At 40.4% G+C, this 121,939-nt stretch overlaps 1 protein-coding gene, 2 long non-coding RNA genes and 1 other non-coding gene across 13 annotated transcripts; 1 reads left to right on the top strand and 3 right to left on the bottom strand.

Moving 5' to 3' along the window:
• Positions 1-7,256: 7,256 nt before the first annotated feature.
• Positions 7,257-18,471, bottom strand: LOC121818737 (uncharacterized). Its single transcript, XR_006058814.1, has 3 exons — positions 18,212-18,471; positions 10,284-10,426; positions 7,257-7,410 (listed from the first exon to the last, which is right to left on the bottom strand). It is a non-coding gene; the product is annotated as an uncharacterized LOC121818737 (long non-coding RNA).
• Positions 18,472-22,855: 4,384 nt separating this feature from the next.
• INO80D (INO80 complex subunit D) lies at positions 22,856-91,158 on the bottom strand. 10 transcript variants are annotated; one of them, XM_042244078.1, is made up of 11 exons: positions 90,772-91,158; positions 72,030-72,122; positions 71,678-71,833; positions 66,456-67,198; positions 59,524-59,632; positions 49,528-49,752; positions 45,652-45,761; positions 43,784-43,917; positions 37,129-37,346; positions 36,247-36,404; positions 22,856-34,838 (listed from the first exon to the last, which is right to left on the bottom strand). In XM_042244078.1, exons 4-11 carry the CDS (start codon positions 67,099-67,101, stop codon positions 33,658-33,660), a joined length of 2,781 nt encoding a protein of 926 aa, XP_042100012.1. In that variant the 5' UTR covers positions 67,102-67,198; positions 71,678-71,833; positions 72,030-72,122; positions 90,772-91,158; the 3' UTR covers positions 22,856-33,657. The 10 variants fall into 10 exon arrangements, with proteins under 10 accessions (XP_042100012.1, XP_027820918.1, XP_042100008.1 ...); XM_027965117.2 differs by having other exon boundaries at positions 22,856-34,823; positions 71,678-71,924; XM_042244074.1 differs by having other exon boundaries at positions 71,678-71,924.
• Positions 90,158-119,869, top strand: LOC121818517 (uncharacterized). The gene is made up of 2 exons (XR_009599409.1): positions 90,158-90,674; positions 90,832-119,869. It is a non-coding gene; the product is annotated as an uncharacterized LOC121818517 (long non-coding RNA).
• On the bottom strand, positions 101,462-101,533 carry TRNAW-CCA (transfer RNA tryptophan (anticodon CCA)). The gene has a single exon. It is a non-coding gene; the product is annotated as a tRNA-Trp (tRNA).
• Positions 119,870-121,939: the final 2,070 nt, after the last annotated feature.

The raw sequence follows: 121,939 nt of genomic DNA on the forward strand, positions 1-121,939 counted from the left end.
TGAACTGATGCAGATGCTGCCCATCCTGCAGCCAGCTATTCAAAACCAGCCCCCTAGATAAACTCTCACCTGTTTTCTCAAGTCACCTGAGCAGATGGATCACAAGAGGAAACACACACAGGTCTACAAGGAAAGGTCCAGGGACAAACAAGCCAGCTAGAGAGAAACAAGGGGAGAGATTCTATTGAAAAACACAAGTAGGGACTTCTCTGGTGGTACATTGGATAAGAATCCACCTGCCAGTTGCAGGGGACATGGGTTCGATCCCTGGTCTAGGAAGATCCCACATGCCACGAAGCAACTAAGCCTGTGTACCACAAGCACTAAGCCCGAGCTCTAGGGCCCTCAAGCGGCAACTACTGAAGCCTGCACGCCTAGAACCCGTGCTCCACAAGAAGGGAAGCCACCGCAATGAGAAGCCCAAACACTGCAATGAAGAGTAGCCCCCACTCGCTGCAACTAGAGAAAGCCTTCACACAGCAATGAAGACCCAGCAAAGCCAAAATAATTAATTAAAAAAAGAAAAACACAAGTAGTGGAACAATAGTAGCAGCTAACATGGATTTATTGTGCCCTTAGCCTGTGCAGAGCATACCCTGAGTACTTAATGCTTTATCTCACTTACACCACCAGCAAGCTGTGGTGCTATTCATATCCCCTGTTTACTTGGACTGGGAAACCCAAGCAGGAGGGAGACAAGCAACGGGTGGTGCCAAGATTCAGGTCCAGCTGTAGGGCCCGCATCTTTAACCGCTGGGCCCTGCTGCTGGTATAGGAAGGAGAGGTGACACTGGGAACAGGGACGCTGGAATCTTCTTTCCCTCATGAATCCTCCTGCTAGACCTTTAGGAAGGCAACTCCACTCTGCAAGTCAGTCACTCTCTGGAGAGAAAGGAGGTAAAAAAGGGAAATGTATTTGTCGGTAGGGCTGCCCAGACGGAGCACCTTAAACCACAGTATTGCATTATTTCCCGTTCTGGAGGCTGGCAATCCAAGAAAAAGGTACTGGCAGGGTTCATGCCTTCTGCTGGGGTCACCTGGGGGTTTGCCGGCCATCTTGGGCGTCTTTGGTGAATGGACACATCACCCCATCTTTGCCTTCATGTTCACATGATAGTCTCACAATGTGCATGTCTCTCCAAATTTCCCCTTTTTGTAAGGGCACATTCATGTCGGGTTAAGGGGTCTGACGACATAACTAATTACTGGGTTTGCCAAAAAGTTCATTCAGTTTTAAGTAAAGATGCATTTTTCATTTTTACCAAGAACTTTATTGAACAACATATTCACTAACGAAATGAATTTTTTGGCCAACCCAATACACCTGCAATGACTTAAATTCCAAATAAAGCCTTGTCCTGAGATGCTAGGGACTTCCCTGATAGCTCAGTTGGTAAAGAATTCTCCTGCAATACAGGAGACCCTGGTTTGATTCCTGGGTTGGGAAGATCCACTGGATAAGGGACAGGCTACCCACTCCAGGATTCTTGGGCTTCCCTTGTGGCTCAGCTGGTAAAGAATCTGCCTGCAATGCAGGAGACCTGGGTGCAATCCCTGAGTTGAAGATCCCCTGGAGGAGGGAAAGGAGATGCTAAGAGTTAGGGCTTCAACATTTGAATTTGAGGGGGGACATAATTCAATCCATAACAGGAAGCAAAAATCTTCCTGGTGTGAACTAAAAATGCCTAGATCCTGAAGACATCAAAAATATTTGCAACCTGCCACATGTACACACTAAATAAGAAGCCGCCCTTTTATCCAAGACTTCAAAATCGTCGCCTACAATACAGAATCAACTAGGAAAGAAAGAGGAGTCCACTAAGGGAGTTTTGTAATGAGAACTCTGTTTTCCTAACACTTTACTTCAACTTTAATGCTTCTCTTTCAGATGTATCTACGATCCAATTATAAGGTAGAAATGCAGCCAGTATGGTGAAAACTGTCTTCAGGTACTTGGCACTGATCCATGTGTGAACCTCTCCTCTTCGAACAGTATTTGAATAAAAACAGTGCTCATTTGGGAAAAGCAAGGCTGACTCAGGAAGGATGGATGTGGTGATTTCTCTAACAGAGGTCTAAGAAGGGAAGCAAAGAGAACCGATGTTCTGTATCAAATTACCTGGGAAAGACTTAGTAATGTACTGATCTTATTATTTGAGATTCTCCCACTTGCTTCCAACACTTGGGGTGGGATGGGGCCAAAGGTAGAAAAACACAGAGCTTGAATCTTAAGAGAAGTTCCTATGACTAGGGATGGACAAAACAACTTTTCTTTGGGGACGGAATGTAGCCTCCTCATTAACTGGAGAGATGCCAGTTCACATCCAATGAGGAATTCAATTTGGCTTCACACACATCATGCTTGTTTAGAGGGGAGATGATGAAGGCACTTGGGTTCCAGCCTTTGCTGTAAAAATCTCATTCACACTCTCCTATAGTCACTGTTTGCTGGACTCTGAGGACGTGTCAGGTGTTGTGGTCACAATGTTAGAAAGTCAGCTTGAACTGGCCCCCCTCTCATGGAGCTCTTCAACCTTGAACAGTACTTTTCTTCATGTATTAGTTCCACAACCCAAAATCTGAAAATTGAATTTCCCTAAAGAATTCAACTAAATTCAAGAAACATCTACCTAGCCCTTAACATAGTGCCAGATCGTGTATTCAAGGCCAGAAGGCTAGAGAGCAAGGAAGGAAGATGGGGTCTGGGGTGAGTTAGATGGGACCGTGCCTTAACAATCAAAACTGCAATGAGACCTCACACCGGGCAGAATGGTCATCATTAAAAGGTCTACAAATAGGACTTCCCTGGTGGTCCAGTAGTTAAGAATCCACTTGCAAATTCAGGGGACATGGGCTTAATTCCTGGCCTGGGAAGATCCCACATCCTGAGGAGCAACTAAGCCCACGAGTGCCAACTACAGGACACTGCAACCTGGATTAGCCCTTGCTCTCTGCAACTAGACAGCCTGCACGCAGCAGTGACGCACAGCCAAAAAAATAGTTTTTAAAAAAACGTCTACAAATAATATGCTGGAGAGGGTATGGAGAAAGGGGAACCCTCCTACACTGTTGGTGGGAAGGTAGTCATAATTTTACACAGTGTTGCCACTATGTAAAACAGTATCCAGATTCCTCAGAAAACTAAAAGTGGAGTTGCCGTATGATCCAGCAATCTCACTTCTGGGCACATATCCAGAAAAACCTCTAATTGAAAAGATACAGACACCCCTATGTTCCCAGCAGCGCTATTCACAACAGCCAAGACACGGAAGCAACCTAAAGGTCCAGCGACGGATGAGTGGATAAAGATGAGGTGCGCATACACGATGGAACGCTGCTCAGCCACAGAAAATAATGCCGTCTGCAGCCGCATGGAGTTACCCAGAGATTATCATACTAACTGAGGTCAGAGAAAGATGAATAGCGTATGCTACCACTTATACCCGGAACCTAAAACATTATACAAATGAACTTATGTGCAAAACCAAGACAGACTCACAGCCACAGACACCAAACTAAGTTACCAAAGGGGAAAGGGCATAGGGGATGGACAAACTAGTCTGGGATTAGTACATACAAATTCTCTCTATATATAAAATAGAGAACTATAGTCAATATCCTGTAATAAATCATAATGAAAAAGAAAAAAAAAAAGAAAGAAATGGGCTGGGGAAGGCAGCTACAGGACAGATCAGTGCTCACCTGAGGTACAGGCACCAAGCCAAGGAGGGACTGACTCTGGGTGCAGAGGGAGAGCAGGAAATTCGTTGTTACTAATGTCCAAATCTTAACCCCATGGACTGTAGCCCCCCAGGCGCCTCTGTCCATGAGATTTTCCAGGCAAGAATACTAGAGTGGGTTGCTATTTCCTTCTCTAGGGCATCTTCCTGACCCAGGGATGGAATGCAAATCTCCTGATTGGCAGGCGAATTCTTTACCACTGAGCCACCTGGGAAGCCCCCAGTGGAGTGATGTGTGTCCTTTACTCTGGGTTTTAGAGGAGTAGATGCCTTCCCTGGTAAAGAACTGGGAAAGGACAGCCCAGGCCAAACATCCAGTATGAACAAAGGTCCTCAGCATGGAAGCGCTACACTGGTGAGAAAGGCACTTAACACACACGGTGCTCCTCAGTCACATGGCTCCCATCCCATCTGCCACCCTCCCCTCCTATTCCCAGGAATTCAAAAATGTGGTTCAGAAGCGAGTTCAGGAAACAGCCGGGCTCCAAGAACCATCAGAGCAGTTCAGCTAAGTCAATGTTGGAAACTGAAATATTGACATGGGTCAAGGCGGTGATAGACACCTTGTCACCTAAGGGAGACTGCTACTGCTAAGTTTAGCCCAGTTGGAGGAAAGTGAGAGCAGTCAGATTTGGGGACTTTTCAGAGAAGCTAGACAATATATGTGTGTGGGGGTATAAACATACATATATAGGAAAATATAAAAAATATATATATATAATGTGTATCAGTCACACATACATACACAGGATGGATACATATGTACACATATTCTTTATATTTATATTTTTCCTCTTAATGTTCTTAACAGATGCAGGGCAAATAAAACACATGTGTAAGTGTGGGCCAAATTCAGACCCACATTCCACCTTGGTGTAAGTCCAGAGGAAACTCAAGTTCCGAGAGGATAAGAAACATGCATGGGCCAAGACTAGCAGGTACGGTGGCTAGGGTTCAAATTTTGCTCTATTGGACTCCAAAGCTGAGCATGTGGGAGCCTGGGAAAGGACAAGGCAATCATTCCCATTATGGAACCGAAAGTTCTGGAGGAAGAGGAAAGGAAACTGTGAAGGTACAACCTGGGACGGGGTTGGCAATCTAGGAATGAGATGCTCACAGAAGAAATATTCTTTAGATAATTAGGAAAGTCAAAACACACAGGCACGCTCCCATGTGAAGAGCAGTGAAAGGAACTGGCCAAAGTGAAAATACTCAAGCTTGGTGCCAAAAAAGACAGACCAAGGACCAGCAAAATGAGAACACACTGGGAGTAAGCACAACTGCCAATACTAAATTATTGAGTTAATTCTCAACAATGGCTTCAAACAACACAGTGAAAATGTATGAATGAAAGGAAAACACCAAACTTAACCTGAAAAGAGAATCCTGGACTCGCCATCCCTAGCCCTTCCTTCAAGCCTCAGTCTCTTTCTATCAGTAATTGAAACAACATCCTCCAGGCATATTGAAGACCGCAAGAAGTGAGCTCTGCCCTGCAGGGTGCCACCGGTGAATATCTGCATATGTCAGAGGGAAGCGCATTTCCACCAGCCTCCCCTGTTCTCCAGAGACAACCCAGAGCCTTGCAAACATCATCAGAATTTCTGCGGAAGGTGAAATGATGCACACATGTACCCTCCCACTGCATGTGTGTGTGCGCGTGTGTGTGTGTGCACGTGTGTGTGTGCACACGTGCATGCAGATGTCTGTGATCTGTGACACTGGCAGTGAACCAAGGTAGAGAGGAGAGAGGAAAAAGGAGCCTTGAGAGACAGGAGAAGGGAGAGATATTTAAACTAAATGTAACCTTTCAGTAACATTTCTTTCTGCAGCAGCCATACAACTACTGAATGACACAGCTCTTCTTGGGTTACACCTTAAGGAAATTTTTTGATTGAAAATAGGGATTCTTTTCAGGAAAATGGGGAAAGCTACCTATTAAGATGCATGGTATCAAGCCATTCAGGCTGAAGACATGGCCAGATATGCCTTATTGGGTATGAATGTGCAATGAGAACATTGTCCTGTCAAGCCTTTGCTGTAATTAATTGCACACACCTTTTGAGATTTCAGCGTACATGAAGCTCTGAGGGCTTCTTGGGGAAGATCCACAAGTCACAAAGCAGATCTCTTTGACACAGACTGAACATCAGGTAGTAAGACATTCCCTTAGCTTGATTCATGGGAAATAAAGGGAAAAATAACTTAATTTTGGTATTTGTGACAGGCAGGGCCTGGTAATCTACAAAGGCTCCACAGACCACAATCTAATTTCTCTTTGCAAGTTTCCTCCTCTTCCAAGAAGGCCAAACTGGAGGAAATAAGAAAGCAACAACATTTCATTCCAAGCCATTTCCTGGAGGAGCAAGGTTAGGGGGTGAGAAGGACAGGAGCATGTGACCCCAAGGACACACAAAAGCCAGGGCGGGCTGGGGGAAGGGGGCAGTGGGGGGAGGATGGCACTGCCCCAGCCCCTCCATCCCAGCCCTAGGCCAGGCACACGGTGTCAAGTTCTCCCCTAAGAACTCCTTTCGCTCTCAGGAAAACTATTTTTCTACTTGACATCTATTATTAAAGCTTTTCCCCCCTATACACTCTATGCTCTGGTCAAAACGTTAACAGCCCACTTTGATAATCCTTTCGAGGTGCCCCTGTCCAAGCAGCTGACACAGGTGCTGAGCGGCGGGCTACACACCTGCCCAAGCTCACTTTGCAAAAGTACAGAGTAAGAAAGCGACCAGTGAGGGATGAAGTACTGACCCTGGACAGAGGGGGTGGGAACGTCCAAGGTCAGGCAGCTGCTTCCTCACCGCATCTCAGCACCAAGCTGATCTGGCTGGAGTCATGGGGGTTCCATGTAACTAACCTGCCTTTTTTCCTTTTCTTTCTGCCTAATGGCATGTGTGTGTGTAGAGAGAGAGAGAGACCCACTCAAAGAAAGACCTACTGCAGGGGACACAGGTTAACTGTGGTGTGGTGAATAAGAATCCGCCTGCCAATGCAGGGGACACAGGTTCAATCCCTGGTCCAGGAAGATCCCACATGCCCATGTGCCACCACTATCGAGAGCCCGTGAGCCTCAACTACTAAGCCCATGCATCCCAGCTACCGAAGCCTGTGAGCCTAGAGCCTGTGCTCCACAACGAGAAGCCACGGTAATGAGAGGCCCACACACCGCAACTAGAGCAGCCCCTGCTCGCCACAGCTAGAGACAGCCTGCGTGCAGGGGTGAAGACCCAGCACGACCAAAAATAAAAATAATTTCAAAAAAAACTTTTTAATTAAAAAAACTAAGGCATGAAACAAGATATTTTCTAGCCAAGAAGAGACTATACTAGATGTGTGTATGTGTATATATATATATATATATATATATATTTGTATCCCTCAAACATATATTTCTCGATTATGTTAAGAGATTCAGAGGAGATAAAACAGTATTAATATTCACATCTCGTTTTCAGCCCAAGGAGCTCACTGGGCCCAAGCAAGCCTGGATCTGCTACTTACCTTGAGCTTATTATTCATTTCTGCATTTATATCTCTGGGCTTTTATTGCATGTATATTTATTTTCTTTATGAAAATCATCATTTCCATGCACAGCAGAAGATCCATGTTTAGTTCTCCCTCAGGTCTCCTCATTCTTTTCTCTGAATATTGAAAAATCTCCTTTTTTTCAGAAGAAAAAATTGATTAGACTTGTTTATTAGATGAAAAAATCCATTTTTCAAGTGTAAAATGAATTAATAGGAAAGTAGTTATTTGGGAAAACTAGAATTATTGAATCTAGATTTGTGTAGCATATCTTATATTGCAGTTGACTTTGAAGAAAGATATGAAATATAGATGATATCATTCTAACTGAAATCTCTCTGGAAAACTACTCCTTGGCTTTGAAAGAATTTTAACAAAGAGCATTTTAGAGGTAAAGGTTGAATCACATTGTAGGTAAAAAACAATTAAACATCCACAATTTCAATGACTGAATCAAATACAAGAGGACTGAGAAGAGTGTCATTACATTGTTACAATAAAAGTTATGTTTGAATTTAAAATAGGTGAATTTTACAGCATATAAACTATAACTCAATGTTATAAATTGAATGTTTGTGTCCTCCACAAATTCATGTTGAAACCCTACTCTTCAATGTGGCCTTTCAGAAACAATTAGGATTAGAGGAGACTATGAAGATGAAGTCCTCATGGGTGGGATTAGCACCCTAATAAGAGTGAGGAGAGAGTTTGCTTCCCCTTTCTGCTCCCCACCACAGCAAAACACCAGAAAGTACCCATCACAACCCGGAAGAACTCAACCATGCGGGCACCCTGATCTCGGACTTCTAACCTGGGAGAAATAAATTTCTGTGGTTTATAAACCATCCAGTTTATGGCACTTTGTTATAGCAGCCCAATGTATTAAGGCATTCAGCAAAGCTGTCACAAATACTACTAGAGTTATTTATTCAAAACTATTTGCAAAGACTAACCCATTATTTATAGGTAGGAGGTCTACTGAGCGCTCACGAAGCTCCATGAGTCATCTCACTTATCCAGAGAAGAGGAGAAAACCAGGCCGCAGTGAAAAGCTGGCCTCACTCTTCCTGGCTCTGTCCCCTGGTTCACAAGACTTGGGTGTCAGAGGGCCTGGTCTATTCCCAGCACTTGCTGTTTTGCAAGACAGGGGGATAATCAAGCCAAGGCCACAGAAGTTTGTAGAGAAACAGCCAGAAACTAAAGTCCACAGTCTCAACTGCTTCTTTCTCCATAGTAGGTTAACCATTAACTTGAGACCAAACAAGGACTTTGTCTTTTTGTCTGAGGCTTCCCTCTTCTATGGTGACACACCTGCTTTTCCCCACCCCAGCTGCCAGCCCACCTTGGAAAATATTATCAGGCAATAGACTCCCTGTGGAAGTTCACCTCAACCCAAGGGTCCATGCTGGGAGACAGGGAAGGGAAAAAAGAAAAACAGAATCTGCAGCCACACTCTGCAAGCCTCTTTATTTGCTGTCCAGTATGTCGCCGTGCAGAGGCCACACCAGCATGCCTTCCTGGAAGCAGATGGGTCAGCTGAACCTACCGGAAGTCCTCTGAGGGTAGCTTCTCACACTTGAATCCCCCAGGAATCTGACTAAAATGAAGATTCTGATTCTTTAGGTCTGGGCTGAGCTCTGAGAGTCTATTTCTCATGAGCGTTCTGGAAATGCTGATGCTGCTTGAGCAGGGACAACACTAAGTGGTGAGGTTCCAGAACAGCGCTCACTGTTCAAAAGAAATGTAAGGCAAGGCAAAAATGTGAGCCATGCACTTAGTTTTAAATTTTCTGGTAGCTACATTAAAAAAAATGTAAAAAGAGGGACTTCTCTGATGGTCCAGTGGTTAAGACTTCATGCTTCCACTGTAGGAGGCACAGGTTTGATCCTTGGTCGGGGAAGCTTCCCTGATAGCTGGACTTCCCTGAAAGCTCAGTTGGTAAAGAATCCACCTGCAATGCAGGAGACCCCAGTTCAACTTCTGGGTTGGGAAGATCCACTGGAGAAGTGTTAGGCTACCCATTCCACTGTTCTTGGGCTTCTCTTGTGGCTTAGCTGGTAAAGAATCCGCCTGCAATGTGGAAGACCTGGGTTTGTTCCCTGGGTTGGGAAGATCCCCTGGAGAAGGGAAAGGCTACCCACTCCAGTATTCTGGCCTGGAGAATTCCATGGAATGTATCGTCCATGGGGTCACAGACTGTCAGACATAACTAAATGACTTTCACTTTGTTTTCATTTTGGGGAAGCTTCCCAGGTGGTGATAGTGGTAAAGAACCCAACTACCAATGCAAGAGATATAGGAGATGCTGGTTGGATTCCTGGGTGGGGAAGTTCCTCTGAAGGAGGAAATGGCAACCCACTCCAGTATTCTTGCCAGGAGAATTCCATGAACAGAGGACCCTGGCGGGTTACAGTCCATGGGGTCACAAAAGAGTCAGACATGACTGAGCATGCACACATACACACACACACACACACACACACACACACACACACACACACACACACACGGGGAAGTAAGATTCCTCATGCTGCATGGTGCAGCCAAAAAAAAAAGAGAAACAAAGGATAAAATACAAAGAAAAAGGAAAGTGACACAAGCTGGAGATAAAACAATCCCAAGGAAAACAAACATGCCTCTAAACCCTTAACCTCTATTTGCTTTCTCACTTTCTCACCTTAGTTCCTAGGCTACACATAAGAAGATAACTTTGGGAGACTTTTTTCCTGCCTTGGTCTAGAAACAGGAGGAGACTTGATGCTGCCACTGAGCCATATAAAACCAGCCTAAGAGGGTCCCTCCTGAGTCTTCTACAGAATTTGCTTCTATAAGCCATAGAACTGGAGGACCATTGACTTCATATTCCCTTCAAGGCATGAATTCTTTCAGAAACAAGAACAGTCAGCCCTTCCTTGAGAATTTTCAGAAAGAGTTCACCATCTTGATAAGACATCCCTTTCTGTTTTTAAGAAATGGTACAAAACTATTTCTATCATGTTGAAATTTACCTCCATTCAATGTTCATCTGCTCATCCAAGTCCCATTTTCCAGAACTATGCAAAATATATGTCATCGTTATCCTTTAAATAATTGGAGACAGATGTTCTGGCGTGCTTGTCCTAGATCTCTTCCTGTTCAAGTCTGCCAACACCTATATATCAGTTTGAGAGAAATATATATAATACTATAATTGTTCAGAAAAAGGATTAGTTAAGTAAGCTGTAGTCAATCCATACAGTGGATTATTATGCGGCCATTAAAAAATGATGATGGAAATGCAGATTTATTGACCTGGAAAGATTTTAACCATATGTTAAATGATTAAAAAGCATGCTAGCAAGCCATGCTAGCTTACTCCTTGGAAGAAAACTTATGACCAATCTAGACAGTACATTAAAAAGCAGAGACATTACTTTAGCAACAAAGGTCCATCTAGTCAAGCCTATGGCTTTTCCAGTAGTCATGTATGGATGTGAGAGTTGGACTATAAAGAAACCTGAGCACCGAAGAATTGATGCTTTTGAACTGTGGTGTTGGAGAAGGCTCTTGAGAGTCCCTTGGACTGCAAGGAGATCCAACACTCCATCCTAAAGGAAATCAGTCCTGAATATTCATTGGAAGGACTGGTGCTGAAGCTGAAACTCCAATACTTTGGCCAAGTGATGCAAAGAAATGATTCATTGGAAAAGACCCTGATGCTGGGAAAGATTGAAGGCGCGGGGAGAAGGGGACGACAGAGGATGAGGTGGTTGGATGGCATCACCGACTCAATGGACATGGGTTTGGATGGACCCCGGGAGTTGGTGATGGACAGGGAGGCCTGGCGTGCTGCGGACATGACTGAGCGACTGAACTGAACTGAACTGAGACATGTTGTAGGAGCATGTGTTGTAGGAGTGTGCTTAATTATCCTTAGGAAGCAAGAATTTCTGCTCAAGGTGAAGATGAGGTGTGAGGTCAGGTTTGAGGAAAGAGGAGAAAGTGTGAACATGTCATTTAGAAGAGGGAGAAGAGCAAAGAGATTGCTTATTTGCTAGGCAGCATTAAAGGTGGGCACACTAGAATTCAGTGGCCATAAAATCATGCTTAAGGCTCCCCTATTTATAATACCTTTTTAAAGAATATGAATTGATCAATGGAAATATTAACTTTACTACTAAAATCATATAACTCTAGACTTTTTGAATTAGAAGATATTTTAAATATTATCATTCAACTTCTTGCTTTCATAGTGAAAAAAACTAGGAGATCAAGGAATTTAAGATGTTTGCTAAACAAGGTCCCTAGGAAAATTAGTGGCAGAACTCATACCTGTTTGGTGGGGAAAAGAATAAATAATTGAATGGTGTCTCCCCCAAACATAGACTACACATCAATAACTAGAATGTATAGATTCCAGATAAATATAACACTTTCTTGCTACAGATATACAATAACAAGATGGGAGTTTTAAGTGTTGTGAAGGATGGTTCTTGCATTACAGTGGAGTTAGTCTAAATTACCCTTCTAATTCTTTTTCATTTAAACTTTTATGTATTTATTTTTGGTTGCACTGGGTTTTTACTGCTGTGCATGGGCTTTCTCTGGCTGCAGTGAGTGGGCTTCTCATTGCAGTGGCATCTCTTGTTGCAAAGCACAGGCTCTGGGCATGCAGGCCTCAGTAGTTGCAGCTTGCAAGCCCTAGAGCTCAGGCTCAGAAGTTGTGGTGAACAGGATATGGGATCTACCTGGACCAGGGATCGAATTGGCAAACGGACTCTTATCTACTGCTCTACCAGGGAAGCCCTACTCTCTAATTCTGATGTTGCACACTTCAGAGGAAGTGTTCAAGAATACGGCGCACTAAAAGCACCCCACTGGCAGCGTCAGGACTGCTAGGATAACTAAGGCCAACAGCTCACGTAAAACCTCCTCCCCTAAAGCCTTCAATTACAGCTTTTGAAATAACAGAACTGGCTGAAGCCCCTTATTTCCTCTACCCATGCTACAATACCTGTGTTTATCCAGCAGGAAATGTCCATAAAACAAGCAGCCAGAGGAGGAGGTAGGAGACGTAGATGCTTGAATAATAAACAGGACAGATAATTTGTCTTGAATAATTGATGCACTGAGGCTCCAAGGCTATTAATCTGACAAGCATTTCTAATGGTGCTAAAACTAACCCAAACGTTTCCCATCACCAACCAATGAATGGACCACAGTTTGCTCCAAAGTTCACACTGTAAAGAAAGGACAATTACATTGCTATTCCAATAAACAGGAATGGCCACCACAGAGAAAATGTCTGTAGACACAATTTGGGAACGTTTTCTCCAATCCAGTTTGCTCCATAGCATGACTGTACTTGTAAAATTTTTCTATAGGATATTGGGAAAGAACTGGGGAATGATAAGGACAGGTATACCATGTCCACTGATAACCGCCATGTGTCGAGGCTGGTAGATTCCACCGGAGCCCTGTCAGATTCAGTTTATTATTTATGTAGACAGCAAAAAGAGCAAGGAGTGAAGGTGCCAGCTCCTTGCATCCTCTGTCTCACAGAGGGATCAGGTGACTACAACATGAATCACAGGAAGCTCTGTTGCCGAGAAGTCATCGCCAAGCGGAGCTAATCAGTTTAAAGCCTGCAGCTGTGTCCTCACAGTGGGGACAAGGTCTCAGACCTCATCGGAGGCTGGAAATGAGGAGGAAGATGGGAGACAAGTGAGAAATGGCCTGATAGCATCTTCTCACAAACCTCTCCTGTTCTGAGACAATCCAGGGCCCATGTGGAGACATGCACAGATCACCAGGGCAGAGCCGTCCCCCTACACCATGGTGGGCTTAGAGTCTCTGGGGAAAGATGATGAACAAGAGGGAGGAGTGTGACGTGAGAAGTCAGTCAAAATAGTCAACAAGGCTCTGATTAGAGAGCTGAGTCACTGACTGGTTAGCAAAGGAAAGAGGATAAACAGGCAGCTCCGGCTCATGGAGGTGGGACCCACCAGGAGCAAGGAACTGACAAACAGCCCATTGGACACAATGGTGGAAACAAGCAGGAAAAACTTTGGTGTAAAAGAGAGATCCAAACAGTTGTTTGCTTAGCACTCTATACTCCACAGTAAAGACACTGTGTTCAAAACAAAAACAAAAAGTGATAAAATTTTAGATTTGGAAGGAATCTTAGACATGATATAATGTGAAGATTTCCAAACATTGGAAGTTTTTAGCTCCAGAACTCACTGTTCAAACAAAAACCCACGAGAAGCGAAGTGTGTGCATGCTAAGTCTCTTCAATCGTGTCTGACTTTGCAATCCTATGGACTGTAGCCCACTAGGCTCCTCTGTCCATGGGATTCTCCGGACAAGAATACTGGAGTGAGTTGCCGTGCCCTCCTCCAGGGGGTCTTCCCAACCCAGGGATCGAACCTGTGTCTCCTGCAGCTCCTGCATTGCAGGTGGATTCTCTACCCCTGAGCCACTAGGGGAAGGAAAGGGGGACAGTCTATCCCACTCCACCATTTTCTAATCCCATCCACTGCTCTGGGGGGCCTTGAGGACATGCCCAGAGCAAGTAGAGAAACCCACTAATTTAGCTGAATTCTTGCAGTTTACGGATAAGGAAACTAAGGTCCAGAAAGGTGAGGCTATTTTTCCAAGGTTAAACTTTTAGTTTAGAGAAACAGCTTGCACATCTGAGCATTTCTTCACACTACAGTGCTGTTTCTACTAAACTATCATTTCTAAACTGCCACACAGCTTGATTTAGTAATACAAAATCGCACCAGTAAGGAATTGTTCCCAAGAAAAACTGACTTTTAGAATTCTATAGTTCTGAGACTGAAATTATACTTTTAAAATTCACTTTTTGGACATCTCTGGTAGTACAGTGGATAAGAATCTACCTGCCAGCGCTGGGGACAGGGGTTCGATCCCTGGTCTGGGAGGATTCCATGTGCTATGGAGCAACTAAGCATGTTTGCCACAACTACTGAGACTTCGAGCCAAAAGTACTGAAGCCCGCCCACCTAAAGCCTGTGCTCCACAACCAGAGAAAACACTGCAGTTGAGAAGCCCGCTCACCACAAACCAAAGAGTAGCCCTTGCTCGCTGCAACAAGAGAAAGCCTGCGTGCAGCAATGAGGACGCAGCACAGCCAAAATAAATAAATAGTTCACTTAAAAAATTAATAAATAGGACTTCCCTGCTGGTCCAGTGGTTAAGAATCTGCCTGCTGATGCAGGGGACATAGGTTTGATCCCTGGTTCGGGAAGATTCCACATGCCTCGGGGCAACAAAATCTGTGCGCCACGACTACTGAGCCCAGCTGCCTTACAGCTCAGGAGCTGGCAACAGAAAAGCTACTGCAGTGAGAAGCCTGTGCACCTCTGCTAGAGAAAGGCCGCCTACAGCAGTGAAGACCCAGCACAGCCAGAAATAAATAAATAAAAATAAATTACTTTTTTCTTCTACTAGACTAGTTCCATGGCATCAAGAATAGCTTCTATTTTTAGTAATTTAAGCATTATAAGACATTTAAGAATATGTGACTTTAATGTTTCATTGCATTTTCTACCAATATTTTAGTTTAGTCTCAGACGTAAAATACTTCCCAAAGGAGAGCATCTCCAATTTGTAAGTTATGTCAATAAGAAAATATGATGAATTAATATAAATCAGATTTATTGCCAACTTTTCATGAATAAATGTATTTTGTTAAGTAGCTTGTTAATTAAATAGGAGTATGATAAGATAAATGATCATAATACAAATAAGTTATAGCCCCACGTTTCTTGTTATTTTCAGAGAGAAATGTTGTAACAGCCATGAACAGGAAAACGTTATACTTTCAATACCAAAATTCAAATATAATTTTGGCACTGCTAGTCCATCATTATATGAAAATTAAATTAAAAAGACACCGGTACACACTCTTAATGATTAATATTCTGCACAGGTTTTGAGCAAGACATGGATAAATGAAATGCTGACAATTTAGCATATGCTGTGACAAATGAGTGTAATAGACAAGATCACCAACTTTGAATATCAAGATATATTTGAAGATTCCTTGTCTTCTCCCTACCCAAAGAAACCAAATGTATTATCTGGCTTCTGCTTGCATCACAATGAGTAACAATTTACTGAGGTTCTGCAGCATGCGTTGGGCCCCCATCCAAAACAATAAGGGTTTTTAGAAAACAGCTATCCTAATGTAGCTTGTTCTTCTTGAGCAGGCATAGGACATAGAAAGATAAATTAGTCAAGGAAACATATTTTGCATCAAATTATTACTAGAGGCAATGGATGCAGCCCCCAAACAGAAGTGACAAAGGATTTCTCTAGAGGAGGGAGTCTTCTCGAGGGTAGGATGGCTTGAAGGAGAGGAGTTCTTAGATAAGCAAAGGGAAGGTCTTCACAGTATGCACTATCACAGGTCTGCTGCTGCTAAGTCACTTCAGTCGTGTCTGACTCTGTGAGACCCCATAGATGGCAGCCCACCAGGCTCCCCCGTCCCTGGGGTTCTCCAGGCAAGAACACTGGAGTGGGCTGCCATTTCCTTCCCCAATGCATGAAAGTGAAAAGTGAAGTCGCTCAGTCGCTCAGTCGTGCCAGACTCTTAGTGACCCCATGGATTCCAGCCTACCAGGCTCCTCCGTCTATAGGTCTAGAAGGACTATGGGTGTATGCACTGAGGTATGTATGGATGAGTTTGGCTGGAAGAGAGGAGCTGGGAAGGGAAGCACATTTGTTGTCGGTGATCACACAATGAAATGTGGTTCTTACAGGTTAGAAGAGACAAGATGAGGATCCTTGAAAACAAATCTATGGGACTTTCCTGGTGGCTCAGTGGTTGAGAACCCACCTGCCAATGCAGGAAATGTAGGTTCGATCCCTGGTCCATGAAGATCTCACATGCCAAGGAGAAACTAAGCCTGCGCACCACCACAAAAGAGGCCTCCACAATGAGTAGCCCACACCCTGCAACAAGAGAGTGGCCATAATTTGCTATATCTAGAGAAGGCCCAAGTGCAGCAACCAAGACCCAGTGCAGCCAAAAATAAATAAATAAATAAACAGTTAAAAGAAAGAAAAACAAAAACTGAAGCTATGTGGGGACCTTCCAACGAGGGAATGCAAGGAGACTGAATGAAGGAGCTTTCCACTGGAAATCATAAATTACTGTCGGCCAATCGGGGAGTTTTGGGGAAGGTCAGTCTGGCAAGAGCTACGTAAAGGTTTGGTTTGAGGAAGATTAGAAGCATGAATACCAGTTAGAAAACAGATGTTTTAGTTACTGGTCTAGTCACCCAGTGATGAAAAGCTGGGAGAAATCAAGATGACTGAAGCTTCTAGTATGGGTGATTAGGAGTCTTTATAGTTGCTGAATGAATGAGAGAACAAGAAAGCAAGGGATGAAATTCAGAGCAAGCGCTGGTTTAAAAGGGAAAGATGGTAAGTTTAGGTTAGACAAACTAAATTTATAGTGATGACTGAATAGAGAGGTGAAGGTCCTCAGGAAACAGTAGGAGCTGGGAGGCTAAAGTCTAACCACAATCAAAGCTGTAGACATAAGTTTGGAGTTAATCTCCAGAGAGGTCACCATTTAAGCCAGGTCAACATTTAAGGCAGTAGAAGCATCCTACACTGGAAGCTCGTGTACAGAAAATAACAAAAGGTTGAAGAATGAGTTTGAGACATGTTCAAATTTAAAGAAAAGAAAGAGGAGTTGGAACTAACAGAGAACCCAGAAATGACGTAATCTGAGAATTAAGTGGAGACACAGGACAATGTAACATTGTCCATGCTGACTGGGTCAGAGAGGTTACAGAGAATGGCATCAAAGTTCATTAATAACTTTGGAAAGAATAGCTTCAGGAAAATAAGGTGGAAGCTAAAGTGCAATGGTTAAAGAGTAATGGTGGAAAAAGCAAGGATAATGTTTAGCAGTAAACAGAAATGACAGCTATTGAAGAGAAAAGTAAGGGAAAGATGTTAGTCTTAAAAAAAATCTGTGACACAGAGGCTGAGTACCACAGAGCACCATATTGACCTCTCTGCATTGCAGGGGTGATACATGGTTTGGCTCTGTAAATTTGATTTCTACTCTTAGTAGGTGACATGCACATCTTTTGATAAAGGACCCTCTACTAATTCCTTATATTCTATTTTCTTAAATGCTTAAAAAATAATTATACATACTTATTTTCGGCTGTGCTGGGTCTTCGTCACCACACTGGCTTTGCTCTAGTTGCGGTGAGCGGGGCCTATTCTCCAGTTCAGTGTGCAGCCTCTCACTGCAGCAGCTTCTCGTGTTGCGGAGCACAGGCTTTAGGACACGTGGACAGTAGCTGTGGCACACAGGCTCAGTTGCTCTGCGGCCTGTGGGATCTTCCTGGATCAGGTATCAAATCTGTGTCTCCCGCACTGGCAGGCAGATTCTTTACCACTAAACCACCAGGGATGCCCTCTTAAATGCTTTGTAATCCAAACTATATTCTACAAGTCGGATACAGTGATACATTTTGTTCCACTACATAATACTTTGTACTATGAAAGAGTAAATATAGGACTTCCCTGATGGTCCAGTGGTAAAGACTTTGCCTGTCAATGCAGGGGACATGGGTTTGATCCCTGGTCCAGGAAGATCCCACATGCCTCAGGGCAACTAAACCTCCGTGCCACAACTCCTGAGCCCATGCACCCTAAATCCTGTGCTCACCAAGAGAAGCTACTGCAATGAGAAACCTTAGCACCACAACTAGAGAGCAGCCTCCGCTGGCTGCAACTAGAGAAAGCCCGAGCAAAGCAACGAAGACCCAGTACGGTAAAAAAAAAAAAAATTAAATGTAAAATCTATAAATGTTAAAAAGCAAAAGACAAATAATAGTTAACAGGGCTTCAGTAACTGAATCCATCCTAGAATATTTTGGAACTTGAGTAAATGTAACCCTACTTGTTGGTGACCCATATCCTCTTCTGTTACAAAAATCAGCACTGCCTTTTTCTTTAGAAACTTCTTGCCCAAGCTTCTTGCCTATCTGCATCCTCTTTCTCCACAGCTAACTTTTGTTCATTTTCCTATTTTCTTTCCACTTTCCCCCAGACACCTATGTTGTTTGTATCTTCCTTGAGTCATAAAATGAGCGTAACTAAAATAACCAAGTGTTTACTTAGTGTGTGCACTAACCACTGCATCTGCTTTCCATAGGTTGCGTCATGTAATCCTCCCATTGCATTTAATGGTTGAGGAAAGCGAAGCAGGGAGAGGTTAAATGACTTACCGGAGATCACAAAGTGTGTATAGTGGAGCCAAGATTAGAATAAAGGAAGTCTTACTCCAAAGTCCGTAGCCGTCACCAGTTGCCACAGTGCCTCTCACCAGATCCTCTAAGTCTCTTCAGATCTCCATTCTTTCCAGCCATGAACTTCTTCAGAGTACTGAATCCATGCGGTAATACTTTCCTGTGATTATGGGCAACCACACGGTGCTAGGGGCTGGGGCTTCAGGCGCTAATTGTACGGACACTGGGTGTCCTGTCCAGGTGGGATGGGCAAGTCATTGGAAAGGACTGCGAGGGGTGAATGTCTACAGGCCCTCATGAGGCCAGGGGTGGGGAGGGCCTTTCCTCAATACTATCACCCCTAGGCAAGTCAGTCTGCTAGCCTCTGTAAGAGACTCTGGAAAAATTATTTAAGCTCTTTTAGGCCTGTAAGTAAACTATAATAGATTACGTAGAAGTGGTCTCCAAAATTTGTCCTTATCTTTCTTCCTCATCATTTATAGCTGGCTTCAACAAGCAACTCTACGTCCATAACTTCCGATCTCTAACTTCAGTTTGATTCTCTCTTCTGAGCCCTAACTCTAACCAGCGGGCCATGCCAAGAGAGAGGATATCCCTGTTTCTAACTCAACCTTTATGTATTTAAAACCATTGGAAAAAATAATTGACTCTGAAAACCATTATGTGTTGAGAGTGGTGCTGTCCACTCTCACCATCAGTACCACTATTCTTCCAGAAATCCAGAGATGAAGTCTTGTTTTCGTTTCTCTTCCTCCTCCCTTGCTCCTGACATCTGAGTGGTCCCAAGCTTTTTTTTATTCCTTCTTCCTTTCCACTTTTCACTGCCACAGTCTTGACTTCATTAGCAAGCCTAACCATTGCAGTAGCAACATCCCAACTCACCTCTCTATCATGAACCTCTTAAATGATGGTATCAGATTAGCCCCCATCCCGCCCTTGTCCCACTGCCTGATCTAGCCTTCCATGCTCATTATGCTCTCATCCCCATTAACTTCTCCACTCTATTCCTCACCACCCTCCCTCATTCATCTTATACGTACAGGTCAAGTTAACCTCTCACACAAACCATGAGGCACCTGACCGAGTATGCACCTTCCTCTCTGCGGAATACTTCCTGTTTTCGGATGTCCAAATACCGTTCATCCTCGAATGCTCTGTTCAGACGCACTGTTCTCTACAAAATTTTCTCTCCCCTTTGGTTGGAAACGATCTCTTTTGACATGAACTTACATAGCATTTTGCTACTCTTCTAAGCACTCGACAATTTCTACCTTGTTTGTATAGTTACGCATCTTCTCTCTTCTATGTGGTAGTCTTGAGGGTGTAGAAACTCGTTGAGATTCATTCTCACATGTCCCATTGTCCTTAACAGGAAGTGCTCAAACATATAAACAAGTGAATAATAATAATAAAAAAATGAATGGAAGGCCAAAAAGACAGATCAATGGGAAGACAGAAGAACAGAAGCAGCAATAGCATACCACCAGCAGCTTGAATGACATTTCAGAATACTAAGCAGTAGGCATCTCTCTATTACAGAGATTTAGAGTAGGAAAAATAACTGACTACAGTCACAACAGGTTAGAGAATTTTCCAGGACACCAGTTATGTGAAAGAAACAAACTAATACCTCCTTAATGTTCAGATCCACACATTTCTAAAAGCTACAAATTAATGTAAATGTTTTTTAACAATACAGGTTTTTTTTTTTTAAAGAATTACTGTTAATGAGGCAGATGATAGGGTTAAGGAGCTGGAGATATGCTAATAAAGAAATTAAGTATATTATCTTCTAAACTTGAATTTTTGCTTGTACTTGGTAATCCACAGGTCCTCAGCACCAACCCTTTAAAGATGTTGCCTAACTCAAACATGTCACTTAAAAGCTTGTCTCCTTAAGGCTACCTTTTAAAAATCAAATAAAAAACTCAGCACAACCTCAAGTTTTTGCACTTAAGCAGATATTTAGAAAAGCATCCTTAACTTCCGTACAACAAAGGCAACTATAAGCAAGGTGAAAAGACAGCCTTCAGAATGGGAGAAAATAATAGCAAATGAAGCAACTGACAAACAACTAATCTCAAAAATATACAAGCAACTCCTGTAGCTCAATTCCAAACGACCCAATCAAAAAATGGGCCAAAGAACTAAACAGACATTTCTCCAAAGAAGACATACAGATGGCTAACAAGCACATGAAAAGATGCTCAACATCACCCATTATCAGAGAAACGCAAATCGAAACAACAATGAGGTACCATCTCATGCTGGTCAGAATGGCTGCGATCCAAAATTCTACAAGCAATAAATGCTGGAGAGGGTGTGGAGAAAAGGGAACCCTCTTACACTGTTGGTGGGAATGCAAACTAGTTCAGCCACTATGGAGAACAGTGTGGAGATTCCTTAAAAAACTGGAAATAGAACTGCCATACGACCCAACAATCCCACTGCTGGGCATACACACCAAGGAAATCAGAATTGAAAGAGACACGTATACCCCAATGTTCATCACAGCACTGTTTATAATAGCCAGGACATGGAAGCAACCTAGATGTCCATCAGCAGACGAATGGATAAGAAAGCTGTGGTACATATACACAATGGAGTGTTACTCAGCCATTAAAAAGAATACATTTGAATCAGTTCTAATGAGGTAGATGAAACTGGAGCCTATTATACAGTGAAGTAAGCCAGAAAGAAAAACACCAATACAGTACACTAACGCATATATATGGAATTTAGAAAGATGGTAAGGATAACCCTGTATGCGAGACAGCAAAAGACACACAGATGTATAGAACAGTCTTATGGACTCTGTGGGAGAGGGCGAGGGTGGAATGATTTGGGAGAGTGGCATTGAAACATGTATATTATATGTGAAACGAATCGCCAGTCCAGATTCGATGCATGATGCAGGGTGCTCGGGGCTGGTGCACTGGGATGACCCTGAGGGATGGTATGGGGAGGGAGGTAGGAGAGGGATTCAGGACGGGGAACACGTGTACACCCGTGGCAGATTCATGTTGATGTATGGCAAAACCAATACAATATTGTTAAGTAAATAGCCTCCAATTAAAATAAGTAAATTTATATTAAAAAAAGAAGAAAAGCATCCTTAAGTAGAAAAGAACAAGAGTTCAAAATCAACTACCATATAACCAAAAACATGGATAGATCAATGCCAAACATTAGTCTTCATAACTTGTCAGTTTCAAAGGCAGAGAGATGGATGAATGAAGCTCTGTCAGTGTTGGCCGTTACATTAGTGTCGTGGACATCTGCTTCTAGCTAGCTGCAGGATGTTAACTTTAGAGAAGCAAAGTACAATTCTGGAATGTACATGCCTGGATTAGAGATCAAGAAAAAAAAAGTTCAAGAGGCTTCCCTGGAGGCTCAGTGGAAAAGAATCTGCCTGCCAATGCAGGAGACAGGTTCGGTCCCTCATCTGGGAAGATCCCACATGCCACGGAGCAACTAAGCCCGTGAGCCACAACTATTGAGCCTGTGCTCGAGCGCCCGGGAGCTGCAACGAGAAGCCACCGCAGTGAGAAGCTTGCACACTACAACTAGAGAGTAGTCCTCATCTGCCGCATCTAGAGAAGAGCCCACGGAGCAACAAAGACCCAGCACAACCAAAAACAAATAATAAAAAATAAGCTTTTAAATAATGTCCCACAAAAATAAAAAATCATACATCTCTACAAGAGGAAAGTGTGATTAGAACATTACTAATTTTTCTTTGTGAATTTTGTCCTAGCCTCTATCAGTACCACACAATTCCTCAGCATAGAAAATGAAGCATTCCAATCTACATACTAAAAAAAAAAAGTAATTCAATTTCAAGGATACAAGGCAGGCACTTGATAATGCCTTAAAGGAGGAGTGTTAAAAGTCTTTTGTTTGTACTACTTTGGTTATACAACATGAAGTTGTTCTTATACTTTTCAAACTATGAAAATGAAGAGAAAAAGGTGCTCCTGATAAATTAAATAGAAACTGACTTGCAAGACCTCCATTATAGTACGTAACAATTTCCTATGCAACTTCTGCTTGGATTTCAAGGTTGGATACCACTTTAAAGTCACTTTGAGTAGCACTTAATTGATCCACAGATATGATACATGTTAATCACTGTTAGTCTAAACCATGAATAAAGCCCCCCGGAGTTCTTGCCAAAATATAAGATATAAAAAACATGTATATATACTCTAGCTAACAAAGGGGAAAAAATCCTTACTCTGGATTAACAGCTTCCATCAACATCCAGGCAAAAGAAATTAAACCAACAGCAAGGCTACTTCACAGCAAGATTTATTAATACATCCAAAAGAAAGAAAGAAAATCATTTTGTCACACTATATACAGATAATACATACAGTGTTTTATACACATATTACATCAGTTTTTACACAAGAAAAATATACATAAAAATGTAAACTTTTGTATACAAAAACCCTTAAACAAATTAAACAAGGACCAGAAAACAAAAGGAGACCAATCCATTATTATTTCATCAAATTTTTAAAATGGTAATACAGTACATTCATTGAGATATACATGGAAAATGTGAGCCATCTCTTCTTGTTTAAAGGGAAATTACAAACCAAAGCCCATCATTTCCCCAAATGTGGTCTCCCCACCAGCAATAGCACACCCAATATCATGGATACGCCTTTCCTCAGAACTGGGGGCCCTGTCCCCAAACCTGCCAATCTCATCTTGCTCCTACAATCTGAGTAGAAACAAGTGGCTTCTAGCTTTTGTGCATATAACTAAGCTTCTAGCCACTATTAACATAGAGAAGAGTCTCAGTTTGTAAGTTCCCTTTAAGCAGCTTTAAATTTTTTTTTTTTTGTATCTATATTCTAATGTATGGCCTGTTGAACATACTTGTGTGCCAAGGTAAAGGAGAACACTGAAAAGGGCTTTGAGGACGGCTCGTCCTTGCTACCGTGCAGCTACTTTGTTAGAACATATTTCAAAACTGTGCAACCTGTTGTTTTACTGGTTTTGAACCTGTTACCTCACCTTTGATTTCCCACTGCAACTTGGTTTCAGCGTGCACTTCAGTACTCTGGTTAGTACCATACAACTGCCAAGAGGCTTCTGTTAAAGGCTGCTTCTGATATCAAGTTTTAGCTAAGCTACTCTGTGAAATCCCTCAAACCCCAACTTCTCTATTTGTGTCTTCAGGGTATTCTTACTCCATCTGTTTTTTGTTAACATCTTACAATTTAGGATTGTCCATCTACACTCCTCTCTCTAGAAGGTCTTGAAATGGAATCTGCTGCCAACTCATCACAAAATAAAATACTGAACAGTTTTTTCTTAGTATTCTTCCATTCAGCATGTCAAACTGATATACTAAGGAAAAATACCTGAAGCTGTGGGGAGTAAGAATTAAATCTAGGTCGGGTACATGCAGACTTGGAGTTCTTTAAAAAAAAAAAAAAAATGTCTGGGAAGACCTTTGACTAAATAAATGTAAAACCTGCTTAAGATAGCTTCATGAGAGAGCTGTCTTCTCTCAAAGTTGAATTTTGAACAAGGCAGAATAACAAGTAGGTGATAAATTTCCCTGCAGCTAGAGAGTAGTTAACTTCCCCCAGGCAAAATGATCTCAATGATCATTAATTATTAATGAAAGGAAGAGGCAAATTGGTGAATTAAGTTGATCTGGGAGATGGTGGATGACATACGGTAATGGAAATGTTAGGGTTGCTTTATAACTGAAATAAACAGGCTGGTTTGTGGTATATCTCCATTTCAGAGAGAGGAAGACATATAAGGGGCCTCAAGTGAGTCTCCAGTTCTCTTCCTCTCCTGGGATAGGTGGCATTTTTAAAATGACAGTCTCCCTTTCAGTTAAAAAAAAAAAAAATAACAATAAAAGGAAAAAGAGGAGAAATAAATAATGTGTGGACCTCTTTAGATGAGACTTCTAAATGTTCTTTAAATAACTTTTGATAATGTATTTTAAATCATTACATACAACTGCTATTGCAGTGACAATATTCCAGTAGGGGTAGCATTTTGCTAAATGTAAAAGATTGCCATTTAAAACTCATACATATACATGTGTATATACAATATATCGACACTATTTATATACATATATATCTAGAGAGCAACATTTCATTGCCTTTGAATATCTATATATTCACTCACACAATATATACTAGAGACATACTGTGTGAGTATATAGGAAAGTATATGTACACATGCTCCAACATGTATATATACACTTCTGTCTGTGTGTGCATAAAAGCTTTAAAGGCACAATATATAGGGATGCAAGTTTTCCAGAAAGCTGCAGCAAAGTTAAACCAGATGTCACAAATGTGAGAAAAGTCAAAAGGAAATATAGCAGAATTCATTAGAGCAGTTTCATCATGAAGAAAATGAGTTATAGAATTCAAGAGGCTTTCCATTAAAATGAAAATGGTAAAAGTATGATCAAATCACAAAGTAAAACAAAATTTTAAAATGACAAATTAGTCACAATAAATGACAAAATAAATATAATACTAATGTCAATCATAAAAGCACAATTATATTTTTTCAATTTAAGTAAAACATCCCCAAATTGTCTAGGTAAAACTTTCAAAGTAGTTCTGTTTGAATGTTGGTCTTTTGTTTATTGGTTGGTTGTTTTTGAGACAAATGATGCCCAATTTTCAAAATTACCATAGAAAGTATTGCCAAAATTTGTGTCTTCCAGGAAATTTCAGAGACAAATGAAGTGTTAATGAAATATGGTTAGGCCAAATGATTCTGGCGAAAAGGACCTAATAAAGGAGAAAGAAACACAAAGAAGCGTGATTTTTAAGTGGTGAGAGACTGACTTAGAAGTCAATGAAAATGAAGAATAGTGGGATTGGCCAGTAAGAACAGTTCTAAGAGGAATTCATAAACAAGACTATAATCCTAAGGACCTTCATCTTTGTATGCTCTGATAATTACGCTAGACTGTCCCTCTTCTTGCTTATAGAATAATCCACAATTCTCCAAAGATGTATAATCTTGCTTAACAAAGGCTGTTTATCTATTATACACACACTTTTTTCTTTTAGGGAAATATATGTATATAGATTTATCTATACACACACATATACATACGTGTATATATAGATTTATACAAATGTATAAATAAACATAATACTTCTCAATCTTTCCATCGACAAGGCAAGTTCACATTCAGCAAAGTGCCACCACATCCCATATACACATCTCTGTACAGATATACACAAAAGGGCTTAGCTTCACCCTTCAATCGGGGGAATTTATTCTAGCAAATCCCATTAACCAGTAACTGAAGGGAGAAATGGCACCAATACAACCTCCCTTCTTTCATTTGCATGCATATGTACAAGAAATACGCAGATTTTTTAAAAATCCATAAAGCAAGAGTGAATGAAACTGGGAGATGCTGCAAAAAATACAACTGTAAAAACATACAAAAAGCTTTCCTAGGTCTTGAGTATATCTAAAATGAATGAGGCTTCAAAGAACAACAAATCCAGACGTTATTTATCAGTTGTTTTAACATGTTTCAAAGTATGATTTTTTAATGTTAAAAATAAATGTGATTGGAGCATTTAATAAAACTCTAGCTTTGACTATTTTAGACCACCAGACACTTCAGTAATGAATGTATAGCAAAATGACAAAACTCAAAATACAGGAATGCATTTTTTTTTTTTAAATTGCATATAAACCAGATAAAAAGTCAAGGGTAGCATAATTTTCCTATAGCCAAAATATGGTGGTTTGGGGGCATGCTAACTTCATAAAATAACAACACAACTGAGTAATTTAAAAAAATTTTTGGAAATAACTGAAATCAACCCAGCTTTGAAATGTGCATGGTGAAATGATCCCACCAACTCTTTAAACAAAGGAGCCCCTTTAAAAATGTCATTCCTTATAAAAGGCCTCTACTTTTATTTCACCAAGAAAAGGTGATCCATAATATTTTATAACTCAGAATATGAAGAAATCTATTATTAACATAAAAAAGGTTCAACTGATCTCTGGTCCCATCACCCCAATAGACAAACACAGCTCATGTCCAGGTCTGTTTTTCTCTTATTTTTACACTGAAAAGCAAGAGGCTGGTCTTAGAACCTGCTGTTTCTTGTGTTATTTTAAAAACGTAGCATAAGCTAATCAAAAGCTTGACATAAAATGCACATGATATCAGAGCTAGCCTTTTAACATAACACAATCAAGAACTTGGTGTATTTATACAACAGAGACAATGAGAAAGGAACTCCAACGCCCTCAACTAAATAAATCGTATTTCTACCATACATTCTGTTGCCTTTCTCTTTTTATGTAAGCACACATTCATTTCTCTCATACACGTGCCCCCAATGTATATTTTTGCATGTGTGTAAAAACACAGACAAATACATGCACACAAGTACTTTAATTCTATTTTTAAGTCACAGTGGGAATTCCTTAGTGAGGAGGGATAAAAAGTTCCTGAATAAGACACTGAGAACATCTAGATTTATTATTTTTCCTATTTTACTTCCCAACTTACAGAATAAACTGTAATTAAAAGAATAAATCCATAGGAAATAAAAGAGGTCTTAAAAACTTAATTTACAAATTCCAGCTACAGTAGTTGGGAGTTTTTACTTGATCTATGTATTTCTATTTACCCTGTAACTAAGCTTCTAGCCATCTTAAGTGTAAACCACAGATCATTGACTAAGGAAACGTGATTTCTCAACGGTTCTATGAGCAGGAATAAATGGTCTAAAGGTGTTCTACATTTTGAGGCCCCAGGATATCCTTCTATTTTATATATCTGCAAGGTAGCAAAGGATAGCTATACACCTTGACACGGCAGAGATCCAGTGTAAAAAGGTGCTTCACTAGTTTGTTTTGTCAAAAAAAAAGAAAAAAAAGCTCATATATAATTTTTAGCTATTAAACACATAGGCAACATAATTCATTACACTCAATACAGCTTTAGTATAAAACTTATAATTTATGAGGTGATGTTAATAGCATAAATTAATATACCTTTTCTCTTAAAATCTACAATAAGTATTCTGAAAGCTCATTGGGGAAGGAAATTTTTAAATAAAAGTTTTAAAGCTGTGCATGGTGGGAAAGGATTCTGTATGCTGAGGCTGAGATGAGAGCCTGAAGGAGGAGAAGCGTCCCAAGCAAGACACCATGGGCTACGAAACCAAACGTTTTCTCTTTCCTGCGCTCTCTCAATGATGAGTCACCTTTAGTTGCTTTTAAAACTAATTTCTTATTTTAAAAACTGCCCTAATTTCCACAAGGAATCCCTGAGACATACTCAATACTATACAGTGAAAAGAATTATCACTGTTGAGAGGAACTGATTCAACCCTTCCGAGCAGATGAAGACAACGTACTAAGTACCAAACTTCCCCATCCCTTCCAGGCTCATCAGCTGGAGCCAATTGTACTTCAGTGACACAGGGTGGAGCCATATCAGGGCAAATCAGTCTATCCTCCAAGAAAAAGCAAGGGTGGCGTTTAAACTGCACAGGAGCCTTCTGCACTGCATGTTGAAAAGTTTTCCATGAGGAACTTTGGGTGCATATAGAGCTTACTTCAGCGGCCCCCAGCTTAAAAAAAAAAGAACCTAGTGAAAGAAAAGGTTCTCTTGGGCCAGGAGCAGTACAGATCATGCATGTGTGTGTGCTGGGGGTGGGCTGAGCAAGCAGGCAGAAGGGAAAAACGGAAGGAAAGCTGTGCTCTCCTACTTTGCTAAGAGGGAGACAGGTTTTCTCTTAGAAGACTGTTTTCCCAGACTGCACTTGAGGCCACCGCAACGCTGCCATTCAAAGTAGCCAAACATTCCCAAGCTTTGGGAACCTGGGGGAAAAAAAGTCATCCCACATTTGCTCTTTCACTCTCTCTCAAATGCCACATTTCCTTTCCTTTGCTCTGTGTCACAGTGCAGAGAGAGGGAAGCTAACAAAAAATCAGAGGAGGAGTAAAAAGAGAGAATTTTTGCTATTTAGAAATAAGGCTAAGTTTGACCCACAATTTTTGCATTAATGACACTGGTTATTAGAAGAGACATAACTACTCATTTATGGTTTATGTTTTCTTTCCTAACTCACTGATCAGAAAAAAACACTTGAGATATTCAAATATATTCTTCACTGACCTCTTATTACATCTTTTTAAAGATAGTATTATTAAAAAAAAACATTGCTTTAATTTACTAAACATGGATTTTGTGTCCCTCCAATATATGATATTGGGCTTCCCTGGTGGCTCAGAGGGCAAAGTGTCTGCCTGCAATGTGGGAGACCTGGGTTTGATCCCTAGGTCGGGAAGAGCCCCTCGGAGCTAAGGAAATGGCAACCCACTCCAGTATTTTTGCCCGGAGAATTCCATGGATGAAGCAGCCTGGTGGGCTACAGTCCATGGGGTGGCAAAGAGTTGCACACGACTGAGCAACTTCACTTCACTTCAATATGATATTAGAAATCTTTATAAAGTTCAAGGTAGTAAGCAGTCACTACATTGTTTTACTTTTCTATAGAATGCCCATTAAAATTCAGTTGTTTCCAATGTATTGGGGGGCAAACAAAACCTATGTTCTGTCACATATATATTTCCACACTCACCTTTCTCCAAGAAATATAATTCTCGGCAGGAAAAAAAAATCCTTGGAGCAATGTAGCTGTCTGTGATGAAACATTCGGACTGACTACACTTTCTTCCAGGGAATCCTTTAAATTGCCTCATTAAACTGCAGAATTCTGTTGACCATTTAAACAACCACTGCATTATTCTATATATACCAGATTAAAAACAGAATTTTATAAGTGTTAAAAGAAGGCTAAAAAGAAAGAGGATGAAGAAACCAGAAACTAAATACCTAAACAAATTTTAAATGAATTTCAAACCTATTAGCTTGAAATGATAGTTTAGTGTTATTAATAGCCTCAGCTCTTTGCAATAACAAACCACAGCAACCTTTTGAACTCACTTGGAGAAAAAAGCAACTTCCCTCCCACAAACACTGCGGATGAAGCTACCACCACCATTACCAGCCCCACAAGGCAGGGGCACAGGAAGGACTGCAGGCAAGTATCAGTGAACTTACAGGACAGGGGTGACCTACACAGGCTCAAATTCTAGTGCCAAATGATAAAAGCCCAATAGTATGGATCAACAGAAATATTTTTTTCAGGTAAGAAGAAAATCACACAGGTAGGGCAGCTGTGTGTATCATGGACACTGTCTTGGCCTCTGTGGATTTACGATCATGGACCGAACGACCTCTGATAAGGAAAAGCTTTAGTGTTAGTCACAGAAAATGATGCTACTTAACTTACAGTTGAGAGATTAGGCTTATTTAAGAAATAAATCTTATAAATAATTATTTGGCAAAGATAAAAGTATTCGCTTTCTTTAGCCTTAAACCACTCAATAACTATGATTTTAAGGAAAAGAAAAATTTTTTTCCGACTTTATGTCCATACCTACTATTTGCTTCTCATTAAATTATACTCTTTTCATGGAGGGACTCTAGGCACATCAAACTGCCAGCCAACATGAAATTGCTCAAGAAGTCATTTATGAGACAGTTCTAGTTCACATGGTAGGTTACTAGAGAAAAGAATTCTTCGCCATATAAGCTATGTGGTGATAATTAGAAAATTTTTCCATTGCATAGTCTGTCACTTGGTGGGTTAAATGTAATTGCTATTTACTATTGTGGATTGTTTACTAACGACATAATCTACCCAGATGTGCAAATAGCTAAGCCATTTTTACAGGGGAAAATCAATGTCTTAAGCACTTTAACTAAAATAATATTAACAGTTATGTAGAGACCGTAAAGGAGAAAAACACATCTTTCCTTCGGATGCTGTAGATCACAGCCAGTGAACATTATACATTAGCATGGAATTCAGATTCCCAGAGCACAGAATGTATCCATTAACTGCAGCAACTTTGTAAATTGAATCACATTGACACAATCTAACTGGCCTTTATAAATGGTCCCAAAGAACTGCAGAAACAGAGTGAACCTTCTTTGCCACTATTTCTCATGAGTTGAGTTTTAACACTAAAATGACAACTAGTATCCACGTAGTAAGATAGAACTTTATATAAAATTTGTTTCTGATTCCAGTACTGCCTTATTGGAGCATTAAGTGCTATTTTAAAAGACACTAATTTTCATATTTCTGGAGTAAAAGATATTTCATTCCTTTCTTTCCATGTTAATAGCAAACCTGCTGCTAAGAGACTAAAATTGCTCCATTAGCTCAACCAACAACGTAACGGTTATCTCTGGGTTCACAGATGTTCTTCTCTTTCCAAAAAGGGACTCACAAGAAACAGCAAGAGTAAAGTGAATCGCAAGCTTGGATATTTGTTTTGAAGTAGACAAAATGGAAGAAAAAAAATTTTTTTTGCTACTTTCTTAAATCTACACGGGTACTTTCTACGGGTGCCCTTTCTTCAGCTATTATCATGGGCATCTACACAAAAACAAATTTACTCAAAAGTTTTTGGTGTGAAGCTGTAACTGGCAACATTCCTGATCATTTCATGCCTCCTTACCAGAAAGCAGGAAAGGGCTTAAAAATGCACAGAAAACAGAAAATTGCAAACAATAAAATGTGCAACTTACTGCAAACTCAGTTTTGATAACTGAAGAATTTTAAGCAGCTACCACAAGGGACAAATTGCCAGGAAAATTCAAATCGACATCCCATGACTTTCCCTTCACTGTCAAAGAAGGGCTGATAAGAAAGTCAATGTGTATGTACCACTTTTACCTCAGTAAAAAAGAAAGTCAACGGGCTGCTCTGCTACAACCTGTGATTAGTACACAATGGAGACGGAATCGAATCACTAAGAATGGACAATTAGCATGTGATGGTTATAATGGGATATGAAGAGTTCAGTGAACTAAATGACACTTTTGAGCGGAGGTAACTACACATAATCATTTCATTACAGTACATTAAAATTAAAAAGCTTACTAACATAGGTTCACAGGTGAGAAATATTCAGATTATCTGTTCTCACCATTCAGAATAAAAATTTACGGTGCTACCAAATATAATTTTGCTTTGTGACATAATTTTATAATTTAGAAATTTCTCAATCTGCAAAAAAGGCAAAGCTATTAAAAAATAAATCTTCCAATCAATTATCATGATTAAAAAAAACCTAAATATATTACAAACATATTTTTGGCCCACAAAAAGAAAACTTCAATAAATACAAAATAGGGCATATCATGATTTCATACAGTCATGTGACATTACCCCTCCATAATCTCAGGCACGTGGTATCTGCATAATGCCTGCTGATCACCATCATTCCTTTAAAAAGCAGAGAAAGAAAAGCTTTCAAAAGAAGGGACTGGTTAGAATTAGCATGGCATAAAGAGAAATACATAGAGGAAGTAGGAAAATACATCCAAATCTTTACCTATTGAAAAGGAATTAAGATCAAATATTCCCTGACAAATGAATTATTATATCACATCATTAATAGATATGTTCTCTCTACGCATCTTTTAAAATATATATATGTAAATTAGACTAGATTCAGGTATAAATAGCCAATGGTATCTCAAGGGACAGTGAAACTTCTCAGCAAAAGCAGAGAACAGATGCCTTTAAAATCTAGTTCCACGGAGGGTGGGGGGTTGGGGAGAAGGCAAGTTAAAAAGAAACCTCACATATTCATCTCATAGTCACCAACTTACTAAACTATCCAATATGACTTTTAACCTTCAAGATCTGGTATTTCAAAAAAGTTCCCCAAACTTAAACCTAAATACTTAAAATTATTTTAAAAGTACCAAAGGGTGAGTAAGATTTATGTCTAATTTCCATATTTTGCTTTGAAAGAAAAATTTAAAATGTATATCCTTCAGATATTACATGTCACTTCACAACTGGTACATTGATTCTACAAGTGTCATCAACATTTTACAAACTTTACCAAAGAATCACTACTGTAAACATGAAAAATCCCAAAGCAAAAGATGGATCAAGGAGTTCACAGATCCCATCTCTCCAAACCAATCTTGAACTATCCTGCTTTTCACATCAAAATATTTTCTTTAATTACATCTTGCGAATATATTCCATGGAAGAGGGATTCAGAAACAAATGTGTGTCTAAAAAGGCAACGCAACCAACCACCAGACCTCAGAATCGCAGCAACCCCTGCAGTCCCTCTGGCCAAGCTCTTCATCACATCCGCCGGGCACTGATGTGAATTCAGCTTTTTGTGTTCTGGGCTAACTTAGCAGAAAAGGGTTGTGCTACTCACGCCGCCAGACCGCCACCCTTCTCCATTTACCAAGGTCGGCTAACTCAGTGGGAAAGAATGACCAACCTTATTAGGGCACTGAGATGTGGGAAAGGAGAAGAGACTTCTACTTATTAGGAAATAAGAAAAAAAAAAAAAACCAATGGGACAGCTGCTTCCTGCCCTGCACAGAAATACACGCGTGGGTGCACACATACACACAGGCAGTCAAAAGACTAATTCTTTTTCTTTTTAATTAAACATGATCACAATTAGGAATGGAATCCTGGCCTCATGTGGTGTTTGAGCAGTTAGTGCTTAGACAGAGGCCTGAATCTGCCTCTGCACACCATTTGCCATCTCTTACACAGAACTCGATGAACAGGCTCATTCTAGCTAGAACCACCTGTGTAAAGACCTGGTATTAGAATGGAAAGCGTTGATCTGCAATACTAGGAAATAGTAAAGGGCACTGGTAATCTGAGGTATCTTCCACTTCTAGGACTTGCTGCTGAAAGTCGATTCTATCCAGTCACTGTGCTGAGCCGCTAAGGAAACCATTGGGGGGAAGGTGGACCCGCCAGGAGGGAACGAGCACCAGTGCCAAGGAGCACATGTGAACACTGAAGCGAGGTCCACCGCAGGGGGAACTTGTTTAACTGGAAAAGGGGAGTTCTCCTCTAGTCCCCGTTTGTTATTTTTAAAATCTTCTTTAGGAAAAAGGGCAGAGGGGGTGGGTGATAAAGAGGGAAAAGAAGATAGAAAACACCAGGTTCCCCACCTGCCTGCAAACACACAGACACGCTCAGTTAGGGGAGGTAAAGGGAGGAGACGCGTTATTGGTACTTGTAGCTGTGGCACCTGTTACTGTGAAGCCTGTGGGAGGCGCTATCGAGCTGTGGCTGGGCTGCAGGTCCTTGGGAATGCCACTGTGAGAACTCAGCTGGTGGCCGAAGGCTGCGCTGAACTGAGGGAGTTGCTGCTTGGGGGAGGTGGAGGCCAGCAGTTCAGCGGAAGGCCCCATGCCACTGAAGCTGGTCTGCGGTAACCCCGGAAGCACACTGGAGCTGCTGGGGGTCACGGTGGCGAAGGCAGGCTGTGTGGTCTCTGAGTTCGAAGTGGTGGGCGGCGTGGAGAGGGACGTGGAAAGAAGATGCCCATCAGCGACGAGAAGGTTGCTGAACGGAGAGGGGTCTCCGAGGTTGACGGGGAGACTGCCCCAGTGAGTTCTGGGGTTCACGACCCCTCCGAGTGGCACCTCAAGTGGCGTCGGGAGCAAGTGCTGCGCCATGACGGGCATCTCTGCTGAGAAGGTAGCTGCCATGTTATCACCAGAGTAGGATGTCGTGTGGGGAGAGGTGATGTGGTCACTGTAGGGAGACGGCACGTGCTCGCTGTCATAATGGCTTCCATGGGGCGAGGAGTGTGAGTGATCACTGCTGTATTGCTGTCGTGAGGTGATTAGGTCATCTGCCTTGCTCAGCAGCTGGGCAGGATGTGGCCTCTGGGAGGCATGGCTGCCATCATGAAGTCCATGAAACTGTCCTGGGAAGGCTCTCTCCCCAAGGGCACTCTGGCTCATCAGAGTGGCAGAAGTAAGGCCGACGCTGGCGGGGGCAGAGAACTGCCCCTGGATCTGCCCTGCCAGGGGTGTAGGTGGGTTAGACAAGGTAGCTGAACGGAGCAGGCTCTCATCCAGCTCTAGGCTAGAGAAGTTGTCATGGACTATACGCCCATTCAGCAGCTCCCCCAGGTCCGTGTTGACCTCTCGGCTCAAGGACGGGATCCCCGACGCTCCCGTCCCTGTGGAGAACACCCCTATTCCTCTGTCTGACAGCTCCTGGACGGGCACACCGTCTGACTGGGTGAGCACCCCAATGGTACTCAGGCACTCGAGAGAAGTCACGGCCTGCAAGGCCCGTTCAAGTTCCTCGGCCTCTTCGGTGGTGGGGAGGAGGTCTCCGTTCTTTCCTGGGTAAACAAGAGCTATCAACAAGTCAGTGGGGCTTCCGCCATCCTGACCACAAAAACCATACATTGGAACTATCTGTCACGATATTCTACTAAGGGCTGGGTTGGAGAGCAAGAGTGACATATTCACGGCAGGACAGGTGAGCCTGAACCACATTTTCGGGTCACTGACAGCACTCTCACAGCCATCTCAACACACTGTGCAATGCTCAGGAATCTAAGGATTACCTATTTAAAACCCGGGGTCACTATCTGATTATAGGTATGTTTTTACCCAAAGCTATATTAAGACATTAAAACAGAAAACATATCAGTCGGTTCACATTTGAGACAAAAGGCTGTGCAGGAGGAGCCATTAGCTCTTCTGCTCTTGGGCTCTTTCAGCTGGAGGGACAGCCGTGAACCCAGAACCCAGAACTCACACGTGTATCTCAGCACAAAAGCAAGTGCTCAGCTCACTTCGTTGGTTACCTTTTCCCACGTTTGTGCATTACTCTCTGCTCTTCCCCTCTCACATGTCTCCCATTTCTAAGGAATTTTCATAAAATGGAAGCCACACTGATTTCCTTTCCAATATCAAAAAATCTACTGTTAGGAACTGGAGTAATCTCTATAAAAATATCCAGTTTTTAATGGTGAAGGAAACATTCTCAGAGTAGAAAAGATTTCCCTTGAAAGCACTAAACAATTGGTGGGGTTAAGCAAACTTTGTTGTGGAAAAGTGCACTTCAACTGAAGTACTGGGTGGGATATCAAAATGAAGACAAGTTCTGAAAAGTTCAATAAACTCAAGTTTAAAATGTCTTTATTCAAAAACAAACTAAAGTAGGGACATTCCCTGGCGGTCCAGTGATTAGGACTCAGCGCTTTCACTGCCATGACCCCTGGTCAAGGAACTAAAGATCCCATAAGCCATGCAATGTAGTCAAAAAGAAAAGGTTAGAAAATAAACTAAAATTACTGATTTTGGGGCTTCCCTTGTGGCTCAGTTCAATGCAGGAGACCCAGGTTCAATCCCCGGGTCGGAAAGATCCCTTGAAGAAGGGAATGGCAATACACTTCAGTATTCTTGCCTGGAGAATTCCATAGACAGAGAAGCCTGGTGGGCTACAGTCCACGGGGTTGCAAGAGTTGGACTTAATTTAGTGACTAAACCACCACCACCACCACCACCACTCATTTTAAAGGAATAAAGTTATAAACCTAGCTATCAAACCTACTGATTTACTAAGCCTAATTTATCATTTTTAAAAAAATGTATGCCTTCTAAAGAAAATAAAATAGCTTCAGGCACTTTATACTTTCTGTCCATGTTACATGTGAGGAGGAATACTTTGAACATATTTTTTAAAAACTATTTCCCTCTTTTTAAAAAAAATTCATTTGAAAAACGAGTTTTCTTGAGTCAAAATACTGACCATACCTTCAAAAAAATCGAAATCTTGTAAGTCATCAGGTAGCCGTGGAAGGACGTCAGAGAAGTCCTCCTGGTTCAATTCCAAGTCGTGTGGAATGTCAGTGATCTCATTGGCAATGTCATCCGGCAACTCATCAGCGCTCAGCTCCGGTGTGGACGGGCTCCTGGGGAAGATGACACGGTTGGCCCACCATTCCCACTTTACCTTTGCACCAAGTCACCAGAAGCAGAAATGGAAAACCCTAACTCAAAATAACCTCCTTGCCTACTTTAAGATCTAAAACCAGAACGGCAGACCTCACCATATGCAGTCACATATTTCTACAATTTTTCACCCATGTATTAAGAGAAGGAAACCAGTTTGAGATACTATTTTTACTGCAAATTAGTAGAGTGAATTGCAATTTGGTGTACTAGTAGAACGAATTACAATCTGGTCTATCAAGTGTGTCTTACTATTTTCTGGTAGAATTTTCAATCTGGCCAAAATAATTTAAAAAAGAAAAAGATAAAACTGAAATTTGCAGCTGAAACAGAAGCATCATTCATTGGGTCAAAATGCTTACCCCTGTCAAAATTAATAATGCATCACATTTCTGATGGAATGTTTCTGTTGGAACATATATGCAATTTCTGTTGAAACAGAAAAATCTGAGAATAGACAATTAAATTCCCAATATCAGCATCTGCTCTCTTGGGTTTTAATCAAAAACTTTACTTCAGATCTAAACCTGTCAGCTATCTGGTAAAAATCCTACTGGAAACTACAGAGTCTAGGCTGATACACCACAGGGTGCCTTTAGCCTACTTCCAACAGGAAAGGAAGCCGATGTTCTGAGAACAATCAGAACACGTAAAGGAGACGTGAGTCTTGGCACAGTCACTGACCGCATGTGGGAGGCCTCCACTGGCAGTGAGACGCTGGTGGGCATGCTGAGGTTCCCCTGGGGGACTGCAGGGGGGATGGGCTTCTGGGGTCGACGAGGTCCACGCCTTCTCTTCTTCTTGTGTTTTTTGGTAAGTGCAGGAGGCTTGGTTTTTTTCCTGGGTTTCCTCTGCTGCTGGTGCTGAACTTTACGGGAGCTATCTCCTCTCAAGAAATTATCCTTTGGAATGAATAAATGGGTATTTTTAAACTCAGATTATTCAGGAAAAAGCAAACCGCTATCTGAAAAAAACACTTATATCTCATTATTTTATACAGTGCCCCAAACTATTATAACAATAATTAAATGAATAAGAAATTCATTTTAAAATTTAATTCACATCAATTCAATATATACAGAAAGCTCATTCCGCACTTAAAAAGGCATTGTCACAGGTGCTGTGGTATAAAAGAACTGAATAAAACTTGATTTGCACTCCAGAGGAACTTACTTGGTATCCCATGGGAAAAACATGAATACGAGTATACATAAATACTATAGGAAAAACTGGGCAATGATGATATAAATACCATCTAAGGGTATGCAAATGGAAAATTCATTATTTGTAGTTATATGGGATTAAAGGATAAACAGGACTTTCAGTTGTTGGGATAAGGGGGAAGACCACTCTAAGCTAAAGGAAATAGCACAAATGAGACAAAAAGGACAGCAAATAACTGAGGATGGCCTGTTGCTTGAGGATATGATGGAGGGTCAAATATAAAAATCAGCTGTGAGGAAGTCGGGCACCAGATCCTGTATGACTCTGAATACTCTGCTCAGAATTTTAAAGTTTATTTTGTAGGCAATCGGGAATGATTTTTGATGACAGCAAATGTTTTAAAAGGATTAACTGGACTTCCTTGATGGTACAGTGGATAAAAACCCACCTGCCAATTCTGGGGACGTTGGTTCGATCCCTGTTCTGGGAAGATCCCACATGCTGTGGAGCACAGCTAAGCCTGTGTGCCACGACTACCGACCCGCACTCTAGAACCTGCGATGTAACTACCGAAGCCCATGTCTTAGAGCCTGTGCACCACAACACGAGTGCACCCCTGCTCTCTACAACAAGAGAAAGGCTGTGTGTGGCAATGAAGACCCAGTGCAGCCAAAAAGTAATAGGGATAATAATAAAAGGATTAACTAACCTGCCAGTAGCACTGTAAATGAATAAAGAGAAGAGGCAAGTGAGTGAAGGCAAAAATTCCAATCAGAGGGCGATTTCAACAGATATCAGAAGATAAACAGCTGAGGGCAAAGTGAGCAAGAACAGAAAAGCAAGGGCCTGCTGAGAGAGAATTCTCAACATGTGACAGCTGCGTGGATGTGGTGAGGATGAGGGGAATATAAAACTCTCAAGTGTTTCTAGAGTTTCTAGTCGAGGTGATTGTTAGGTGAGGATGCCGTTCGTGGGATACCGAACACAGCAGAATAAACAGAATCACAGTTAAGGAATTCAGCTGGGCTCACACACAGTTTGAGGTGTGAAGATGGCAGGGAGTGAGGGCAGGAGAAAATTGTATCTGGTGCACAGGATGCCAAGAAAGGGATGGAGGTGTAGACTTGGAAGTTGCGACACAGTGGAAGTCCTTCAAATAATTCACATGGTAAAGAGAGAAGACAGTGGGGAGACAGCTTTATAAAACTGCTGCAGTTAAGTGAGGAGGGAAAGGAAAAAGAACCAGCAAAAACAAGCAGCTTGCACTATAACTAGCTTTCTTCAGCTAGTAGCCTTAAATCTAAATATGGTATTTCATCAATTCCCAGATGCACATTTTACTATCACTACAGTCGGGGAGCATTTTACAATAATGGCATATTATTATCTCCGTCAGCCAGGTCATTATAGTTGCTGCTGCCTACATGTTCGAAGTTGGTCGTAGCTCTCTGTACTCTCCTTGTTTGAACTGAGGTTCGTGCATTGTTGGTTTTACAATGTAGAGGAAAAACATGGGTATGCAGAAAGGCACAGAAAGAAGCAAGGTAGAAAATTGTTATTAGCGAAGCAAATATTCATTATTAAAGAACTGACCACAATCCCCACCTCTACCTTTTTTTTTTTTTCCGCAAAGCAACAACCAAATGAGAAAGGAAAATAATCACAAAGAGAACAAAGCTGTGTTATAGCACATGTTATATACTGCCTTTCACACATCAAGAATTAGCTGAAATCAGGAGTGAAATAGAAGATAAAAATATTTATGTCTAAGTCTAAAAAAGCTATTTTGATAAGTATAAAATAAAAAATTTAAGTGATAAGAAATGCACTGTGCAACATTTTTCCATCTGGGTGGTATATATAATAATTGTGGTTTTTATGATTGATTTCACCTTTGAGTTGATGAATTCAGTAATAACTTTTATAACCAAATACATTAAAAGATCTGAAGACTAATAAGTATCAGTAGCAACAAACATACCAAGAAAGAATAAAACTAAGCATAAATCCAAGAAATCTAAAGGAAGGTTAATCCCAGCCAAACACCTGAATCCAAACACAATTACAAACTCAAAAGTTGCAAACAAATTTAGAAAACAACAGAAGACAGGCTGCTTTCCAGCCTCTATAATTCCTTTCGGTTCAACACTTGATGTCTACATTTTTTATGCCCACTATGCAGTGAATAAGCAGCTGCCAGTCCCCACCAGGAGCTGGCATGCACTCCAGGATCTCCCTCTAGCACCAGCGTGGGTCTTGAATATGAGGAAGTCAGAGAGCTCTAGTTAGAAATATACAAGCCCTACTAGTTCTGGTTCTAGGCTTCTTCCTTACTCTTCTATGCTTATGCTGTGTATCCTGACAACACTCCACAAAGAATTGCCCGTGACCGAGGCCCCGCCTGGCTCTTGCTATCCCCTTACTTGGCTCCTCCAGAAAGCCCAGCACCCATGTCCTAGAAGCATTCCTTTACTTACGCGACTCACAAACACTGTTCATGAACACTGTTCACTCCCAGCGTTCTCAACTGTCCCCTTCTATTAATATTTCTCTGCAGGACAACAACCCATTTAATAACTTACCCTCTGTTCTATGAGTTCATTCCTGTTGAATACCATGTTCTGTCTGCCAGCCTGGACCTCGTACAGCTTGAGTCGCTTCTACCAATGGCTGTCCTATCCAGAATCTCCCCCAACCCCACAAGCCATGTGCCTACTAATAATTTATTCAACAATTACTTATGGAGTATCTTTGCTCCAAGCACTGCAGATACAGCAACGAACAAACAACGTTCCTGCCTTTGTGAAGTTTACATTCTAGTAGGGGGATTCAGAAAATAAACAAATTAATAAACAACATGAGGTAAATACAAATGTTAGGAAGGAAAATAGGTAGAGTATGAAGATTCCCTGGTAGCCCAGTGGCAAAGAACCTGCCTGCCAATGCAGGAGACTTGGGTTCAATCCCTGGTTTGGGAGGATCCCCTGGTGAAGCAAATGGCAATCTATTCCAATATTCTTGCCTGGGCTTCCCTGATAGCTCAGTTGGTAAAGAATCTGCCTGCAATGCCGGAGACCCCAGTTCGATTCCTGGGTCGGGAAGATCCACTGGAGAAGGGGTAGGCTACCCACTCCAGTGTTCTTGAGCTTCCCATATGACTTAGCTGGTAAAGAATCCACCTGCAATGCGGGAGACCTGGATTCAATCCCCGGAGAAGGGAAAGGCTACCCAGTCCAGTATTCTTGCCTGGAGAATTCCATGGACTGTATAGTCCATGGAGTCGCAAAGTGTCAGACATGACTGAGGGACTTTCACTTTCTTTCACTCATTCTTGCCTGAGAAATCCCATGGACAGAGGAGCCTGGTGGGCTATAGTCCATGAGGTCACAAAAGAGTCAGACACGATTTAGTGACTGAACAACAACAAATGAGAATAAAAAGTGGCAGGGAAGAGGGGAGGTGGAAATGAACGGACATTTGATCAGAAATATGAATGATATGAAGGAGTGAGACATGGAGAATTTGGGGAAAGAACATTCCAGGAAAAGACAAAAACAAGTACAAAGCCCCTGAGATGTGGGGCTGTGCCGTGCTGTGCTGTGCTGAGTTGCTCAGTCATGTCTGACTCTTTGAGACCCCCCTGGACTATAGCCTGCCAGGCTCCTCTGCCATGGCAAAAGGAGGCATGAAGACTGGAGTGGGTTGCCACGCGCTTCTCGAGATGGAGGCATACGTAAAGCGTTTAAGAAAGAGCAAGAAGGCCAGTGTTGCTGGAGCTCTAGAGGTGAGGAGAGGGTGTAAGATGAAGCTGGAGAGGTTGCTAGGGCCAGATGAGGAAGTGCCTCACAGGCACGATTAAGAATTTTGAACTGGATTCTAGATGCGATGTGAAGCCAATGGAAGGTTTTGAGCAGGGAACTAAAACGATCAGATCTATTTTCTGAAAGGCCTGCTCTAAAGGCTACATACTGAACGATTCCATTTATAAGACACTGGAAAATGTAAACAGAGACAGAAGTAGATCAGTGAGGATGAAAAAGGGCTGACTACAGAAGGCAGCACTAGTGACTTTTGAGGGGGTGATGAACTATTGTGTATCTTGATTGTGGTGTGTTTATGCAACTGTATGCACTGTCAACATTCACAGAACTGTACAATGAAAAGAGAGAACTTTATTATATGTAATTCAAAGACAGTGGGACCCATGTACACGGTCTACACCGACTGATATGCAAGCAGCACATGTGGGTGCAGGAGGCATGGCACGAGGAAGGGAGCCTAATTACGAGACTTTTACAATAATGTAGGGAAAAATGATGGCGTATAGTTGGAAAGTAGAGCCATGAGATTAGCATGGTTTTTACCATCGAGATTCTCTCACTGGCGCACTGATGGAATACAAGTGTTGCTATACTCTCTTATGTAATTTTCCACTTAAAAATAGCTCAAACCAGTGTCAGATTCTACAACTGCCTCCACAGAGAAAACCATTTGTATCATTTGTATCACTGTAAAAACTTTGCATTGAAAATACCTTTAAAAAACCTGATTAATATAATTTTATTTACACTATATTTTTTATTATATAATAAATATTATTTTATGACTAAGTTTATTATACTAATTCAACCTTATGTTTGCCCAGCTGAATTTGTCTAAGTAGAATATTTAACCAGCTGAAAAGAATGAACTGCTTTCAATTTCTTTAGAAGTATTCACATAATTGTTATACTGATCAACTCACTGAATCAATAAAGCAGATCCTGAAGTATAGACCCCCGCTTTTTAACAATATTTTCCTAGTCTTATTAGAAGTATGCTAGAATGGTGATCATTTACTTCAGTGGTTTGAAAGCTACAGAGCCTGTGTTACCAAGGGTCCATGAGACCACAAATGAAGGTCCCCAAAAGTGGTTCAAAAAACATATGAAAGTCATTCTTTAACCATGATAAAGCCTCAATGAGCTAACAAAAATGTCTTTATTTTAAACGTTAAAATAATTACTCAACATTTGTATGCATAATTTTAGTATACAACATTTCAAAATATATGGTCAATAACGTAAATCTAAAAACCAAAAGACATTCAGGAAGAAGCAGCCAGTAAACTTAATATATGACAGCTGAGGTCTAAAAAGAATGAGGTCTAAAAAATTCTCGATATGCACTTAGCTAGTGGCCATGCCAAGACCACGGTGTTACAATACGAAGCCCTGTGCAGCAGCCACTGGGTGACCCTGTCGCAGCCCTGCAAACTGAAATATGTTCATAGCAAGTAAAGGCTGTCTTACTCAGTTTTTTAGCACACAGGCACCTAGCACAATCCTTTGCAAACAGCAGAACTCAGGAGTGGTCTCATGGGGAACTGCCTTTATCTTAAGTGATTATATAATTCAGACAGTTCACTGATTGAGACTTGTCTCTCCTCTCAATTATTCTGCATTAATTAGGGCTTATGCTACCAGCACTAACTAAAGCAATAATTAAATTCAATGGGATTATAATAGGGTTTGGCTTTTGGCTGAAATTTCACCAGACAAGCAAGACATTCACAGAGTTATATACAAGTAAAGCAAAAACCTAGAGAAATGAGGCAAGAAAGATCTTGGAAACTCTGCTTAAGTGTAAGAAAATGTATCTTAAGAAGTATAGACTAAGGTATAGATAATAAGCAAAATGACCATATCTAAGTAACTACTAAATATTTTCTAGTTTCTTTTGTAATGAGGGTATAAAATTAATAGTTTATTATCAACATTTTTTTTTTTAGTGAAATACAACAGACTACAAAATATGAGGTACTAAAAGAGCTTCACAAAACTTGTTTCAGTGATATATATACACACATCGTTTGTACCAAGTCACAAAATATTTCCTACTGTGGATAGCTATCAAACCATTTAAAGCCTCAAACTATTATATATAAGATGGATAAACAACAAGGTCCTATTGTATAGCACAGGGAACTATATTCAATATCTTGTGACAAACCATAATGGAAAAGAATATGAAAAAGAATGTATATACATGTATAACTGAGTCACTTTACTATAGAGAAAAAAAAAATCAACACATCATCATGTCAAATATATTTCAATAAAATGTTTAAAATACCAATATGAAAAAAAAAAAAACCTTGAAAGCCTATGTTGCAGAAAATAAAATCTGAACTTACCATCTTTTTGGCATGTTCTTCACACAGAGGTGTCTGGTGTGTAATGTCAAAGACGGGCACAGAACACTGCTGTCCATCTGCGAACTTGGCTGTGCAACTTGAGAAGAGTTGCTGAGAGCGGTTTAAAAGGATATCTGGGGTTTTCTTAAGTTAAGAATAAAATACACTGAAACAATTTAATTTTTCAATTTCTATATAAAATGTATTTCTTCAGTTACTTGTGCTTAGTAATCATAAATTTTGTTTTCTACAAAAGCTAAAGAACCAACCCAACTACTATTACAGAAAATGGTAACAGTTGAATTTATCATCTTCAATTATCAGAAGATACTTCTAAAGGAGTCTATTTTGCTAATGAGTTCCTAACATGAGTCTCGCTTATGACCATTCTGATTTCTGTTATTTAGAGAAGCAGGGTCATTTCCTTCCTAACATACTAACTCCTAAAAGTTACACTATGATGGTTTAAACAACAACAAAACTTTCTTTTAAGGAAAATTTCTGCCTAAGATACTAATCAAGAATAAACAGTTACAGATTTAATTACAAAAAAACTCATCTATCCATATTTGAATTTTTCACTTCACATTTCCAATACCAAACTCAAACTTCTAACCTATGAAAAATTTCTTTAAAATTAAACCTGTACTATTAAAAGTGGAACACCAGCTTTTTGTCATCATCATTTTTAAGCATTGATACTTTTAGCCACTATATATTTCCACAGATATACTTTATATCTATTAAGGGAATATCTTTCATTTATTCCTTTATGCTTTTACAATTAAGCATACAGGAAAAAAACCTTTACTGCACAGAAACTGTTGCTGAAAAAGCTGTGAAAATACAATACCAAGAGAAAGGAAGGAAAAACTCAGAAAGATAGTAAAGAAAAGTAATTGCTACTATATTAATTTTTAAAATCCTACTCAACTTTAAATGTTTAATAGAAGTGAAAGTAATAAAATTTCATGATCACCCTGAAGTTCCTTAACATAGGTTTTCCTCATGTATATTGTCTTATGATATTGTCTTTCCTAGTTAGTGATGTTTGTTATCTTTCATACATTTCAGATCAGCAATATACTCAATAAAAAGAGCAAATTAATCCCACAATAAAAAAAAAACACAAAAAACTGTAAAACTGTTTAACTTTCTTGGAAGACTAAAGACACGGTTTTTGAATAATGGGGTTTGATTTTCCTGTCAATGAGTGTCATGGTTATCTCTTACAAACTACCTACAACTACTGGAAGGACCAGAATCCTATTTTTTAAAAAATTTATTTAAATGACAGCCATTGGAAGAACTTACTACTTGCTGTCCATTTTGCTCATTTTGATATAATTGCTGAATACAGAATTATAATGACATAAGCAGAAAAACAGAGAAGGCAATGGCACCCCACTCCAGTACTCTTGCCTGGAAAATCCCATGGACAGAGGAGCCTGGTTGGCTGCAGTCCATGGGGTCGCTAAGAGCCGGACACAACTGTGCGACTTCACTTTCACTTTTCACTTTCATGCTTTGGAGAAGGAAATGGCAACCCATTCCAGTGTTTTTGCCTGGAGAACCCCAGGGACGGGGAGCCTGGTGGGCTGCTGTCTATGGGGTCGCACAGAGTCGGACATGACTGAAGCGACTTAGCAGCAGCAGCAGCAAGCAGAAAAAAAAAGCTATTCAGTTTTTGAGCAAAACAAATGCAAGAAACTTTGAGTAAACACCAAGAAAATCAGAAGTAATAAAAAAACTATTTTAAATACTAAACAGCTATGATTTCAAAAATCATTCACTTGACCTAAGAATGAAATATATCACCCAACGAGTCAGTACTTTCCAATGTGCCCTCAGGTTAGTTAGGAGGATACGTTGGAAGCAATGTCTGGTGAACGGAAGGGCTTTGTTGGTGCACTGTTCGCCCTTCACGGTCCCACTGCACGCTGCAGCTTCCATCTCCTTCAACGTGGTCCGACTTATGCTAAGGAATGAAAAACATAAGAATTTTTTAAAATGCTTTAAGAATCGAGGGCAATTATTCCATAATGTTACTATTTTATAACATTCACACTTTTAACTACCTAGATTCATTAATTAATATGCAAGTCTGAATTATAATGACCAGTTGTAATATTTTCCCAATTGACAAAACAAATAATTACATTATAATTTGGCCTCAGCTATGTCTATCTATTTTGGGGTTTTGTTTGGCTTTTTTTAAAGTGATATTTTGGTTTCTTTTACTTCACAAGGAAGCAGTAGAAAATAGTGAAGACCACGAGACTAGATCAGATGAGACCTGGTTCTGAATTTTGGCTCTACCTCTTACTAGCTCTGTGATCTGGGGCAAGTTACTGCCTTGCTTAAGTCTCAACTTCCTCACCTGTGGAGTGCAGATAAAGAGTCCTCTAGCTGACAGGCAAGCAGCAAAAGACACATCTAAAACACCACATGCAGTATAGAGTATGGTACATGGTAAAGAATCAATGGTTGTCAGTCACCACTATTATCAACGTTGTTAGATTTTGGCCTCAGAAAGCTTCTAAACAATACATCTGCAAAATAATGAACCTAATACATGAGGAATGGGATGCCGGAACAGAAAGCTAAGCAATGAAGAATCTCCTTTCCACCCCTGTCTCAATTTGCCAGCTTCTACTCGCTCTATTAATTAATATATGTTCATTTTATTAGTTTGTAATCCTTCCATAGTTTCATACAAACATTAAATTTTTAAAAAATTTTAATTCTTGGAAGTATAAAAACTATGCTATCTATGTAATTCTATCAAATATCATAAACTATTAGGCCTTTACATGTGCCTGAGTATGGAAAAAGAATCTACTTGGTGCACTGAGTCACCAGTCAGGCATCAAAAATTGAAAAATCTTTTGAATTGTTTGTTTCTAGTATCCTTCTAAGGATTTAAGTGAGATGATATACATTAATTAGAAAAGGTCATATAGAATCTAAGTTCCATATAATATTTCTATTACAACTGTAACTTTCATATAGTGAATGTAAAAAGGCACTGCCTTAGAAGCTGCTTTAATTAAGAGTTCTACTAGGTTTGTCAGGATCACGAGTGAGGAAGTAGGTCATTAAGCTCACAATTTCCAAAAATTGAAGCTTTACTATTTTGGCAGCTAAGCCCAATTTCTCTTGGTCTGGATTTAAATAGAAGGTAGCTCCCTAATTTGAAGGGATAACTTTCATTGAACTCTTTAGTAATTTACTCAACCATCTGCCAGGCCTAGTGGTACAACACAGCCCTCACTTACTTTATCCTAAACTTCAAAGTAAACCATTGGCTTCAATTTTAGAATCATCATTATGTTCTAGCTCACCAATCTATCTCTTAAAATAAACCCAAAGTCAGGATTTCAATATCCCCATAGAGAATAATCCCAACAAAACAAGGATTTTGATGCTGTTAACATGAAAATATTTACTGTGGGCTTCCAGTTTATATGCTCTACTGGATCCCCTGTTAAAAAAGAAGACTCCACACAAACAATACTACCTTTCTGCAGAATTGTGGGCTATAAGATATTGAGACTCAGGTTTATAAATGTTAAGCTATTTCAATGGTTTATTCTACATGCTCACACATAAATGACAAAGTTACTAGATAAAGAATATTTTAATGTTTAGTTTATATCTAAACCATATTTTAAGAATACCTATTAGAAGGTAGCCATTATAGTTTCAATTTCTAAACTATTTAACAGCAACTTTTTAAATGTTTTCTGTGGAACTAGGCCTCTGATAACAAAAATACAGAGGAAGTTAGTCAACTGAGTTGATTTTTGAAGACCTTATATGTAATGTAAAGCAGTAAGGAACTAATCACCAAGGAATGATTATGGCACACTGGCATATGATTATCAGCAATGTAGTGAGCAATAAAGCATTTTATTAATCATGGGGAACATAGATGATATCACATAAATTTGAGATCTGTAATTTGAGTTCATCTTGGTGTCTGTCTTGCAACACATGGTTATCATGAAATTTTCTGAAAAACATCACTAAAGGTGGTTTGGGAGATGATAAGAAGGGGTCGATTCTGCCAGTTAAAAATCATAGCTAAGTACAGTTTCCATACAGATAGCGAATTGTCCCGAACTCACAGTATAGTCTCTTTACACGTCACATCTTTGACAGAGTTGTACAATATATGAGACCCAATATACACAACGATCTACATCTAGATTGCTTCATGCTGGACAGAACTAAAATTCCTACTGAAATTACACACCTGAAAGCATTATATCATATAAATGTTAGATATCTTTATTTTAAAACGTGTATCAAAATGAGTGAGTTCTTTTGACAAATAGAAAACAGACCCTCACTTGTTCAATTCTATTCATTCATTCATCAACACTGGAGATTAAAAACAAAATATACATTGTCCCTGCCCTCGTCTGGTATGACAGAGAGACATTAATAAGTATAAAATTCTACAGTGAAGCAGAGTACAGATCACAAGAGCGTATGTATTAGGAGATCAAACATAGTCAGGGGAATCTGGGAATGTTCCTCTGAGAAAAACAAGTCTCTGACCACGTAAGAAGTAAGTTAAGCCCTAAATACCTTCTCGTGCAGACACTACCTCCATGAGAGGAGGCTGAGAGTTCTAAAAGCGAGAGGAAATACTGCAGGCTGCAGTCACTATGGCGGTATGTCAGATACCCATAAATAGTTTCAAACCACTCCAAATATGCCAAGAAGCAGAAAATTCTTAAGGGCATATTATTTTTTGAGATACTCAACTGGAAAATAGGTTACTTTGTTAAAGCAAATACAATGAAAATCAAAATACACAAAGTGAAAATGAAATTTCAAAAAGTATAGTATCGTTATGTAAGGAATTTGATCAATAGCTACAAAGCAAAGGTTAATTTTTAGTTTTCAGCTTGTTTTAAACCCCTTTTCCCTCAAATGACTCATGATCGTCCATGAAAAATTAAAACACACAAACTACAAATGTTTTTAAACTTCATCAATAATCCCATCATCTTGAGATAATTCTGGTAATATACAGGTATATAAACCCCAAAATGTTTTACATATATAATGTTTATTTGCACACACACACATAGAGAAAAAGACTAGAAGGAAAAAGAATAAAAATATTCATAGTGCTCGTTCTGTTTTGTGAATGGTGATATTATGGAGATTTTCTGCTATTTTCCATATTTTTCAAACTTTCACAATAAGCAAATATCTTCATTATAAACAGAAGGGATTTTTTTCCCCCCAAAGAAATCCAATGTAATAAAACATTCTGAGTATGATATTTGGGATAATGTATATATTACCAGAAAATGTAATGGAAATGCTCATATAAGAAAAAGCTTATTATTAAAGTCAAAAACATAAAACACCACTTTGGTAGTTAAAAAAAAAACTATAAGTATTGCTTTTACAAGAAATTACTTAACAAGAAATGTTTTAAGCATTGTATTTTTTAAAGACAGGTAGCATTCTCAAATCCTCTACTAAAATTCTAATCGAACTCCAGCAAAATTCTAGTAATACTTTTTTTTTTTTACGGTCAGCTGTGGCAGGATTATTTTGCCATCGCTGTAGAACTTTGAGCAACAAAACCAAAATACAGGGCTTAAGTACTTCAGGATAATATGTCCACCACTCTCTGTGTCTTGACTATCCTCTCAAAAAATAGAGAAAACAAGACAAGGTGAGTTCTTAGAAAACAGGTGGCTGTGTGGAGCTCTGACCTGGCTCGACTGCGTGTAGCTCTCTGCAGTTCCTGGATCAGCTGGCCAGCACACTCTGGTTCTCTACTAGCCGCCTGCAGCAAGGCCTTCCTCAACGTGTGCCGGCATTTCTTTTGACGAGAGTCTGCCCGCTCCAGGCGGCAGAGGTGCTTATATTTCTGCTGAAAGTAAGTGCAAAGTTGGGTCACCCTGGAGCTCCTACTCTCCGTGTCATCATCATCCGACCTAGAAAGCGCAGGGAGAGAAGCAAAAAACTTGATTACATGGGAGGTGCAGGTCGAGGAAATGGGGCTGGATGTACAGGGCTGAAACTGGTGGCTCATGAACACACACGATGAAACGAGAGGAACAGAATTCAGTAGAGCAGCTGAAAACGAGTATAGTGTTTTAACACTAAGTGGGCAGTAGAGACAATCCAATGCTCTAAGAGGCTTAAACTTCTTAATCTGTCATAATTGAGACATTCCATTTATCTGTGTCTTCTAAATTTTAAGTGAAGAGGTATCTGGGGGAAGAAAATAATTTCTTTACTTCTATTTACTAGAAAGTCTGAATAAATGACATGAAGGTTATGATGAAACACTCAGCATAATTTCATAAAAGATAGGTCATACCAGAAATGGAGCAGTGAATACATCTAAGAGCTGCCCTTTCATATGCACTGGTTTTTAACTACCTTCTTTTGCTAAGCACTAAAGGAATTTTGATTGTAGGGATCACAATCATTCTACAGCATCTGTTCAAACTAAGGAAATATCCTAAACATTTCACATCCCAGGGAATTACAGAGGCTTTTCTGTCTTTGGATTCCCTAAAGAATCCGCTTGCAAATGCAGGAGACGCCAGCAATGTGGGTTCAATCCCTGGGTCAGGAATATCCACTGGAGGATAGAGGAGTCTGGTGGGCTAGAGTCCATGGGGATGCAAAGGGTCAGACTCGACTGAGCACTTTTTGTCTCTAGGCTAATACTGATTGATGGGTGGCCCTGGCTGGAGCACTATGTTGAAAAGGATGCTGAGAGCACATCAGGCTCAAAAAGAAACAGTTCAGTGGTTAGTTAGCAATGTCTACCTGTCTACCACCAGGGAGAAGGCAATGGCAACCCACTCCAGTACTCTTGCCTGGAAAATCCCATGGACGGAGGAGCCTGGTTGGGTGCAATCTATGGGTTGCAAAGAGTCGGACAGGACTGAGTGACTTCACTTCACTTCACCAACAGGGAAGTTAACAAAGTCATTTTCCTAGGGAACAAATGTGACCTCATTCTTTTTTCTTTTTTACTATTAGGAATAATGCACATAAGACTGGAAAAACCAACCTGTGTTATATATTACCTTCCTTCTCTTATATTATAACATAAACAACACACGCGTGAACTCCAAATGATATATAGTATCTTACTAATTTGCAGTAAATCCTGCTCGGTTTCTCTTCTCTTCTTGAGTGGTATCACTCCTCTTTCCTTCAAAATAGCTCATAACCAACTACACTGTAAACTTCTGTTTAGTATATGTCCTAAGTCATGTTTTCCTCAGCACAGTTTTTACTACAGATATACCAACTAAAGGATCTCACTTCAATCTCTTCCTCTATTTGACATTCAACATTTGCTCTATGTCTGTCATGCTTTGTGAAAAGCTAGGAGCTATTAAAATTTCAAATTTCCCAAGACCTACCCTAGATATCCGTGCATGTGTGCTAAGTCATTTCAGTCATGTCCAATTCTTTGCATCCCTATGGACTGTAACCCGCCAGACTCCTCTCTCCATCCATGGGGTTTTCTGAGCAAGAATACTGGAGTGGGTTGCTATCCCTCCTCCAGAGGATCTTCTGGACCCAGAGATTAAACCCCTGTCTCTTATGTCTCTTGCACTGGCAGGAGGATTCTTTATCACTAGCGCCACCTGGGAAACCCACCCTAGATCTACTGACCCAGAACTTCCATGGCATAAAACACAGGACTCTTTTAATTGCTCCCTAAGTCTCACAGCAGGTCTCCACTTGAGAGTTCTGGTAGGGCCAGTAAATGCTGTTAGTATGTTTAATGTGAGATAGAAAACAACAAGTAACATAGGAGAGGTACAGATAAAATGCTTTTAACGCCTACTGAAAAGACTCCAGGATGAAAGGCTTTGTAGAGGAGATGACAACAGAACAGAACCTTGAAGAAAAGGTGGAATTTGAAGATGAGAAAAGAAAGGGATCTCACAAGGATAAAGCAATATGCCAAGAAACAGAGATGGACAGGATGGGGAACAGCAAGGACTGAAGAGCTTAGGTGAGCTAAGGAGCAGGGTATGGAGAGTACTGATGGGTAAGGCCAAACATAAAGGCCAGATTAGAGAATTTAACCTGTATTCCACAGGCAACGAAGAACTCTGTAGATTATTAGGAATACAGCTAACAATAACTGAGCTGTGCATGAGAAAGACTACACATGGGCAGATATAAACGGAGAAAGAGACAGAAGAAAAAAGTAAAGAAGAAGTTATTATAAAACCCCAGGGAAGGGCTTCCCTGGTGGCTCAGTGGTAAAGAATCCACCTGCTAATACAGGGGACATGGATGTGATCCCTGGTCCAGGAAGATCCCACCTGCCTCTCAGCAACTAAGCTTGTGTGCCAGAACTATTGAGCCTGTGCTCCAGAGCCCGCGAACTGCAACTACTAAGAAAACGCGCCATGACTACTGCCCCTGTGCACCGAGAACCTACAAGAGTTCTCTACAGTGCAATGAAGAGTAGTGCCTGCTCACCACAGCTAGAGAAAAGCCCTGCTGCTGCTGCTGCTAAGTCGCTTCAGTCGTGTCTGACTCTGTGCGACCCCATAGACGGAGGCCCACCCGGCTCCCCCGTCCCTGGGATTCTCCAGGCAAGAACACTGGACTGGGTTGCCATTTCCTTCTCCAATGCATGAAAGTGAAAGTGAAAGTGAAGTCACTCAGTCGTGCCCAACTCTTAGCGATCCTATGGACTGCAGCACACCAGGCTCCTCTGTCCATGGGATTTCCAGGCAAGAAAGAGTTCTGGCAGCATCAATTGGCTGTGACTCGGCACAGCCAATAAACAAATAAAATTTAAAAAACAAAAAAAACAAAAAAAAAACACCTCCAGGTAAGAAATAACAAAGACCCCACACCAAGATGGCAGCTGGGCAAGTATTAAAGACGTGTCAGCTTGGCAAGGAAGAAGCCAAAGGGACAATTATCACCCAGCAGTTCCACTGGCAAAGACCAGGAAACAGCAGCAAGAGAAAATCTGGGGTAGGAAATAAATTCCATTTTGCGTGCATACATGCACAGTCAAGTCCGTCTCTTTGCAACCCCACAGACTACAGCCCACCAGGCTCATCTGTCCATGACAAGAATACTGGAGGGCTTCCCAGGTAGAGCTAACTGTAAAGAGCCCTCCTGCCAATGCAGGAGACGTAAGAGACTCAGGTTCGATCCCTGGGTTGGGGAGATCCCTTGGAGGAGGGTGTGGCAACCCACAAGATTCTCCAGTATTCTTGCCTGGAGAATCCCATGGACAGAGCAGCCTGGTGGGCTATATAGTTCGCATAGGATCACAAAGAGTCAGACACGACTGAAGTGACTTAGCACACATGCAATAATAGAGTGTGTTGCCATTTCCTTCTCCAGATCTTCCCGAATCCACGAGTGAACCCCCATGTCCCGTATCTCCTGCATTGGCAGAAGGGTTCTTTACCACTGAGCCACCTGAGAAGCTCAAATTCCATTTTAGACCTACGTAATTTAAAACGCAGTGGAGCCATCGAAGGGAGTGGTAGAAAACCCGTTGGAAATTATAAACTTGAGCACTTTTAGGGAAGAGATACAGATTTCAAAGTCAACAGCTAACAACTGGGAGTCACTAAAAGTAAAACACCACAGAGATAATAGAAAGAACAAGACACATAAGGGCCATTATCATAAAAGAATTCGGTGACTGGGCATGAAGGATAAGAAAGTCAATAATGACTTTGAATCTGCATAACTAAGAGAATGGAAGTGTCATAATAGAAAGAGGAGAGAAACAGCTAAGTCTTTAAGGGAAAATAAAGATAGGGTGACTAATCAACTGCCAACACTGTTATTTAAAAAGACTCTATTATTGCACAGAAAATGGACTGAATGAATGGTTCTCAGGTTAACCATGGGAAGCTGCACCTGGATGTAGAGGCATGTTATGTCATGATAAAAGTTTTCAGAGCTTATTCATAACTTTCAAATTTATCTTGCTGTGGCCCCATAACGGGCAGTTTGCAGACTAGTACAGGTTCACAGACCATCCTTGGTATGGTCCTAAACTAGATAGTCTTCAAGGTGCCTTCCACTCTAAGACAGCTTGAGAGTAATACTTCAAGGGGCTTCCCAGGTGGCTCGGTAAAGAATCCACCTGCCAATGCAGAAGACTTGGATTCGATCCCTGGGTTGGGAAGATCCCCTAGAGTAGGAAATGGCAACCCACTCCAGTATTTTTGCCAGGATAATCCCCTGGGCAGAGGAGCCTGGCAGGCTATAGTCCACGGGGTTGCAAAGAGTCCAACAGGATGGAGCATGCAAGTACATTCTTCAAACCTAGTTGCTGAGGAAGATTACCAAACTAGGAAGAGAAAGGCCAGGTCCTACCATTTACCAGCAGCGACAAGAGGTTGTACCTACAGCATTCCTCAGTAAGTGTTGTTTCCTTCCTTCTTTAAATTTTTTCACTGGTGAAATGAGACATAGCTGGCTCCTCTATCTCCCATGGTTAAGAGAAATAATATGTGTGAAATCACAATATAAGTACAGGCATTAAGATGCTACTAATAGCCCCACGTACACAGCAGTAAAATTCTGAACCTGATTTCCTAAGACTTTAGGCCTGTCTGTAATCTCAGAGCAACAAGAAATTTTACAAATAAAATTCACGTTAATTTATTAAAACAACAAAAGAGCAAAAACTTTCCACAAAGAAAAAATTCAGGACCAGATAGATTCACTGGTGAATTATACAAAATGTTTGAAGAATTAGAGGGCTTTCCTGGTGGTCCAGTGGTTAAGATTCCATGCTCCCAATACAGGGGCATGGGTTTGATCCCTGGTCGGGGAATTAAGATCCCACATGCTGCAGGGCGCAGCCAAAAAATGAAACAACACAAAAATAAAAACTACAGTAAGATGTCACCTTCAACCTGTTGGAATACCTACTATCAAAAAGAAATAACAAGGGCTGGTGAGGCTGTAGACAAAAGGGAACCCTTGTACACTGTTGATGGGAACGTAAACTGGAGCAGACACTTGGGAAACAGTCTAAACAGTTCAAAAAATTAAAAATAGAACAGAATTACCACATGACCCAGCAGTCTCACCTCTGGGGACATACAATCAATGGAAATGAAATCACCGTCTCAAAGAGATATCAGCATCACCAGGTTCACTACATCAACTCACAATAGCCAAGATGTGGAAGTAACCTCAGTGCCTACACACAGATGAATGGGTAAAGAAATTGCAGGAGATGTACATAATAGAATATTATTCAGCCACAAAAACAAAAATCCTGTCATTCGTGATAACATGGAGGGACATCAAGGGCATTATGCTAAATGAAATTAAGTCAGAGAAATAAATGCCATATGACCTCTCCTTGTACGTGGAATCTTTAACAAAAGACTTGATTGGTTGATGCCAGAGACAGAGGTATATGGGAGGAAAAACAGATAAGCTATGTTTTAGGGCATTTTGTTTTATTTATTTTTTAGTTTAAATCAACTGAATAATAAAAAAGGATTCTGCTTAGTCTCTCATGGTAGAAAAAAGACCGCAAACGAAACTTTTCGAACACTGATACCAACAGTCTCACTCAGGAGCTGGCGGTCCTACACTCCATCTACATTGTCTAACCCCATCTTTCACATTCAAGCATATACATGTTTTCTCCATCAGCTAATGTAGTAATATTAAGGATAATTTAAAAATAAAGAAGAGATGTAATTTTCCTAAAAAAAAAAAAAAAAAAGTCGAATAGAGATTTCAACATCCCATTCTCAGTAACTGATAGAACAAAATGAAAGGAAATCACTAAAGATGAAAAGAAAGAAAATCAGAGAAAACCTCAACACTATTAACCAAGTTGACCTGACATTTACAGAACACTCTAATCTAAATGTGATCTCTGATCACAGTACAATTAAATGAGAAACCAATTTCTGATAAATCTCCAGATATGTGTAAACTAAATATCACTTCTAAATAATGCATAGGTCAAACAAGGTATCGAAAGGGGTATCAGAGTTCCCTGGTGGGCCAGTGGTTAGGACTTCCAGATCTTACTGCCAAGGGCCTACGTTCAACCCCTGGTCAGGGAACTAAGATTCCAAAGGCTGCACAGAGAAAAAAAAAAGGAGGTGGGGTGGGTATTAGAAAGTATTTTGAATTTAATAAAAATGAAAATATGTCATACCAAAATTTGTAGGATGCAGCTAAAAACAGTGTTTAGAGGAAAATGAATAGCACCAAGCATCTATGCCAGAAATATCTCAGGTTTACATGACTTAAGCTATTATCTTAAAAACTTCAAAAAATTAAAGCCAAACAGAAAAAACAATAAAGAACAGAAAGCAACAAAATAGGACTTTCCTGATGGTCCAGTGGTTAAGACTCCACACCCCAGTGCAGGAGGTAGGGGTTCAATCCCTGATCAGGGAAGATGCCACATGGTGGAGCCAAATAGAAAAGAAAGCAATGAAATAAAAAATAAGAAATTAAAAAGGAAGAAAAAGCAATGAAACCAAAAGCTTTGTTTAAAAAGATTTAAACCTATTATGAAGCTATTTTAATTAAAACTTTGAGTTATTGGCACAAGGACAAACAGGCCAATGGAAGAGATTAGAAAATGCACAAATAGACAAACAAATATATGTCAAAGGTTCCAATGCAATGGAAAGCAAGTGCTCAATAGTGTTGCTTAAATAGAAAACTCATATTGGAAAAAAAAATGATCCTTGGTCCTAACTCACATCACATATAATATATACAAAAATAAATTCCAGAAAGACTGCCAATAAAACAATAAATCTTTTAAAAGATATTATGAGAAAATAGCTTCATAATCCTGGCATAAGCAATGATTTTCTCGAGTCACAAATAAACTAACCAGAAAGGAAAAAAAAAAAACAAAAAAACACTAGTAAATTGTACTCATTAAAATTAAGAACTTTATTCTGTTGAAGACATTATTAGGAATGTGAAAAGGTAAGTAACTCCTGGCAGTAATTACTGTTCCTTAATAATACATTTAAGATATCAACTTACTTCTGCTACTGAGAGATCTCGGTAAAATCCTGCTGCTACTGCTAAGTCGCTTCAGTCGTGTCCGACTCTGTGCGACCCCACAGACGGCAGCCCACCAGGCTCCCCCGTCCCTGGGATTCTCCAGGCAAGAGTACTGGAGCGGGGTGCCATTGCCTTCTCTGACCAGGCCCCTCCGTCCATGGGATTTCCAGGCAAGAGTACTGGAGTGGGGTGCCGTTGCCTTCTCCAAAGCATGAAAGTGAAAAGTGAAAGTGAAGTCGCTCAGTCGTGTCTGACTCTTAGCGACCCCAGGGACTGCAGCCCACCAGGCTCCTCCGTCCATGGGATTTCCAGGCAAGAGTACTGGAGTGGGGTGCCACTGCCTTCTCCGAGTAAAATCCTGAGAGCTCCGCTTTGGCATATGCATCTACGACTAAACTAAGTAACCAAGGAACCTCTGCCAAAACAAGGCCAAACGTTCTCCCCAAATTTCTTTAAGTACCATTTTAGTTTAGGAAGAAAGTCCATGAAAAGGTTCTTCAGAGGGGAATGCAGTGATCAAACCGCTGTCCATTTTTCTTCCCAAAACACAATGAACGCATTGAGGGATTTTAAATGGCAAAACCTTTTGAGAAATCTCACATGGCAACAATTTCGTGAAGATGTAATGGACAGGCTAGGCAGGACCAGCTTCCTAGAGCTCTCCATTTGCTCTCACGGTGGAGTACAACTAGAAGCTGGAAGGAAGCTGTTCCACAGGTCATCTGCAGTATAGGACAAAGCTCCCGAGAGAGCACAGCAGTACATGCAGACGTGCAGCTGCAGGCACAGGAGGGATGATAAACCAACGCAACCCCAGCTTCACCCAAGGGAAAGAATGCGGTGCCCTGTGCCTGAAGCAGAACACTGCCTGAAGCATAATACGAGTTCACCGAGATTATGCTGAGTGAGTGAACAAACAAATGAGTGAAGAGGAAAAGATTAAAGGGACAGCTGGGCAAGAACGAAAGACAACTGCTTGTAAAAAGGAGAAATACACACTGAAGGGAAAGAAGGGCCAGGAAAGCAGAGTATCATGGTGAGTCAAGGAAGCTGGCAAAACTGGCCAAGAAAGTAAAGTGCTACAGAGATAAAGACGATGACAGCTGGTCACAAGTCTAACACAAATTCTGAGAACTCTGCAATTAAGGAAGAAATGGAATACAAATTGCTCCTGATCAAAGGCAAATACTGCCAATACTAATGTTCAGGTCACCTGAAGAATTAAAATAGGATTCTTGGCTACCATTTGCCAGTCGTTTCTCATGAATCAGGTATTATGGTGAGCATTTACTTATGTTACCTCATTTAGAGCAATTTGTTAAATTAACTCAAAATAGTCTAAGTCAAGCTAACCTGATATGAATATCAACCTTAGGAAACATGTTTGATATTATCTATAACTTGGAAAGAAAGCTTAAGCTCAGTTGTACTTCCATCTGAAAGCAAGAAATGCTAATGATAGGGAAATGATCTTGAACTAACATATAAAACAGAGCCTCAGAGAGAAAAAAAAACATATAGCATTTTCCAATACTAACTCAGAGACAGGAGAGACAGGGACAACTATATGGGATATAAGTCCCAAGAGTGGAAACGGAAGCATTAGGCTATTAAAGGTTAAGGACAACGACAATTAATAAATACAGCTAACTCTCCTGCTCTAACTCCACGTCCAAATAAACTTCTGACTATAATTTGCTTCCCGTATAGTTTTGCTTAGTGAACATTTGTACCACTTAATGATTGTACTTCTGGCTATAAACTGGCATTTTGGCTTATATATTAGTCTCTAGTGAATCAGTTTCTTAAGTCTAATCATCTCTGGGTATACTAACAAATCACATTGTATGCCTATAAATTCAGAAAACAGACCCTAGAATGTATATCCATACAAGGATACTTTGAAATTCTAGGAGCTGGTCTGGGGCAGCTAGTCTCCCTTCCATCTTGTTGAACATCTATTCAACAGAACTTAAAAAAAAAATTAGCTGAATCTGTAAGTCACCTTTTGGCCTCACAGAAAAGGATCTATCTCAGTCCTCTCACAATGTACCCAGAGCATAGCCCCATGATGCTGAGGCAGTCCTCTGAAAGAGAACTGAAGGGGCTGGGCATTAACCTACAGCTTTCTGATAAGGCAGGTACCAAGAACCTCTAATGAGATTACTTTGGAAACTACTTTAACACATTAGAAATATTCAGCACATTAGAAATATTAAAGAAAGGATCAATCTTGCATAAGATGGAGGTGAAGTAAAAAGAACTAATCCCAGCTACTGTGTGGATAGGGCCAAAGAGAACATGGAGAAATCAGACAGGGGGACTCCAAGTAGGCCAGGGACACTGGCAAGTTCCTTAACCCGTCAAGGCCTTGATTTCCTCTTCTATAAAATGAGGAAATGGGATCAGATAAACTCTCAGGTCCCCTTCAGTTCTAAAATCTATTACAACTGGTTCCTTCAGTCACAACTGAAAAAGGTACTGAAACAAATTTACCAAGGAAACATAAACATCACTCTCCTCAAATAATATATAGTACATCTCCTCTCAAGTGGAATCTATTTTTACCTCCATTACAATAAAACTACATCCAGTAACATTTAAAAAATTTGCATATATAGGAAGAACCCATTTACTACAGCGGAAATCGAAGAATAAAAAGGAAAAGGAGGACTCACGTGTGTCTTTCGTATCTGAGGGTCTCTCGAATGGACCAGGCCACCTGGTATGGCGAGGCCTGCTCTGAGTCCTCAAGTTCTTCTCCACTCTCTTCAGACCAGTCCAACCCTAGGACAGGGGAGAGGATGTGGCAAGTTAGAAAAAATTCATGTTTATTTAAAATTTAGATGAAAAGCTACTTGAAAGACATAACCCAATACCTGTGGCAAACACTACCATAGTGTGAATAAATGCCTCCTGATGAGTGTCATCCCTGTTTCTAGCAAAGATATCAATAATGAATGTATAACATGCCCTCAAATTTATAACAACGACACTGTAACAAAAAGGCTCAGAGGAACTTCTACAGGATGCCTCACAAAGGGAGAAGAAACTGCAGAGTTCAAGTCAGAAAAAAATAAAGGGTAGAATTTCTTGAGTGTCAAAACATATACACTAAAATAATGTCAGAAAACCAGAAGAGATATTCAAGGCAACGGGGAAAGAAGCCTAATGTATGTTCAGGCAAGAAAAAGCCAAAAGGTACCACTGGACTCGTTCTATACCACAACAAAGAAGGGCCCTCAAATAAATTGTTAAAAGCCAGGCACACTGCATCCCCCCTCTCCCAACAACATCTCTGGAGGAAAGAACTCCATCCACAATGCAGGGATGTGCCCAGTCTTTTGTTCCCCAGGGGAAGAGAGAAGGGCAGGACTGTTTCCAGTCACTCAGTTGTGCCCAACTCTTTGCGAGCCCATGAACTGCAGCACGCCAGGCTTCCCTGTCCCTCACTGTCAGAGTTTGTTCAAATGCATGTCCATTGAGTCAGTGATGCCATCCAACCATCTCATCCTCTGTCATCCCATTCTCCTCCTGTCCTCAGGGGCAGGGTAGCAACGTTCTATTTCTAATGTTACTGGGGTTTCTTTTAGTTAAACAAAAGCTGTCACATTTTGAGTTCCATTTTGAAAACAAGATTAGAAGGAAAAGCAGAGAAATAGACTATGAATAATGCTTATTCATTTTGTTAAACGCATTAACGACTGGATAATTATTAGCTTCCAACATAAAGGTTCTGCCTTTTTAAAAGTTTTTTATCTTGAAGAGGTCTTGATAAATACTGATTCTGCATAGTCTAAAATACAACAGTGTGTGGACTACTTAACATATTCAAAACCACTATGAAACTTTAATTAGACACCCTGATGACTAGTACTCAATGTCTTCCTTCTTGAGACCCTCAAAAATCAGAGACAGTCTTTAATATGCACAATTAGTTATAAAGGATCTCACAGATTCCTTCCATAATTCAAATGAGTTTAATGTCCAATATAATTGCTTAGTCATGTCCAACTCTTTTGCAACTGCATGGACTGTAGCCTATCAGGCCCCTCTATCCATAGAATTCTCCAGGCAAGAACACTGGAATGGGTAGCCATTCCCTTCTCCAGGGGATCTTCGCCACCAGGGACCAAACCTGGGTCTCCTGCATTGCAGGCAGATTCTTTATCGTCTAAGCCACTAGTTCACATGTGCCAAACTAGGAAATTAAGAAAAGGTTCACCGAAATGCAAATTAGAAATGCTTAAAATTAAATAACATTGCCACCAGCATAAAGAAACTCTAAACCTAGTTCCAAGATGACTATTCAAACTATCAGGTCATCTTAAAAAGTTACTTTCTCTAACTAAAATAACTATTAATTTGTTAAAGAGTAAGTAAAAAAAAAAAAGTGATCACATCATTAGCTTCAGGATGCTGAATCTTTCAAACACAAAGTGACACTTAAGGCACCTTTAAAAATTAGAACATGAACTGTTATTTTTTAATTTTCCATAAAAAGTCAAAATAATGTCTACTAAGTAAGTCACCTATGCTTTTTCTGAAAAAGCCAAGATCTAAGTCATAAGAACTGAGATTGAAGTGCTTCTCCTGTTGTAAAATTAACTGTCCAATAAAGCAAACCTTTGATCTTGGCTTCATTATCACCAGTTTCAACGTAACTAATTGAGATAACCAACCCAAACGGGACGGGAGGAGCCAAATGCAGTATTTAACTGCGTTTTCCTTTAAGTATTCTTTGCTGACATGAATGCAGACTTGGTTGTAACACTACATTACAATTTCTGGTTTCTCCAAAATAACCTGTTTTAAAAACTTGGTGGCAGAGAACACAAAACATTGTAAAACAATTATCCTCCAATTAAAAAAATAAAATAAAAATTAAAACCAAAAACTTGAGTTCCTCAAACATTTACATTTTCTAAAAATAAAAAGACAACACTTTTCTATGAGTTTTAGTTCTGTTCAAAATGACTGAAAGTCAGCCCTCAACATAACATAAAATTTCAAAAGCTAAAATATTATCAGTATCTAGAAATAAATAGAAATACAAATAAAAATTTACCAAATGATGTGGGTAAAAGCTGGAACCAGAGGCAGATGTGCAAAGAAAACTTAGGTCTCTGCCTCAAAACTAATGCCTAAAGAGTTCCAAATAGATGACTGAAATAACAAAAGGACTAAAGAAAACGTTGGTAAATACATACATATACATATATATATATATGTTTTCTTGGAATGAAGACAGCCTAAACAAAGGGAGAGGAAAAAAACACTGATTCAAAAAGAAATCTTAAAAACAAAGAGAGAGAGAGAGAGTTTACATAAAAAATTTTAACCTCCAAATTCCAAAACCTTTATGCTGCTGCTGCTGCTGCTAAGTTGCATCAGTCGTGTCTGACTCTGTGCGACCATATAGACGGCAGCCCAACAGGCTCCTCTGTCCCTGGGATTCTCCAGGCAAGAAAACTGGAGTGGGTTGCCATTTCCTTCTCCTGCTTTATTGGACAGTTAATTTTACAACAGGAGAAGCACTTCAATCTCAGTTCTTATGACTTAGATCTTGACTTTTTCAGAAAAAGCATAGGCGACTTAGTAGACATTATTTTGACTTTTATGGAAACTTAAAAAATAACAGTTCATGTTCTAATTTTTAAAGGTGCCTTAAGTGTCACTTTGTGTTTGAAAGAATTCACCTTTCAACATCCTGAAGCTAATGATGTGATCACTTTTTTTAAACTTATTCTTTAACAAATTAATAGTTATTTTAGTTAGAGAAAGTAACTTTTTAAGATGACCTGATAGTTTGAATAGTCATGAAAGTGAAAAGTGAAAGTGAAGTTGCTCAGTCGGGTCCGACTCTTAGCGACCCCATAGACTGTAGCCTACCAGGCTCCTCCGTCCATGGGATTCTCCAGGCAAGAGTACTGGAGTGGAAAGCCTTTATAATGGGTACTAAAAGCAAATAACAAATGGGAGGGAGGGGAGGCTTTGCAACAAACATGAAATATGTGTAAAAGGCCCTTACCTATCAAGTAAAAAGAGAAATGCTTAATAAAAGTGGATGAAAAAATTGACAAGATAAAATAGGAAATACATATGTCCAAAAAAGGCAGTATGAACCAATAGTCAAAACTACACTATTAATCTAGAATAGCAGTTTTTACTCAAAGTTTGGCCTACAGATCCCCAGAGGTCCCTTAAACCCTTCTGGGGAGACCTCTAGGTCAATACTACCTTCAAAACAATATTAAGATATCATTTGCCTTTTTTACTGTGGTGACATTTGCACTGTTGATGAAAACAACAACAAACCATGGTGGGTCAAACTGCTGATGCCTTAGCATGAATCAAGAGGGGCAGAAAACTGTACTAGTTGTCAATATGTTCCACACAGTGACTTACAATGAAATGAAAAAAAGCAAACCAAAGCTCAGTTCTGGAGTAAAACTTGAATTTATCACTGATGGTATAAGAAATTCTTGAGTCAGATTTTTCTGATATGATTAGTGTTAATATTAATGAATGCAACCTAAAATTTTAATATAACAAAATATGTCAACATTTGGGACATGTGTGTAATTCAGTAAGCCAGTATTTACCAAATGACCAACATACGGTGTTACAATATCATCCATGGGTAAGATATTCATTCAAAGTACAAGGCAAATCAATGGATTTTAATGTAACTGTATGCAAAATTCCTTGATATGGTTTCAGATTTCACATTGAAACTAATCTTTAAAAACTATCACTTGTCAAGTTATGGTGAAGAACCAATTACAAATATCTACAATTGTTTGGAAAAAAACGATTAAAATACCTGCCCTCCTTTTCCTACAACAAATGTGTAAAGCCTTCTTTTTATCTACTAACCAAAACCACATTCAATCAGGACACAATGAATGCAGATATCTAGCTGTCTTCTACTACACCAGACATTCAGTTTTGCTGAACAGGGACTTCCCTTATGGTCCAGTGGTTAAGACTCCACGCTTCCATTGCAGGAGCACAGGTTCAAACTGTTGGTCGGGGAACTAAGATCCATCCCATAGGCTACACAGTGGTGGCCAGAAAGATTTGCTAAACAAGGTCAAAAAATGCTTTTCTTCCCATTATATTTGTTTTTGTTTTGGAAAGTTATTTTTCATAAAAAGAACATGTTAACATGCAGTAAGTTTACTGTTATTTTTAAATGAATTAGTAATTTTTAAATTTCTCAGTTTTAACTTCTAATCCAGTAACTAGCAACAGATATAACTCACATATATAAAAATCTCGACAGTGACCTCAACAACTTTTGAGAGTGCAAATACAGTGATTCTAAGTCCAAAAATTTGAGAAATACTGGTCTAAAGTATTAAAGCACACCTCAGAAGCTTTTTATATGTACTGCCAAATTTTCTATCAAATTAGTAAAGGCAAAATAATAATAATAATATCTAATATCCAGGTCTATAAAGAGGTAGAGAAACTCATACACTGCTGAAAGAAAAGTAAACTGAAAAAACAATTCTGAAGGCCAATTCGGCAATACATATCAAAAACCTTTTTAAAAAGTGAAAAAGCTTGGAATCAGCAATTCTGCTTCCAGGAATCTATTTGAAGGAAAAATTAAAGATGTGATGGTAATTATTTTACTGTAAGGGCTATACAGCTGCAATACTTTATAATTAAATAAAGTGGAAATGATTTAAATTAGAAAGAGAATTCAGCTGTGACAAATTATGTTGTGTATGAAAAATTACTAACTTAATACATTATAAAAATTTTTAAATAGGTTATAATACTGTACATGTAGCAGGAATTTAATTTCATATATCTGAAAGAACATGCCAAAGTATTAACAAATAAGTACTAACAAGGCTTGCTTTGTTATATTTGCTTATCTATATATTTTTTCTGTAAGCTTCAGTAGTTTCTTTAATAAACAAAAGTCAAGTTTTGTTGTTTAGTTGCTAAGTCCTGTCTGACTCTTTATGACCCCATAGCCTGTAGCTCACCAGGCTCCTCTGTCCATGGGATTCTCCAGGTAAGAATACGAGAGTGGTTGCCATTTTCTTCTCCAGGGAACCTTCCCAACCCAGGAATAGAACCTACGTCTCCTGCATTGGCAGGTAGATTCTTTACCACTGAGTCACCTGGGAAGCCCAACAAATGTCCTACATTGCTTAATAACGAGTGAAACAATATAAAGCTATATAAGAGTTATCACTCCCATCTCCCTAAAAACACATCCTGTCCAATTCCATCCCATATGGCAGCCAATGTTAACAGCCTAATAGTGTACATTCATTCACACTTTACGCTTGTAACAAAGAGACAAACATCTATTCACATGCTTGATCAACAGATACACTAGTGTCCTTTGTTTATTCATTTTGCTTACTTTTACAAAAATGGGACAGTACAATACCACGGTATTTTTCTGCTTGTTACGATATCATGGATACATCCAGGTAAAAGAGATTTCACTCATTCTTTTTATATTTTACTTATTTTTTTAAATAGCTGTGTAATACCTTCATAAAATGTATACATATTAGAATTTACTCAAAATTTCCCACAGGTTATAAAGGTGGTTTGCAGATTTTTAGTATTGCAAGTAATGCTGCAATAAACATCCTGGGACACATACCCTTATATTCTGGTATTTTTTTAAATACACAGAGTTCCAAAAGTGAGCTTGCTGACTATACATATACTTTTAATTAGTAGATATTGTTGCATTACTCACCAGCCACGTATGAGATCCCATATTCTCATTAACAACGGATATAATTTTTGCTAATCTGATGGTAACTGATTGTTATTTTAATTTGCGTTTCCCCATCTGTTAGGAGGATTGAGGTTTTCATTTGTTTATTGACCATTTATATTTCTTCTTCTTCTATTCCCATCCTTTTCCCATTTTTCTATTGCTGTCATATCTCATGCAAATAATCTTTCCTAAAGTTAGAATCATAGCTCACAACACAAGAATAAATTCCAAATGTATCAAAGGTTTAAATGAACAAAAATAAAACAATCAAACTATTAACAGAATATGTAGAATATCTGTATAAATTTGCTATCAGAGGATTTTCTTGATTAAGTAGAAAACTCAGAAACAACAAAGCAAAGATAGATATTTGTCTCCACTACAGTTTTCTGTAACTTTTTGCTTTTAAATCATGAATAGGCATTACTTTAAGAATTTTTTTTTAGAAAACTGTCAGCAGATGCCAACAATACTATCTTTATTCCAAAGTTCTGTGATAAGACATGTCAAGAACTTCATTAGACACACAAGGACTGAGCTCTCAGAAGTATAAACCAAACACAACTGCTTCCATTATTGCTACTATCCTACTAGAAGCTGTAACTGGAATTCTAAACTCCCAGCTCCTATTTTTCTCTATCCTGTTCACCAATTACTGTTCTCTCCAGTAGCATGTTTATCTTAAGGTGATTTATCTAAATACAGAGTCTTGATTGGACAGTCTGTCCAAGTATTCTTCTACCCCTATTACATATGAGAAGGCTATGAAAATAAAACCTTGTGCAAAAGGGCACATTTCGTTATATTACACACTTATATGACACGGTAAAAGAAATGGTAACTCACCTAAATGGGGAAACAGATCAGTGTCCAACTGATGCTTTTGGGTGCACAGTTTCACCAGTCTCTGCAGTCGACTTATACAAGAGAAGTGTGGAGAAAAGGCTGTGGCTTTCATAAGGACCCGGTCAGTCCTGGGCGGGTCCACGGCGGGAGCCCTACTGGATGGCAGGAGGGGCAGAGGCCTCTTGTGAGACAACTGCCTTGCTTGTGCTATAGTGTGTGTGGTGGGGGCCACTCCCTGCATTGGTAGGCTGGTGTTCTGAGGTTGAGGTGACTTGCAGACTACACCCTGCGGTGGCGCTGGAGGTTTTAAAGTGGGTAAAGGTGACAGGTGGGAGTGCTGCTGCGGAGGCTGCTGCTGAGAAGGGGCAGGAGGGGGACTAAAGTGCTCTTGCCGAACTTTTAAAATCTCTGTCTCTCTCTGGCGCTGCCGATTCTGGGCCAACTTGCTCTGCAACTTCTTTCTCACAGTTGCCCCTTTCTTTAGGTCATCATCTTCCTCGTTGAAAGCAAAGGGGTCTTCCAACTCGGTTTCCAGGTAGTGGACAGGGACCCTTGCCCCTGGTGGAGAGAGGGACATTCCATCCAGTCCATTGGGCATCTTCAAGGCCAGCGTGGGCACTGTCAGGCTAAAGGCCATGGTATCCATCTGGTGCCTGACCTTGACCTCATCTATAGGGTCATTCTTTTTCTTCCTCTCTTTTTTCGGGATAAAGCCAAGTACCTGCAAGTGGCTGTTGCAGTACCTATAAAAATACACACATATACAGGAGACTGTTCATAATACATCTTGAGAAAAGTACAATACAAAGCTACATATCATAAAATATGAATCCTTGTATGCTCAAAATGCATGACTATAATAACTCTGCATTCGTGGATGTAATTTATACAACTTCCATTACCCTCAAGCAATCCGCAAAGTCTGTGCAGTTTTGCTAAAGCAAATAAATGAATTGCACATGCAAAGAGGCTGCCAGACAGAAGCAAGTCATTCAAATAGTGAGTGGTCCTGGATAAGCACCTAGCTATTGGTTCTCATGTGGCTTTGTTATTCTCTATTTATAGCATACAAAGTAGCCCATCAGGAATCTAAAGGATCACTTAACCCTAATTCTCTTCCAGAGAAAAAAATCACATGTCCCAATGCCATTCAAGTATCGGAGATTCACAAAGATCTTATGACATAACACTTAAGAATGTCAAATGTCTACTGTGTGGTCTACACACACACACACACACACACACACACACAGAAGAGGAGAAAATAATACAACTAGTTGGTGTGATTACAGTTAAATGAGTTTCTCAATAGCCATGTGTTGAGTACATGAATTATCTCTTCTAACTTCTACCTGCAGTAGGTACCAAAATAATGCCCTTTATACAGATGAAGAAGCTAAATTTTACATAAATTAACTTACCCAAAACCACCTACATAGAAAGTGACAGAGCTAAGACTTAAACTAAAAATCAAAGCTCATTTAGCACAGGTAACAATATTTAATATCCTGTGATAAACTATAGTGGAAAAGAATATAAAACAGAATGCATGTATGTATAACTGAATCACTGTGTTGTACAGCAGAAATTAATATGCAAATCAACTATACTTCAATTTAAAAAATAGAAGAAAAAAATCAAAGCTCTTGAAGACTCTTATTAAGAATGCATGTTATTTGAATAAAATTACACTGAAAACCTATAGAGGTTTCTAACCAATGGAAAAGTCATTTGTCGTTTAGTTGAAGTCATGCTCAACTCTTTGCAACTCCATAGACTGTAGCCCACCAGGCTTCTGCATCCATGAGATTTTCCAGGCAACGATATTGGAGTGGGTTGCCATTTCCTTCTCTAGGAAACAGAAAAGTAGTATTTCCCAAACTGGTACACCTCATGCAGTTCTAAGGTATGCTGACAAGTATGCCATGCTTAAATAAATTTGGGAAAATGCTGGCTTAAACAGAAAGAGATAATAATTATATCATTTGTTTCTGCTGAACAATCTCTCAAAGCATCTTATACGATATGTGCATTATACTCCAAGGGTAGAAATGTACCCATGTGGCACTGTTTCCCAAACTTACTTAAAATGGCGCCTATTTTTACTGCAGCATATCTCATAGAACACAGTTTGGGGAAAAAGGCAATAACGTAAATAATGTCAATTTCCAAACTCACTGGGCTGCAACAGAAAAGCGTTTTAAAAACTGTTAAATACACAGATTCACCAAAAATAAGGACACATGGTTTTGCTGCTTTGTCTCACTCTTTCATTGTAAATACAACTATTTTGAAAAAGCTTTCTGGACTGTAAAGAGACTCTGCACTGCACGTGTATGTGTGTGTAACTAGCAGGTTTGAGCTAGGTCCTACCTACTCTAAATAGAAAAGATTCGTAAAACTACAGCTAATAAGGAAAAGGGTTTCAGGTATAATTGTATTAAGCTTCCCAACAAAGTGTTGATGGTTTTTGTTGTTTTCTACTCATTTTCAAATTATCAAAAGGATTAGTATTTTTAGAGAGGAGTAATGAAGTGGGGTTTTTTAAGTTTAGAAATCGAGCTGCTCTGCTCATTGACATGGGCCGTCTAGACTGGTAAATGAGACTACTATTCGTGCATCACCTAACCCAGCGGAGGCCAAGCCACAGGGACAGTCCTCCTTCAACCCCACCCTCAGCCCACTCCAGCCACTGTCACACTGCGACCACATAATTAGAATTACAACAGCTTGCTTAGTTATGAACAGCATTTAAAATAAGTGTATATTTAAAGTAAGTGTGTAAATATGAATTTCCAGTCAAAAAGAATACAGGGAAATGCCTGAAAACGTGTTCCTCTGTGGGGCTGAAAATGTCAAATTAGACTATGTTGATAGTTACACACTCCTATAAAGACATTAGAGAATACTGAACTGTATACTTCAAATGGGAAACTTGATTCATATATGAATTATATCTGGAGCTGTTTTAGGAAAGAATAAATATAGGAAACGAGAAAATTTCTTGGTAAATACATACTACTAAATAAATATATATATATAAAACTATACCAAATTTAAATTTACAATACTATACAAAATAACCAATTTAATATAACCATTTATCTCTGAAATATCAAGGCTACAGTACTAGGCCTTAGCTTTCCACTGTAAAAGTATATTAGAAAATAGACATTACTTTTTAATTATACCAGTACTTCTAACTGAACTTAACACTATTCTATCCAAAAGATGGAATTTCACAAGTTAGCATTTATAATACACACCAGGTAAGTTATGCACTTCTTCTAGCTGACTACTGACAAGATATTTTTGTCAATTAAAGTCCTTGGGAATTTGTTTTCTAAAACTATACATAAAATCATTTCAAATCCCTAAGTGTCCAACCCTTAACAATGATAAAAGCTTATTTTCAAAAAATATTAATATTAATCTTTTCTACATTGTGTCAGATAGTATAGTTAAAAATATTACATTTATACACAGCTTTAAACATATTATGATATGAATTTAACCTGGGTTTCTTGAGGTTAAGTAAGAATATTACTTCCTACCAACATCTACTTTAATCTGTTTTCAAACAGCCCTACAACAACAAAAACACAAAAATATTAACAGCATTTGTGTTCATATGGTCTTGGACCAATTTTGAAAAAATATATAACTCAGTACTTTTTAAGCCCAGATTCTCCTGACAGAGCAACACAAAAGTCCTTTCCTTTCTTGCTCTTAAAAAAATAGAAAATTACTTCGAAAATAAAGGTGAAGACATATTAAATTAATTCAGAGAATTAATATTTTGGAGAAATTCAGAGTGACTCTCAGTTTACTTCTTGGTATCTGCTGTTAAGATAATACTTTTCAACTGAATTGGAAAAAAAATCCAAGGTTGACAAAAACTGCACCTCTGATAAACTGAATTTAAGACAAAATTATAGAAATGTGATTATAACGGATCTTGATGTGAAAAAAATAATAAAAATAATCCCAGTCCATTCATTCTTCAAGTTAAAAAGGGGTAGGAGTAAGAAATTATTTTTAGTCAGCTAAAACCAACTGGACAGACATGGTTAGCCTAATATACTGGTACCTTTCTCACCTGAGATTAAAATTTTATTCCTTTCCTCACTAAACAGCTGTTTCTAACTTTCAGGTATTGTAATTTGAAACCTGAAGTGCTCATTAGATATTCTAAGAGAGTATTTCCAAATCACCACATTATGCTGTACTCATTTTGGTGGGATATTTATCAACACAAATTATTTATTTCAGCCTAAAAGTTTATAAGCTGCTCACCATGACATACAAAATACATGAACCCTTTTCAACCAATTTACACAGGTGACATTTGTTTATATATAGGAACAAAAAATAAAGGTTGTATATGTATTTTTTTAATATAGAAGTAAAAAGTTCAAATTTTCTACCTAAAGACAAGTATTTGAAACTTTCAGGAAAAGAAGCATGCATCTCTCTGTAATATTCTACAATGATCAACATGGTTTCTGAAGAACTGACAAAAAGAGACATAAAAAAAGAGATTATATGTGAATACAGTATAAATTTTCCTAAGTATATGAAAGATGAATAATCAGCATGAAACTCCTTTAAAAACATCTCATTATTTTCTTTAACTCAAATTCACAATCCCAGTCATAAAGCCTACTTTACTATGAAAATACAGGTTCTAAATTATAGTAAACATAGTTTATAGGGAACTCTTTTTAACCAAAGAAGCCTGAGAGGAAATAAATTTTCTGAATGATTCAAGTAATCATTCTTTTGAATAATGCTTTTTCAATAAGTATATATCATTTGCTACCTTTCAAGTGCAGATTTAAAAATTCCAAAATTATTATCATTAACTATAACAACAAAGTAGTTCCTATCATTTGTCTCATTTAGGCTGACGAAATCCTAAGTAGAAAAATCAGAAAATACTTTCTAAGGCTGTAAACCAAGAATATCAGTACCAAGACTTCAAGCAAAAAAAAAAAAAAAAAATTTTACACACTTAAACATACTTCACAAAGAATTCTCCAAAGTTACTATTCCATTTGCTAAAAATTGCCATCTCTCATCTTTAGAACCATTCTAAAGTTTACTTAGATTAACCCCTGAACTCAACATTTAAATTCATCATATCACACATCAAACAAAACAGAACCAACTTCCAAGCTTGCTGATTCAATCAAAGGCTGCTCCCCACTGTCAGCGCTTACCTGCGGTCCTCCGATTTAGGAATGGGGTTGGTGCAGCGCTGGCTGTTATACTTGGCCACATATTCACATTGCTTGAAGGGGGCAGTCTTGTCCTCCAGAACGTGTCTGATACAGAAAGCGTAGCCGTTGAGTCGCCGCTGCTTGCACAGTTTGGGGCTATATGAGCACAAGGGCTTATTGTCAACCTCAGAGAAGTGTATATGTTTCCCTTCATACATCACGTGACTCTATTCCTTGTGAACATCAGCTAAAAGACCACCACAAAAAAAGAAACCCAAATGATAAATCAGAGAGTATAAGGCAGGTTTAAGTTGAGAATTTCACTGAGGGACTTTGGGCCCCACAGCCATACCTGATTTTAAATCTTCTGCACCATAGCAATGTTAAGAGAACCCCAAGGATACCACAGTTTGGAATGCTGCAGAATCAAGATGAAGCAGATTGTCTACAAAAATATCAAAAGGCCTAGTTAACAAATAGAAATAAGCAAAGTTTGCTCACCTGGGAAGTAAAATGCTAGGGTATCACCCTTCCTAACAGGATGGATTCTTCACTGTAATCCAACATCCCAGTATTGAATTCAAATAAGACACAAAATATTAAGTTAACCTACCACTCCAAATTGAACTAATAATTTTTGCTTTAACTCGTGTAAATACCTCAAAATAGCAGGGTTCTTCCACCAAACTCATGTTATAAGGTGACGGGTCCTTTTTTTTTTTTTCTTTACTGATGGTTTTACCTTATGCCGATTTTCAGAACTCAAATCTCTTTAAAATGGCAATGGAATGAGCTCTCCAGACCCAAAACTTCCCCCAGATATTCTACATTTTCTGATGTGTTGGCAAAATATTTAGCAAATTGTAACAAAATATTTCTATGAAATATTAAAAAAGAACAAATTCCTGTTTTTTAAAAGTTATTTTTCCCTCTAATACTCCCCCACACCTGTCCCATCCAGACTATAGCCTTGAGCCCAAAGACTAGTCACTACCACATTTCCACCATTCAGTTGAGTGCTCTGCACCACAGAATGCTCCCAACTACACCAGATAGTATAATTACCATGGCTGATGAGTCTCTGGAAGCTTAATAAGACAGAAGGAAGAAATCACACAGTAGTCACTACCTCTCAACACACAAAAGGTCTAGGAGTTACATGTATGATAACACCATACCATCTACAAGGAAACTGAAACAACTGATCGGTCACATTAGGACATAGGGGGCTGCTGTGGTCCAACCTGCTTGCTCCACACTCCAGAAGTCACCAAGACAAATGATGAACAGCTTAGACATCAGCTACAGAAAACCTCGAGAAGCACTCTCCCCTTTACGAAACTAAATAAAAAACTCCTTACATCAGTGAATGACAAGATACACAAATCCTTGAAGAGTCAGAAGATATGTTTGCTTAAGTCAGAGATCTGCCATGATAACTACAGTGTTTACTTTGGACAAATCATTTAACCTTGGTTTTCTCATCTGTAAAATAGAGATAATATTAGTAGCTATGTTATGAGGTTGCTTCAGGGATCAAATCACACAAAGCATGCAACACACTAAGTACCATGCCTTGAACAAATGAGAGTTATTACTCATAAAGTTCTTATTATTACTACATTTTACCTGCTGATGATAAAGGTAGAAAATTTATATTACCTTTAAGAAGCATTTCACTTACATCAGTAGAAAAAAATCTGAAATATTAACTTGGGTAATAAAAAAAAAAATCACACATTACTGAGTAAACCTAATCATGCATCAATGAAAAACAAAAATAAGAACTTTGCCTTTTCACTTTATTAGGAGGCAAGGAAGAAAAGCTGGACTAAAAATTTAAATTCAGCTGCCATGAAGGTCTAGATGTTCAGTACAGCAAATTATTTCAAAGCAAACCCATGCAGTTTCATTTTTACACTCTCTTTGGCCTGCTCATCTACTTGGCAAACATAAATCTTTCATGAATTAGTTAAGTAAATCTATATGAAATTCAGGAAATAAATAGGCTGGATATAACTAACTGAAAAAAGGAATTTACATATTCAATTTGATTGCCATTATGAAAAAAAGCAGCCTATTTATCTAGATGGATAAGAATATTTTATAAATTACATGAAGGGTAACATTCACTTTTTATTCTGACATATCCTAGGTGGCATCATGTCTATTAAGACTGATGATTCCCCCTTGCTTGCCAATGTTCATGTATCCTTTTTCCCTATTTGAACTGGCTAGAACTGTTGAACCAATGTTTATAACAGCAGCCACTGTTACTCCTAATTTTAAATAAGAATTGCTTCCAGTCAATGGCAGTAAAATGCTGACTTCTGTGTTATGTTAAGGAAGTATGAAGTAATTCCTATTTTATTAAGAAAAAAACAAACTCAGAATTGACAGCTAATTTTTACCAAATTTTTTTTTCAGTTTCCAGGGAAATGATCATTTTTATCTTGCACTTTAAAAAATATATACTAAAAATATTTACTATTTAGTACTTCCTGATACTGTACTCTTACACTCCTGGGATGAAAGCAACCTGGTCATCACGCATTACTCTTCTAATGTAGACTGGGCTATATTTGCTAATATTGAGGATTTTTGTATTTTGAGAATGTCTAGAGTTTTATTCTATGTGTGTGCCTGGGCAGAATTAGGTATTAATATTTTAAAAAACAATTTATAAAATCTATGTTCCTGAACAAGTTAAAAAGCACTGGAGTTGTAACATTCCTTAGAAGGTTGCCTGGGCAGTGTTTTGTGCAGATCAGGTTTTCAAATTTACCTGTATACAATTTAGCAATGTGACCTCTTATACTTAATTTACTAAATATCCTCGACTCATCTTTGTATTCTACGTATGTCCATACACATTTGTGATATTTGTGCTTTCCCCTTTTGTTCATGATTGGGTTCAACAGGAGTTTATCTGCTTAATATTTTTACCAATATACTTTCTCCTGCAAAAAGAAAGAAAAAAAAAACCTCTTGGAATTATCAGTGAAGTGAAGTGACGTGAAGTCGCTCAGTCGTGTCCAACTCTGAGACCCCATGGAGAGTAGCCTACCAGGCTCTGCCGTCCATGGGATTTTCCAGGCAAGAATACTGGAGTGGGCTGCCATTTCCTTCTGCAGGGTATTTTCCCAACCCAGGGATCAAACCTGGGTCTCCTGCATTGCAGACAGACACTTTACTGTCTGAGCGAAGTACCTCCACATATTTTCTAATTCATCAATTTCTGCTCTTGTATTTGTTAATACTTTCTTTCTGCTTTCTTTCCACTCTTTTTTTTAACTTCTTGGCCTTAATTCTTTTACTTTCATTCTTTTCTTGCTTAGTAATTTGTTTACATCCATGAATTTTCCTGAGTAGTGTTTTAATCATATCCCATAGGTTGTACTACATATGCTGATTTGGATTTTATTTTTTAATTTCTCCTTTGACCCAAGAGTTATCTAACATTTTTGGATGGCAGTTTTAGGCTTCCCTTTGTTTTAGTTCTAGTTGAGAGTAAGGACCACTGCGAATTCCCTGGCAGTCCAGTGGTTAGGACTCCATGCTTCCACTGCAAGGGACACAGGTTCGATCCTTGGTCAGGGAACTGAGATTCCACACACACACACATGCACACAAAAGAAAAAGGAGCATATTGGTGTCTCACTGATTCCCTGGGCCCAGCAAAGGACCAAGCTTCCAGAGCCCTGAAGACAAGGGGTAACACTCCAAAACACGGACCTATTTCCCATCCTGCCTTCACTGACCAAGCAACTGCCAAGAACAAAGGCTGCCTCTCCAGACCCCTAGCAAACAAATGAGGTACTTCCTCACAAATGGACAGCTTCTCTGAGGGTTGCACAAGTATATTTGGGGAGAACTCGACCAAGCTGAGGAACACCTGTCCTAGGAGGCTGAAGAGATGCCACAGAAGAATCTGGATGTCATGAAGGAGGATAACGGTTCAGGCAGAGAGCAGCTGCTGAGATTACTAGGAAGCTGGAGAAACAGGAGAAGAAACACTGGAAGGAAACAGCTAGCTGCAACTGCCCTCCTATCATCAGAAAATAGCAGCTGTGTGGAAAAGGAGTATAAGGAAAGAGGTCTGGGACCTTGCAGGGAGCCGGCTTGAACACACTCTGGTTCCCTGGGCTTGGCTGCCTCCCAGGAGGCTAGGACCCCAGTGAAGAAAAAGCCCCAGGAGACTCCTCGGGAGAATGGGATGAGAGACCTATCTCTCTTTTTCCAAACCCAAGAAGGAGAAATCTTTTTCCAAGGAGAAGCTGGTTAGCAGTGATCTTGAAGACACAGCTAGCATGGAAGTCTTCCCAAGAGGAAGAAATCTTTCCCCAAAGAGGAACCAGTTTGTGACCCTGAACTGTCAGAAACAAGAGTGTCCCCAAGAAAAAGAGGAAATTCTCTTCCCTGGAGGAGCCACTCAAGCAGGGGGGCCTTCAGAGTCTGCTGGCAGCAAGAAAAGCAGCTCTAAGAAGTTCCAAAAGCTATCCCAGGAAGATCGGAATGGACACCTCCCTGGTGGGGCATAACCCACAGAGATACTTCTCAAATCATCCCCTGTATTCTAATAAAAACATATTTCACAAGGAAAAAAGAAAAAGAAAGAGCATAACCTGCATATATCTCAGATTTTGGATTTGACTGCATTTTTATTTGGGGACTAATAGGTGCTCCTGGAAAAAAGCATTTGTTGTTTCTAGGGTATCTTGCTAGTTACACCATATATCATGCTATTAACATTCACTGTTATTTAGTTTGTTTTTTCTGTCTACCAAGGGATAAAACAAAATCTCCAACTATAACCTTATTTATTTTCCCTTGTATTTATTCTATAAATTTTAAAACTATATTATTTGATACAGAGATTTCATTATCATTAGACTGTCACTTTTTATCATTAGAAAAGGCAATTGATGTTATTTGTCTTAAATTCAACCTTGTCTGATATTAGTATCTGGAGTTCATTTTTTGAACCTGAATTCGCTGGTTAAGTCTTTGCCCATCCTTTTACTCTCAGGTTTTCTGAAGCACTATTTAAGATCACAGGTCAACAAACTCTAGCTTATAAGACAAATCCGACCCATTGCCTGCTTTTGTACATAAAGTTTTATTGGAACACTGTCCTGTTCATTCATTTGTATATCGTATATGATTGCTTCCATGCTGTAACAGGAGAAGTGAGTAGCTCTAACAGACTGTACGGCCACAAAGCCTAAATATTTACTAAAATATTACTTGCTTTTCCCTTTTTAAGTGCATCTCTTGACAGGTTTTTTTTCCCCCCTCCAATCTGAGTCATTTTCTTTTAATGAGTTCATCCAATTTATAATTTAATATTTACTTACATGACAAATGTTTCATCTTAATTTTACTACCTTATTTTTTGTATTGTTTAGCTTTCAATTCTATCTTTTTATTACATATTTCATTTTATAGCCTGTTTTCTTGGAAGATTTATAGTCTGTGTCCTTTAAATCACATTTCTTTACTCCAAACTAAGAAAGTTAGTGTGGTTAGCATTCCTGTGATTGACCTTGCTATGAATGAGAAAAAATTACATTTTTGTTAACTACCTATCATCCCAACTCAGTATTTCTTCCTTATGTTATTTCTACATTGTTATAGCTTACGACACTTTAATGTTTGTCCTATATTCAAAATTATTTGATGCTAATCACTAATCTTTTAACTTAGTTTTCAATCCATCTCTGGATTCAATAGTTTATAATTTACTTACCTCCATTCTCCATCTTGCCCATCAAGGGCTGACTTACTGAAAATAAGCCATGGTTTTTCTATTTTAAAATATGTCAATTGATATTACACTTAAACTAAAGCTTGCCTGGACATAAAGTCTTAGGTCATATTTTCCCCATATTTTAACATAACAATAAGAGTCTTCATAGGAATTCTCTGGTGATCCAGTGGCCGCTTTCACAGCCAGACCTGGGTCCAACCCCTGGTTGGGGAACTAAGATCTGCAAGCTGCATGATGTAGCCAAAATAATTTTTTTTTAATTTTTAAATTTATAAAGTCTAGGAATCATTTTAGAATTTAAACTCATTTTTTATTGTGGGAAACGCTTCCTTAATGTCTTGAAACTGTTTTTCTATTTCATTTATTCTATTGTATTTTTTAGGGGTATCAATTATAGGCATGCTCAATTTACTGTCTTCCATATCTGTCTCTGTCTCTAGGCTTTTACTTTTTCCATTTTGAATTGCTCAAATTTCTCAAGTTTACCTCCATTATCCTCAGCTATCAGGTATATGTGCTACTTTGAAAGTGACCTTCATTTCTATAATAACTATACATTTCTCTTTTATTTCTTACTTTGGTTCCATTAGCTCCACTCTTATATCTTATCATTTATTTCTTGAGCGTTTGTATCTATCTATAAACTTCTGTTTCAGAGGAGCCATGTCTTACCCCAACTCTCCAGACCGCCTCCTACCATAAGGAACTATTTATTCATAATTTTTACTTTCTCAGGTCTTTCTAAAAATGATCATCTCCAGTATTTCTCCCTTAAGGCTTGACTCAATGCTGGACTAGTCTCCCCTACTCAAAAGGGCCCACATGGCATAGATTTTGGAGGATGATCATTTAGGCTTTATTTCTCTTCAGCTGACCAGATACACAGCTATATAGCTACATGCTGCCAGTTTCTGCTCTATGCTTAACTTCTTGCAAAAATAGTTCAACTGTACAGCTTGTTTAGAGAAGGGCATGGCAACCCATTCCAATAGTCTTGTCTGAAGAACTCCACGGACAGAGGAGCCTGGTGAGCTACAGTCAATAGGGTCGCACAGAGTTGGACACGACCGAAGCGACTTAGCACACATACGGTTTGTTATTCAATCCCATCTCTCTCACCACTCAGGGAGCACAATGTACATACCAACCTTGCCATTCCTAGTGAGGGGATCACTGGTTTTGTCCTCATGGTGTTTCCCAGCACTCTGCTTGAGTTATATAGAGGAAATCATCTCTCCTTGCGGAGAAGGCGATGGCACCCCACTCCAGTACTCTCGCCTTGAAAATTCCATGGACGGAGGAGCCTGGTAGGCTGCAGTCCATGGGGTCGCTGAGGGTCGGACACGACGGAGCGACATCACTTTCACTTTTCACTTTCATGCATTGGAGAAGGAAATGGCAACCCACTCCAGTGTTCCTGCCTGGAGAATCCCAGGAACGGGGGAGCCCGGTGGGCTGCCGTCTATGGGGTCGCACAGAGTTGGACACGACTGAAGCGACTTAGCAGCAGCAGCAGCAGCAGCAGCAGCATCTCTCCTTGCATCCTTTCTTGCCCTGGGTCAATTCCCACTGCACTTAAATAATACTAATTCATACATTCAAATTATAAGGTTTTGTTAGCAAAGACTGAGTTTCTCTTCTGTTTCTCATTCTCCTCATTCTTTTTAGTTGGTTTAGAGAGAACAGAGATGTCAGTATTCTGCCATCATTAACCAGAAGTATCTTTTAAAATTCTGTGTAGTAAAATATACCAAAATATAAAATCATAAAACAAACTTATCTAATTTTTGCAAACATATTCTTTTGCGATCATTTTGAATTTATTTTAACGAATAAACATGCTATTAAAGAAGGTACTAAATTTGATTTATAATCACTATGTCACATCCACGTGATTCTAGCTTTAATGGCAAGTATTCGTTTATTTATTAAACACTTATGACAAGTCCATCATTTTCTGAGAAGCTAGAGTATATTAATGGTAAAAGACAACTTTTTTTTCCCTTAGAAGACTACAGTCTATGCAGTGCACGTGTGCTCAATTGCTTAGTCTTATCTGACTCTTTGCAATCCCATGGACTGTAGCCCGCCAGACTCTGTCCATGGAATTTTCCAGGCAAGAATACTGGGGTGTTTGCCATTTCCTCCTCCAGGGCATCTTCCCGACCCAGGGATCGAATGTGCCGTGCATCTCCTGTGTCTCCTGCACTGGCAGCCAGCTTCTTTACCACTGAGCCACCTGGGAATCTCCATAATCTATGCAGTGAGATGCACTCAAAAGAAAGGAAATGAGTAACTGGAGGATTTTACCCACAGCTCTGAGCACCCAAGCTCCTCCAGTCTCACCCTAACCAAAGACAGGCCCTCTGTCCAGAACAATGGGTGTCTTCCTCTTTGTATCCCCTCCTCCGGCCAGTCCCAGCCTTCAGAACACAGCTTAGTTGTCACCACTAAGATTCCCAGAGGCAGAGTTAGTTCCATGCTCTTTTGAGGTACTCTGTGCATTTACCTGTTTTAACCCTCATTAGAGTCTACTTTGCTTGTTCTGCTCTCTTCCCTCTTAGGAAATGAGCTTCTAGAAGGACAGTTTCCTGTTCTTCATTATTCCCAGAGCCTAGCACAGTGCCCAGAAGTAAATAGCTGCTCAGTAAGTACACAATGCCTACATAAATGGCTTCTGTGATAGCAACTCAACTCTAGGTTGTCTACCCTAAACAGGTTACTAGATTCACCCACCAATAATTAATTTTTAAAAATCACTAAATTGGTACTTAAGTCTACACAGTGATTTCTAATAGCCATAGCCATTTGCCAAGAGAAAATATAATTTAGAAGCTTTAAAATGTTTGAATATCGCTGTATATCTCATGAACATCAAACGTTTCAGGGGCTTCCCATGAGGCCCAGTGGTTAAGAAACCGCTTTGCAATTCAGAGGACAGTTCAAATCCCTGGTTCTAGAAGATCCCACATGCTGCAGGGCAACTAAACCTGTGAGCCTTGAGGCCAACGCACCTAGAGCCCAAGCTCCACAACAGGAGAAGCCCCTGCAGTGACAAGCCTGTGCACAACACAAACCTGGCACAGCCAGAAATAAATACATACAAAAAAAAGTTTCATCAGATAGATTCATGTAATTTGCCACTCAAGGTCTATTTAGCAAATAACTTTTTTTAAAAAACATGTTTTTTAATAAATGTAAGAATGCATTAAAATCTGCCTATTCAACATCCTTCTAAGAATTCATTAATCTATCCATTAGCCCATCTTTCAGCATTTGCTACAAGATGCCAAAGCTCCTGCTAACGATCTCTATGCCATTACTAAGTGTTTAATTGCAACACCTTAAAAACAATTTCTCTCCAAACGTCATGTTTTTTACATCAACCTGTGATTATTTTTTCTATTTCTTTGAATTGTAACATTTCTACAATCTTACTAAAAGCCAACTTTCCATCTTCTTTTTAAATAATCACCTCGCTATTCTCCATTTTCAAATCCCTCTTTTAATAAGCCCAATTTAATCTTTATAGCTATAATTTCAATTCCCTGATGTGTTCAGACTTAGTTTATACACTATAAAAGGAAAGAATGTTCGGGGAAAATGGCTTTCTGCTTTGAATCTAACTTCTTTCTTAATAAGTATTGTTTAATCAAATAATATTTGATATTATTTAATATCAAAATCACTTGTCTATAAACTGGAAACGACCATTAATACAGTCTTCCCTATCTTAAAAAAGGTTCTCCTTTTTTAATTAAAGAAGTAATCATGACAAAAGCACTAAAATAGATTTCAAAGAAAAAGAAAAACCCTACATTTAAAAAATTTTGTATATCTAGCCTCCCAACACTGAAGTTCTTTACTGCTACTCCACCAAAGGTGCAGTTCACATGGCCTTCATTCACTGACATTCGCTGTAAAATTTGAGGAAACATATAATGTATGAGGGCCACATGATCTTAATCAAAAGTCTTATATTTAAATATGATCCCACTGAAATACTATCCCATTGTCTAATCCATTTAGAACTTCACCTTTTAATATACGATGAATATCACTTAAAAAAGTCTTAACCAGACCAAATTTATTACTACAGTAGATACTATCTTCATCTGTGCAAATAGCTTGCTTAGAAACAGAATACAAACAAGTCTGTGCTTCCTTAAAGAGAATTAAGGTAATTAAGCACTCTCAGCAGCACTAGAATATACCCCTTGAAAGTGAAAGTGAAAGTGAAAGTGAAGTCGCTCCGTAGTGTCCGACTCTTTGTGACCCCATGGGCTGTAGCCAACCAGGTTCCTCCCTCCATGGGATTCTCCAGGCAAGAGTACTGGAGTGGGTTGCCATTTCCTTCTCCAGAGTATATTCTTTAATATACCCTTATTATTACCAAAAAGCAAAAAATACCTGAGAAGAGAGTCCCAGAAAGAAATTTTTCATGGCAAACATATCCATATACTAGAATTGAAGAGAAGGAAATATGGGTCGCTGTAAAATCTTCCTAAAAAATCCCCCTTGTTATTATGTGCCAGTCGCTCAGTCATGTCCAACTCTTTGCAACCCCACGGACTGTCCATGGAATTCTCCAGGCCAGAATACTGGAGTGGGTAGCCTTTCCTGTTCTCTAGGGGATCTTCCTAACCAAGGGATCAAACTCACGTCTCCAGCATTGTAGGCAGATTCGTTAGCAGCTGAACCACAAGGGAATCCCTTGATACTATAGGTTGAGTTTAATGAAAAATAAAACAATTCCCTTCCATAGTCTCTTTTTTCTTGCAAATACAGAGGAATAAGACATTAGTAGGAAAAAAGGAAAGAAAGATAAGCTTTTAACAAAAGCAACCTACAGCCCTTTCGGTCTTCCAACAGCAACCAGAAACCAATTTGCAAAATATGAACATTAGTCTCTTTGGGACTGCCACTATATCACCTCCATGTGGAATCTCTGTGTGTCATTACTGCTCTTTTGAGTCTCCTGTTTCAGAAGCATGTTCATTTCACTGCCACACTATTTTCTCCTAATTGCCATCTGTAATTTTATACAGTCTACCCCCCTTTAAGGACCTGAACCTACAACATACCTTAGTTTTTTTTTTCTAATCCAACGTGAACTTAAATTCTCAGCTAACATATTTAATACAAATGAAAAGAATTTTTGCTTATCCCAGATCATATAAAGTTGGAAAAGCTTAAAAAGTCTGAAAAAGCTTAAAAACTTAAAAATTGTCCCATTAAAAATAACTTTTTTGAAATGTTTTGACTCAACTTCATGCAGCATAGAAATGTGAAACTAAACAGATGAGTATATTGATTTAAAAAAAAAAAGGCAATATCCCACACATCAGTGTTAGACTCAAAAATTATAAAAATCTATCAACTGGTGTGATTCAAAGATCAGTGAGAAAATCTGCCTATCAGCCCAAAATATAAACAATATTCAACACAAAGTGCAAAGGAGAGTATTTTAAGCTAAATTAAATGCTTACTGAATGTCTGCTGCTGCTGCTGCTAAGTCACTTCAGTCGTGTCCGACTCTGTGCGACCCCAGAGATGGCAGCCCACCAGGCTCCCCCGTCCCTGGGACTGAATGTCTACTATGTGCCAAATACTGTGCTCAAATAGCACTGTGCAAATAAGTCTGCATTATAAATTTCAATTAAAATGACCTTTATGCTAGTTGAGCTTCTTACCTAATTTATTAGAAAGGTAAGGAGAGCTCATGCAGCAGTGGAGAGCACTTACTGGCTTCAGTGGGTATCAGAGATGGGGCTTAAAGCAGGCTCAGCTCATTACTAGGTGTTTGACCTTGGGCAAGTTATTTAGGTTTCAGTTTTCTCAGTTGTAAAGAGGATTGTAATAGTATGTACCTCATTGAGTCACTTAGAAGAATTAAATTAGGTATTTCAATATGCATGTATCCAGCACATAGTAATCACTTAATGTTAACTACTATTAGAAGCAGTTAAGTAGTGGTTTATTGGTATTATCATTTTAATCAAAGATCTGCAGGGCTGAAAGGCAGTCTCCAGCTGCTGGTGGTTCTCTGAATGACACAGTGTAATTCTCCAGTAAATCAGGCCCTCCCACCTTCTTGAGGCTAGAGTAACAGAATCAGCTAAACACTGTTTCCTATTATTATCCATATTAAAAATCTAACATTAAAAATGTTTTCAACATTCTATAGAACATCTAGACACTGGCGTTCTTGGGACAAAAATACTAGCAAAATGAGCACTGTTTGATTGGGTTACGGCATTTATTAGCTCCAACTAAGACAAATGCTTTCTGAGTTTCTATCCCTGCTATGGGGTCACTCTCAATTGTTACAGAAACCCTATATTGCATGACAAAAACAAAAATTAAGTTGTAGCTACAGTTCTTTTGTGCTAAGAATCTGAAACTAACGGCCTCTTTGTTGCTCAATTCCAGGTACTCTTTTCCATCCTTATCTCACTTGACCTCTCTGTGGCATCTGACACTGCCGACCACTTTCTCTTTCTCGAAAAATCTCTTTTTGGCTTCTCAGTCAGTGGCTTCCTTTCTCTTGGCGCCCACACTTAAATGTCAATGTTCCCGAAGATGCTTTTAATCTTGTTTTATAAGGATGCAAGGTGAAATGCCTACATGTGCCACAGGGGTGGGGCAAAGACTGGTATACTCTGCTTATCTACAGGCAGCAGACTCAAACCAGTTTCAACAAGTTGTTGGAATTAAAAGACACACACACACACGGACCTATGGTTTCCAGATCTTCCAATTTTTCAAAAATAGACAAATCCAAATTTTCACACAAAAATCTTCCATGTCAGTAGCTCATTTACACTGTTAAAACACAAGGTACGTGACCCTGAGCAAGTTATTTTACGAATCTGTTTCCTCATCTATAAGGTGTCAGTGATGAAAGTGACACCCAGACAGTGAATGTCAAACAAAAACTTTCACCGGCTTCCATCCTGATGTCTGGTCTACGTTACCCCAGCTGAATATACATAAAACTGTAAATATGTATAAATATATTTTACTGGAGCAGGGACCAGAAAGTTTATCAGATTCCCCAAAAAGACTAAGCATCACTAAGCCAAATTTTTCTCCTTCTACAACTTCAGCTGTTATCTATACAAGGATGGATCCCAAATCGGTGTCCGGTTACCCGAAGACCACTTTACCTCCGTAACCAGCCTCTCCACTGACTTCTCTCCAAGCCCACTGCCATTGCCATCACAGTAGTCCAAACCTTCAATCTCTTCTCAGCAGCTGTCCACTTGCCCTCCTTTGTTTCACTTTTTTAGGATCTGAATCCTCTAAAATGCAAATAATTTGGCCAAAGGCCTACATAAAAGTACAAGAAATCCAAACCTCTTAAGCACAGACTCCTTAGGACCTGACCAAGCCAACCACTCCCTCTCCCATTATAGATTCCTACTCCCCCAATTCCTACAATTTGCAATACAGAATACTCCTTTGTCAGGTCCCACCTCCTGGAATGCCTATCTAACTCCTCCTATTTGCTCTGGGCAGAAACCCACCCCTCTAGAAAAAAATCCTTACTTCTAGCCCCAGGCCAGAGTAAATAAGCTTTCCTTCCTCCAAGCTAAACTATCCCTCCTCCTTAAATGTTGTAAATGTCAACTTTATTTTTCTTCTCCACTAGACTAAAAACTCCTCAAGGGCAAACAAAGTATCTTTTTCTTACAAGGCCCAGTTGTTTTTCAGTTGCTCAGTTGTGTCCAACTCCTTGTGACCCCATGGACTGCAGCATGCCAGGCTTCCCTGTCCTTCCCCATCTCCCTTGCTCCAACTCATGTCCATTGAGTCGGTGATGCCATTCAACCATCTCATCCTCTGTTAACCACTTCTCCCCTCTTTGATCCTTCTCAAACCCTAGCAAACCCTACCATCACCTCAGACAAGCATCCTACCTTCCCAAGGTGAGCCTATGAAATCAGCCACAGACTATTCAGCTTTTCAAAGCCATGCAACACACACACCTGCACGCATATAGCTGCAAGTTTAAAAGGAGCTAGAAGAAAACCCACCTTCTTTGCCCTCTAGTGTACTTACTTACCACTTCCTTACATTTACCAACTCAAGAGTTCAATGGCAGAGACTAGGCTAACATAGAGCTGCTGAAACTTTCTGTGAATATACTGCTAATTTTTTACTGGCACAAAAATATTTATTTGCTCCACGAAGGAAATTATATTGTCTCTGTACCCAAACACTTACTAGTAGTATTAATATATGCTGAATCAAGCACTCATTCACACTGAAAGAAATTAACATTGAGAATATTAAAAATCTTTAAAGGAAAATATTGCAAAGACCACATATGAGGCTTTATGTGCAGTTCCTCATGTATTCACAACAGCCCTATGAAGGTGTTATCATCACCCCCTTTCACAGATGAATAAACTGAGACTTAATGAGATTAATTTATCCAAGTCACACAGGTAGGATTCAAAGCCAATGTGACTCCACTGCCCAAGCTTTTAACCAATACAAAACTATCAGTTCAGTTGCTCAGTCATGTCCGACTCTTTGCGACCCCTGTCCTTCACCGACTCCCATATACAAAAGTATACAACATTGGTATGCACGTGATCACAAAACACACACAGATCACAAAATGTTAACAATGGTTATCTCTTGAATAGAATGAAAGTCTTAGACGCGAAAAGTGTCCAACTCTTTGTGACCCCATTGACAGCAGCCCACCAGACTCCTTGTCCATAGGAGTTCCCAGGCAAGAATACTGGAGTCGGTAGCCATTCCGTCCTCCAGGGGATCTTCCCCCACCCAGGGGTGGAACCCTGGTCTCCTGTATCACAGGCAGATTGAATGGAATGAATATGAGAAAATATTACCTTGGGGTATCCCTGGTGGCTCAGACTTTTACCATCTGAGCATATGCCTACGATGCGGGAGACCAGGGTTCGATCCCTGGGTTGGGAAGATCCCCTGGAGAAGGAAATGGCAACCTACTCCAGTATTCTTGCCTGGAAAATCCCATGGACTAAGGAGCCTGGTAGGCTACAGCCCATGGGGTCGCAAAGAGTCAGACACTACTGAGCGACTTCATTTTCACTTTTAAATATTACTTTTAATCAGAAAAAAAGTGAAACAAGAGAAACAGTATAGAGAACAGAAGAGTAAAGTGGCCTGAAAGTGAAAATGAAAATTGCTCAGTCATGTCCAACCCTTTGCCACCCCATGGACTATACAGTCCATGTAATTCTCCAGGCCAGAATACTGGCGTGGGTAGTCTTTCCCTTCTCCAGGGGATCTTCCCAACCCATGGATCGAACCCAGGTCTCCTGAACTGCAGGTGGATTCTTTACCAGCTGTTGAGCCACAAGGAAGCCCAAAGTGGCCGAGGGGAATAGTATAGAGCACAGAAGAGTAAAGCAGCCTAGGTGAGTTAAGAGGCAAGTACATGAGTTACCTTATCTAATCTTCATAGCAAAAGAAAAAAGTTTTTTCCATTTTACAGATAAAGCTGAAGAACCTGTCCAGTGCAAGAACTGGCTAGGATCAGAACTCAAGGCCCAGTTCAAATGTGGCTGACTGTAGGGTACTATGCTACAAATAAAATGCAACCAAAAAGCTGTCTTAAAACCAAGTCACATTCAGGGAAAGAAACTGAACCAAGTAACCAAGCATCCTAAGTGCAATCAGGGAAAAAAGAGGATTGGGAAAAGAGTATCTCTGTGAGTGTCCCAAAAAGCCAGGATGAGTCATTACAGTTGAGGTTCTGGGACAAACTATACCTGATGGAAGTGAGAAGAAGACTCCACTGCTGTTTGTTTTGCAAAGCACAGAGCTGCATTAGCATAAATTAAATGGGCTTAGATGGAACACCATTGTATATGCAGTGGAGTATCTCCTTTGGGGACAATTGGCTGCCTCCAACCCAGTATCATCCATTCATCCATTGTTTACACTTTATGGGGTATGCGGGGGGAAGAGACTGGGTGCTACCAGTCTGAGAACATTGCTGTCTAACTGTATTCAGATATAAATGACTTCTTACCCATAACTATGGTTCCAAACCTGGATAGTGAGAGCTGCTAACTCTGGGGGAACAATTCAGGTAAGACTGAATAGATCAGCCTTTTTTTTTTTTTTTCTTTGAAGTGATGTTTAATTTTGGGTGCTCTGACTTAGAAATTTTAAAATCCATCTAAACTGTAACTTCAATTCTCTGTAATAGTATTAACATGATTTACTGAGAAAAATGGTTTGGGGTAGGGTATACAAATTTCCTTACACAATCTTTCAGAGGAAAGAAAACTTGATTACTTCAGACTTATAAATGAAAATAAACATCTACTTTAGAAACTAAATATTTAATAGTGAAAAAGTATACTACCTTCTTCCCTGGTGGCTCAGAGGGTAAAGCATCTGCCTGCAATGCAGGAGACCTGGGTTCAATCCCAGGGTTGGGAAGATCCCCTGGAGAAGGAAATAGCAACCCACTCCAGTACTCTTGCCTGGAAAATCCCATGGACCGAGGAGCCTGGTAAGCTACGGTCCATGGGGTCAAAAAGAGTCGGACACGACTGAGTGACTTCACTTCACTTATACTATCTTAGCCACTAAAAATTAATTCAATATTTGCCTTGTAAGTCTTTTTTAAAGTTTCAAATACAATGTAACTTTTTAGATTACCAAACCCACTATTCCTTCCAAAGTGAAGCAGCCCATGGAATGATTAGATCAGGAAAGACTGCAGGGGTGGTGGGGTACAAAACTTTTGGGATTTGTACATAGACACATTTGAAAGTCAGGGAATATGAAGCCAACAATACACCTTAAACATATCAAATTAAGAAGCAAAGAGATTTTTTTTAAAAAACCTCAAAATGTCCTAAGAGATTCATAGACTGATTTCTTCCATACAGTATGCTCTAAAAATAAGGACAAACTATAACATAAGTAAAAATTTTGGGTACACAAGTATATGAAAACATCCAAATCAACAAGCAATTTAAATAAATCAATAAAGTTAAACAACCATTAAATGTAATTTACATTTTTTGTATGAAATCCACACAATTTCAAATATCAAGCCTTTCTTTCTTAAGCAAAATACTAAATGGCTGGATGGCTGTCATTGTAGAGAAACAGGAGTTTTATTTCAGGCAAACAAAAGGAAAAAGAGACACACTTAATAAGACTCCACAGAAGGAATCTCTCTTCCACGCAAACGAAGTCAGCACTGACCCCTGTGGTGGGTTACCCACTGCCCTGCAAGTGCCAGCTTCTCCTGGATAATACTCTGGGGGTGAGTGGTCAGAGTGTGGAACACCTCTGCCAGCCAACTTCACAGCCTGGGACGCACAGACCTACACACAGTCTCCTGCCCCAGGTCCAGGTCTAGTTAAAAACAGCTGGGAAGAAAAGAGCCAATAAAAGAGGAAAAACCGCCTCCCCAGACAATCCCACGCTGGGGGCGGGTGGGGGGTGGGGGCGGGCAGGGCACATTAACATTTGACTTCCACACACTAAAGAACACCAGGAGGTTAAGTGGAGCCACAGGAAACATCCCATCCCCGAAAACCAGGAAATTTAGATTTGGAAATTTAAGTTTTATACATTAAAAAAAAAAAAACTTTCAAAACTCACGGCACCAAAATATAGCTAAAATTAAATCCATTTAACCATAGAAGGGGGGGGGGGGATAGCCAAACCACACTGTATTCAGTTCCCTGAGGGCTCTTCCACAGACCCTTCTGAGTTGCGGCAATAACACGTTTCCTTAAAAATCCCTCACTTTTCTATTTCTAGGGTCGAACAGAAGAGTAGAACAAAAATCCAAACAGTTTTTATCAGAAAAAATAAACGGACGATCCTTAAACGGTAGACCTCGTTTCAGGAGCTGCCCTGCCCACCTCCACTTCCCTCCTCATTCTTAGTGCTTCCCAGCGGGGTCCGTCCTGACAACCAGGGTCCCCGCCTTGGGTCCAGTCCCCGTGTTTGTTTTCACGGACAGTGACCAAACAGGACAGGAAAACTCCTCCATCTAGGGGCTGCTCCAGACATCCAGCCCCCGTCTCCCTCCCTGACAGTTTCCTCCCCCCTCCCTGCATCTTTCCCTCTGCAACGCTGTCCAGAAAAGGGGGCTCGGGACTCGAAGAAGTCCGGGATGGGAGGAAGGGTGGGCGCTCGATCTGAAAATAAACACTCTCGCTTCCTGGGGTAAGGGCTAAAAAAGCGATTAGAAAAGCCTGCCCAGTAGAAATACCACCTGAATGTACCTCCTCCCTTTCCCACTGCAACAAGCCCAGTCACTAACTAATCAGCTAAGACAAATCCCTGGAAAACTTTTGCAAACGGGCAGAGAGGACCCTCTCCCCAGCCGGGGGGCTCCCGGGGACGGGGCTGGAGTTTGCAGCCCTGGAAGGGCTCACCGGGGAACGGGGTGGGGCGCGGGCGAGGGGTGCAGGGGCGGAGTACCTTCCACGGACAGGAACTGGCAAAGAGTTTCAAAATAGCCGAGTGCTCTCCCCCACGCCCTCGGGGGTCGCGAGCGCTAGGACCGGGGCTCCCCGAAAGGAGGCCAGCCCCTAATTCGGGCCTAAAAGGAAACTTTCCGGGCCGCGGCTGCACCTGACTCCTCCACCGCCCCTCCACCCCACCCCACGCCCGCAAGGCCGCCCGCCCCGCCCCGGCCTGGGCCGCCCGGAGCGCAGAGGAGGGGGAGAAATAAATCCAACTATTACCGGAATCGGGGGTGGGGGACGTCGTCGAGAGACTCGGGGGAGGGGGCGGCTGGACGCCCATTCCCCACACTTAGGCCCTGACGCCCCTGTCCCGGCCACCCCGGGCCTGCCGCCCCGCCGGGGAACCTCCGGGGGGCCCGCGCAGGCTTCGGCCCAGCAGCGCTGCTGTCCCGCCCGGAGGCCCCGAGGGACCCGAAGGGGCGCGGGGAGGCCCGGGGTGTGGGGGCAGGGGGCAGGGCGCGGCCGCTGCGGGGCCCGCCGGCCCGAGGCCTAACCGGCACCCCCCACCCCCCCGCTCCACACCCCTACCCCGGCCCGCGCAGGCCGCGCCGCTCGCCCCGCTCCGGCCCCGGCTGGACCCCTGGCCGGCGGCCCGCCGTCGTTGCCCGTGGGCGCCCCCCAGGCCCCCGAGTCCCCAGCCTCCGCCACCCCGGCGCCGGCCCTCTCACCCTTTCATTCTCTGCCCGGGGCCTGGCGCGGGCCGGCGAAGCCCCGGCCTCACGTAAGCGTGCTCGCCGCCCGCCCTGCTTGCGCGGCCCAGCCCGCCGCCCTACGGGAGCCCGGGGATGTGGGCCGGGCCTGGGGCCGCTTCTGCTTACCTTTCAGCTGCTTTTTTTTTTTTTTCTCCTTCCCCCCTTTTCCCTCGGCTGGGCTGACAGATCAGAGTGAGAGGCGCTGGCAATGGACTAGGAAGCTCGGCTGCCGCTGCTACTGCTCCCCCCTGGGCTCCGGCGAGAGCCTTTCCCTGTCAAGCAAGAGGGGTGAGGATCATATTTTTATTTTGGAAACTAAAAAGTGCTCCCAGGGTCGGTGATTATTAAGGGGAAATCCCTGAATATACTCTCCAGCCAAGAAGGCAGGGCTGCCGGGGCTGCACAAGAAGAGGCAGCAGCCTCCTACAGCACCACTACAGGCACTGCGAGGACATAACACCAGAGAGCCGCTCCTCTGCCCTCCGAAACGACAACTTTCCTACCATCTTGGAGGCAGAGCAAAGGGGGGCCAGGGGGAAAAGTGCACCCGCTCCCGATAAAGTACAAATTTCTACTTCTCATCTCTGGAAAAAAGTCTCCACCGGCCGTCTCCACCGGCGCCTGGGGGAGAAAGCGGGGAAGAAACTGGGGGTGCCTCAGAAACGTTTGCGTTTACTCCGGGGGGAAAATGTTTCTGCATCTTCTGATGGAAAGAAATCTTTACAAGACACAGGTTTTCCGGTGATTATTGATTTCTGTTTTCTATTTAATTTTTTTCCATGTTCGTGATAGCGGTATTTGAATTTTTTTTCAGCCTAATAATGATTTTTTTTTCCATTACAGATCTAAGTTCTGGGTTTGATGGTCAGTTTATAAATTTGAACTTCAAGAGATTTCCTAGCCACTTTATTTGTCTGCTTATTTATACGTTTTTGTGTATAGAGATATTTCTTTCCTTTTATATATAAATTTGTGCTATATATTCCCTTCCAAACTGAGATTGCTGAAGACAGTTTTAAAGGGATGTCTTTTGTCTCCTTTTCCCAAAGCAATCTAAATAAAACCTCTTGACTCTCCAGAAAGGCAAGATACAGCTGTTTATTTTTCACAGTGCAAATTAAGACAGAGATCCACTGGGGGGTTAAATACAACTCAAGTATAACTGACCATGTTTCTAGAAATAATCCTAACGCTCTTATGGTCTGCTTGTGAAGAAAGATTACTGGGAAACTGCAAATAGGCTATAAAGACAGATTTAGATTTTCTTTAAGTAAAGTTGCTTACTTAGAATTATATCCAGGCATTTAATTTTTGTTGTTGTTGTTTAGTTTATATCCTTTAAAATTTAGATTTTTGGTGCATTGCACATGTTGCTGACCACTTTCTGTGGCACAGAATTGAGAATGAGTATGTCTGCTTTTGTTAGAGTTGAAATGTTCAGAACTTCCAATGTGTTGCCAAGCTATGAGTTACTTTTAATATATTACAATGGATGTCATGAATCAGCTTTTCTTAAATGAGCAAAAGGTTAGTAGATAGAGGGGATCAAAGTTACCCAGGATAGGGAGATGAAAGCTGAAGTAACAGAGAGATGAGGGGCAGAAGGATGCTGCTCTCTTGCAACAATGCCATAGAAATCTTACTGGAGGAGAGCAAATCGCAGAGATATTTTGCTATTTTTGTAAAGAAAGAGAAGAATACTAGAAAATGAACAAAAGATCTTTTTGTATTTCTACAGGGAGTGATGAATCTTGTACTAAAAGTTATTTTTCTGATGCAGATTGCCTGACATAGTGGAAATGAATTTGTAATATCAGTGCCTTGTATCAGTAGAATATTTAATTCCTTTAATTTAAAATTGACTAAAAAGCATGTAGAAATAACTGATGACTCACCTTAAACTGTTTATTTTTTTGAGCTTTCAAATGTCAAAATTCCCATAATGCTAAAGTGAGTTCAGATAATGCATATAACAGATATTAATTATTTTCATTCTCACTCGAATCTTTATTATCTCAGGTTGAATACAGTACCTGAATAGTCTTGGTTTTTTTCTGGGGTTTTTTCCTTACTATTTGCTAGAAAAATCTGAGGTAATTAAAGTAAAATTAACTGATTCTTAGCATCTCAGAAGCCTCAGTTTTAAAGTTGTGTTCTGGTTACAATTTTTTTTTTCTTTTTCACTGTTTAGAAATCAAACACTTCGGTCATAACAAGGAAATCTGTTCCCTTAATGAAATCTAGCGGAGTTGAAAAATATGATTTTGAGTAACTTGTTTCTTATGTGTGACATGACTTTATAAAAATACTTTGAATTTTTCAAGACATTAAGATGTGTTTGATGTAAGCTGACTGCACCCTTTTATGTAGTCCCTCTTGTGACCAGCAGGCTTTTTTGAGTGATACCTGTCTGGGGATAGGGGTATGTGCATCACTTCAGTTCAGTTGCTCAGTCGTGTCTGACTCTTTGCGACCCCATGAATCACAGCACGCCAGGCCTCCCTGTCCATCACCAACTCCCGGAGTTCACTCAGACTCACGTCCATCGAGTCAGTGATGCCATCCAGCCATCTCATCCTCTGTCGTCCCCTTCTCCTGCCCCCAATCCCTCCCAACATCAGAGTCTTTTCCAATGAGTCAACACTTTGCATGAGGTGGCCAAAGTACTGGAGTTTCAGCTTTAGCATCATTCCTTCCAAAGAAATCCTAGGGTTGATCTCCTTCAGAATGGACTGGTTAGATCTCCTTGCAGTTCAAGGGATTCTCAAGAGTCTTCTCCAACACCACAGTTCAAAAGCATCAATTCCTCGGCGCTCAGCTATCTTCACAGTCCAACTCTCACATCCATACATGACCACAGGAAAAACCATAGCCTTGACTAGACGGACCTTAGTCGGCAAAGTAATGTCTCTGCTTTTGAATATGCTATCTAGGTTGGTCATAACTTTTCTTCCAAGGAGTAACCGTCTTTTAATTTCATGGCTGCAGTCACCATCTGCAGTGATTTTGGAGCCCAAAAAAATAAAGTCTGACAGTTTCCCCATCTATTTCCCATGGAGTGATGGGACCATATGCCATGATCTTCATTTTCTGAATGTTGAGCTTTAAGCCAACTTTTTCCACTCTCCTCTTTCACTTTCATCAAGAGGCTTTGAGTTCCTCTTCACTTTCTGCCATAAGGGTGATGTCATCTGCAAATCTGAGGTTATTGATATTTCTCCCAGCAATCTTGATTCCAGCTTGTGTTTCTTCCATTCCAGCGTTTCTCATGATGTACTCTGCATAGAAGTTAAATAAGCAGAGTGACAGTATACAGCCTTGACGTACTCCTTTTCCTGTTTGGAACCAGTCTGTTGTTGCATGTCCAGTTCTAACTGTTGCTTCCTGACCTGCATACAGATTTCTCAAGAGGCAGGTCAGGTGGTCTGGTATTCCCATCTCTTTCAGAATTTTCCACAGTTTATTGTGATCCACACAGTCAAAGGCTTTGGCATAGTCAATAAAGCAGAAATAGATGTTTTTCTGGAACTCTCTTGCTTTTCCATGATCCAGCGGATGTTGGCAATCTGGTTCCTCTGCCTTTTCATGTGCATAACCTGGTGCAAATATGGTACCATTTCAGTGTCTTTCTCTTTGTAAAGTTTGACTTGTACAGGGCTGTGATCCATCAAGTTTTTCCATCAGCTGAGCTAAATAGCCTAGTCTGAGGGAATTACAGCCCAAACAAAAAAGAAATCCTGCTACAATTGCAACATGGGTGAATTTGATTGGTCAGTGTTGGCTTCTACTGATAGCTGAACTCATTTCAGGTGTTATATCTCTTAATTCCTAGAAACTACAGGTGCTAACAAAACTACTGACATAGTTAACCTTAAATAACCCGATTTTGCCAGGTAAAATTCCTAGTACTCAAATTTGGCTAACATTAAGCACCTGCTTCTTGAGAAATCTATATGCAGGTCAAGAAGCAACAGTTAGAACTGGACATGAAACAACAGACTGGTTCCAAATCGGGAAAGGAGTACGTCAAGGCTGTATACTGTCACCCTGCATATTTAACTTATATGCAGAGTACGTCATGAGAAATCCTGGGCTGGATGAAGCACAAGCTGGAATCAAGATTGCCGGGAGAAATAGCAATAACCTCAGATATGCAGATGACGCCACCCTTATGGCAGGCAGAAAGTGAGGAAGAGCTAAAGAGCCTCTTGATGAAAGTGAAAGAGGAGAGTGAAAAAGTTCACTTAAAGCTCAACATTCAGAAAATGAAGATCATGGCATCTGGTCCCATCACTTCATAGCAAATAGATGGGGAAACAGTGGAAACAGAGACTTTATTTTGGGGGGCTCCAAAATCACTGCAGATGGTAACTGCAGCCATGAAATTAAAAGATGCTTGCTCCTTGGAAGAAAAGTTATGACCCACCTATTAAAGACAGCATATTCAAAAGCAGAGACATTACTTTGCCAACAAAGGTCTGTCTAGTCAAAGGTATTGTTTTTCCAGTAGTCATGAGTGTGAGATTTGGACCATAAAGAAAGCTGAGTGGCGAAGAATTGATGCTTTTGAAATGTGGTGCTGAAGAAGATTCTTGAGAGTCCCTTGGACTGCAAGGAGATCCAGCCAGTCCATCCTAAAGGAAATCAGTCCTGAATATTCATTGGAAGGACTGATGCTGAAGCTGAAGCTCGAATACTTTGGCCACCTGATGCAAAAAACTGACTCTTTGGAAAAGACCTTGATGCTGGGAAAGATTGAAGGTGCGAGGAGAAGGGGATGACAGAGGATGAGATGGTTGGATGGCATCACCGAGTCAATGGACATGAGTTTGAGTAAACTCCTGGAGTTGGCGATGGACAGGGAGGCCTGGCATGCTGCAGTCCATGGGGTCACAAAGAGTTGACACGATTGAACGACTGAACTGAACTGTGCACCTAATATATCTTGTAACTTTGCTGGATGCTTTTTTTTTTTTTTTAAGTTTATTTATTTTCATTGGAGGCTACTTACTTTACATTGTAGTGGTTTTGCCATACATTGACATTCATGTCAGTGTATGCTGTACACTTTTATCTATGCGCTCTGGTTTCATTCCCCTAACAGCTCCAAAAAAATACTATTTTTCTTTCCTTCCTCCTCTCCTCCTATTCCTTTCCCCTTCTTTCTTCTTTTAAATACTGTTGGGCTAATTTCCTTCACTTTCAAGGAGTGTAGATCTTCTTGGGCTTTCCAAAGATTCCAAGTCCTTTTGCTGTATAGTTGCTGAGGTGCCACCACTGCTCTGTACTTTTTATCTGGAAATGCTGTTTCCGCCATTTGTTTGTAATTGAGTCACTGAGTTGTGTCCAACTCTTCTGGGACACCATGGACTGTAGCCTTTGTAGCCTTCCAGGCTTCCCTGTCTGTAGGGTTTCCCAGGCAAGAATACTGGACTGGGGTGCCACTTCCTTCTCTAGGGGCTCTTCCCAACCCAGGGATCGAACCTGCGGCTCCTGCATTGACAGGCATATTCTTACCACTGAGCCACCTGGGAAGCCCTTCTGCCATTTACTCTTTGCCAAAAACAGAGTAGCCAGCAGTTAGACCCCCTTTTCATTCACTAGTGGCAGCCAGTGGCTTGTTTCACCCTTGTGAAGTCTAGTTCCTATGTCTATCCATTGTTTTGAGGAATACGTATATATATAGATAGATAGATAGATAGATATGTATATGTGTCAGCTGAAACACTGTTTAAGAGAGATTTCCTTCCTGATCCTAAAAGTGCACAGTATATGTGGAGCACTAGTGTAATTAGAAATGTTATTTATGGTTGTAAAATTGTACTTTCTGAAAAATCTAAACAATGGATGAAGTGACCTGGAACCATGAATGCCAAAGTTTACCTATGTGATCTTTAAAGGAGTGCCTTAATTTCACAAGTAGCTTGTTTAGCCGTTAGCTGAAATAAGAAATGATTGCCTTAATATTTTTACTATTATTAGAAATTTTAATTGATCTGCCTTTTGGTATCAGTGCATTTAATTTTTCAAAAATTAACCACCTTATTGTGAACACTAGTGAAGTTATGAAAATACGACCTAGGGACTTCCCTGGCAGTCCAATGGTTAGGACTCCCATACTTTTTGCTGCAAAGGGCCCGGGTTCAATCCCTTGTCTGGAATCTAAGATCCCAAAAGCCACAGGGTGCAGCCGCAAAAAAGAAAATACCACCTAGACTCACAGATTGTGTGGATTTAAAGTGAAAGATTTATGCATGTTTAATGTATTAGATGTCTGTAAGCAATAAAGCCATCGAATGTGTGCTGACAGAATCACCAGTGACATCAGACGTTATTATACAGATTTAGTGGGGGGTTTTGGGAGAAGTCAGGGTGTGATTATAAACCTTCCCTAATCACAGAAATGTTTTTCTTAACATTTCTAAAGGCAAACTCTGAAGTCATATCAAGAGGTCCCTAGTGTGAAGATTTCCAAAGAGGTAAAAAGAAGTGGGGTGTGTTCAGAGCCTAAAAGTTTTCGAAAATCATACTGTTGATGTCAGAGAAAGAGCAGTGAGCAGTCCTGAGGAGAGATCTTAGTTCCCTGCCCAGGAATTAAATCTGGGTCACCTGGATGAAAACCAAGAGTCCTAGCCACTAGATCACTGGAGCTAGAAGCAGAAGGGCCCTGGCTCTTGCCCCTGTTTGAAAGCAAGAATGTTTCAAGGAGGCAAAAACTATAGAAACAGGTACGAAGTTTATAATTAGTTTATAATTAGAGACACCGCACAATGTGTGGGAGATCTCACAGGAAAACAGTTTGTTTGTCCAACTCAGAAGCAGGGCAGAGATGTACACCCAGAGAGAAAGGGTATGGGCATCCTCTCTAGAGAGGAGGAGTACGGTAAGTCAGCAACTAGGCAGAGATGCACACCGGGAGAGGAGCGCGGGCGTTCTGAGTGCAGAGCAGTGCGGTATGGAGGCGATGTAGATCACTTCTATAGGGCAGTCCTTCCAGGTCTTTGTTTACCCTTGGCCAGTTACCTTGTTTCTTTCTTCACACCTGACTGATCCGTGGGTCCTCCTCAAGATACATGTGCATTTTTGCTAAGCTGGATCGCACTCTAGAGGCCTAAGAGTGCATGTCCACACTTACTATGGGTGGACCTCCCACAAGCCTTCCTGCACATGTGCATACAGGGAGGCTTTCCTTGACCTCAGGAGCGGGTACTTATCTCTCTGCTCTAGCAGAGCTCAGCTTTTACCACTAGCTTTGTCCTTGGAGTATCTGGGTGAGAATAAAAGCTTGGATTTTATTCCACTTGACAAATACCAGCTGTCCAGCCTAGAGGCCCACTGTCTCCTGCCTCACTATTATGGTGGCCATAAATGTACTTTTTTTTTTTTTTTACTTTAAGCATTTCTGTTTTGGAAACATTTGTTGGTAATGTTTCTATCTAAAACAAAGATTTTAGTTTTCTTGTGGTTTTTATGCCCTGACGAAAACATCCTTAAGACAAGCATTGTATTTGGGAGATATCCTCATTCTAGCTTTAGGTTATTTGAATGTGAAATTTCTATATTAGAGATTAAACTACAGTCAAAGCACACACGATCAGGTAATCTCCAAGTTCTGACACCTACCCAAGGGCATTGAATCCTGGAAACAGCTACCTGATACCAAGCCAGAAATGTCTTTTTTTCCAATCCCCATAAGGGATAGAAGATACTCTCCAGGAGGCAGATAGTCACCTGCAGCAGCAGGGACAGGACATGTCCCCGATGCCATATCACTGCCTTCTTGTCACACTGCAGGCAAAGAATGTGACATCACTTCAGCCTTGGCAGTCTCTGGCCATTTCTTTTGACCCCGACCTTGAGTTGCTCAGTTGTGTCAGACTCTTTGCAACCCCACGGACTGCAGCATGTCAGGCTTGCCTGTCCCTCACCGACTCCTAGAACTTGCTCAAACTCATGTCCATTGAGTCGGTGATGCCATCCAACCATCTCATCCTCTCTCGTCCCTTTCTCCCATCTTCAGTCTTTCCCAGCATCAAGGTCTTTTCGAATGAGTCAGTTCTTCACATCAGGTGGCCAAAGTATTGGAGCTTCAGCATCAGTCCTTCCAATGAATATTCAGGACTGATCTCCTTTAGGATGGACTGGTTGGATCTTCTTGCCATCCAAGGGACTCAAGAGTCTTCTCCAACACCACAGTTCAAAAGCATCAATTCTTTGCCACTCAGCTTTCTTTATGGTCCAACTCTCACATCCACACATGACTACTGGGAAAACAATACCTTAGACTAGACGGAACTTTGTTGGCAAAGTAATATCTCTGCTTTTGAATATGCTGTTTAGGTTGGTCATAACTTTTCTTCCAAGGAGCAAGCATCTTTTAATTTCATGGCTGCAGTCATCTGCAGTGATTTTTGAGCCCCCCAAAATAAAGTCTCTCACTGTTTCCATTGTTTCCCCATCTATTTGCCATAAAGTGATGGGACTGGCTGCCATGATCTTCATTTTCTGAATGTTGAGTTTTAAGCCAACTTTTTAACTCTCCTCTTTCACTTTCATCAAGAGGCGCTTTAGTTCTTCACTTTCTTCCATAAAGGTGGTGTCATCTGTATATTTTGATTCCAGCTTGTGCTTCATCCAGCCCAGCATTTCTCATGATGTACTCTGCATATAATTTAAATAAGCAGGGTGACAGTATACAGCCTTGAGGTACTCCTTTCCTGATTTGGAACCAGTCTGTTATTCCATGTCCAGTTCTAACTGTTGCTTCTTGACCTGCATACAGATTTCTCAGGAGGCAGGTCAGGTGGTCTGATACTCCCTTCTTAGACTGAGGAAAACACCTTTCCAACTGAAGCTGTGTTTTAAGTAATGGTTAGTAGAAAGAAGGGGCTTCCCTTGTGGCTCAGACAGTAACGAATCTGCCTGCAGTGCAGAGGATCCAGGTTCCTCTGTGGGTCGGGAAGATCTGGAGAAGGGAATGGCTTCCCACTCCAGTATTCCTTGCCTGGATAACTCCATGGACAGAGGAGCCTGAGCCTAAGCCTGGAGGGCTGCAGTCCATGGGGTCGCAAAGAGTGGGACACAACTGAGCGACTGATACTTTTCACTTAGTGGAAACAAACACCCCCCAAAGTAGTATCAAAGGTTGGATTTGAGCAAAATTGTAAGTGATAGTCAACTTTTTCTAAAACTTTTAATGAGAAAACTGTGTCCCAAAGGTGATTATTAGTTAAAACATTGTAATAAGAAGAGAAATCCATGGACTCCTCAGAATAATAGGCAGAGATCAACACAAAGGTGACTTTCTGGTACGTTCCTGGTTAAGCAAGCTTTGTAGACCCACTAGGAACTTAACTACTATTTCCGTGGGAAAATTAATCCCAGGTTCCAAATAGCTAATTTATAGTGATACTCTGCAACACAATCCATTAATAAGTTTGGACTTCCTCTGCTGTAATATCTTTGCCATATATTTGTTACAGGGTGCCAGAATTCAAGTAAGGATGGGGAAGGGGGGTGGTGGGAAATCCTCTCATTCAATTAAAGTAAGGAATAACCATTAACACAATTTAAACAGCTTGATCTAAATTCAGGTAAAGGAGATTTTGGAAACTATAAAATGATGAGGCCAGGTGTAGTACACCAGTAAGAAGAAATGGCTTCAGTCAATCAAAATTGTGCTGTTTGTCTGTATACACTGACGTTTCTACTTTATGCCTGAGTGCTGTATGGTCCTATAGTAGTTATTTGCATTTTGTTTTCTTCTTAAGGAAAACCAGAAAAAGAAATGAAGGCATAGACGTAGGTAAAATTTTGCTAGAAATTACATAACCTAGTCTCCTGCTATTGGCCTGATGCTGTTTTACCCCACAGAGCAAGCCCTGCCGATTCCCGTCATGATGCCTCTGTTCTCAGCTCTGCCAATTAAGTCCCACTCTGCCCTGATGCTTTGCTCACAGTCTTCTTTCTGAAGCCTTCCGGTGCCAATCTGAGTGTACTGTATTCTTACTCTAGTGCCTTTAGTTGTTTTCCAGAACTTCTTTTCCCCCTGATGTGTGTTCTTTTGTGCAGGAGGAGCTGAAGTAGTTTAAGAGGTTAGTCTCCAGTCCAAGCTATCTGGTTTAGAAACTTGGCTCCACCATTTTCCTTGGTAGTATGACCCTGGGCAAGCTACTTAGTCTCTCAGGGATAATAATAGTACCTACCTCATTGTATTGTTGTTGAGGATTACAGGGCATAATGCATAAGGCAGAGTCTTAGTGCCATGTGAAGGTCAGCTGTTCTCTGGTTACTTGCCAATAAACATCTTACAGGCAGCTCAGCCCAAGGTCAGGGAGTGCTGTTTTGTTTGTGTTTTGTTTTTAAACATTACCAAGACAGTGGACTTAGCAGCACTAGTCACAAGTTGAATTAACTCAGTACAGAAAAATACAACAACTGTGATTATGGCATACAAATATCTACACCACAATACGTACAAAAACAATCAGTTGACTCTTTTTTCTAAATACCCAGATAGTTGGTAGTCTGCAGCAAAGAATTTTAAGGTTAGCTGAGATCTGGGTGTCCTTCAGACTCATTCAGGGTCTTAAAAACTATAAAATGAAATACAGAAGAGTCCATACAGAATACAGAAGAGAAATAATGTAACCAGTTTACACCTTTTCATTAGCTGTTCTAAAGAGAAAGTGTTAGTTTCTCAGTCGTGTCCAGCTCTTAGCAAGGCCATGGACCATAGCCCACCAGGTTCCTCTGTCCATGGAATTCTCCAGGCAAGAATACTGGAGTGGGTAGCCATTCTCTTCTCCAGGAGATCTTCCCAACCCAGGGATCGAACCTGGGCCTCCCGCATTGGAGGCAGTTGCTTTACCATCTGAGCCACCAGGGAAGCACATTCTAAAGAGAGAGAGAGAGATGCATGCATTTAAATTTCAACATGAGATCTTGAAGAAGACTTCTCTGACAAGAAGGCATGGAAAGGTTTATGAAATATCTTCAAAAGAAGTCACCCCACACACACAAAAAATAGGTGTTTGACACATATTTCCAATGAAATGTTTAATAGGGCAGGTACTACTTCATTGTTTAAAATGTACCTACAGTGTTAAATAGTAGACAAATGGGGGAGTTTCAGAAAACCATGTGTGACTCCCAAAGCTAATATTTATTTACTAGCTGTACAAACTAAGTTTCCCCAGCCCCTCAAACCACAGTGCCCTCATTCTCAACATGATTGAATAAGATGATAGATAGACCATATAAACTATACTGTATGACATGTAACAGCCACTCCACAACTGTCCATTCCCATTTTGTCCCTGAATTCATAGAAAGTGCCTGGAATTAAGGTAGGATTTTAATTAGAAAACTGTAAAAGAGGATGTTGCTCTAGAAGCAATTCCTAAAGTATTGAAGAACAAATACCGAATGAACCCTACTTACATAATTTCCCCAGTAGCTCAGATGGTAAATAATCTGCTTGCATGCGGGAGACCTTGGTTCCATCCCTGGGTTAGGAAGATCCCCTGGAGAAGGGAATGGCTACCCACTCCAGTATTCTTGCCTGGAAAATTCCATGGACAGGAGAGCCTAGTGGGCTACAGTCCATGGGGTCACAGGGTCAGACAGGACTGAGCAATTTTCACTTTATTTTCACTTATGTATTTACTATTTTCTTGCATGATTTGTGTGAGGTTTCTCTTTTTGACTAGTTATTACTGCTTTTGACAAAATTATTTTTAAAAAATATGATCGAACTGTATATTTTCACAAGAGGCTCAACCAACACAAAACCACAAGTGTTTATTCACTTAGCCATGTTCCAAACAGCTATGCATTTCCCTGGCACTTGACTCTTAACAGAAAATGACGACGGGGGACTTCCCTGGTGGTCCAGTGGGTAAGACTCTGTGCTCTCAATGCAGGGGACCCAAGATCCATCCCTGGTCAGGGAACTAGAACCCACATGCCACAGCTAAGAGTCTGCATGCCACAGTGAAGATCTCAAAAGCTGCAACTAAAACCCAGCACAGCTAAAAATAAATAAGAAAAATTTTTGTAATGATGACAAGTCGTCTTGTTCAGGGTATTGCATGATACAGTGGCGAGAGACCTCACCTCAACCTTGTGGCATGGAGTGTTTACAAGAGGGAACTTAAGAAATCAGTTTGGCAGCTTATGACCTACTGGAGAGAATAGTGATATAGAAGAGAAAATATCCAAAGTCATTGTGGCGGTTGATGTATTATTTCACAAAAATATTCTCTTCAGTTACAGATGCATGTATATATATTTTTATGGTGGATTAGGGACAAAAAATTGAAGAGATACTGGTGTATCTTATGAGGCTGACATTTGTAGTGTCCTGCAGTAGTTAAATAGTGAGCAAACCAGTCCCCATCCTCATTAGCTTTATAGTCTTAGCACAGGATAAGGGTTTGAACTGACCTGGTTGAGAAGAACTTGGAGACCACTGGGCTTAAAAATATTTTAAGTTCCCTACCCCACTCCCGATTCCCACCCCCCATCTCTGGCCAAGCTAGGCACCTCTGTGGTAGATTTGTTGGCTGATTATAACGTCTGACCCTGGATAGGTTATCTCATCAAAATACAGTTTAGCCATGCAGTTTTGCTTGCCATACCTCAACGACACCAAGGAGTGTGGTCGGAAGAATGAAAGACGACCTGGGAACACTAGGTTTCCTTTGCTGAGAAAAATCAACAGGCTTGTGATTCAAGTCAATGAAGAATTAGATCAGCTGAACATTAAATTGTTTACCTATAAGTCAAAGATAACTTGAATCTCAAATGAGGTGTTTATGACTGAAAGGAAGTGTTTTTTTTTTTTTCCACACAGCAGGTTTTGACTGTATAGAACTTGATTCAAAAGATGGGATTTATTGCAAAGGTTGACTCCTAACAGTCAAAAGTAAGAGACAGCCAGATTTGGTTAACCTTCTCGGTTAGTGGCTTATTTACTGCACGCTCAGTGGGCATGGTACTTGGTTAGGTTCTGCAGGGAAGTAAAAGAAGATACTGATATAATTCACAGTTGTGAACTTAGGATCTAGTTGCAGAGGAAGATAATATCCAGGAAGCCCTTGGAGAACAAATAAGAGCTTCTAGTAGGGAATGGCAGGGGCAGAGCAAGAAGAGGAGGCTGCCTTGGTCTATTGTGGGGGATCCACCCAACTGAGTAGCCCAGGGACCTCAGGCTGCTCTCAGAACTCGGAGCCTCTCCCACGCCTTCTAAAAACCAATGGGAGTGCTTGTGTAGATTTAAGGAGAACTGTGGACAGCTCTACCACAGTCCTGGCACGTAGAAGATACTAAATCAGTGTTTGTTGAATCTAAATGGAGAAAATTTTTATTTACCTGGACAGAGGAAAGAAATAACATTTGCCAAAGCAGGAGTGAGCATGTCTCAACAGAAGGTGTGTTGGGAAAGATAGAGGAAAAGGAAGTAGTAGGGGAAGGGCTCAGTTAAGAGGATCTTGAAAGCCAAGGCAAACAGTTTGAACAGATGTAACAGGCAATGAAGAAGGCAATTATTTATACTTGAGCAAAAAAAGAAAAATCTGCTATTTAATTATTCAAGGAGTACCTATGAGTCATTTCTAGTGTGCTAGGCACTGTGGTTAAGATATGGGGAAATGGCATCCCTGCCCTCAAGTGGCTGACAAGAAAAGTAAAGATTATTGCTCTGGGATGTTTTATTTATATACAGATCCTAGTTTTACTTTTTTTTATTCCCCTCCACCCCTTGCCCGGCAGAACTATCTTAGTTCCCTGACCAGGGATTGAACCTTCACCCCTTGCATTGGAAGCACAGAGTCTTAACCACTGGACCCCCAGGGAAACCCCAGATTCTGGTTTTAAAAATATAAACTCCTTGAAGGCTAGCTGTTTTGTCTTTTTTTTTTTTCCCCTCTCTTGATCTGTTTTGTTGACTTAGAATGTAGAATAGTGCCTAGCACAAAATATGCACCATAAATATTTATTGAACTACTTTGAAATTTTGAATTTTTAAACAGTACAATCTCTTTGAGACTAATAAGATAATTAACATATGACTTTTAGATAGGTTAAGTGAGAAAAGTTCCAAGAAAGCTTGTGTTGGACTTACTGTCGTCAATCTCAATACAAGAGTCCAAGATGATTAGTAAAATATCTGAACAATTCTAATTATGTTGATAACTTTTGAGCATTGTATTCCATTTGACCATGTTAAAGTCCCGCTAAAAAAAAAACCTGGGAGTGGTGTTAAGTATTCTACTTTTTTCTATTGGCATATTCTGTTGTACATTCTTTTTTTTTTTTTTTTTGCCACACTGCTCGACTTGTGGGATCTTACTTCCCTGACCAGGGATCAAACCTACATTGGAAGCACAGTCTGAACCACTGGACCACCATGGAAGTCCTTATATACTCCATTTTTAAATGATTAATGTCAGTTAATACTGAAAACTTGACAGGTTAAAAAATGGAAAATACAGTCTAAGAGAATCATCCAAAGTAAAAGACAAACATACAAGAGGAAAACAATATGGCTTTCATTAAAGCTGTTTGTGTGGAAACTCTTGAGCATATTTGAGCAAATGTCTTCAAGTATTCCCTTCCCCACTTTTTAGGATGGGATCAATTTTACCATCTGCTCTTCCAGGTAACTTGGCAGCTGTTGATTAACTAACATTGTTCCCTGAGTTTTGCTGTCACCATAGATGGTTCTGGAACATAAGAACAAAAGATTTGTCAGAATAGCTTTCCGAACACAAGTTTCCTTTAAATTATAGACAGGAGAAAAGAATCAATATTGACCAGCTGGGAAGAATTAAATAAATATTTACATAGTCATAAATCATTTCAGTTTTCTCAGAGCTTATTACCGTGACGTTTTATATATCTAAGTGTCTTAAATGTGTAAAGAAAGAGCAATTAAGTAATTTAATACCAACAGAATTTAGACTTCAGATGGGGAAAGAGTGGATCATCTCAGTTGTGGTAAGATACACAGATGCTTCCTGTTGCTCTGTCCAGGACGATGTTAACATTGACCTCAGAGGAGGCCGTTAAGCCAGCCTTGAGCTAGATGGTAGGCACTAGGTTTCTGTCTATGGAGGAAGGAGGGAAGAATTACCTTACTTACAAGTATAAGCAGCAAAGTCAGAGTACTTCATGCAATAATATGATGAGGTGATAAATTATCACTTAATCTCTATAGCATGTGTCCAGTTTTCTAAAATGAAGCTGAGAAAAAAATTATAAGGAAAGAGATTCATGATACCATTCTTAGAAAACTTAGGCAAATACCCCATGCAGGTCATTTATCTTTTTTTTTTTTTTTCCATCTTATATGAATCAAACTGTTCATACAAACTGTGTGTTAGTTTTTTTGCTTCCCTCTCTGTTTCTTAAATTCAGGAAACGTCTAAAATGTTAATTCTTTTAAGCTATTGAAAAGATTTTGTGTATTTATACTTTTACATGCTAACTTCTTAATTTGAAATAAAAGTAAAAAGCAAACATCAAAGCAACAACCACAAAAGCCTCTACAATGTACTATATTGTCCGATTTTTCATTTTCGGATTTCACCCACTAATAGTATTTGCTTTCATTAATCTCTGCCACTGCGTCAAAGTCATTACAATGTTGAAGCATACCAAGTCTCCCAAAACACCAATTCTTCCAAAATTAAGCCATCTTAAAGGCAAATAGAATTATTAAAAGGCAAACAGTAAGCAGCATAACTTACCATTTCACACTGCAAATGCTTTTTATGTTACCTAACAATTGGAAAAATAAGTTCTATAAGTGAATTGCTTACTATTACATGGGGTTGCCGAGTTCTACAGAGAAATAGCTTTGGGTATGTTCTGTTGTAATTTTTTTCTGTTAACTAAACTACAGACTTTATTCTGACTTTTGCCAGTTTACCACTGATGTCCTTTTTCTGTCTCAGATACTCAAATATTCCTTATCTTTCATGACCTCCACACTCTTGAAGAGTACCAGTCCATTATTTTGTAGAACGTCTCAATCTGAGTTTCTCTAATATTTCCTCGTGATTAGATGAGGGAATCTGAGACATGGCGTGTCCTTTCAGAGCATGCTGTGAGGGAGGATGTGATGCTGATCTGTGTTGGGACTGGTTGTGAGGTTTTGTACTGCTGCTGCGACACAGCTCCACAGACCTAGCACCGCAACACAGCACCTAGTTCTCATCTGGAGGGTGGGGGTCCAGGCAGACTGTGGCTGGTCTCCCTGCTCAGGGTCTCCCAAGGCCAATACCAAGGTGTCAGCTGGGCTGCGTTCTCATCTGAAGCTGGTGGTCCTCTTCCAGCTCATTCAGGTTGTTGGCAGAATCCAGGATGGATGGTTTACCTGCTGACTGGCAGCAGGAATCTCGCTCAGTTCCTGGAAGCCATTCTCAAGTTCTCACCTGCAGCCCCTCCATTTAGAAGGGCAGCAGGAGAATTGCCCTCCCTGACGATCCCTCTTACACTTTGCATCTCTGACTTCTAGACCCATATTTACAAGACTCATACGATTAGGTCAGGCAAACCCGTAGTCTCCCTGTTTTTAATGTCAGTTGTGTCGCATGATATAGCCTAGTCACAGGATTAAAATCCATGGTATTTACAACCTGGAAGATTACGACCGGTGTGTCCCAAGAGTGGGGAGGGAAAGGCAGGGAGTGAACATCTCAGCATTCTGCCTGCCACATTCCTGCTATTAGCCTGGTTCCTTGGTATAGCTGGTGTCTTCTGGTTTCTCCATTGTAACCTTAACTGTCTTTCCATTTGTAATTAAAAGATACCTGGGGGGGAGGTCATTTGAACTATGTAAACATTTTATTTCTCCTCAAACATTCCTACACTAATGTTAACTCACCAGTGGAATTGTCCATTCTCTGCCATTTATTTATTTGCTTATTTCATTGCAGATTCATGGATACGTATTTTATTTGGGAGGTTATAATCCAACACTGTCATTATTTTGCTGTGCTAATTGTCCCCGCTTTGGCCATTGCAGGCTCTTTCATTTAGCTCCTGTGCCCTTTCCATGTGCCCTCACACTTTCTCAGCACTGCTTTACTTTCTAACACTGAGATACTCTAGAGTCACCTTGTGTTTTTTCCTGCTCAAGCCCCAAAAGAAATCGTTTTTCCACAGATAACTCCAGTTTTAATCCAAGAGAACTAGAAGCACCAGGCTTCCCTGGTGGCTCAGATGGTAAAGAATCTGCCTGCAGTTCAGGAGATCTGGGTTGGGAAGATCCCCTGGAGAAGGGAATGGCAACCCACTCCAGTATTCTTGCCTGGAGAATCCCACGGACAGAGGAGCCTTGTGGGCTATAGTCTGTGGGGTCGCAAAAAGTTGGACGTGACTGAGTGACTAACTAGAAGTCACTTCAGTTTGTACTGGCTACAAATTAGTGTCTCCACAGGTTAGGTGCAGATTAGTAAATGTATTTAGTTTCCACCTGCTATACTCACATGGTGCCACAAATTTGGTGGCTTAAAACAACACAGATGTATTATCTTGCAGTCCTCAGGTCAGGGATCTGAAATGGGTTTTACTGGTTGTCGGGAAGGGCTACATTTCTCTCTGGAGGCTCTAGGCAAGCATCTGCTTCCTTGTCTCTTCCAGCTTCTAGAAGCTACTTGCATTCATTGACTACTGATTCCTTCCTATGTCTTTATTTATGTATTTACTTTTGGCTGCATCTCGAAGCTTGTAGGGTGTTAGCTCCCTGACCAGGGGATGAACCCCATCCTGCAGCAAGAGCACAGAATCTCAATCACTGGACCAGGGAAGTCCCCTTTCCTATGACTAAAGCCAGCAACATAGTGTCTTCCAGGCTCCAGTGACTCTTGTCCTGTCCTGCTCTTATTAGGATCTTTCTGCTTACATTATGCCCACCCAGATAATCCAGAATAATCTCCCTATGTCAAGATCCTTAATTCAGTCACATCTGCAAAATCACTTTTGCCATGTAAGGTAATATTCACAGGTTGGGGGGAGGATTAGAACATGGACATATTTGGGGCCATTATTCTACCTACCTCGTGAATATATTTGCACAGATGGGGCCATCAGTCCACAAAAATAAGGCAAAAGGAAAATATCCCTTTAATAACATCCTTTTTTACTTTTTCTTCTTAGCCCCGTAAGTCACTTTTTAAAAAACTGCAGTATATTTTGCACATTTGTCCAAATCCTTGGTAAAAGTAGCTGTCATTAAACCTCCATTGGTAGGACATCAGTTTTGATTTGTCCTCCAGCAGCCGTGAAGAGCTCCTGTTCATCCATCTGTCTCTCCTCCTCCTTCGTTGTTTGTCAGCAACAGCACAGATTTTACAGGATCGTACCCAGTTGTAAAAAGCAATGATTATAGTTTCCCACGATGCATTACTCTGCTGTCCAAAGACCTCAGTTTCTATAACACGTATGCACATTATTGGTTGGAAATTACATTGCCAGAGTGAAATGAAAAAAATTAAATGTTCTCTAAATACCCTTGCCTATAACTGTGTTTACTTTTTAGTTCACTTATAAAACCAAGGTTTTCCCATTCTTACTATTTTTCAGTGAGCTATAATAAAATGTTTGATGTAAAGTATGTTGTGTAAAAAGCCATTTAAAGCTGTCTGTTCTAATCCTAAACTATGGATTGGTTGCATACTAAGTTGCAGGGTGGCTTCTAGGTATACATTTTTATTCTTTCTTTTTAAAGGATGGAATAGCAACAGCACCTTACACTCATTAAGCACTTACTCTTGTCCAGTGTTTTACACGTATTAAATTATTTAGTCAAATCTATGAGGCAGGTGTGTTGCTATCATCATAGCATATGCAACCTCCATATCAATAGGTAATAGTGGGAATTCCCTGGTGGTCCAGTGGTTAGGACTCCGTACTTTCACTGTGGAGATTGAGGGTTAATTAACTTAATTCCTGGATGGGGAATTAAGATCCTGCAAGCATGTGGCTCGGCCGAAAAAAAAAAAAAGAGAATAGTAATAGAGATGACATAGCTGCTAAGCAGTGGAGCCAAGACTTAAATCTAGGAAACAGATTATGGAGCTTTCTGTTTTAACAAATCATTTTGTACAGTATCACAGTGTTCTGTTTGGTTTGTTTTTTTTTTTTAAGGAAGAAAAAGTTGAATATCATGGTTTCTCCAAACCCTGCTCTTAACCAGATCATTTTCTCCAAATTGGCATATAGCTGAAAAACTATAATGTCAAAAGACTGTGATACATAGAGTGAACAGAAATTTTAGAAGCAGCCTAAATGCTGCACAGACTTAGTAACTCCATGTCCTATTGAATGCACATAGAGCCCAGGACATTTCAGACTCCAGTTCATCATTGCTGCTGTTGAAATCATCCCTTTAATTTGATAGCGTGAATCAGGGAGAATGTACCAGTAGCTCCCAGCACAGTTATCTAGTTTACCATTGGCAGTTACTTTGCCATAATTGAGGACAGCTGCTGTCAAGTTAGGCATTTGCTATGATTTGAACGTTAGTGTTTCCTTAACATCACGTGTTGAAATCCTAAATCCCTAAGGTGATGGAATTAGGAGGTGGCACCTTTGGAAGGTGCTTAAGTTATGAAGCTGGAACTTTCATGAATGGGATTATTTCTGTTATAAAGGAGGCCTTCCAGGGTTTCCTAGTACCTCCCACCATGTAAGGACGCAGAGAGGGATGATAGTCTGCACCCTGGAAGGGGGTCTTCACCAGAACTCGACCATGCTGGCTCCTGATCTTGGACTTCCAGCCTCCAGAACTGTAAGAAATAAATTCCTGTTGTTTATAAGCTACCCCGTGTGTGGCATTTTGTTATAGCAACCCAAATAGATTAAAACTATTATTTCTCCAGTTCTTAGAAAAATCCTGGAAGAAAACTTGGGCAAATAAATTTTGGCTGCCTCATAATATTCTATTTACATCTAGTCAGAAAGAATGCTCTTCATGTTTACTTTATACATTTCAGTACTTACATATTTCATTTATAGAAACATGTAAATTTTTCTATTCCAGAACACTCAAATCCAAAATATTTTTATGTTGAAGTTCATAGATATTTCTCATACTTAGTTTTAGAAATCTGTAAGTCTAGACAAATTGGAAAGGGAGAAAATGAATTCAATTTATATCCATGTTTGTACATGTCTTTGAAAATGGATACACTCAGCAAGAAAGAACATTATTCAACATAGTTGAATGTTTTGGAATAAAATAGATGAAGTATATGAAATGTGATTTATATAGTCTAATAAAATACATATAATCTAAAATCTATTCAAAATGAATTTATATTATGATCTGAGAGTAAGTTTTGTCAACATATATATGACTGTTGTTGTTGAGTCGCTAAGTCGTGTCTGACTCTTGTGCGACCCCATGGACTGTAGCTGCCAGGCTCCTCTGTCCATGGGATTTCCCAGGCAAGAATGCTAGAATGCCTAGCCATTTCCTTCTCCAGGGTATCTTCCTAACCCAGAGACCTAACCCATGTCTCCTGCATTGTAGGAGTATTCTTTACCACTGAGCCACCTGGGAAGCCCATATATATGACTCAGTTCAGTTCAGTCGCTCAGTCATGTCCGACTCTTTGCAACCCCATGAATCACAGCACGCCAGGCCTCCCTGTCCATCACCATCTCCCGGAGTTTACTCAGACTCACGTCCATCGAGTCAGTGATGCCATCCAGCCATCTCATCCTCTGTCGTCCCCTTCTCCTCCTGCCCCCAATCCCTCCCAGCATCAGAGTCTTTTCCACTGAGTCAACTCTTCGCATGAGGTGGCCAAAGTACTAGAGTTTCAGCTTTAGCATCATTCCTTCCAAAGAAATCCCAGGGTTGATCTCCTTCAGAATGGACTGGTTGGATCTCCTTGCAGTCCAAGGGACTCTCAACAGTCTTCTCCAACACCACAGTTCAAAAGCATCAATATATATGACTACACATGACTAATTTCTACTAGATTGCTAATCAGTTGGAAGTGATTTTCATAAGTAGTCTTGTCTATCAATAACTTTAAAGAAATAGAAGATAGTTTCCTGAAGGACCAATAAAAATGTTTTATGTACAAGTATGATTAATACTAGGGACTTCCCTGGTGGCTCAGATGGTAAAGCGTGTGTCTATAATGCGGGAGACCCGGGTTCAATCCCTGGGTTGGGAAGATCCCCTGGAAAAGGAAATGGCAACCCACCCCAATAGTATTGCCTGGAAAATGCCATGGACAGAGGAGCCTGGAAGACTACTGTCCATGGGATTGCAAAGAGTCGGACATGACTGAGCGACTTCACTATGATTAATACTACGTTATCTGTAATAGAAAAAAAATAGGAAAGCCCTAAATACCACATCAATAGGGAAGCAATATGGCATTGTGGTTAAGAATTGCCTGGATTCAAATCCTATCTGCACAATTTACTCTGTGATCATGGACACATTATCTCACTCTCCAGTTAGTTTGCTTGTGCTCATTCGCTAAAGTAGTGTCTGACTTTTTGCGACCCCATGGACAGTAGTCCCCAGGCTCCTCTGTCCGTGGGATTTCCCAGGCAAGAACACTGGAGTGGGTTGCCATTTCCTTCTCTAGGGGCTCTTCCCAACTCAAGGATCGAACCCTCATCTCCTGCATTGGCAGGCAGGTTCTTTACCACTGAGCCACCAGGGAAGCCCCATTTGTAAAATGAAGCTAATAAAATTTACTCCACTGGTTTCTTATAGTACTTAGAATAGTTCCTAGTCCATAGTATATACTCAATACATTTTAGTTATCATTACTGATAGGGAATTGGGATACATCTTGGTAGAGGCACATGAGGGAATACTAGGTAACTTTTTTAAAAAAGACAGCTGTATGCATTACTTAACTAGAAGACAGTCTGTTGCCAACTCACTTTGTCTCCCTCTCTCCAATGCCCTGCAAAAAACTTAGCTAGAGAGGGGCTGAATTTTGTGCATATGTATTGAAAAACAGAGAGCAGACTTGGGGGGCCTCTGATGGAAAATAAAATTATTTGGTGGGGGTGCGTTATAGGAGGAGAAAGGGAAGAGGCTTTGGGGCAATGCGGATTGTATAGAGAGAAAAGACCTGCCAGCTTTTTTTTTCTTTCTAGGCAAAGAAAACTGATGTTTATTAAAATGTTCATTAGGTGACATGCACTTTGCTGCCAGCTTGATGTAAGTAAATAATTCCATTTAGTCTTTGAAGTAACCCTAAGAGGTGGGTGTTACTGCTGGTTGACCACAAAATTATAGAGGTGAAATGGTTTGACTGCCACACCTGGAGCTTAACTATGCTATGCGAAGCTCAAAACCTGTATTGACTTCATGACTTCAAGATACTTCGCTCAACTTAGCGCCCTTCACTTCAGTGCCTCCAAGGAAAGTATAAGGTCTTTCATGAAGCAGACCACATCATCTGGCATCCATTTTGTCAGAGCTACTTCCCATTTTCCCAAAAGGGCATCTGTCCTTGCTCGCTGTGCTCCTTCTGTCCACTTGACTTATTGCTACTCAGCCCACAGGCCTCCTCACAGTAGGCACTTCCTCTTGGGAGCCTTCCCTGATAGCTCTTGATAGCCTCCCAGTCAGGGCTGTCACAAACATGTGTTCCCTGCTGTTCCCAAGGGGACCTTGTTCTGTCACAGCACTTGCACATATATGCAATCATCAGTGACTCTTCTGCCTTTGCCACTGAAGACAGGGTCAGTCTCCAACACCTGTTTAGTCCCCAACCACTGGTAGTTGCTCCATTAATGTACAGGAACTAGGGATGAATATGATCCCCTCTCCTTGGGCTAATTTTTTAATTGAAGTATAGTTAACTTACAAAATTATATTATTTTCAGGTGTTCAACAAGGTGCTTCAGTTATATATATGTTTCAGTTCAGTTCAGTTCATTTGAGTCGCTCAGTTGTGTCTGACTCTTTGCAACCCCATGAACCGCACGCAGCATGCCAGGCCTCCCTGCTGCTACTGCTAAGTCACTTCAGTCGTGTCCGACTCTGTGCAACCCCATAGACGGCAGCCCACCAGGCTCCGCCATCCCTGGGATTCTCCAGGCAAGAACACTGGAGTGGGTCGCCATTTCCTTCTCCAGTGCATGAAGTGAAAAGTGAAAGTGAAGTTGCTCAGTTGTGTCTGACTTGTTGCAACCCCATGGACTGCAGCCTACCAGGCTCTTCCATCCATGGGATTTTCCAGGCAAGAGTACTGGAGTGGGTTGCCATTACCTTCTCCCCAGGCCTCCCTAGTCATCACCAACTCCTGGAGTTTACCCAAACTCATGTCAATTGAGTCGGTGATGCCATCCAGCCATCTCATCCTCTGTCATCCCCTTCTCCTCCTGCCCTCAATCTTTCCCAGCATCAGGGTCTTTTCAGATGAGTCAGCTCTTTGCATCAGGTGGCCAAAGTATTGGAGTTTCAGCTTCAACATCAGTCCTTCCAATGAACACCCAGGACTGATCTCCTTTATGATGGACTGGTTGGATATCCTTGCAGTCCAAGGGACTCTCAAGAGTCTTATCCAACACCACAGTTCAAAAGCATCCATTCTTCGGCACTCAGCTTTCTTTATGGTCCAACTCTCACATCCATACATGACTACTGGAAAAACCATAGCCTTGACTAGATGGACCTTTGTTGGCAAAGTAATGTCTCTGCTTTTGAATATGCTGTCTAGATTGGTCATAACTTTCCTTCCAAGGAGTAACCGTCTTTTAATTTCATGGCTGCAGTCACCATCTGCAGTGATTTTGGAGCCCAAAAAATAAAGTCTGACACTGTTTCCCCATCTACTTCCCATGAAGTGATGGGACCATATGCCATGATATTTGTTTTCTGAATGTTGAGCTTTAAGCCAACTTTTTCACTCTCTTCTTTCACTTTCATCAGGAGGCTTTTTAGTTCCTCTTCACTTTCTGCCATAAGAGGGGTGTCATCTGCATATCTGAGGTTATTGACATTTCTGCCAGCAATCTTGATTCCAGCTTGTGTTTCTTCCAGCCCAGCGTTTCTCATGATGGACTCTGCATAGAAGTTAAATAAGCAGAGTGACAATATACAGCCTTGACGTACTCCTTTTCCTATTTGGAAACAGTCTGTTGTTCCATGTCCAGTTCTAACTGTTGCTTCCTGACTTGCATACAGATTTCTCAAGAGGCATGTCAGGTGGTCTGGTATTCCCATCTCTTGAAGAATTTTCCAGTTTATTGTGATCCACACAGTCAAAGGCTTTGGCATAGTCAATAAAGCAGAAATAGATGTTTTTCTGGAACTTTCTTGCTTTTTCCATGATCCAGCAGATGTTGGCAATTTGATCTCTGGTTCCTCTGCCTTTTCTAAAACAAGCTTAAACATCTGAAGTTCACAGTTCACATAGTGCTAAAGCCTGGCTTGGAGAATTTTGAGCATTACTTTACTAGCATGTGAGATGAGTGCAATTGTGTGGTAGTTGGGCATTCTTTGGCATTGCCTTTCTTTGGGATTGGAATGAAAACGGACATTTTCTAGTCCTGTGGCCACTGCTGAGTTTTCCAAATTTGCTGGTATATTGAGTGCAGCACTTTCACAGCATCATCTTTTAGGATTTGAAATAGCTCAGCTGGAATTCCATCACCTCCACTAGCTTTGTTTGCAGTGATGCTTCCTAAAGCTCACTTGACTTCGCATTCCAGGATGTCTGGCTCTAGGCGAGTGATCACACCATCGGGATTATCTGGGTTGTGAAGATCTTTTTTGTATAGTTCTTCTGTGTCTTCTTGCCACTTCTTCTGTATATATCTATATTATTTTCTAAAAATTCTTTTCCATTATGGTTTACTATAAGATATTAAATATAAAATGAATATAACATTGAATTAAACATAACAAATGAACTTGATAAATCTAAAAGTAAAATTACTCTTGAAATGAGATGAAAAGGAAATTATTCTTAAAAAGCTCAGTACTCAAACAACCACTTTTGATTTTTGGGGGGTTTTAATTGCTTTCTGTAAGAAACTTTCCCGTTGTTGTATAATTAATAAGACTGTATTTAGTGGAAACACGTTAGAAGTTGGGAGTTTGAGTCTGATATAAAGGGAGAACTGTCCCCTAACAGTAGCTTGCTAGAATAAATTGTTAATGAACTATTAGAAATCAAAGCCTGTCTAATTAAAAAATAAACATTTGCTCTTAAAAAAAATATATTGAATATAGTTCCCTGTGCTATGAATCTTTGTTGTTAATCTGTTTTACAAATAGTAGTGTGCATCTGTTAATTCCCTACACCCAACTTATCCCTCCCTGACCCCTCCCCTTTGGTAACCTTAAGTTTGTTTGCTATGTCTGTGAGTCTGTTTCTATTTTGTAAATAATTTTATTTGTACTACTTTTTATTTACTTGTGGCTGCACTGGGTCATCGCTCTGCTCGGGTTTCTCGAATCGTGGTGAGCTGGGCTACTCTTTATTGCGGTGTGCGGGCTGCTCCTTTTGGTGGCTTCTCTTGTTACAGAACACAGTCTCTAGGCGTGCAGGCTTCACTAGTTGCGGCACACATGCTTGGTAATTGTGGCTCAGGGGCTCTAGAACTAGGGCTCAGTAGTTGTGGCACACAGGCTTAGCCGCTCCAAGGCATGTGCAATCTTCCCGGACCAGGGATCAAACCCATGTCCCCTGCATTAGCAGGTGGATTCTTATCCACTGTGCCACCAGGTAAGTCCTGTACTGTTTTTTAGATTGCACATTTCAGTGATCTCATGATGCTTGTCTTTCTCTTTTCTCTCAGAGAAAAGACAGTCCTATGTAAGTACATACTAAGTGAGTACTTCACTTAGTATGATCATCTGTAGGTCCATCCATGTTGGTGCAAATGAGCAGTCAGTGCTTTTGATGTATTACTTTGGTGGGTGAGACCAGGGAAGAATTATGGGCCCCACAGGAAACTGGGATGTGGTATCTTTTGGTTCACTAGATACATACACACACACATATATGTGTGTGTGTGTGTGTGTGTGTGTGTGTGTGTGTTCTACTGCATCCAGAACTCTAGCAAACAATATTTTCTCAACTGTTTATTGTGTATAAGCATGATGAGTCAGAGGTGAGTTAACCCTGCTCTCTGGGAGGGAGATGCTCACCAGCAAGAAGGAATGACTTCCTGGGCTGCAGGGCTGACTTAGGAAAATTCCTTGCCTAGAGCCCTAATCAGTGTCTTGGTGCCTAGGAAAAGTGAAGTGTTATTTCCAGGGGTTAGCAGTTGATTTGGTCCATTCAGTCTTGAGGATTATACATAGTAATCCTAGTTAACATCACAATGTTCAAATTTAAGAGCACACTGGGTACTTCCTGGAGGAAAAACACTGAGCAGGCCCAGTCCTTGCCTAGTAGCCTTACTTGTAAGTTAGTAATGATAAGAGCAGGTTGGTATATTAGGAACATAGAACTTCCTAATAATTTCTTGGTAGTTTGTCTAGCAGAAAGATCTCTGCCCCCTTTTAGGGTGGTTTTCATTTCCCTTCTGAAAATTGCTTTTCTTGCAAGGGACTTAATTAAACCACAAAACATGAAATGGAAGAACCAATTCCAATCAAAAAGATCTTAGTGGCATAAGATGTGGACTCTCAAGATCAAACAGGTTATTTAAAATGATCAGGTATCTCTTTTCTGGCAATCAATCGATTTGTACAGGATACCACCCTTTCCTAAAACCACTCCCTTATAAAATGATTGTCCTAATACTCCAGTTTTGGATAAGAATTGTTCCAGTTTTACCAAAGGGCACTGTATTTTATATGTGGAGTCAAGATGAAGGAAAGGTACGGAATACATGAGATGACAATGGCAAGTGTGAACCTGTAGAAAATGCGCTTCATATTTGACTGGGAAGAGTACAAAAGTATTAGCTAAGAACATTCGGCAAAGGGGTCAGGGTGCATCCTGACTCTCATGGAACAAAAAGGCTTGGAGAAACGGACACACGCACTTAACTAGAAAGCGAAGCGTAAGCAAGGAGAGCACAGAGGTCACGGAGTAAAGACGCAGACACAGTTACTGAGGAACAACCCCAAACTCCCAAGAAAATGCTGCTGCCCCTCCCTCCTCATTCCTCCCAGCTTGCAGATACAAAACAAGCCCCATCTCAAGAAGGGGTGTAGCTGTTTAGTGTCAGCTACTAAGAAAACCATAAATTTCCACTTTATGTTTTATGGGAATTGGAGTTTGGGGGACCTACCAGAAGGCTCTATTATGATTTAACTTTATCCATGTAACAATATATCTCAGATAAAGTCCAGGTTCCGGGGGGAGGGGATGGACTGGGAAATTGGGATTGACATATATACTCTGCTGCTCAGTCGCTTCAGTCGTATCCGACTCTGTGCAACCCCATAGACAGCAGCCCACCAGGCTCTGCCATCCCTGGGATTCTCAAGGCAAGAACGTTGAAGTGGGTTGCCATTTCCTTCTCCAATGCGTGAAAGTGAAAAGTGAAAGTGAAGTTGCTCAGTCCTATCGGACTCTTAGCGATCCCATAGACTGCAGCCCACCAGGCTCCTCCATCCATGGGATTTTCCAGACAAGAGTGCTGGAGTGGGTTGCCATTGCCTTCTCTGAATATATATACACTGCCATGTATAAAATAGATTACTAATGAGAACTGACTATATAGCACAGGGAACTCTAATCAATGCTCTGTGGTGACCTAAATGGAAAGGAAATCCAGAACAGAGGGTTTATATGTAAACATATAGCTGATTCTATATATGTACTTTGCTGTACAGCAGAAACTAACACAATATTGTAAAGCAAGTATACTCCAATTGGGGAAAAAAAAAAAAAGACCAGGTTGCCTCAGTTTAAAAAAAAAAAAAAGCAGAAACAGGCAAAAAATATTTGGGCTTTATTTTTCTTGGCAGGGCAAATTGAGATTAATGAAATTTAATCATGCTTTATTGCTCCTTTTAGATTTCCAACATTAACCCAGGGCTTCCCAGCAGCAAAGTAGATTGCTTCTGTTCTAGAACAAAGGGACAAGGTCACCCTAACCCTCAGAACATGAGGAAAATCCCCAAGTCTTCAAAGAGTTTAAAGATCTCCATAGACTCAGTTCTCGTCCTAGTTCTTGTCCTCAAGATTTGCCACTTTTTAATTCAGAAAATAATTTATATTAATTACAGTACATTTTCTAGCAGGGAGGTTACTTACCCTACTGAAGAATATAGTAAATCCTGTAAAGTGGAAATGGAATAGAAGACACTGAAAAACTATACTTTGGGTTCCAGTATTGTACTCAGACTGTGATATAAAATCTATTACTTGAGGAACATTACTCCATCTGGCCCAGTACTTAATCTATAGCATCCCAGACTGGACAGTCTGTGAGGAAACTCACAAAGGCTCATTTCCTCCTATAAATAGCCTTTATGCCCCCCAAAGCATCTCAGTTACGGGTGCCAATGTTCTTGGGTTATATTTAAAAGCTTAAAGAATTTGAGCCAAAGGAAAGGGTCTTCATTCTATCTTACATATGACAGGAGACTTACCAACTCTATACTGGATACAAAAGCAGTTGAGTTGTGGTAACTAATGAGAAAACAGGTATAGATTAATTGGTTTGTTATAGAAGCTTCTCTTTATAATTCATTACAGTCTTTTTTTCCTGCGTATCTCCTTCTTCACTACTGCAGTAGGTATCATAGGGATTGTCTCCCAATGTCTATTCTTGTGGTTGTTTTAATCATTTTACCCTCCTCCTCTCAAGAGGTAGGGTGTATGCTTTTTCCTTTGAACCTGGGTGGGCTCCGAGACTGGCTTGACCAATAAAGCACAGTGAAGTGATGCTATAGTTTCCGAAGTTGTCATCAAAAGCCTTGCAGCTTCCCCCTTGGCCTCTGGGAACACTATGGTTCTTAGAACCCTGAACCACCCTGTGAGTACATCTGTCCTGGGACTGTCGTGCTGAATGTTCTGGAAGATAACCCCCTCTGAACCTGTCCTTCCACCATTCCAGCCCAGGAGCCAAACATGTAAGTGAAGATGCTCTCTGGGGATTTAAGGTGCTTCGGCCAGAGCTTCTCTAGCCCCCAGCTCTTTGAGTCATCCCCCAATACTCTAGTCACCCAGCTGAGGTTCCATCTTGCTGTGCCCTTTCTACATTTTGGACCTATGGAATCTCATGAGTATAATAAAAGATTGTTGTTTTACACCACAAAGTTTTGGGGTGGTTTGTTATACAGCAAAAGGTAACTGGAACATCTCTTGGAATCTATTTTAGTTGAAAAATGGCTGTTGAGCTAAAGGCTGTATTTTCCAGCATCCGCTCTTGCAGGTGAGTGTGGTAATGAGTCTTGCCTGTGGTGTGTGAGTGGAAGTGATGCAATTTCCAAGTCATGTCAATAAAATGTTAGTGCTGGTCCTCCACTTGCCCTCCCTCACTGCTTCTTGTTGACTGAGATATAGTGATAATTGAAGCAGCTATGTAGGATCCACAGATATTCCAGAAGGCTGTAACAGACTGAATTCCCCAGGGAGCACATACTGAGCAGAATTCAATGTGCAAAACACTCATTAAATAGTTCCATGGGGATCAACACCTGTAAAGAAGGGGAAGAAGGCAGAAGTGGGCAGAGGGCAAAGTTAAACTGCAATGCAGGGCCAATGACATCCTCAGTCAGGCCCATAGAAAACCTGGACGCTTAAAAGAGCCCTTCACATTTGTCCTCCACTAGGTCTAGATGGCCAGGCCTTTATAATCCCACAAGTCAGTTATTAGATTTGGGTGACTCTAGGCTTTGCCTCGGAGAAGGCAATGGTACCCTACTCCAGTACTCTTGCCTGGAGGAGCCCGGTGGGCTGCAGTCCATGCAGTCGCTAAGAGTTGGACACGACTGAGTGACTTCACTTTCACTTTTCACTTTCATGTATTGGAGAAGGAAATGGCAACCCACTCCAGTGTTCCTGCCTGGGGAAGCCCAGGGACGGGGGAGCCTGGTAGGCTGCCGTCTATGGGGTCACACAGAGTCAGACACAACTGAAGTGACGCAGCAGCAGCAGCAGCAGGCTTTGCCTAGATGTAATCTTAGTGTACTAGCTATTTATTTATTTAACATTCATTTGTTTGGCTGTGTTGATTCTCATGGGCTCTTTAGTTGTGGCACGTGGTCTTAGTTGCCCCACAGCATGTGGGGTCTTAGTTCCCCAAACAGGGATAGAACCCAAGTCCCCTGCATTGCAAGGTGGATTCTATTAACCACCACGGAAATCCCTGTACTATTTCTACATAACAAAATAACGTAAAATTAAACGGTTCAAAACAACGCTGCAAGGCTTCTTCCTTACCACACGAGATCTCTCTGTAGGCTAAGTATCCTCCAAGATGGCAGGTAGTGATCTGAGAAGGAGAGAATCAGAGCAAACCCAAGACCGAAATCACAGATTAAGTTTAAAAAAAAAAACAACAAAACCTAATCTCAGCACAAACATCCTTACTCATTAGAAGTGAATCAGGAAGTCTGGCCCACACTCAAGGAGAGATGACGACAAAGCGGAGGGAATCCCAGGAGGCAGGGGTCACCGGGGCCATCTTAGAGGCTGCCAAGCACAGAGAGGATGCATACAATTTTGTATCCTATTTTTAGCTTTCATCAACTTAAAAGTTTTGTTTTGCCATTCTTCGTTTATGTTTTAAAAAATTATAAAAGCAATATATTCTTATTGTAAAAATCTTCAAATAGTCAAGTGATAGAAGGGTACTGTCTTCTTTTTTTTGCCACATGGCATATGGACTCTTAGTTCCCTGACCAGGGATCAAACTTGCGACCCCTGTAGTGGAAGCAGAGTCTTAACCATTGAACCATCAGGGAAGTCCTGACAATCCTTTTCTTTAAGCTGTTTCCTCAACTAGTTCAACTACCCTGAGGTAGCTGAATCTAAGATACTTTTCACACATAATAAACATGTATGTATGTTTACAATACATACAATAAAAATGTGTGTATGTCTCTTGTAGTCCTAGTACTTATTACACCTCACACAGCAGATACTCTGCAAATGCTAAATAAATGTTGGAGCTGAACTGAAGGCTTTGAGATGTCACTGAACCAGGAGTCAGAGGGCTGGTTCAAATCACAAAACCTCTCCCTAATTTACCCTTATTCTCTTTGGCCTCCAATTCCATAATTACCAAACACATCTGTAATGCTAGATTTTTTCCTAGTCCTCTCCAGATTTGCAAATACATGTCTAAGGAAATGGCTCAGAAGGTAAACAAATCCGTCTGCAAC

The sequence above is a fragment of the Ovis aries genome, chromosome 2 (assembly GCF_016772045.2).
Source record: "Ovis aries strain OAR_USU_Benz2616 breed Rambouillet chromosome 2, ARS-UI_Ramb_v3.0, whole genome shotgun sequence".
Taxonomy (NCBI): domain Eukaryota; kingdom Metazoa; phylum Chordata; class Mammalia; order Artiodactyla; family Bovidae; genus Ovis; species Ovis aries.

What these genes read in the sequence shown, in the direction of transcription:
- INO80D (XM_042244077.1), bottom strand. Translation starts at nt 71,895, where the DNA reads ATGTATGAAGGGAAACATATACACTTCTCTGAGGTTGACAATAAGCCC. An exon ending in TGATCTGTTTCCCCATTTAG is followed by an intron (nt 59,633 to 66,455) that starts GTGAGTTACCAT and finishes CCCCTGTCCTAG; the next exon opens with GGTTGGACTGGTCTGAAGAG. An exon ending in GTGGAGGCCTCCCACATGCG is followed by an intron (nt 36,405 to 37,128) that starts GTCAGTGACTGT and finishes CATCTTCCCCAG; the next exon opens with GAGCCCGTCCACACCGGAGC.